The sequence below is a fragment of the Malaya genurostris genome, chromosome 1 (genome assembly GCF_030247185.1).
Source record: "Malaya genurostris strain Urasoe2022 chromosome 1, Malgen_1.1, whole genome shotgun sequence".
NCBI classification, from domain to species: Eukaryota; Metazoa; Arthropoda; class Insecta; order Diptera; family Culicidae; genus Malaya; species Malaya genurostris.
In genome coordinates, this window is record NC_080570.1 from 93,860,690 (window position 1) to 94,004,868 (window position 144,179).

Sequence of the window (144,179 nt, forward strand, 5' to 3'; positions counted from 1 at the left end):
TCAGCCCGGTGGGAAATCATGAGAACGAGATTCATGTCCAGTCAACGACATAAGCGGAACAATAGTTTCAAAATAGAGCTCTTTCTTTCATTTACCCTTTTAGTTATTTTCTGTTTTCAGTGAAAACCGTATACTGTGCAGTATTGATAATCACCCTCATTCTTGTTTACGGCCGTATGCGATACGTTCGAAAGTATAGCAAATTCGTATTCCCGTTTACGTTCGAATCAGTCACACTTTTAAACATCGTACATGCATAAAAACAACGCCCATCCAACTTTAAACTAACAGTTCTGGTACAGATTTGAGTTGTAAATAAAAATCTTTGATATCATTTGTTATTTGACTTGTTTTTTTCACTGATTTTGTATCATCATGTTTGCTTACGTCCGTATCGACCATACGACGAACACATGCTTTCGAACGAATGCGAACAAGCCATTCTTGTTTTCACTCGAACGTGTACGTACGCGATTCCTGTGCAAAAGATGGATCGGTAGAGCAGGTAGTTTTTTAAGGAAGATTCTAAGCATCAAGGAAGTGACGAATGCTATATAATAAATAAATATCGTACTCAGGACCAATTTTATTCAAGTCGGTAAATGAAATTTTCAAATTAAACTTCGTACAAAGTAAAAGAAAAAGCATTTAAAATGGTAGTCCGATCAGTATTATCTGCGAAAAATATGTTGCATTTTTCTTGCAATTTTGTCATGTTTTCGATAGCCTTCATATTTATTTCATTGGTAAAATCATGCATTTAATATAAAATAAAGCATGTTTACCCATGGCGTATTTTCCATAAAGTACTTAATAGATGTAAAATTGATGCGTAAAAACTTTGAACCTCGCATATATTCAAAGGCTCCCCAGAAAAAAACAGCATTTTACTATACTGCTATGCTTTCTAAATGTTTTATGCAAAACACAAATTTATGATTTGATTACAAATCACCTTTAGATTCAAAAATAATTTTGTTAGAGATCGGTTAAACTTTTTTCAATGTGTTCGAACGGTTGATTCGCAACATAAAACTGACGAATCGAAACCACGGCATTTCGTCTATTCGTCCGTAAACGGGAATGGGACATTTCGTTCGTACGAATGATGTTCGAATACACGTTTCGTTTGAAACTAAAATGGCATATATTCTAGCGTTTCGCATATGGTTAATCACATGAATTGGACTGATTACATCAAGGCTTAGCATTTATTTTAGAAAGTTTACTGATATTTGAATATTTTGTGGCAAACGAGTCGCGTTCGAATTCATTCGAGTGAAAACAAGAATGGCTTATTCGTATTCGTTCGAAAGTACCCGTTCGTCGTATTGCGGATACGGACGTAAACAAGAATGAGGGTGAATAAACCGAAGCTTCGAGAATCAATAATGACAGAAAACGATTCACAATGGTATTTGCCTGCGCGTATGTATAAAAATGGCTATATTTTTACAATAGGAACATTTTCTGGTGTCTGATGAAAATCATCATTTTCGTATGACTTACTATTGTTACTATAAATCTTATCAGAATGTTTTGTCATACTAACACTTTTTTGTTTGTTCACAGTCAGTGGAAAATTTCATGTTGGTAAACAATGGAATTAACTCGTGAACATTTTCGTACGATCATTTTTTTCGATTTTGAGTTCATCTCAATCAACAACAGTGTTGTCATTCGGTTTTTGGTATTGAAACAACGACTATTGTAGCACAAAAGCAACGTAAGATGATCACTTCTGGATAGTGTGCTTGTAGTATTTTACAAAACGAACAAGAGATTACGAAACATCCTTCCACATGACAATGCGAGCTCTCACATATCAGCTCAGGTTAGTTTCAGTTTGGCCGGTCAAAAAATCGAATTTATGTACATCTCTGATTTAGCACCCAATAACTTTTTTTGTCGAATTGATCAGCAATTTATGATAATATTTTCAGTAGTATGAAATAACCACAAGTAACTCAAAATTCTAGTTTTCTAAAATGTTTGGTATCGAAGAGAATCAAAGAGCAAAACTCTCGGTCTCGGACGAAGGTTTTGATGAAGTGAGGGGTATTGTATTCTCGCGGTACATATGAATGATATATAGAATGTAAAAATGAACACGTTACTTTCATTATAGCCAGCACAGTGGATTAAATCCAATTAAACACTATTTAGTATGAATTTGATTTATAGAAGTAACCGGAGTTCAGGGTTTTGCACAGTGTTTGAAACAGCCCTCCGGTGAGGGGTTGGTTTAAACGATTGTTTGTGTTCGCTCTAATCCTGTACTTCTGTTAATTCTCTGTACGAAATTCAAGTAAATAGCGGTAATATGGTTGAAACTGCTGCATGAAACATGCTTTGTGATTAGATTTTTATTATTGTCCTTATAATAACGATAACGAATAAAACTCGCTGCTGTGGGGATTCTCTCTGAAGTAACAAACGGTCGCTTATTCTAGTTTCGCGATCCGATTCTGTATGGGCAGTGGATAATTGCGATAGAATCATTTTACTATTGCCGCTTATTCTAACTATGTCCATATGACCTTTGTATAAGTTGTGTCTATGAAAATGTATGTGAATACTCCACACAAGGGTTTTGAAATATTGCAACCTAGTATGAGAATCATCAAGTCGAATCATCGATTCGATTTTCTGCGGTAATTGTCAACTTGCGATTCTCTCTTGGTAAATTCCACACAGCATCAATCATTATCAGACTGTAATTTTTTTAAGGGCCGTGAAATACTCAAAGTATGAAGTGGAGCGAAGAAATGTAGAAAAATTCTCTCGCGGTTCATGCATTGAGAGACTCGAGTTCTTGTAGCATTTTCTACCGGATATAAAATGTTGTATACAATATAGATAGCAATATATCAGCTTCTGTCAAATTTTCGGCAATCACCAACACTGGTCATAATTATTAATTAATTAGTCGAAATTAGTTAAAAAATTTGTTAAATGAAGCTACATACTTACAAGTTGCAAAATGCATGAATATTATTCTAAACATTAATTGATATTTGTGCCTTTAAGGGCTCAGATCAGTGTGTTTTCAACTTGTTCATTGCATATCTCGCCTTCAAAAGCATGGATTAAAAATCTGTCCTGATAATGTCTAGACAATTTAATTTAGATGCGATTAGTACATAAAAACATATATATTGTCGCGATCAAAATGAAGTGTAAGTTATTTTTGTGGAGGAAAGTCGATTTCTATGTCGGTGCCATTTTAGTTCCCTGGTAACGTAACGAAACATGAGAGAGAAATAAAATCGGCTCAAAAAGGCTACCAAACAAGCGACAACTTTCTTGTATTTTATGTGATGTAGTCAAACTTGTAATCGAAAATATCAATACTTCCTTGGTCACCCGGCCACATCGAGAGTCATTTTACACATTTGCGAGAGAGCATGGAGAAAAATGTAATATGCACAGCGAGCCACGTGGTTTTACGCGACCTACTGGCGACCTACCCTTAACGATATTAAACGCACATCCGGCTCTTTAGGGTACGTCGCATCACAACCATGTCCACAAACCAAAAAAAAACCTAGATGATCCCATTCTGCGACGACCACTCTGTTAACACTCGTTTACGCACCCTAGTGCAATATCCGAAAATTTAAAATTATTCAAGCTAAATGAATAGACAATCGACAATCCAATTCTGTTAATATAAAAAGGTACACTCTTTCATAAAAAAAATCAATTACTCCATTTCATCCATACAGTTTTCCTATTAAATTATGTATGAATAAGTCAAGCCATAGAATAAATCAATTGATAGGACTCAAATTTTCCAAAACCGATGGAAAAAAGGTTCACAGTCTCAGCTCAATCAGTAAATTCGAAAGTTTTAGTCGATTTTCTTCATGGTTTTGATTTGAGATAGCACCATTTCTCGTCGGCGTTTCATTTAGTTATAAGATAGTTGGAAAATGATTTCAGAAATTTCATGTGCATTATATATATATATATATATATATATATATATATATATATATATATATATATATATATATATATATATATATATATATATATATATATATATATATATATATATATATATATATATATATACAAGGTGAGATGAAAAAACTGCAACCAACTTCAGACTGCTGTCATTTCTAAACCGCTCGTCCCACAGCTGTCAGATTTATTCTAGTGACAGCTCATTATATTATTTACAAGCGCACAAAAGCATTTTGGTGGGAATTTTTCAGAAAAAAAGTTATTTGTGATGGAATTCAAGTGTGATAGTGTGATTGCTTTGCATTTGGCTGGAAAACCACAAGTGGCTATCGTTAGAGCCCTCCAGCATTTAAAAGTGAATAAATCTTTTGTGTCTCGTACCATCGCTCGTTACCGTGATACTGGTAGCGTAGCCCGACGTCAAGGAAGTGGACGAAAAAAAACAGCAACATCGGCAGAAATGGTTCGAAAAGTGAAGAAGCGAATTGAACGAAATCCGCGTCGCAGTGGCCGAAAAATGGCTCGTGAGCTGAACATATCGCAATATGCCATTCGGCAAATATTGAAAAATGAGCTTGGACTAAAGCCATTGAAGTTCCAAAAAGTGCAAGATCTTACTGATGCGCAAAAAAAAGTTAGACTCGAAAAAGCTAAAGAGTTGCTTCGCTTGGCCGAAAGTGGTGAACTGCCGAATTTGGTTTTCTCCGATGAGAAACCATTCGTTATCCAGCAGTTTGTAAACAAACAAAATGATCGTGTTTACTTGCCAGAGAGGTCAGCTGAAAATTTGCAACTTCGGTTGGCCACCAGAACTCAAAAGCCGGCCATGGTGATGGTGTGGGCCGCCATAACAGCCGATGGTCGCTCGCCGCTCGTATTCATCGACCGTGGGGTCAAAATAAATGCGCAAATCTATCGCGAAAATATTTTGGAGGGAGTTCTGAAGCCCTGGGCACGCAAACATTTCGGCCGCAGACCTTGGACATTCCAACAGGACTCAGCACCATCGCACTCAGCACGCGCCACCCAAGAATGGTTAAGAAATGAGGTTCCTCGCTTCATTTCCACCGCACAATGGCCACCAAAATCTCCGGATGCCAATCCGTTGGACTATTGTGCCTGGGGTATTTTGGAAAGCAAGGTTGGCACTAAAAAATACCAAAGTGTCGATCATCTCAAGCAAGCGCTTCGCCGAGAATGGGACAAAATACCGCAGAGCCACTTTCGGGCAGCGTGTGATGGTTTCATTGGCCGTTTGAAGGCCATAGTTCGTGCCAAAGGTGGCCAATTCGAACAAATCTAAACCGATTCTCAAATTTGATGTTATTTCCGACATTTTTTGCTTTCATTCAATAAAATTTAAAAAAAAATGAAAAAATTATGGCGTTTTACTTTGTTGCAGTTTTTTCATCTCACCTTGTATATATATATATATATATATATATATATATATATATATATTATATATATATATATATATATATATATATATATAGAGAGAGAGAGAGAGAGAGAGTGAGAGAGAGAGAGAGAGAGAGAGAGAGAGAGAGAGAGAGAGAGAGAGAGAGGAGAGAGAGAGAGAGAGAGAGAGAGAGAGAGAGAGAGAGAGAGAGAGAGAGAGAGAGAGAGAGAGAGAGAGAGAGAGAGAGAGAGAGAGTAACAGAGTGGGAGATCTTATTGACAGAAAAATTTAAAAATTTGAAATTTTGTTCTAATAAACAATTTTATTACTATCATTCTACAGTAAATTCAAAATTGATATATTAATTATAATCTACTTACAAACGATTAACATTCAATTTTAAATATACAACTGCTTCAAATTCGTTTTTAAATAATTATACTACGCCCTAAACCTATAGTACTTAAAATGCAGACGGAACTAATAACGAATAGTTGGTTTTATTTATACTGTTACTCAAATAAATCGTGACCGATTACATCAATAACTAAAATAGGTTCATACCTCTATATATATTATAATGGCACTTCAAAAAGGCAAGATGCTCTTCATTCACTTTTTAGTTATTATTTTTGATTAACTCTGAAACTCTGAATCATTTGCTGATTGTGTAAATACAACTATGTTTCTAATCACCTATCTTTTTATTTATATAAGGAACGTATGTACACATTACTGTTTTTGCATTTGTAAAATTGTGTAGAACTCCCATGTATTATTACAAGAAATTAATCATCGGACTGCAATAAATAAAGTGAAGTCTTTTTATGCGGATTACCGAAGTTATGCGGTTTATTTTCATAAAATTTCCGAAGTTATGCTATTTGATTTTACGCGAATTTCTGAAGTGCGGTACGTATTCCCCGCATAACAGCCTTAAGTATATGAAGAATATTTAGAATTAAAATTGTATCCGCCTATTGAACCCCGGTTAAAAATATTTAGAAATTTTTCTAGATACTTAGAACATTAACTTTTACGGAACACAATTAAATAACGTAAAGGGTTGATACCCATATATAGTGCAAAGGAGAAAATGATTAATGATTGCTTTCGAGATGTGTTTGACTCAGGCCACTTTTCTATTTGTCAAGTAATGGTGAACTAATCTCATCTCTCGGTATGCCAATTCTATTAGTGTGATATTCTCTAGTGTATCTAAATATGCGTGTCACATAACAAAATATGACAAATTTAGCGTCTGATGAGTAAAGTTACTTGTCGAGATTTGAGTAATGTCATTTCACGCTACTCAACGCATTGAATAGTGACCACAATAATATTTTAGATAACTCACCAATCAAATTGTTGGCTGCTTAGTAACTATCTAAACATTTTTACTTCTCATGTGACCTCATAATCAGCCATATTGGTTGATTGCAAAATCGCAACAGAGTTCACTAAACTGACATTCAGAATGCTATTTTAAGTGAAGTAAGTGAAAACAATTTCAGGAAACTATTCACTAAATTACCATGATATATGCAACTATTTTCAGTCTTAAGATTCTTAGTAGCTTAATATTCGATGTTTTCACTGCTTTAATTGGTTCGATTGCTCTTCTGGCAGTATGTATAAATAAATGAATATGCTTCTAAAATGTCTCAGTAACCCTTTCTGATCATTCTAAAAAGTGCTTGGTGATCAAATGTTTTTTGCGGACCCGGCAGTGCCAAAGTAAAACTACTATAAACTAATGGATGGTCAGGAGTTTACAATATTTATCAATAGTGCATATCACTTTTTAAGTATACTTTGCTCAATTTTTGCTGGTTTTTATCTAAATAGTATTATCCTCACTCTTGGAGTTCTCAATGATCGTCACCTGTTTTAATTTTCATTATGAAATGAATGGTTTACTTTCGCTATTCTTCTCCAGATTGCCACTCAAAGTCGGATCTGGTCTTCGTCGCTTGAAAAAGCCACATCTTTTCAAAATATAGATTAACAAAGCTAGCGCCAGTAAACCACTTAAAATCGCGAGAATTATGATCCATATTGGAACAGGCCCCTCTCCAGTCTGATCATGTAGCTCGGGATAGGCCAAGGTTTCAACCTGAAATGGTTTTTTTTGATCAATTTTCTGTTTTTCCGAGAAACACTACTGTAAAGCAAGTTATGAATTAAAACAATCTTACCATAACCGTATCTATTGGATGATCCTGCTGCACTTCGAATACTTTAATGCGAGCTATTGAGGCAATTTTCACAAGGTCTACTTTTGGATAATCTGAGACAAGAGTAGAATTCCAGAGTCTAGCAGTTACATTGATAAGTACTTGAGCTTTTGGTTGCACATTGTATATATTACACACAATCGATATGCATTTGGCAGTGTTCCGCTTGCAGTCCATGTGAACGATATCGGTTTGTTTCCCATCTTTGTCCGTTAACCGTTCTGCTCGGATGACCATGGACCGATCTCGTCGAATTCGATTTAAGGTGTTATCCGATGATGAAAACGTGGTTTGCTTACTATGTGATAATCTTTCCGATTTTTCTGTAGCGAATGTTAGAGATTTGTTGTGTGCGCGTTGAGTGTATCGATCAATTTGCATTAACTCGTTCAGAACTGATGTTTTCTTAAGTCTAAGAGGATTGATGGCAGAATGGGGCTCAATTACACAATCACCTCCGTTGGTAGCTAAAATTCATTATAAAAATGAGAATTTTACATTACATGTAACAGAATAATTACAACCATCAACTGAGGGAGTGTCTGAAAGGTAGAGTAGCCATTTTCCTTGAGGTTTGTCGTTGGCAACTTGGTGCGGCCATTGAACGGTAACCTGAACTTTTGGTGCGCGCCATGGTCCGTCATTGTAGATCTAAAGCAAATATTTTCACATAAGTGCCAAACATGTTAGGATCTGTTTGAATCTTTCCGATCCGGCACAGTTCAGTAGACAGACACCTACATTCTTCTACATGTTTCAATGCGTGTATTTAATCTTGTCTTGTGCCGAGCACGAATTAAAACGCGTAGAAAAATTACTGCTTCAGTGAACGGTGCCATGATAGAACCAGATCGGATAGGTTTGAATAGTACTCTATTGGAAATTGTCATAACATACCAAATAAATGTGCTGCACTGCCGTGCCAATGTCATCCACTGTTTCCATTGCACTTTCACCTTTAACGTCTCCTCCGTAGAATGTTTGCTCGGGATGAGCAGCCCTGGTAGAAAAGAATTTAATTCCGAGATCAAATAATTTCAGTAAACAACAGTTGTTTTTTATTGATTAAAACGATGAATATATTATAAGAATAGTTTCAAAGTCGTACTGTGTCCAGTATGTGTCCAATTCGTAATTCTGAATTCTCAAAGCCTCGCTCGATGGAATTTTTGGATCAAATAGTTACAAATGAAGATCGGAACTTTCACGAGAACTCTCCTGAGTTAATACACAGGAGAGTTCTTGTGGTTCTAAAAAGTTCACATAGTTAATTTGTTTATTTATTAAAATAATTCATCTGACAAATAATAGTCTTAATGAATAACGCGAGGTACAAACGGTCAATTTAAAAGAAAGAAATGCGATGGTTCGATAGTTTGATTCGAATAGATGCTCAACTTTGGAAAATGCTCGGATACATGCTGTTATAAGGTCATGGAGTCCGAATGTAGTACGATGGAACGGAAGCGGGTCATATCGCCGAAAGCCATTTCGCCGAAAGTCGTTTCGCCGAATGTCATTTCGCCGAAAGTCGTTTCGCCGATTAGGTCATTTCGCCGAAAGTTGTTTCGCCGAAAGGGTCATTTCGTCGGAAACGGCGGCTTCTTGCATACAAACATGTAACCGCCTCGTTTGTCCGGTCTACTGAAAGCTAGGTTTCTTTGCTTTAGTTAGGTCCGAACGAGCGGTAGCGAGGTCGGACAGCACATCAACTAAAACGATGTGGCGTAGCCGCATTAGTATTTTTTCATCTTCACCTAATAAACGGAAAATACCACCTACATTTGCCTGGTAGATACACCTGTGCAATTGCTTTGATGCTGACTAGCTAATATGAATCAATCTTTATTCAAGAGTACAACAATCAATCATTATTCAAGAAGTACAATGGTAAATTAACAAAACGGGCGCTAACGCTATCATCTTTCGTTTGTCTTTAACTTAAATCAATCCTAATTACGATTTCAAGACGATTTCAGGATTCGGCGAAATGAGCCTATCGGCGAAATGGCTTTCGGCGAAATGGCATTCGGCGAAATGGCATTCGGCGAAATGGCATTCGGCGAAGTGACCCATTCGGCGAAATGTCATTCGGCGAAATAACCCTTTCGGTGAATTGACTTTCGGCGAAACGGCTTTCGGCGAAATGGCTTTCGGCGAAATGACTCTGATCCCGATGGAACCTGGGTTGAAGTAGACTAGTCGAGCGCAGAGATCGTGAAAAGAGATAAGATCTTTGGAGATTCAAGAGTACTCTTGCTACAAGAAACGCTTTTTGTGTCTTTTAACGTCGCTCTAGTGTTTCCAGTCCAATCAGACGACAACGGTCAGGATACGGTGGTAGATCCAATGGGTTCCGCCAGGGAAGGTCCCGCAAAGTGAATCGAATATTTTTTCTGTACACGTTCTATTCGCAAATTCCAAACCAGTTGGTAAGAGATTCAAATCAAACACGCATTTTCAAGTAGTGCACCCACCAACAAGCAATACAACACTTCAAACAATACGGATCATTGAAGTCCCGAATAGTTTTTGCGTTGCTTTGGAAATTAATGTTGATCAGTGTTGATTAAAAGTGAGTTTAGCATCCAACAAAACGCCAATATCATTGACAAGTTCGACTCTATTAGGCCTTTGTCCATCAATTTGATAGGCTATGGGATTGGTTTTACGATGAAAAGTTATAACTTGACATTTCACGGTACTGATTATTTCAAATGATAGATGATATCTAGGACCTCCTGAAGTTGGACACAATCTTCAACAGCACGGATTGCTAGGTACAGCTTCAAGTAATCAGTAGTGGGCCAAGGTTACTGTCCTGAAGAACACCCGATTTATTCATGAACAGAGAAGAAGTAAAAGTTTTTAAATGCCCATATCCCAAATTTCGAAGTTATGTGACTTTTTATTGCCAATTGAGAGTTTTTGCGAAGTTACGAGCAGTTCTAGTGAGTGTAGAATAATGAAGTTACCAGTTTCGTATTATAGAGATTTCAAAAATTATAAATTATTTATTATTATAAAAATTTTTGTGATTTTTTAAACGGTACGTATTAACTGCTTAAAAAAGACACGATTGAACTCATAAAACATTTGGAAAAAGATTTCAATTCCTCTCCTTCGTTCGCCGGTCAGAATTATATCTATCAGCGAGAAGCTATCGACTCGTCTTTGAATAACTTCGACCAAAATGTCAATTAAGAGCAATTCCAAAAATTGGAAGCAGAAAAAGTGGCAAAGTCGAAGTCGACTTTTTTCAATTTGATCGAAACTTGTCACACGTTTTAAAATGGTAAACCATGGATGGAGAGACCGATTCAACTGAAACATTGTTTTTTAAAAAGGGCGTATGTATTTTAGCATGAACTTTCTTCAAATCGTGATAACTCGGAAAGAGTAAATTGTACAACGCAGTGTCCAAGAAGAAGTTGTAGGAAATCGATTGGGCATTCTTGAAAAAATACACACTGTATAAATAAGTTGAATACTTTTCCAAAACATAGGAAGTTAATCGAAATTCCGGCTATATCTTTCCCGAATTGATCCACATGTGACCGAGGAGGACGTCGCTGCTATGGTTCAGGAGTGTGTCACCGGCTCGGAGCCAGTTGTCAAGAAGCTGGTCAAAAAAGATGCCGATCTTTCTTCGTTTGCCTTCGTGTCCTTCAAGGTTGGAGTGGATCGTAAACTTAAGGACAATGCCTTGGACCCATCCATTTGGCCGAACGGTATCTTCTTCCGAGAATTCGATGATGGGAGAAATACGGAGGATTTTTGGAAGCCAAAAGCTCTGAAGGTCCCACGAATCGAAACCTTTTTACAACCGTTGGTAACCCCAGAGAGGCTCACCAATGGAGTAAACTCTCATCCACCGATGGACTTGACACCGTCTTCTACCAGAATTTCTTCATCATCAGCACTTGACGCCCTCGATTCCAGCCATCAGAGCCGTCTCGGTACTGCTATCGGGAGCGGTGAAAGAGACCTCCAGCCGCCACCCTCAGGCGAGTACCCTTGCATTTCTTCTGTACCGGTTTCCAGCCCAACTTGTCGAAATGGTACAACTCACTCTGCCTCCACATGCGGTCTCCGTGTTTATTATCAAAACACTCTGGGACTGAGGACAAAACTGGACGATGTCTACCTGGCTGCACTGATTATGATGTTTATGTGTTCTCAGAGACGTGGTTGGACGAGCAAATCAATTCTGTTAAACTATTTGGTGACCGTTTCAACGTCTACAGATGCGACAGCAGCATAGCTAATAGCATTCGAACACGTGGTGGAGGAGTGTTAATCGCGGTGTCTAACGCGTTGGACTCCGGTTTGATCAGGGACAATCGGTTCACTTCGATCGAAACGATATGGGTTAAGATTAAACTTCTCACTCGAAATGTATTTGTCGGAGCTGTGACATTCCACCTGAACGACGACATGACTGCAGTACCATGCAGCTTCACCCGATCCGATAGTATCGACAACTACTCCTGCCAGCCGCTTGCTTGTCGATGGAGTTGCCTTTCTCGGTCTGAGCCAGATAAGCCATGTTTCCAACTTTCAATCTCACTTTTTGGATTTGGTGTTTGCAAGCGCGAACTCGCTTCTAGATTGTGCCGTTAATGAAGCTGCTGATGTTGTCGTCGCTCTTGACAACTTTCATCCCGCTCTTGATATATCTATCGCAAATGATATTGCGCAACACTACAACGAAACTTCGAGCGCTGATGGGCTAAATTTTCGTAAGACCGACCTTGCTCTGCTGCGTCGTTCCTTAAATCGTATCGATTGGAACGCAGAGTTGAACTACACCGACATCGATTCAGCCGTCGCACGCTTCAATTGCCTTCTCTTAGATTGTGTCTCTGCCTCTGTTCCGATGTCCCAACCAACAAGGAAGCCACCATGGACAAACGCCACTCTGCGGAAACTAAAGCGTGCACGTGCTAAATCTCTTCGGGCATTCTGTAGCCGACGATCCCCCCTTACCAAACAGAACTTCTCAGTTGCCAGCAACAACTATCGCAGCTACAATAAGTTTCTTTACAAGCGGTATGCCAATCGCACTCAACAGAATCTGTGCCGCAACCCGAAGGGATTCTGGTCGTTCGTCAATACAAAGAGGAAAGCAAATGGTCTCCCGTCAAGGCTGCATCTCGACAATGACATTGCTGTGTCCCCTGCTGATAAGTGCTTTTTGCGAAACACTTCTCGAGTGTTTTCACGAACGACTCACCAACGCAAGCTGAGATAGGCAGAGAAGTCCGTGATGTACCTGCTAACGTCATCGATATGGACGTGTTTGCAGTGGATGTCCAAATGGTTATCACGGCTATAAGCAAAATCAAGTCGTCATACTCACCCGGCCCGAGTATAATTCCCTCAGCTGTTCTGAAAAAATGCTCCGACATTTTAGCTGCTCCGCTTTCTACATTATTCAACTTGTCGCTTCGTCTGCACAAATTTCCATCGGAATGGAAACGCCCTACGATGTTCTCCGTGTTTAAGAAAGGGGATAAATGCAATATAGTGAACTACCGTGGCATCACCTCGCTTGGAGTGGAATCCAAGGTGTTTGAGTCGCTGATTTACGAAAAACTCTTTGCATCTTGCAAGCAATACATTAGCCCTACCAGCATGGATTCTTTCCGGGTCGCTCTGTTGAGACTAATCTCATTAGCTTTACATCGTTCTGCATGGATCAAATATGCAAAAAACTGCAAGTGGATGTGATCTACACGGATCTAAAAGCTGCATTCGACAAAGTCAACCATGACATTCTGCTAGCTAAACTTGAAAAAATGAGATGCTCGTCTGGATTCTGCGACTGGCTAAGATCGTACCTGGTGCAACGAGAATTATCTGTCTACATTGGAAATAGTTCTTCTGACTGCTTTTACAACTGTTCAGGAGTTCCGCAGGGCAGCACACTGGGTCAATTGCTCTTCTCACTATTTGTCAATGATGCAGCTTTTGTCCTACAGCGTGGAGGAAAATTGTTTTTTGCTGATGATGTCAAAATTTATCACGTCGTTCGTAACCAAGCTGATTGCCGAGAACTGCAGAACCTCCTATGCATCTTCAACAAAGCGTCAAAGCGAATCGTCAACTTGGATTCATGTTCAAGATATCGAGTGAGTTCCGTGATCCGCTATGTTTCAAGACCTTGTATTGTTCTTTGGTTCGCTCGCTGCTTGAATTTGCTTCTGTTGTCTGGAGTCCCTATCAGGAAGTGTGGAGTGCACGTTTCGAAGCTGTACCACGCAGATTCGTCAGGTATGCACTGCGATACCTGCATGGAGTGACCCACGTAACCTGCCACCGTACGCCGACCGCTGTCGTTTACTGGGTCTCGACACCTTAACTGAAAGAAGGAATGCATCGAATTCTACCTTTGTTGCTAAAATCTTGCTTGCTGAATACGATGTGCCAGACTTGCTGGCTCGAATCAACCTATATGCTCCTGCCCGCTCACTTCGACCGAGGACTCTACTGTTTGAGACTCCGCAGTTCACGAACTACGCTGCAAATAGCTCTCTAGCTGCTTCAATTCGTCACTTCAACGAGGTCTCCGAGCACTTCGACTTCAATCGCACTTCTAACAGCTTCCGTCGGCGTTTACTATCTGTCCGTCCGTAATTTTAATTTTATTACTTGACCACTATGTATTTATTCTTGTTGTTTGTTCATTTTTAGAATTAGACAGTTCCATTAAGACCATGTTGGTCAGATGGACGAAATTTAACAAAATAACTAAATAAATAAATAAAAACAAAATCACTTTATTAAATTAAATATTTTTTTATTTTAAACTTTAACTTAAAGCTCACATTTTGGGTTAAATTTGATTAGTGTGAATTGAAAATTGTCGAAGTTACAGCTAAAACAGTTTATCCACATTTGCAAAACTTCCAGTTCTCGAAATAAAGTAACTATTTCTGCTAGCCTTTGTAAATTTAATCTATGTATAACATCGATACTGAGTGGCAATTTTTTGTGTGATGCTCTCGGTAGTAATTTGAAGCGAATGACATAGTGCGAAAGCTTGGTCAAACTACATGAACATTCAATCATAACTGCCTAACAATTATATGAGTGGGCTCGGCAGTGTCAATACTTATTCACGACTATGCCATTTTGTTAAATGTCACAATAAGTATACGAACGGGGTGAGTTCCAATTTTCAGAACCATCATTTGTTTTAATCTTTAAAAGTATGACCTGGTGTCTAAATAACTGTTTTCCATCAAAAACTTGAAGTTTTGCAAATGTAAAACTTGAAGTTTTGCAAATGTTGGTAAATTGTTTTAGCTGTAACTTCGTCAATTTTTAATTCATACTAACAAAGGTTGCTCCAAAATGTAGGCTTTGAAATAAGGGTTAAAAAAAATTATTTAAAAAATATTGAAGAGGCGGTTTTTCTAATTTTTTGTTTTTTGGTTGGTTTCATAATTTTTGGAAAAGTTTTTATTTTTTAAGTGCCCAATCGATTTCCTACAACTTCTTCTTGGACATTATTTTTGTATAAGTTATCATGATTTGAAGAAAGTGCATGCAATGCTACATACTACATAACTCTTTATAAAAATAAATTTTGAGTCGAATTGGTCTCTCCATGCAAAATAAATGTTTCGTCATACAGAAACCTTGTGCAAAGTTTCATTCGAATCGGAGGATGTGAATTGTGATGACTTGCTAATCCAATATCGGCAAATTTTGAATGTAGATCCTTTGAAAATCCATCTCATATTGAATAGATACTTAGGAGTAGGTTCGAGATAATGGCACGAAGGAACTCGTGATGTAATTAGTTCAAATTTAACAGTTATCAGTGATTTGTTTACATTGAGTAGAAATATAACATACAGTTATTATTTCTGAGTCTAAGTAAACATTTGAAGTAGTAAATATGTAAATTGTTGTTGTACAAGAATTTTGTTTGCTACGGTAAATTACAACTCTAGTGCTTTTACATGCCCAAGATGAAATTTAATTAAAACTTACCCTGATATACTGATTTTTGCTCGTTTGATAACTTTCACTGAAAGAGTTGAACTATGCTTGGCTCCCTGAATCATAGTTGATGTAGTGTTGACAAACACTTGGAAAGATAATGTCGATATTAGGTCATCCACTCGCTGAGGGTCAAAGCGCAATGAAAGCTTTGCTTCCGCGTTTCGTCGCATAGGATTACCAAGAGAGCAATCTACGATCGTCGCATTATACTGGGTACAAGTGTAGAGACTCTAAAAAGTAAGAGTAAAATAGTTTCAATTATCAATAATTTTTACGCAATAAGTATTACCTTCGTCCCACTATACGAAATGCTAGGATCATGCTTCACGTACAAGTGAGTTTCATATGCCGAATCAGCAAGATTTGAAACACTAACATTGAGCTGAACACCTCGGTCACGTCCGAGAACCAATAAATAAGAGCTATCTCCTGAATTAATTTGAACAGATGAAATAAAAAATCAAAATGATTTGAGTTAATGTATACCTTGCTTTTCCAACGATAACTTGGTGGTCAAATCAATCTTAGACTGACAAATACCATCGTTTCCACAGTCCTTCTGAAAAGTTGCCTCAAACGTTCTATCAGCTTGAGTTTGGTCTAAAATGGGATCTAGCATATCCAACGCTGAGGTAGGAAGTGTATTGTCCAATATTGTGTAATTTAACCGAAAGCGAATCGGATTTTGAATATCCCTAGTGTTATCTTTTATATAAACTATTTCTTCCCTACATTCTTGACGTCCATCCGTAACTACACTAATTTGTTTCTTGAGGATATTTGAGCGTTGCTTAGTATCCGGACCAAAATAAACCCGCGAAAACTTTTTCAAATGATTGTAAGTTTCAGCTTCTATTGTGTAGATAAGTTTCAACTGCTGTGATTGACTGCTAGTATGTCCAGATTCTTCATATGGTTCAATAGAACAGCACGCTCTGAATGAAAAGCTGAAAACAGATTCAATTGAATCACATACTATGTTTCCAGGGAAAATGCAGCTTACCATGTTGCATTAGCTGTTGGGTCCGCAAGGCATCCGTTCTTGGTAGGATCAATGTTTTGTAGCTCCTCACTGATTACAGATGTTTTTATATTTGTTATGGGCCGCGCCAACAAAGTCGTAACTGCGGCTGAGTCATACGCCCCAATTACCAGATCGGGATAAGTATTATTGTCAAGATCAATACCGCCAGATAAGGAACCTCCGAACGTTTTTAATGTGGGTACGTTCAATCCCAGAGAGCTTGATGTTATAATCTGTGATGGTTTCTTGGAGAGCCCATTTGAAGTCCCAAGATAGATGTAAACGACTCCGTTACCTTCAAAAGGTGCGCCAATGGCAACATCTTCACAGCCGTCTTTATTTATATCACCCAAATTTGCGATTGCTAAACCGAACCGGGACTCTAGCTTACCCGTTAGCTTAGTTGTATAATTTTCGGTGAAATTGTTATTTACATTCTGGTACACATAAACAGCCCCACCTTCAGATTTAGAGAAGTAAAATGGTGCTGCAACAAGTAGATCAGGGGCGCTACAATGAAAAAAATGACAAAACAATTTTTTCTTTAAAATATATTATTTTACTTACTGATCACCATTCACATCAGCTGTTGCTAGTTCATAACCAAAACTTGAGCCAAACTGTTCACCTCTCAGTTCTCTTTCTTTGAAAATAGGATTTCGTTTATTTCTATTCGAGAATATAATGACTTGTCCATTTCCTCTCGATCGTGGAGCTCCACCAGCAAAAGACATAAAATCTCCGAAGTATCGTCCACCCGTTACAGCCATACCTTGAACCAAAATTAATTTAAAATATGTGATAGCATTTCGACAATCATGCAACTACCCAAATAACTGTAATTCGGAACAGGGGAATCTGCATTGTCATGCGGTCCATAGTACTGTGTTTTATCTCTTGACAAGAATTCACCATCTACTTCAACAGCAAAAACTGTTCCTTTCCATATCATTACTCCAGGTGTTCCGATGATTGCTGTACCATCATCTAGAATCATGCCTGATGTTCCTGCTTGACAGAATGCATATTGTTCGTGCTCCCTCTCGGTGGATCGTCCAAGACAAACTTCCATTTCAAATCCAAATGAGAAATCATTGTTCAGGACGTAACATAAGCCTTGACCTAAATGTAAACCGTTTTCTGTTGTCTTTCCTCGTTCGTGAATCTTCATATAACGATGCGCACAAACAAAGATCTGTAAGTGAGAGGATAATGTCTGTTAAATCTCCGATTTTGGTTTTATGAATAGAGATATGAGTTTTTCAAAAATCTACGTTTTTCTACGAGAGTATGTTTCATCCCGAGTCTACGTAATCTCAGAATTAGACAGTTCGAAAAAATCTTGTGATTTTACATTATATAAGATGCACATAAATGAAGCGTCGTATTTCACGCAAATTTATATTCAAGAACATGTAAAATTGTGTTATTTGGAAAGTACATCGCTTGAAATCGAATGAAATAAACAACAAAAGATCGATCAAAACTGCGCGATTCGAACCGAGAAACATTAGATCACAAAGTAAGTCAGTTAATTGATTGAACCACAGGAGCACATATCTCCTTGGCTGGTAAATGGTGCATATAAATTCATTCAGTCGCAAACAACTAACACACATTTGATCAGCGATGATAGTCAAGAACGTTTTTTACTACAGAAAATTTACGATTCTCAAATATGAAAAATAAGTTTTCAATAGTTTTTACTGCTAATGGAAAGTCTACGTAGACTTTTATCGAAGGAAATCGTGATCAAAAGCGCAAAATTTGGATCTACGTGGTTGATGAACGTTCCTTCTATTCCAATCAGCTGGTGTTGATCTCCTTGAAGTACTATCTCTGTTCATGGAAATACAGAATAATGAGTTTTGCCTTTCTCATGTAAAAAGGTTATGCAATCTCTGTGTAGACCGATTTTGAACAGAGGCCTGTAGTGTCATATGCCATCCAATTGCATGTGTGTATGTATATATGAAACATTTTTTGCACTCATTTTGCTTACAGATGGCTTAGCCGATCTGATTCCGAAATTACAGACATATGTGCAAAAAGTGGGTGGACAATGTCAGAGGCTTAACTGGATCACGTGGATACGAATAAAACACGTTTCTCCACACTTCTGAATATTTAAAATTGTTCTCATAAGTTCATATATTACGTAAATTGTGCAAGGTTTCCTTTCTTTATTTCCAGAATTGTAACTGTGCATACTAAAGTACGACTAATTTACGACACACTTATTTTAACACACAAATTAATAAGACAGGACAAAAGTAAACTTTGAAATGGCGTCCCATAGTAAAGTAACAGGTGTACAACTTTGCCTACGCCGTTTTCCGATAGGTGGCTGTACCGGCTGAGGCTGGTCAAAATACATAGATGATAATGCCTTTAAAGTGAGTGTGTACAGTGCATAACGAATTGTCATCGCCGTTTCAGTGATAGTTGTGCTTGTTTTTGTATTATTCACGCTCGAAAATGTCTGTTTATGTGCCCGAATCTCGCCATTTGCGGGAAGATTTACTTTTCTGTTACAATTCGAAAAAAAAATCAGCTGAAGCGCATCGAATGCTCTCAGAAACTTTCGGTGATGCTGCTCTGAGTAAAATAACGTGTCGGGAGTGGTTTCAACGTTTTTAAAATGGTGATTTCGATATCGAAGACAAACATGGTGGTGCAAGAGAAAAAAACCTTCAAAGATGAACAACTAGAAGCATAGCTTGATGAAGATTCATGCCAAACCCAAGAAGAGCTTGCCGAATCGTTGGGAGTGAGTCAGCAAGCCATTTCAAAACGTCTCAAGGCCCTGGGTATAATTCAGAAAGAAGGAAACTGGGTGCTTTACGAGTTGAAACCGAGGGACATCAAGCGCCGTCTATTTGTATGTGAGCATTTGCTTCAAAGACAAAACCGTAAGGGGTTTTTACATCGAATCGTAACCGGTGATGAAAAGTGGGTTTGATACGATAATCCTAAACGCAGAAAATCATGAGGAAAGCCCGGGCATGCTACTTCGTCAAAGGCAAAACCGAATATTAACGGCGCTAAGGTGTTGATTCGTATTCTGATGGGATCAGCTCGGTGTGATTTACTACGAGCTCTTAAAACCGGATGAAACTATCACAGGAGATCGCTACCGAACGCAACTGATGCGCCTTAGTCGCGCGCTAAAAGAAAAGCGGCCACAATATCAAGAGCGACATGACAAAGTCATCCTTCAACACGACAATGCTCGGCCTCACGTCGCAAAAGTGGTCAAAAAGTACCTGGAAACGCTGAAATGGAAAGTCTTGCCCCACACGCCGTATTCCCCAGATGTCGCCCCTTCTGACTTCCACCTATTCCGTTCGATGGTACACGGCCTGGCAGATCAACATTTTCAATCCTTCGAAGAGTTGGAAAAATGGATTGCTTCATGGATAGCGTCAAAAGAGGACTCCTTTTTTTGAGTCGTGATCCGAAAATTGCCGGAAAGATGGGAGAAAGTTGTCGCCGGACAATACTTTGAATAATACGTCCGTAAGCACTTTTCGCAATGAAGCTTTTAACTTTGGAAAAAAACGACGGAAGTAAAGTTGTACACCTGATAGGTCGTATTCACGACAAAAAATGAAAATAAGTACACTAACTCTACTCTGAAATGGTTGAACAGATTTTCACAAACTTAGATACAGGACGAAAAGTGTTGAAAATTTCAAACAGTTATACAGAGCGGTGATGCAAAACACGAAAATATCACTCTTAGAAAGTTGTCGCATTTTCAAGTTTGTAGTTATAGAAGTGCTCTAGAGTTGTGAGTGTCATTGTGAATTCACCTCGTGAGACGACAACAAAAAAGTAATTAAAAGTAGCGAATTATATTTTATCTGTAAATATTTATAACCGATAGTATATTGTTGCAGTGATCGAAATATGTATTTCTCAATGCATATTAAATTCGCGCCGTTCATACGAAATCCATATCAAAATAATGACATAACTTATTTTCGTGACAAAAAGAACGTTGTCAAAAATATTTTTTTAAACCACGTTACTTCCTGTTCATTTTATCTTAACTTGAAGAAAAGTGTGACAACTCTCCTCACTTTACTCTATATCCAAATAGGACTCGAACTTGCATATGTGTCCACCTGTTTCATAGATGTACTAGACGGAAGAATATAGTGACTACGTTTAGAATGCTTTCGATATACACTGAAATTCGAGTTGCTCCGAAACCTAGTAATTCAGGGGGTGCAAGAATTGTGATGCCGACTTCCATTATTAAAACTAGTTTTGAAATTAAATCAAACAGCAAGAACTACTCCAGAGTAAAACGAAACCTGTAAACGTAACTCAAATTTTCAGTTCCAATGTTGTTTCTCTGTGTTAATCACTGAAAGAGCTGAAAATACAAAAAATACAAGTTCTGTCGATTACCTTGTTCTCCTTTCCACCTGACTTCACTGTCACGCCAAGCCACTGATTACTTTTAAGCTCATCGTATCCTGGAGGTGCCAATTCGTCATCTTCCTCATCGTCACCTTACAAAATTATAACGAAAATTATTTGATATGTGGATACATTAATTTCAATACAAACACACGACAAACAAATTTTGAAAATAAGAAATCTGAATTTCTTTAGGCTACATGTTACTAATTGATTATATTTATTTAATGGTATATATGATATTACATGTTAGTAATGAGTGAGGCAAACGAGGAAATTCATATTGTCTTAGTTGATACTACGTTTAGTAAGCCCTGCATGAGGGTAAAAGCTTTAGAACGAGATTATGAATCGGTCATATGATACATCATGCGTATTTAAAGAGCTTTGCACAAATAGAAATTTTGATGATATGTGACTTTACATTGATTTGTGTCCTGATTCGACTAAAATTTTATAGATTCGACCATGTTTCGTATTATAGTTTTTGATTCGAATTCGATCATCGAGCTTTGTTCGACTTCACTCGAAGAAGTATTAGATTTTCAAGAAGTTTTGGTATTATGAAACCAAAACAATCAAACTCGCAAACGTTCAAACTCGATAAAAAATGGCAGAAGCAAAGGTCTTGGCATTACATTCCTTTAGTGGAATTTGGTCTTTCTGTTTCAACAGACTTCGTAGTCGATTCATAGTTGCATGGTTAGCACTACGATCTTACTGTCACTAAGAATACTTTTAGGTCGGGGCTCGAGCATACGACTAATGGCTTGTAAGACCAGCGCCCTGTGAATTGAACCGACAACCCGGTTCGAATGCTATATAGCTATCGACTTCAAATTTTTGAACACGTTTCTTTTTATTTAAGAGTGGGTATCGATAGCGTCATTGATCATCATTAACATATATTCAGTATATTTATATCAATACATTGTTATATATATATATATATATATATATATATATATATATATATATATATATATATATATATATATATATATATATATATATATATATATATATATATAATAAAGGCTGAACTTTAGGGTTTATTGTTATAAAAAAGTTCTATTTTTCACTTGGAGCTGTTAGTGTAATATATTCAATAGTGTCACTATTTATGTACCATTTAATTCCACTATTTCACTGTCACGTTATTACACTTTCACAAAGTCACTATACTTTGATGAAGCATAACAAACGTTACAATACAGATACGCGTATTTCGGAATGTTATTTACATCCTTCTTCAGTGTATCGGTTTTATAAGTTTGTTTGAAAGAATGCTGTAATGCTCGGAACTCCCTGAAAACGTACAAGAAACAGAAGGTACTGAAAAAGTCCCTGGTACAGCAAGTTCAGGCCAAAACAAGAACGCGAAAACTGTATAACCGGATTCTACAGAATAAAGACGGATGCATCCTGATCGACGACGAAACCTACGCCAAGGAAGACTCTCGAGCGTCGCCCGGACCGCAATATTATACGAAATCGGTGTACCAGGACCTGGACGACGCTGACACGTGTTTCTTCACGAAGGGCACAATTAACGCCAAGGTGTACGAGGAAGAATGTTTGAAGAAGAGAATGCTGCCACTGTACAACTGTACAGAAAGCATAAAGCTCCTCCTCTCTTCTGGACGGATTTGGCTTCAGCCCACTACGCCAACTCCGTTCTACAGTGGTGGTCAAAAAATAATGAAGAATTCGTGGAAAAGGACATCAACCCACCGAACTGCCCGGATCTTCGGCCAATTGAAAGGTATTGGGAAATTGTCAAGCGGCACTTTCGGAAGGAAGGTACAGTGTCCCAAAACATGCAGGAGTTAAAAAAAACCTGGACAGCTGCCACCAGGAAAGTCACAAAAGTAACTGTGCAGAATTTAATGAAGAATGTCAAGTCCAAAGTGTGAGCGTTTCACAGAAACTAGGATTTTCTTCAATATAATCAATGAAATGCATAAAAATATAGTTTTTCTACAATATATCGAAAACTGATGTCAAACTATGTTTTTTTCTCGCTTTTTTATTCAATAATCAATGTTGCTAACTACTTTTCGATACACTCGTTAATAAATTTTAAAGCAGCTTCCAAAAATCAAATTTAGCTCATAAATCTTTTCGTTTACTGTTTGGGTTCATGGCAGAATGATGATTTTTGATTAACCATGAATCCATTTACTTTATACGATAACAGATGTTAAGTGGTGGCCCAGTAATCTTGAAATCCAATAGCGAGTTTGTGCAGTTATTATTAAGCTCATCTGTAAAAATACTATCTCGTATTTTCTTGTTGAAACTGCTATGGTACGGACAGAATTTATGAGAAGAGTTAAATTGAAATGAAAGGTTTTATGGTCCTATACGGAATTCCTGAGTTTCATACGGATCCGACTTCCAGTTCCAGAATCACAAGGTGATGAGTGTTGAAGAATTCTCAAACAGTCAAATAAGCGACAACTTAAACAATTAACGAATTTTTCTAATCTGATCTTGAATCTCTTTTGAAATTCTGGTTTTTTAAGTTATTATTAAAAATTTAAAAATCCCAACCACCATATGGTTGATAAAGTAGAAACAGGGATCAAGAATGGTATCAACATTATTTCAATTTGTTGGTCTGGTTTGTCGATGACAAAACTCATTACGGATATTTTAGAAATTCTGTTTAAAGGCACTGCGTGCCCTCGAGTGTTCCCACAAAAAAGCCCTGTATATATCATTGGTACCCGGGCTGATGGCTCAATGATTAGCCAGTTGTCGTATGTTCGAGCCCGACCTGGAAAGATTCTCAATGCAATGTTTCTGTACACTTATGAGTCGGCTGAAAAATCTGTTGAAACAGAAGGTCAAATTCTACAAAAGGAATGTAATACGAAGGCTTTGGTTTATATATCATTGTATATGTTACGCGTTTGGAATATTATGTTCGATTCGGAATATATGTCCAGCAACTGTAGGTCATAGTCAAATTTTTGGAAACGATAGACGAAAAACCGTTACTCGAACGAATAGTGGGAAAATTTTTCATATATTTTCCTAATTAATCAAATACTAACATACATGTAAAATTGGATAAAAATTCGAATAATTATGTGTCAGTTACTTTCCGCTGTATGTTTGATGAAAATACGTGAAAAATCAATTTTTAACTCAATTTTTTACTACTGTTTTGGAACACAAAATATTCAAAATGCTGAAAGGTGGGTAATAGTACGCGGTACATATTAGTGCGCATCTCATTGTGAGCTCCTGTTTATTTAATAAAATTTGGCCCTACGCAGATAAAAATATTTTATGAATTTACATTCATTTTGAAGCAGGCAATTGTATGGAAAGTTACATTACATGAATCTCAATGTAATTTTACATTAATCATGGTTTAAATCAGATTTTCGTTTCAACTGATGTCTCTTTCATAGTACTATCGATTTAAATATTAAAATCTTTTATTAGAAAATAAGCTAATAGAATCTCTTTTTATAGGTTTTGTAACAGTTTTTCGACCCAAACGAAGTTATCATCGAGTATTCCGAGTATTACGGCAAATACATTGTGTGCATAATTGTGTACCACTGCGCACTATTACCTTACCGTTGCGCACTATTAGGAACCAAACACGATCATTTTGTGGCTTTCATGCTCGTAAGCAACATAATAATTGTAATCGTTCCTTTGAGGATATTTTGAAGGAAGATGTTAAGTTTCCGTAGACGTGTTTACGATCTTGAAAACAGAAATATTTTATTTGTAATACTTTAAAAAGCTTAGGTGCGCACCAATCGCCGCCTTTGTCCTATATATAATTTTCTTTCAGAATTATACTTTTTGACATAACCTATAAAAAGGGCGATGTCGGCTCAGTGGTTCAAAAGTTGTGAATTTCAGTTATTTTTGGGAAAAATTCAATTACTCGACTTTGAATCAACGAGTTGTGATAAAATCGAATACAATGTAATCGCTTCGTATCCACACAATATCCATACAATACCCCAGAAAAAAATCTATTTTAATCCACATAGTGGTGTAATGATACCTTTCTCATAGCAATCATATTATATTATTCTATTCAGGGGCGGCAAGTTCCATGAAATATTGCGGGTGCACAAAAAATTATTACTACAGATTATTCGATTTTGCAATATATAAAATATTTTTATAAAGTGAACAGAGAGGTTAGAGCCAATAAAAAGCAACCAAACGATCACGAACATTTTCCTTACTATTCCAGTAATAACCAATATTCGAAAGTGGTAAAGAATAGCACATTTTACATTTTAGTAAATGAGTTTAAAATATTTAGTAGTTTAATTAAGAAATTACGATTACGGAGACGAGTTACGATTGCGGAGATTACAGAAAAAAGTTCTATATCAAAAGGTATTTCTAGCAAAAAATTTCAAATATTTATTCCAGTTGCCAAAATATTGGAAGGGCATGGCCACTCCAATAAATCTTTTGGAAGGGTAAAAAGTGCTACACAGGTAACTGGTAGAAAAGTGTTTCATTGCTCAGCTGAAACGCGAACTGAAACATATATAATAAAAATAATAAGTTCAATATCAAATATGATAATATTAGAAATAGTACTTTACAACTTTCAATTTTAATTAACATTTAAAATAAGGTTGTTTTACAAAGCAGTAGAAATATTCTATGAAGAATATTATTCCGTGTATCTAGAACCTAGAATCGAAGAGGTCACTATTAATATAATTTCGTTAATACTTCAATTACTACATTTTTATTGTCATCGCAATCGGTCGATTCTTGTACCCAACCCTGTAATCGTTTTAATAGTCTAATACGATTAAGATGATCACTTACAGGATGTTATCAGGATACAGGATGTTAGCATCCTTCAGCACCTCATATAATATTTAGTGACCTCATATATTTTAATTCGAAGAACGCAGGGTAAGGAGTGTATCGAAAATAAGCTATCCACAAAATTTTCTTTCAAATTATGATAAAAAACGATATTTTATTCAAACTAAAAATTGATCCTTTGTGGTATGAGGTTAAACTTGAGCATAAAGAAAACCGGATGCAATTTAAGTTATTCCTTCATGAATTTTCGAACTTTTGATCGAACGCTCTTCATCAAGTTCCGGACAAGTGTTGCATCACATTTTTTGGACGCTTGAGCCCAAATTTTTTTGAACTCCTGCATGTTCCCAGCTGCCTAACCAGTCTTCTTTAAGACCCTCTTGACGATTGCCCAGTAACGTTCAATGGGTCGAAGCTGAGGCCACTTTGGTGGATTGATATTTTTCTCAACGAAATGTATACCCTTTTCCGCAAGCCAGTTGAGAGTGGTTTTGGCATAGTGAGTCGACGTCAAATTCAGTCAAAACAGTGGAGGTGTACTATACTTCTTATATAAAGGCAGCAATCTCTTCTGGAAACACTCAGATCGATAGATTTCTGTTCCGGTAGTGTAAAAAATGGTTGACTTCAAACTACAGGAACATATTACTTGCCATGCCAGTACCTTTCGACCGAGTTTCTCCACTTGAATCGACCTGTCCGCATCGCTCACATCCTCCCCAACGACGACAGTAAAGTATTGTGGACCTGGAAGGGTTTTTTACATAAGTCTCATCGTCATGTATCTCATGTATGTGGATAGCTTATTTTCGATACACTCCTTAGTTTCCAATTTTCGTCTAATACGTTAATGAAGTTATTGCGTCTGCGTGCAATTATAGTGTCGCTTAAGTGAAATTAAATTTCACCTCTTTATAGGATACCAGGTTTCGTCACTCGAAACATACAAATTTTCATCTTTTATACCGATTCAGTTGTACAGCAACAGATATTTTGTTCTCTTACTCAGAACGCTTTCTGATTGGCTGGTGCTGACATGGGTATTGGTATTGATAATTAAATTATCTAAATCCTTCTAAAGATCACTGAGCTATGAAGAGCGTTCAAAATTATGACTGAAAAACACGCGTCATGAGTTTTCCTCTTTGAACTCGTTGATACCAAACATTTCACCAAACTGAAAATGTTACCATAAGTTGATGATCATATTTCAGGTGGCATGTAGCAAAAATTATGTTGATACGTCAGATACAACAAGACATATTCACACTTAAAAATTTATCACTCTGTCTGGGAAAATTTTGAAAGGCACCCCATAGTAAAGTAAGTCGTATTTACGACAAAAAAAAAACAACAATCAAATAGTTGTACAAATTTCAAACCGATCAAGTAACAAGGAGAGATAACTAATATTTGTTTTGTGATCGCGAGTTTTTCCGTGTGTTCAACCGAAATGCGAACCGTATTCAACATTTTTTGAGTTGATCTCACAAAATAAGCTTAATGTACCGCCTTTTGAGAATGTGGGTGGTTTGTTAATTGTCAAATATAAATATAAGCAATTTTTTCTACGAGTTCATTCGTTTATCAATTTTCTTGACAATGAATTTCGCTTCACGATGTATTTCAGTGCATGTATCCCTAGCAGCATGTTTACATTTCATATTCAAACAGAGATTGTCACGTTATCAACAACTAACTTATTTGTATATTCCAATTTGTATCTAAAGCAGCAGTTGTGTTGTTACGGAAACTGAGGTGAAATTTTGTCGTGGGCTACAATGGTCTGTTATGTGAAAGAAAAATTACACGATGTGTTATCTGCATACGTTCACAGTAAACAGAAGATATGATAAAATGTCAACCTTAACAAATCCGTGCAAAGATATATTCAAATTCATGCTCGGTACGCAGTGAGATCAGAAACGTGCTATTCCAGAAGGTTATTGGGAAATGAATGTGATTAGCAAGCAATTAGAGAGAACGCAAAAACTAACAAAAGCACCCTTAACCACTTACTTTCATAAATACCAGAAGGCTCTACAAATTATGTAATAGAAAGACATTTAGTCAATTGCGTTGTTGATTTTTTTTGGTAAGGAAGCCGTCAATAAACATTTTAAACATAAAAGAAAAGAACAAAACATTATTAGTTCTTCCATGTTTAATTATGAGATAATAGGTTGATTGGTTCAATTTATAAAACTTTTATTGTAATATGTATTCCACATTAATTCAAATTAGTCACTAGAGTTTCATTTTAGTATTTCCTGGATATTGAAAGGATATATTTCATTTTTAATCTTTTATGGATCTATAAGCTACTGTAATCTATTTAAACGGACTCTTTACGAACATAAGTTAAATTATATGAAAATTTAAAAAAAACAATTACAATACTTACTTCTTCTACCATCTGTCTTCACCTGCTCACAGTCATTACTAAGTTGGGTAATTGGGCATTTGAAGAGAGCACCTGACCGGTTGGTAGCTGGTTGTAAATTCTGACCGAGAGGAGCTCCAATTAAGATCCTGAAATAAAGGAAAATGCATTTTACTGACCAGAATCTATGATCTAGTTTAGACAAAAACTAAGGTGATTATATCATTATATTATATCATATCAACGCTTTTGTATTATACATACATATACATTTTCGTTGAATATATTATAACATAGATTATATATTCCAATAATCATGATGAAGTTTTCGAAGATATTCGATATTTTTTGTTGGGGCAATGAACACCTGATTTGAGGAAAAACAATAATCAATATACGCGGGGGAAGGAAAGATGTTCTCCGTAAGAGGCGATATTTAATCGAATTGCGACTGATTTCAGAGTGGAGATTGAAATATAGTTCTTGTTCAGAACTTCTTGTTGTAACTGTCGACAAATGATATTCGAAATAATTTTGAAAATCATGATGACGACAACCGGTTTTGATTAATTTTTTAAAATCCTTACAATGTAAATATTTTTTTAATGGTATCAAAGAGTACTTACTGAAAATAATTAATTACTAATTATTTTATTATGGAAGTATGCTTGTTTGGAAAAACTGAACAAAAGGGTGATTTTTTAAGAGGTATAGAATTTCATTAAAAAAATAAACAAAAAAAATTGAAAAAATTGATGAAATCTTCATTGGAATCGAAAGAACGATCAATATAATCCAATGTTTGAAAGTGATTTCATGCAAATGTTGGCCGTGGCTCCGCTCTCGGATAATGCAAAAATAAGCTCCGCTCTCGGATAATGCCCATAATCCAAACCAAACAGTGACTTTTTTGGGATGCATTGGTATCTCTTGCAATGCTGATTTCCACTTCAGATGCAGCAATTTTTCTTATTGACGTATCCATACAACCAGAAATGAGCTTCGTAGCTGAACACAATTATTCGATAAAAAAGTGGATCTTCCTCCAACTTTACAAGCGATGATACCCGCAAAAAAAAATCACCCTTTAGTTGCGTTTTAGTATTTTTCAAGCGAAAATGAATTTTAATATCCACTCGACTTATAATCAAAGTTTTTTCTAATCGATGGAGCCGTAATGTACAAAACTATTTCAAGCCACCTAGTGGTATGATCTTTCTCACATTGTTTACATACTCAATTCTTTAGAACACTCTTCTACGATTCTTGAATGAAAACAAGAAAGCTTTTTTGGGCATCAATTTACAAAACTTAGAAATTGGAACAGTTTTGGGATCAATTTTAAAGATATTCTGCAACGTTGCTTTAAATGAAAACTGAAATTATAGAAAATAAGAATTGATTTTTTTACTAGTTAGCCTGTAAGCCGGAGCCGGAAGTAGTATCCAGATAAAACTCAATAATGTCCTGTGTGGATCGCAAGAGTGTTTATTTAAATACAAAGTTGTGAAAATCGATTTATACTTAATTCGTGTTTTTGTGCATTGTTTGGCTTAGTTTAGGTAGTAGCTATAATCATGAGGTGGCCTTTCCATTGTTCCAACACGTTATGATTCAATAACCTTTTTTATTCAGGTTTCGTTCGGTATCTTAAGTACATACCCAGCCTGTACGTGATTTTCAACGCAGCTGTTGCAGTTCGTGGTTCATACGCCGTTTCCAGGTTCCGTCTTTCATCAGCCCTCCGCCATAGATGGATCGCAGATACCTTTATTTGGCAACACTAATGCCCCGTTTACACTTCTGCTGGCTGCCAGCATGCTGGTGCCAGTGTGCTGGCCTGTTTGGAAAAAACGTTCAACTGTGGTCCAATGATCCAAAGTATTAGATCAACAAAGGACCACCGTTGAACGTTGTTTTCCTCAGAGGGCAGACACTGACACCAGCATGCTGGCAGCCAGCAGAAGTGTAAACGGGGCATAAGGCCGCGTTGGTTTTCTTCGCACCTTATAATTCCGAACACAGGAGCCGGATTGGAAAAAAAATTCAATAGCGTTTCACTCATCTCAGAGAAAACCAGGATTCAAATGGTTTGTGACACTCGGCCTTCTGGGCTTCGGTTCAAAAATCGTTTTCGCACTGATTGTATAGCCGTTCAGAATGAGATAAGTAAAAAGTGCAATTATTTTTCGAAAGATACACCGGTTTTATCCTATAATTTGACACAATGTATGGATAGGAGGTAGTATAGTAGGTTACTATAAATACTAGTTTAAAATAGATGCGGTTCTCATACAAAGTGCGCTATCTGAATCTGCCCATTGTTAGTTGAAAAAACATTAATAATTCTCAATCGATTTAAAGTAAGAGCAATTCATATTATATCATAAATAAACCCATTGGCGTCGAATCAATATCAGTATATTAATTTTTTTACGTTTCCCCTTCGACTCTCAGTGCATTAGCAGATTATGTTGGACTGCTAAAGCTACCTCACAGATCAACATAAGGAGTGTATCGATGAGTAGTTAGCAACATTCAAACAGTTATTACTCTGAAATGGCTTAATTTTTTGCAGCGTGTTTTGCGGTGACATGTTTGTTTACATGTCAATAACAGCTGCGCAATCGATTGGTTTCGGTACGGTTTATCGTTTCAATGATGAGTCGAATTGATCCGGAAACGCGAAAGAGAATTCTTCACACTTAGTGCTCAGAAAGTGGTGTCATATACAACGAAATTGCAAAACGGGTGAAAGTGCACCACACCAGTGTCAAAAATATTATCGAGAATTTCAGTAAGACCCTTTCCATGAAGGGTTTGCCCCGATCCGGTAGGAAAACGGGTCCCAGCCAGCCCGGCCGGGACTTAAAAGTGGTTGAGTACATCAGGAAAAACCCATCTGCGTCGACGCGGGATTTGGCCAAGCAGTTCAACACCAGCACCGGAATGATGCAACGGATCAAAGTTCGGAACTCCCTGAAACGTACAAGAAACAGACGGTGCCGAAAAAGTCCCTGGTACAGCAAGTTCAAGCCAAAACAAGAGCGCGGAAACTGTATAACCGGATTCTACAGAATAAAGACGGATGCATTCTGATCGACGACGAAATCTACGCCAAGGAAAACTCTCGAGCGCTGCCCGGACCGCAATATTATACGAAATCGGTGTACCAGGACCTGGACGACGCTGACATCACGGTGGCGATGGAAAAGTTTGGGCAGATGATGTTGGTCTGGCAAGCAATTTGTACCTGTGGTTTGCGGTGTACGAGGAAGAATGTTTGAAGAAGAGAATGCAGCCACTGTACAGAAAGCATAAGGTTCCTCCTCTGTTCTGACCGGATTTGGCTTCAGCCCACTACGCCAACTCCGTTCTAAAGTGTCAAAAAATAATGTACAATTCGTGGAAAAGGACATCAACCCACCGAACAGCCCGGATCTTCGGCCAATTAAAAGGTATTGGGCAATTGTCAAGCGGCACTTTCGGAAGGAAGGTACAGTGTCCCAAAACATGCAGGAGTTCAAAAAAAACTGGACAGCTGCCACCAGGAAAGTCACAAAAGTAACTGTGCAGAATTTAATGAAGAATGTCAAGTCCAAAGTTCGAGCGTTTCACAGAAACGAGGATTTTCTTCAATATAATCAGTGAAATGCATGAAAATGTAATTTTCCCAAAATATATCGAAAACTGATGTCAAACTATGTTTTTTTTTCGCTTTTTTAGTCAATAATCAATGTTGCTAACTACTTTTCGATACACTCCTTAATCCGCTAAGCAGACGTAAAATTATGGATATTTACAATATTTTTTCTGGTCGCCGACAGATAGTAGTCATTTTTGGGTTTTGGTTTAGTTTCATTCGGCACGTCAGACATTGCACTTCGGTGCAAATAGAGGTTTGTTGTACATATAACACATGGATCAATAAGTCCCGAGACTAACAATGGAAACAACATTTTTTTTTATTTTTTTTTATTCATCAACATAATCACCTTTTAGGGTGATACAATGGTTCCAACGTTTTTCCAATTTTTCAATACCATGTTTATAAAAAAATTTATCTTTCGCTTCAAAATAAGCTTCAGTTTCAGCGATGACCTCCTTATTCGAGCCAAATCTTTTTCCCTGGAGCATTTTTTTAAGATCAGCAGCCAGTAGTCACTGGGGGCCAAATCTGACGAGTATGGGGGGTGGGGAAGCAGATCAAAGCCCAATTCGTTCAATTTCGCCATTGTTTTCATCGACTTGTGGCAGGGTGCATTGTCTTGATGAAAAAGGATTTTTTTTCTCTGCATGTGCGGTCGTTTTTTTGCGATTTCCTCCTTCAAGCGCACCTGTAAGTCAATATAATAATCACTGTTGATCGATTTACCTTTTTCGAGGTAGTCAATGAAAATCACGCCATGCGTATCCCAAAAAACTGACGCCATGACTTTGCCAGCTGCCTGCTGCTTTTTCGGACGGCTTTCGCCAGCTGTGCGCCACTCAGATGACTGCCGCTTCGACTCTGGAGTGTAGTGATGTATCCATGTTTCGTCCATGGTCACATAACGACGCAAGAAATCTTTTTTGTTGCGAGTAAATAGCGATAAACTGTTTTCTGAATCATCGACTCGTTGCTGTTTTTGTTCCATCGAAAGCAATCGCAGCATCCACTTGGAAAAAACCTTTTTCATGCTCAATTTTTCATGAAGGATAGTAAATACACTTCCATATGATATCTGTGTCATCTCAGCAATCTCACGGAGCTTCACTTCACGATCTTTCATTATAATTTTTGTCACTTCACTCACATTTTCCGATGTAACGGCTTCCCCAGGTCTACCCGAGCGTTCCGCGTCATTTGTGTCGGTACGACCACGTTTAAACTCGGCGAACTACCGACAAATCGTTGATTTTGATGGACAATAGTCCGGATAACATTTTTCAATCCATTGTTTCGCTTACACGGTGTTTTTACCCATTAAAAAACAATGTTTTATCAAAACACGCAACTCGGTTTTTTTCCATTTGTTAAACTTTACTCCAACCTCGATAACTCAGCTGTTTCTGGTCGGATCGACTTAAAATTTTGACCCGTTTCAAGCAAAAGTTAGTACTCTAGAAAGACGTGGTTACTGGTTTACTACGAGCGCCACCTCTGCTTTAGTCTCGGGACTTATTGATCCATGTGTTATATCTTTACGTCCGCTTAGCGGATTATGTTAGTCCGCGAGGTGGCATTAGCAGTCTAACATAATCTTCTCTGCAGAAGAACGGGCCAATGACGATTTTCGACATTGCAAACTCCAGCCCAAACAATCGTTTCAATTGTATTTCGAAAATAATTTGATATTTATCGGTGTATGCACGATGGGTTATCACAACTGACCGATTATTCGTATAACAAAGAGATTTACTAAACTTCGTTAATGAAGTTGATCGGTTGACAGTCTCCATCCGAAACGGTAGCTTGACATGTCTTCCTAACCTTTATTAGTTTTGTTGTCTTGTGTGTGCGGGGTTTCTTACTTTTTTAGATATTCTATTTAACCATCCAACATTTTTTAAAGTAGCTTTTCATGTTCTGACGACATTGAAAAATCCAGTATTATCACTTTCCTCTAAAAAGTTACAAAAAATGAGCATGCCCACTTTTTTTGTAATCCAGTCTTCAAACGATAGTATGTTTTGCATGCATTATTGCTATGAACATGGTAAACATATAGAACGTATGAGTTCAATGCATTTCATCCAGTCGATCTATAATGTGGAATGAGATAGGGCGGAGGCTCACCAAGAAAGTTGGCTAATTTTATGCAGCCAGTGATGCATATGCATTCGATATACATCCCACGCGATGTCAGTCTAAGGTGAGCTATTTTCCAGCTGCAGACGTGTTTTAATTTGAAACGAGTTTTTTTTGCGAGAGTTTGTTTCTCTTTCAGATCCATATCGTACGTGATGCGAATCGATTCAACTAACGTATGGTATTGGTGAGAGAAACAAACAGAAACGGAAGAGTATTCAGCACATATATTGTGTCGTTTTAAGATTTCGTCTTCAACGTGCAGTTTTTCACCTATGAATCGAACATAAGAAGAAATGGATTGCATTGTTATATGTATTTGTACATTCTGTCTTCATTTACGAAATCTGTCTGTAATGTTCATAATTCTAGACTTCGTAGGAATCGGCTTCTCATATCTAACACATCAGAACGATAAACAACATAAAGCCACATCCAATCGAATACAGTAATGCAGCAACATCGAAAAAAATTAGTTATAAATGAAAATCTGACTAGCAGAAAAAATCAATCTTCAGAGATCAATCACAATAGTAACAATTACAAGTGTCGACTTATTTCCGTAACCGTGAATATAATATATATATATATATATATATATATATATATATATATATATATATATATATATATATATATATATATATATATATATATATATATATATATATATATATATATATAACTTATTTTCATTTGGTTTAGTAATCCTAACTGTTACCGCTCTTGTGACTTGCTAACAACTGGGGTTGGCTTTCAAACGACAACATAAAAATGTGCGTTGGTGGTGTATTCATCGTTTGTTTTCTTATCACTATATTCCAGGTAAGATGTGCATGTTAAGCTTGCTGAAGTGGAGAGCCGCTCGAACTTGTAGGATGGTAGGTTTATGCTGTAGTTCAACCAGTCTGCCCACGCAGTAGCATCGGAGCCTTTCCCCTATACAGTCTATACGCAACAGCTCATTGTCGCCACTGTCACAGTCGCGCCAACGATGTAACGATGGAGCTAACATTTTCTCGACTCCAAACACTATTAAATTGTAGTCAAGTGAAGGAGTTTTTTCTTTATCGGCTCGATTCAATTCAATAACAAGTTTGAGGAAAGATTCTTTAGTGTTAAACAATTCCATTCACTTTTTTTCAGATAATATTATCTCTTTGAGTAATAAATCACATTTCCAAAATTACATTTAATAAATTTATTGACTACATGTAATATAGTAACATAGTAATGAGGGCCAAAAATACATACAAGTTATAGCAGATAAACCGCAATATCATATTACTAATATGTTTAAACTCGTATAACACACGTGCTTGATACATGAAAGTGTATCATTTCATAAAACATTCTATATGAATAAAGGATTATCCATATTTGGATTATTTACATTCTTTGGATGTTTATTTTATACAACATAGTAAATAAGCAACATTAAGGAATCATGATTAACACTGAAGTTTGTTCAAAACAGAAGATATGTGTCGCACAAAAAATAAGTATCTTCGACTAGTCAGAGTATAACAGCATGACACCACCTAGCAGTTCAACATTGCAAAACATTTACTAATAAGATCTACAAGTAACTGGTTTTGGGTCGTCGGAGCACCGATGCATCGGACGCCTAGTTCCACCCGGAATCACCGCATCCAGCCTGTGTACACTGGATGAAAAAGCGGTGACGTTGGATCAGGCTGGATCTACCGACGGGGACTAGACCGAGCAAATCATGCCAAGTTACAGGACCAGTCTCGGGTCGTCGGGGTGCTACTTAGCTGGGCGCTATGCTCCCCCGAAATCTTTGAACCTAGTTTAGTGCTCGATTGGTCACCCGTTGAAATGAAAAAGTGTCTCGGATCTTCATCGATCAGAGAACATGCTAAACAAAGGTAAGCGTGGCAACAAATGAACCCTTCACGGGCACAGGTCATTCAGGCCGGAGAAGATTCCACCGTCGGGAACTTCCCGTCGGTGTAGGATGCATACATCGTAGGGGACTTTCCGAGTACACATAAAGAGTGGCTAGAGTAAATGGCTCAACGAAGACAACACGAGAGCTCAAAGCGCTGGGATACCAAATGACTCTGGATAAAGACCTAGACCTAAGGTCTAAACGAGTTGCGAACACTAGAAATAAAGCCATCGGAATCAATAATTTAGGCAATTCGAGGTTGCTATCGAGTTTTCGTCTATTTATGAACTCACCATCAGTTCGTCTATTTATTTACTCACAACCAGTTCTTCGATTGCAATTCAAAATGTTATGTATAGACGAGTTCAGAACTGGTGGTGTTCGGAAGCGACTGCTTAGTCCTACTAACCAGCCGAAATTAAGTGTAAAATATCAAAAAAAATCAATTGATTCGGTTTGATTATGATAGTATTAAACAAACAATACAAATTTCTCTGAAAGTTATAGATTAATGATTTTTTCTGGGAAAAACTTTTGTGTAGGGGAAAGGCGGGTAATAGTGCGCAATTCATATTAGAGCGCATCTCATTGTAAGTTTCTGTTAATGTTTATCACTGTTTTATTACGATAATGATTGAGGTTTGCTCCTATTAACTTCATTCAGCTACATTTCACCTTTTCTGTTAATTTCATATCAATACGGTAGACGTAAATATAAAATCTGTCATAATCTTAGCGATTTCGAGTTGTAGAAAATTAGTTTGATATCAAACTCATATTTAAATGAAAGGTCTTATGATCCCATAGATTGCTATTAAATTTTATCCCGATTTGACTTCCGGTTCCGGAATTACAGGGTGATATGCACCAAAAACAGGAGAAGAATAGTCATACACGTTTCTCAGAGAGAGTTGAACCGATTTTCACAAACTTAGACCTCCGGTTCTAGAATTACTAGGAAATAAGTGCAAATTAATGAAAAAGTCCCAGGAAAGTTGATCCACATCCGATATTACAGTGCGATAAGAAAATTTTTTTAATTTCATGAGTATTCTTTCACAAGCGATAAATTTATCTAGTTGGCAGATCTTGTTAGTTAGTGAATATATAAAACTACTTTGGGACTACTAGTCTCCGGTTTCCGCTTCCGAAAGCACCAATAATAGTGAAGAAAAGCTTCGATTTCTCAGCAACGGTTAAACCGATTTTCACGAACCATGATTCGAATTAAAGCTCTCATTGTCTTAAAATATGTTACAGGGTCCGGCACTCGAAGTGTAACCAATTAAAAAGGCCATAAATTCAGTTTGGAAAATTACTTTTCCTCAATTCAAAGTACAAAATGTGTTAAAATAATACAAAATTCAGAATCAATTCACTTTTGCTCGATATGACCACCTTTTGCCTTGACTATGGCCTTGAGACGGTCAAGAAACGAATCGCAAGTTGCCGAATGTGACTTGCAGGTATTTAGGCCCACTCGTGGACAATAACTTTTTTCAGCGCCTCGAGACTGGTGTATCTTTTAGTTCGGACTTTGCTCTCCAAAATGGCCCAAAGAGAATAATCCATTGGATTCGCATCTGTTGAATTCGAGAGCCATTGTGTGGACGTGATGAAGTTCGGAACGTTGTTTTTCAGCCATTCTTGGTTCACTCGAGCTTTGTGAGACGGTGCCGAGTCCTGCTGAAACGTCCATGGTCTGCCACCGAAATGTTTGTCTGCCCACGGCTTCAAAGCAACCTTCAGAATACTTTCCCTATAATATGTCGCATTTACCTTGACGCCAAGCTCGATGAAAACGATTGGAGAGCGCCCATCTGCGGTTACAGCGGCCCAAACCATTATCTGTTGCGGGTGCTGCCTCCTGGTGGCCAATCGATGACTCAAATTCTCGTATGAACGGTCGGTCAAGTAAACCCTATCGTTTTGAGAGTTTACGAATTGCTCAATTGGAAAAATTTTCTCGTCAGAAAATACAATGTTCGGAAATTGACCGCTTTCGGCCAAACGAAGCAACTCCTTCGCTCTCTCAAGTCAAGATTTTTTTTCGCGTTCACTTTTGGCAAAATGCTTTCTTGCGCTTGTAAACAATACAACTCCGAACTGTCATTTAGCAAATTTCTAGAGAGCTGATGCCCGTGCGTCAGCTGCGCGAGCGGTCTGAAGTTGGTTACACTTCGAGTGCCGGACCCTGTATACTGTGGAATTTCACCCAGGTCCGACTTCCGGTTCCGAAATTATAGGGTGATGAGTGTCAAAACATTCAAATCGTCATTCAAAATGACGATGCAAAACTAGTACGCGTCGATACGTGCGGCTGTATATGTAACGTTTCCAAATGATGATCCGATGATTTGGGTCGAACAAAAAAATTTCACCCGTACAAAGATTCGAGATTTACGGAAAATTCATTGTGCCTATTTTTACGTACCAGTGCGCACTATTACCTTACCCTAGCGCTCTATTAGGAACCAAACATGACCCCTTTCTGACTTTCATCCTCGTAAGCAATAAGATAATTGTAATAGTTTATTTGAGGGTATTGTAAAGCAAGGTTTGAAGTACACGTACACGTGTATACGGCTTTGAAAAAAGTAAAAATTCTTTTGTAATACTTAAAAACCTTAAGTGCGCATTATTCGCCACCTATCCACTATAACTTTTTATTGGATGTATAAAAATTGAAGAAATTTTGGGAAAAACAAGTTTAGAGTGTCAAGTTTTTATAGAGATAGCTTCCGAGCAAGAAGTACTTCAACCAAATTTGTGCTCGGTTTTAGAAAATCCAGAGGGATCGTGAAACAGTTGGGAATCAACAATTCGACAATGTCCCGTGAGGTAAAATCGTTTAAGAATATCCAGAGGTACGGGCATTTATTATAGGAGAGAAACCAAATAAACCAACTTTGCAAAAAGATAACTTATTTGTGTTAATCATTTGGATATATTTAATCTGATGGTTTAAAAAGAAGAGGAGGTATAATTCCTGCTGTAGAAAGAGATTAGATAATTTCAAATGCAATAGGTTTTTCCCTGTTCCAAATAAATATTTTTTTGCCGCGGGAGTTTAAGAAATATCCGACTTGTAAAAATTTTTGGCCTAATTTTTTTCAAGTACAGTCTTTATTAGCATTGACTTTGAATATAAAATAATTCCAGAAGGTAGGAAAAACTAAAAAAGTACATCTATGGTTTTCAGTATAGTTGATGTAAATATTGTTCGATCCACTCAGAATAAATATTTTTCAATATTGTCATTTAAAATAAAACAAACGATCAGCCAAATCACATAGAAAACTAAACGAATTATCTTGTCGCTAGTTACAATGACTACAGCCAATCACCAAGTTATAATAAGTTAATGACAAAAAAGTAAATTTCTATATGAGTCCGAGCTGCCGTAACGATACTTGAAATGGAAACTGCCATTTTATTGAATGAATTAACTAAATATTTACAATTTTCGTAAGAAATTCTGACATGAGTTTTATTCCATCAAAAACAGGACGCAGATTATAACAAGTTTCCAATCATACAAAAACTTAATTTTATTCAAGAAAATTGTTGAATCATTCCAACAGTCGGTTTTTTCAAAGTCAACCAAAAATAAGTTTAATTTAATTCTTGTCATTACATGAAAAATGATCAATCGAAAACTTCATCATTCAAAAGAGATAGAATTATCATTCGGAAGAGTTTTTTGGAGCAAAGAGACAAAATCTGGGTAAACTTTTTCAGCAGTGTTGAAAAATATCACAAAAACATCTTCGTTTCTAACACTTATTCTTGCAAAGTAAGTAATGATAATCATATCGTTACCCTTATGATGAATCAGAAATTATCCAAACTAAAATTTCATAATATTAGTATGATATAATGTTCATTACTTTTTAATGTATACAATATTTTCAATATTAGGCCCGTACTCAAGATATCTTTTTGGGAGAGCCCAAAGATTAAAAAATAATGTTATTGAAAATTGCTCATTTACCTAATTCTCGGTGTGCCTTTTACGGGTATTTTTAACACTTTAAACTTTTCCACAGGAACTGATATTGTATTACATTTCATTACGTTTAATGTCTTGTAATTTGTGTAACACATGTCTGAAACCTTCTCGATAATTATATATCTGCTTTTGATTTCGGGAGGGGCCAGGGCCCCCTTCTGGGTACGCGACTCAATATATGTTTACATCTATTATGGATATTTTATGGATGTTTTGTTTTCCGATTACCTATTTTTCTTGTTTTAACAATGAATATAATATATAATTCGCCTCTTCTGTGTTGTCTGATTTTGAAACGACTCCCTTATTCTTAGTAAACTAGCTGCAAATAAATTGTATCTGCATAACTTGCTACTTTGAAAAAAATAACCCTGAACTGTGCTCTAGACTCTCGAATATATTTATTTTTTGTCAACATCAGGAATACGGCAAATGCACCTATTGCCATTTTAGCTTCTCTATTCGTCTCATTTATTTAAACCGGTTTTCGCTTTAGTTTTATTAAAATGTTATCAAACATTTTCCCACGAATTTTTCTAATGTTATTTCTTAGGATCGAGGATCACTTATATGCACCAATTACAATCGAAGCATAACTCGCTGATTGTGGACCGATTACTCGATCGTGTGGTACCTCGACTAATATTGGTGTGAAATAAGTTCATTTACCCTATAAAACTGCCAACTGAGCAATTAACGCTGAGACTAGAAATGTGATCTTGAAATACCAGAAACAGCTGAATTTCATTCGCCAACTCATCACTTCTCTACAGGTCATTTCTATAAATAACGAATACGCAAACCCGCTCAAAACCGATATTAAACGCTTAGTATTCCGTAGTGTCCTCAATTGTGTCATTTGTTTTGAAGTCGTTCATAGCAGTTGTAGGTTTAAACGGCTCATGCCATGTATGAAGCAGTGTGGTATGTTTATTCAGTTTAGTGGATGAGTTCCAAGCATAGCGGGCATGGTTTGTCTCATACAACATTTTGCTTTGAAAGGTGTTTAGTAATTGTTCTGTTCTCTTTTAGCGATTAATGGAGGAGACAAACATAAAAAATATTCCAAATAACAACATAACATTCGCAAAGCAACGATTTCTGAGAAATTAAATTTAAATTTTGTTTCATTGTAAGGTAAATTAAAGGTTGTTAGAATACCTATAGGTTTTACAAGAGTTTCATTTTTTCCTTTTTCGATCTAAAGTCGAATGGTAAGATTTGAAATGGATTGACCAAAGAGCATTTTTCCAGTATTTTATTTAATATCTCCAAAAACTAGCAAGTTTTTTTTATCAGTTTCTGAAAATTTTAGTTTTTTTGCTTTTTTCTATAGAAAGTACATAGAATTGTTGGCAAACGCGATTTTCATCGGAGTCCTGGAGACCCCAAATGTTATATACCATTCGACTTAGCTTTTGCATTACTAAAATAAAAATTATTATTAAAAATCAAATGTTGTATAGTTCAAAAATAGTTCGAAATCTTTGATTAACTTTTGTGCTGTCAATGCCGAATGTGCTTAGAAATGTTTAGAAACGAACACATCGTCGTCGGTAATATCGTGTTTGTGATTATAGAATATGCCGGAGATTTGGGCATTTTTGACTATTTTGTTGGTACTTACTCAAACATAGTATAGAGTTTCATAAAATCAACAAGCTGGTTTTCCTACCAATATTCCTTCAATGCCATTCGCTTCTTTAAACGAAGTCGATTTAAGCAACATAACGGAAAATAATTCATCACTTTTGGAAGTGATGTGATATTAAATAATTATTTGAATATTTTAAATTGGAATGCTCGATCTTTAAAATCGAGTGTAAATGAATATTATAATTTTCTCCAATTTCACAAAATTCATATTGCCATTGTGACAGAAATATTTGTTAAACCAAATGTCAAATTGAAAAGCAATCCACATTATGTCATCGATTTGACGGGTTTACTGGAATGGGTGGTGGAGTTGCCATTTTTGTCCAACGGCAAATTAAACAACGAATTTTACCTTCTTTCAATACTAAAGATATTGAAAGCATGGGATTCGAAGTTAAAACCATTCATGGAATTTGTTTAATCACTGGAGCATATTTGCATTCCAATGCACCGGTGAACAATTAAATTTCTTTAAAGGCGATTTGCTAAAACTCACAAGATATCAAATGATCTGGTACTAACAGATCAAAGTCACATTTGTAGTGGATCAATTACACATGCTGACTTTGACTCAGATCATCTGTAACATTCAGACTTTCCAACGAAGCTATAATTAATCCAATTAGTTCTATATTCAACTATCATAGAGCTAATTGGTTGGATTACAGATCTCACATTGAAAATCATGTGAATCATGAAACTATTTTAGAAAATTCTGCGGACATCGACACAGTAATTGATAATTTGAATCATAACATTATCGAAGCTAGAAATCTTTCAATTCCCAAAGCTCAAACTAAATTAAATTCTCCTATTATCGATGACAATCTTCAACTGCTCATTCGGTTGAAGAATGTTCGTCGATGACAATATCAACGTTCTCGTGATCCTGCTATGAAAAACATAGTTAGGGATTTACAAAAAGAAATTAAACATAGATTTACTCTTTTGCGAAATGAAAATTTCGCTAAAAAAGTTGAACAAATTAAACCATATTCTAAACCTTTCTGGAAACTTTCTAAGGTTCTTAAGAAAACTCAGAAACCAATTCCTGCTCTCAAGGAAGGAAATCAAATTCTTCTTACAAATGGCGAAAAACCTCAAAAACTTGATCAACAGTTCGAGAGTGTCCACAATTTTAATTTGAACGTTGTGAGTCCTATTGAAAATGAAGTCTCACTGAAATATGATCATATTTCAACTGAAGTGTTATTACAAGATGACATTATTGAGACGAATTTTTGATGAAATTAAGTCAATTATTAGGAAACTTAAAAACATGAAGGTTCCTGGAAATGATGGAATTTTTAATATTCTTATTAAAAATCTTCCCGATGTTGCCTTGAGACTCTTGGAAATTGGAAATTTTCAACAAGTGTTTTTCATTAGCTTACTTCCCAAAAAGATGGAAAAACGCTAAAGTAATTCCAATCCTGAAACCTGATAAAAATCCAGCAGAAACATCAAGTTATCGACCAATTAGCTTACTTTCTTCTATCAGTAAAATTTTTGAAAAAAATATCTTGTTGAGAATGATATCTCATATAAATGAGAATTCATTTTTTTACCAGAGCAGTTTGGATTTCGTCATGAACATTCAACTACTCATCAACTTGTCAGAGTAACGAACATGATAAAAGCAAATAAATCTTCTGGGATATCTACTGGATACTATCTTCTAGACATAGAAAAAGCATTCGACAGTGTTTGGCACAAAGGTTTAATAGCAAAAATGTCTGATTACCAGTTTCCTATTTATTTGATCAAAATGATTCAAAATTATTTTATAGATCGTACTCTTCAGGTCAGTTATCAGAATTGTAAATCTGAATTGCTACCCGTACGAGCCGGTGTTCCGCAGGGTTCGAGTGTAGCTCCAATCTTGTATAATATTTTTTAACTTCTGATCTTCCAAATCTTTCCGTTGGTTGTCAGAAATCGCTATTCTGTGACGACACAAGTCTGTTAGCCATAGGCAGAAATCTAAGAGTGATCTGCAGTCGCCTACAAAGAAGTTTAAATATTTTCAGTGATTATCTGTCAAAATGGAAAATTAAACCAAATACAGCAAAACGCAATTAATTATCTTTCCTTATAAGCCAAGAGCTTCTTTTCTTAAACCAAACAATAATCACATTCTCAAATTGAATGGCTTGGAATTGACATGGTCTGACCAAGCTAAATACTTAGGTTTAACGTATGTCAAAAAACTCACTTTCAAGGATAACATTGAAGGAATCCAGGCAAAGTGTAATACATATATTAAATGTTTATATCCTCTTATAAACAGAAATTCTAAGCTCTGTCTAAAAAACAAATTATTAATTTATAAACAAATTTTCAGACCAGCCATGCTTTATGAAGTACCAATTTGGTCAAGTTGTTGTTCCACCAGGAAGAAAACGCTTCAAAGGAATCAGAATAAAATTCTGAAAACGATTTTGAAGCGTCCTTTCTGGTTTAGTACAAATGAGTTACACAGACTCACCAATATAGAACCATTAGATGTAATGTCACATAATATTATAAGCGAATTCCGACAAAAATCGATGCAATCAATTGAATCGATTCGCTCTCTGTATTAGTTAGTAAGTTAGTGTATAAGTTCCTTTTCCCCATCTCACAATACAAGTAGGTTTAGAATTTTCCCTACACAAAAATTACAGAATTGCGGAAGCAAATGATGTCCTCATGGTAATAATTAAATCATATATAGAATAGGGCTGAAAAGTCACCACTTGTATTTTCTGAATCAATTATGATAAGGAAGAATGGTCTTAAAAAATTCTTAAAATAGACGTATTTTCTCGAATAATAAGAATATGATATTGAGGTTTCACGGTGGTTATAATTGAATGTAGTTACAATCGATTTAGTTTTGAAATGTATGGATTATCACTTTAAATTCAAAGATTATCCTGAATTTCCGAACAATTGCGTTGCCAAAACGGAACCGTGCTAAAAACAAGCAAAATACTATGTTGAAGAGTACTGTATTCAATTTTTCTATTACTCAGGAACAATTGGATTGGAAATTCGATCTAATTTTGATTCCAAGCGTCATTTCATCTTGCTGCGCCCAAAACCCCGATATGGCGGAAAATCGCCTACACAAAAAATGATATCTCCGTTTATAACGGATCCATACATTCTATGTCTTGTTTGATTGGTATTACGATAAGGTATCTAAATTTGAAAAAATATTTAGTATTCGAGGTCGATTGGAACATCTTAAACTTTACTTAATTTCAAATTGGGGCAGTTGAAAGATTTCTCACGATTTATAAGAAGGTGTGTGAAAATTGGTTCAACCATCTCTGAGAAGATGAAGTGAGTTCCCTTTAGCAGATTTTGACCATTATTTCCGATACTTCCGAAAATATTTTTGTCTCATATACACAAGTTGATTTGAATGGTATATAGAACGGTAGAGCTTCGGTAAAAAAAAGTCGGTTTTCATTGTAATTACATACCCTTTCTTTATGCGAAATGCAAATAGGAAAATTATGTTCCAAATCTATTTTCTAGAGTACCTCCGCTCTTGATAACGTTATTTACCATGTCGGTCAAACTCGTATGTAAGAAAATTAGAAACAGAACAATTTGCGTTTTATTTTCGCCATCCAATAGTCCTGCAATTCAGGCACTATCTCGACTCATCGATGCGTTAGCAATGAATATTGAAATGCAGGTGCAGTTCACTTTCTCTAGTTTATAAATAATCAACAAATGTTTCTCTGGCATAAGAAAATTAAATATCACAATGATATGTAATTTTGTAAACACATTTCGGAACCCCCCTTCTAGCTAATGAATATTAAAATCATTGGTCTGCATTGGCAATTTTAAATCAATTAGATCTCGAAAAAAAATGCTCACACATTTGACGCAGACACTGCGAAATAGATTTCGACTCTTCTCCGCTATAAATCATCCACTGTGTTGAGGCGGTTCTTTTATACTGCTCTTTCTGTATATCTTGTGCTTGCGCAGTGAACTGCTGTATGTTCTCTTTGTCTGGACTATGAATGAAGAACAAGCAGCATCAGCTTAACGTTCCTAATATATAGCAGAACTCCATACTTGTATATGACTACAACTGTAGTTATTATATGTAGAAACCGCACGTTTCAAAGTTATACCCAATATTGCGGAAAATATGAATCAGTCTATCGAGAACAGATGTTACGGCACTGACATCGGGCTCATTTAAAAATTATAGTGATTGAATCCAAACGCTTTCGACGCGAATTCTCCCTTCATGTCATGTGATTATCCTGCAATACCCAGAAATAACTATCGATTCATTTATGAACTATTTATCATTCGACAAATGATAATTGATCTATAAATGTGAACCGAATGCATGAATCAGCCTGATCAGCACTATTGAAAACGCCCTCTAATAATGAATTATCTGTTCACCATACATGTATTTAAACATCAACCGCAAAACATCGGTAGGTATTTACATTTGCGTATCTGCAATTTGAAAAGATTATTACTTCCACAATTGACTAGTGTTACCATTGTATGTGTGAATTATCGCACTCTTGATCGATCGTATTTTCAAAAAGCTTGCAAATAGTGTGTTTGATTCATTGTCTCGGATCTGTTTCCACTCACAAGCTACTTCTCTGAACACAAATGTTCATCGCAAATGAATAGTTTCTTCGCAAAGTTCGAAACTGGTGACGCAGTTAGAAAGTGGGGACGCAAACGAATAATTTAGAAAAATTTGATGAACCATAACAGTTCGGCTGAAAAGTTCGTATCGTTTAATAGAAACACACATTTTTCCAACTTTCGATACCATTTTTGTAGTACGATTTGTCCTTTGCCTCAAAATAGGCCTCAGTTTCAGCGATTACCTCTTCATTGCTTCTAAATTGTTTACCAGCGAGCATTCTCTTGAGGTCTGAGAACAGGAAAAAGTCACTGGGGGCCAATTTTGGAGAATACGGTGGATGAGGGAGCAATTCGAAGCCGAATTCGTTCAATTTCAGCATGGTTTTCAATCATCAATTCGTTGTTGTTTTTGATCGATTGTGAGCTCACGCGGCACCCATTTTGCACAAAGCTTTCTCATATTCAAATATTCGTGAATAATATGTCCAACACGTTCCTTTGATATCTTTAGGGTGTCAGCTATCTCGATCAACTTCACTTTACGGTCATTGAAAATCATTTTGTGGATTTTTTTCACGTTTTCATCGATAACAGCCTCTTTTGGACGTCCACTGCGTTCATCGTCTTCGGTGCTCATATGACCAGTACGAAATTTTGCAAACGACTTACGAATTGTTGCTTCGCCCGGTGCAGAGTCTGGATAACACTCATCAAGCCATTTTTTGGTATCGGCGGCACTTTTTTTCATCAAAAAGTAGTGTTTCATCAACACACGAAATTCCTTTTTTCCATTTTTTTCACAATAACAAAAGTAGCTTCACTCAAAATGCAATATCTCACAAACTAATAATCAGACAGCTGTCAAATTTATACACGTATCTTTTGAAGGTTGGTACTAACTGAAAATGGTATGGATTTAATTCTAGTGGCGCCCTCTCATAGAAACGATACGAACTTTTCAGCCGATCTGTTATAATCGATTTCAATTTGATTTAATTACTAATAGTAAAAAATTTTATTGAACAAACTTTTGGAAGCATTAGTTTGGATTTAGATAACTGGCTGATGAATGCTAAAAATTTCAAACCGTCGAATACAACACAAAAAATATTATTACTACAGATCATTAAATTTTGAAATAATATTATATACTAGCTGACCTATCGAACTTCGTCTCGCCCGATTGTTTTTTGAATGTATGTTTTCGGACAGTAGAATTGTCAAATGTCTTATGCTGTTAATGTATCTTTTCATTATTTTACTGATTACTTGGCTGCGATGACTTCATCAAAAACCTGTTTTAATCCACCTAGTGGTGTAATTATGGCTTTCTCATATCAATCATACTATCATATATAATACTGTGGCATTCTTCAAAATAATTTCCTTCAATTCTTAAAAAATAACCAAAATCAGTTTGTTTGACCGTCTACTAATAAAAACTATCAATTGGAGAAGATTTTAGGGCGATTCAGAATTTTTTTAACGGTTTTTCGCCCTTTTCAGTGAGGGTATAAAATTTTTAACACACTTTACCCTATATTTCCTGATTTTGAAGTCGGATCTGGATGAAATTCAGGAATTACGTGTAGGACTATAGGACCTTTCATTTGAATCTAAGTTTGTGAAAATCCTTCGCGCCATCTATGAGAAAAGTTAGAATACATATTTGAATTGTTTTGCACATTTTACCCCATATCTCCGGAATCGGAGATCAGATCGAAATAATATTCAGGAATTTAGTATGGAACCTAAAGAGCTTCCATTTTAATCTAAGTTTGTGAAAATTGGTTCAGGCAGCTCCGAGAAAAGCTGGTGCACTTATTTTCACAATTTTTTTTGCATATTTTACCCCATAGTTCCGGAACCGGAAATCGGATCCAAATAATATTCAGGAATTTTGTATGGGACCACAAGACCTTTCATTTAAATCTAAGTTTGTGAAAATCGGTTTTGCCATCTCCGAGAAAACTTAGTGCCAAAAAACGTTACATACATACATACGCACATACACACAGACATTTTGCGTACTCGACGAACTGAGTCAAATGGTATATGACACTCGGCTCTCCAGGCCTCGGTTCAAAAGTTGGTTTTCATAGTGATTGCATAACCTTTCTATATGAGAAAGGCAAAAAGCTTTTAATTTAAATCTAAATTTGCGAAAGTCGGATCAGCTATCTACGAGAAAAGGTAAACTTCGCCGTGAAGTAGCAGATGAAAAATGTCATATGTCTCATGACATTTTCTCTCGTGAATGTCGCCGTTTGCTCTCATCGACAGCTGTTCTACTCTTTTCAATCTGAGAATGGCTAGCCACAATAAACAGTCGCTCCTTCCAAATTCAACAACTTTCGAGAGATAGTCGCCAACGAGGCCGAACTCTGAAATTCGTTTTATGTCGATTCTCATGAGGCATAGGGGGCATGCACAAGAACGTCTTGCTTCCCATTGCGGACGTTTTTTTCTGTATCCTTACGTGTTTTGTTTCTCTGCACTCCCGTTGAAAGGGAGCGGTTCAGTGAGAAAAGCAAAGTAAATGCTTTGACTTCAAGAACTTGGATGGTGGGTTCGTTTTGGCAGTTCGGGTGATTTGGGTTATTTTATTTCTAGTTGGTTGATTTACTCCAATGCACATTTTCGATCAAACAATTAAACCCCTTCAGCATAAAGCAGAATTGTAGAAGTAACAGGAGTGCAAAATCTATTGTCTTTGTTGTATGATTTCTAGCCTTTGCGTCATACTAGAAAAGCAAAAGCTGCACTCCTGATACTTCGTGTATGAAATTTCAGTAAATAGTTGTAATATTTTTGAAATATCTGCATGAACAAGTTTTGTGATTGAATTTTTTCAAAACTGAAATTGAACCGGTAATGAAAACCACGCCGTTCGCACCTAATTTATAGCCACAAATCGGTCACAGGGGATATGACAGTCTAGTTATGAAAATGTCATGACATTTTGAGTTCGTGACATTCTCGAAACCTGTAACCGAAAATGAACGCTGTGGCTTTGACTACTGTGAGAGAGTGCGACAAAATTAACTGCTCTCAATATTGATGTCGTGTGTCGTGGCTCTCATGATTGCGCCAAGCTCTCGTGTCATTGCGTGTTGGCTACTGTTGAACGTAGCAGCTGCGCGTATTATTGGCAGTGACTGTCTAATGCTTGGCGACAGTTTAAAAAAATGTCAAATTTTAGCACCCTTGGTTTTGTTGTTTTAAACAAGCTCCATTTTTCTTCATGTGCGTAAAGGAAATGTGCGTGATCTCATGATATGTGAAATATTCGACAGCAAAAAGTTTTTCTAACATTCATGATTTCCGGGCAACTACTACACAGAAAGAAAAGATGAAACTTACACGACATGTAAACCGATTGTACTATGAAATAGACATCACACACTTAAAAAAAAACCTGTGATTTTACATCTTATGTTTCGACGCTCCATTTATGTGAGTTTCGACGCTCCATTTATGTGCATCTAATAAATGGAGCATCGACACTCACGCAAATTTACGTGGAAGAACATTTAATATTGTGTCTAAAACTCCATACATGAAATTCATTGAAATAAAAAAAAGAAAACTGAGAGCAACCGTCGCGACTTGAACCGAGAATCATTGGATCGCAAGTACGTCTGTTAATCGACTGAGCCACAGAAGCATGCATCTGCTTGGCTGGTAAAAGGTGCCTTTAAATTCATACAGTCGCACCTGCCAGCAGAACCCAAGTTACAGTCGAAACCAGTAAAATTCAAGCTCATCTAACATTAAGTCATTACAAATGAGTTTTTCCGTCATTTGACAAATTAGGTCTTTATGAATAACATCGTATGAGGGATTAAGAGCAAATTCAGCAGCTGCAAGATTCATATGGGTGGTCTATAATGTAAATGAAACTGAAACGAATCTATCCCCAGCAATCCGTTTTAGTTTTATTTATTCGACCAGTTCTACTGTCAAATTTAAAACTGATATACATTGCCGTTCTATTTTTTCTATATTTGAAACACAGATAAAACGCTGTTGGGGCTGCCAGTTTATTTTGTTATAATTTCTAGATTTAAATTTTAAAATTGACAATTATGCATCTAGAACTAGAACACTCCTGAATATGCCCTAAGTCACCAGTAAAATTCAATTTTTTTTGGTGTGCAGTTGAAACGAAAATCTGAATTAAAACCATGATTGATGTCAAATTACATTAAGATTAATTTTTTTTTCATTGAACAAGACTGTATATTTACAAACCGCTCAGTTTTGTAATGTAACTTTTCATTCAATTGCCTGCTTTAAATATGTGCATGAAAATAAATGTAAATTCACAAAATATTTTTGTCTGTGTAGCAATTGAAACAACATTAATACCATCTCGATTCCGTATTTCATATTAATCGAAATATTCCAAACTGAAACACGATCGGAATGTAGAAGGAAAATTTCAAATTCGAATAAAATACAGAATCGGGGTGTGCGTTTGGTTGGCTATTAATGTTTTGAATATTTTTTTAAAGTTGCCTTTATGATTGAAAAGCCGATTTAAGATTGAAAAGCCCGAGATTCCATAGAAGTTGTAACAGAAGCACGTGCTTTACGTACCAGAATGCATTCGTTTGGGCATATTTTGTAATCAAATATCTAAAAATAAATTAAACAAGCATCCATCTCTAGCAATACGAATCTGCCCATAATCTTTCTTTACCGACACATGTGGAGAAAAGAACGCATCCGTGGTCCACATTCGTTAGTCCAAGCAAAGATGGTCGTATACCCATGCGGAACGAGTTATTCTCAACATATTACTTGTATCACACAAGAAACGCGATAGAAACTCTCAAGAAAGCCACTTTAATCACAATTTGTTGGAAAGGGGACGGACGGTATTCGTTATTGTGTACATTGATCTGTATTTATGTTCTCATTCCATGCCTTCAAGTGGCGCTCGAGTGAAATCTCTTGATGGAATACATTCATCCCAAGGGAGGTAATATCCACAACAGAACAGTTTTACTTTCAAGCACAGGCAAATGATTAGTGATGGGAATTTGTTTTATTTATGGTTATTTATCATTCTTAAATGAAGAAAAACAATACCAAAGGAAGTCGCACGGTAAAAGTGTGGCGGCATCATGGTGTACGTATAAGATATGATTAATAGAGGAAATGGAAACATGTTTATCGTTCACGTAAATAAAATGTTGTCCTTTGGCCTTCCAATATATCGATTGAAACGTTAAAATTAAATAACTGAAAACTAGAACTACAACAGCTCAAGTCACTTACGCAAAGTGTAAGAAAATTCAAACGGTTGATAGCGTAAGTTAGTTAATTAGTTTTTACACTACATTTACCAAACGTAACATAATTGACAATTCATAGTATATTTACACGGGAAAGAATTTAAATTTGAATGAAAAACTCCGATGGTTGTTTCATGGTTTTTCCAATCATTTTTTTCCTCAAAGTTGTGACCGGTTGAAAATGCTAATATGTTCAAAGCTTTTTTCTATTTTCAACATTCGAGAAACAATCAGTCGAATCAATAATAATCCATGATGTTATCCGATGTGTTATACGTTTTAGCGTAAACAATTTGATATACAGTTTCCTTCAATGCTATAAACATTTCTCGTATGATTACAGCATTTTTGTTGTGTCTGCGGCCGAGGAGTCCACAGTTTCAGATATAAAATATGCTAAATGGGACTCTTTATACTCTAATGTATGTCTACAGTTCAGTGCCAACATTACATGGTTTTATTGAAGTTTTAAAATCACGATAGAGAAAAACTAGTTACATATATCAATTCAGACTAAGAAAAGAATTGGAAGGCGAATAAAAATTAGTCATAAGCAAACTCAAGCGAGAACCGCAAACGGTCAGATGTGCACATGTGAAACCTTCAGATCTGCATGAGTAATGCCCTTGTAGGACCACGTGCGCATGTTTACAGTTTCGGTCGTCACACTGGCGTTTAATGTGAAAATTCTAGTATTAGTCAGAACATCAGCTGAATTCATTAGAAATTCAAAACAGATGATGCTTACAATAGATTGTAACCAATGATAGAGATGTTTTAATAACAGCTTCATAGGCTCGTTCATGCTAAAAACCGGTACCAACAGACACATCCGCGTTTGTATTTTATCAGAAATTATTTTTCGAATAACAATAATACAATACACTTTTTTTCAACACCAGTGATAACGTTTCATTTTCAATTCCATAGTACAATAACGCGAACCCAAGAATCTATTGTTTTTTTCTTCAGAACATAATAAGCTGGAAGCTGATACGATAATAGTGTTTGATTCTGTTTATTCTAGTTATTTGTGTAATTTAGAATGCTTATTCTAGTTAGAAATTCAAAGAAGTAAACATATAGGAAAGTGTTCAGGTTTTGAACTGTGATAGCTAATTCAATTTTATTTGTATTAGTAATATTATTGCTCCTGCTGGTTGTAGAATGGATAAAGCCATCAATTTCTAATTTTGTATTATTGAAATTTCAACTAGAAACGAGCAGTAAAACTATGACGCTTCGTTGGCTTACGCGCTTTCCTTAGCAGAGACGACAGTTTTGAAGGTGTAAGCGACAGAGCATTTGGAAAGTATCGCTCTTATTAATAATTGCAATCAAAACCGAAATAGAAAAAGTATTCGAAGCTATAAATATTAGTAACATTTAATTCATTCCGTCAATCTCTTCTGAATCTCAGCAGAGTAAGAGTTAAATGCGATAAATCAAGTGGAGGTTCATCACAGTCGGTGTTGAACAGTCGTTCGCACCGCACGCGTATAGCTCTTGGCTCCTGGAAATTTTTTCTGGCTACCTAGAGTTTCATTGATTCAAGGCTACCTGAATCGCTAACAGTCTTTTTAAAGACTATCAGTTAGTCAGCCGTTCTCAAGGCTATACAAAGAGTGATATTAGAGTGACTAAGTGATACAAAGAGTGATATCAGAGTGACTAAGAAATTAATCAGCCTTTTTTAAGGCTAGTTAATTTAATTTTAAATTTCATTCATTCAAAAAATGCCTGCATCCAACCGGAAAGGAGACAAGCCTAAGGCTAAAAATAATTCAATACGGAATAAATCACAATCCGTTATCCAACATTTTTCTAATAACATTCACGAACTTATAGAATCTGAATGTAAAAAAGAAAGACAACGGACGGATTTCCTTCCCGTTGATCCTATACCGTCTAACAATATTTACGAGATTCTTCCTGAATCCGATTGTAGCGACATAGAAGAAAATTCTTCAAAAATTCCCAAAATGGACGCTTGTCGTTCTGGGAAGCAGAGATGGCATTTCACCAGAGTGATACACGCTAGAGTCAGATTTTTGCCACACCGAGGATGAAAAAAACGAAGCACCGCACAAAGAGGAAAGCGCACTTCTTCTCAGTGTCGAATAGACAGCATTTGAGTGTGTGCTTGTGGTTAAAGCAGCTGGCGCGAGTGAAACACATTCTCTTCGCATGAATCGCTCACACGCGCTCTCGTCTAAATACACCCAAGTGACCACTGGCGCGTGATGGTGAGCGAACACTTCTGTGACCTTCAATTAATAGAGAGTAGATCTGGCCTTGCTATGAAAAATTTGCAAGGAAAACCGAAAATTTTACGATAAATTCTTTTATTTTGCTGATTTTGCGTGTCCACGCTTCATCTACGAAAACCATACAGCAGAGTGCTCACCGGCGTGTACACCTCTGTGAAAGTATCTGCATCCACCTCAGAGAATTTATTAGCTAATGCTCTAGCACTTTGGTGCGATTCAGTGGAAGAGGTAAAAGGAAATAAACAAACGCACTCATGATGCGTGCACACTTTACACAACAGTGGTGTATAAATGTGAAAGAGAAGAGCTCTCGTTGAAGTTGTCAGTGCGAGGGGAGAAATTTTGCTTGCTCTTCGTCACACAGAGGAGATAGACATCTCTGCTGGGAAGAAACAACAATCTATGCCACCAGTGACGGTGATGATTTCCGACTTCAGAGCATTCCGGATTGAGCTTTCTACTTTTCTCCCGGAAGTCTCATTTCAAATCGGACGAAGAGGAGAATGCCGAGTCTTGGATGATGGATTGGAAGATTACGAACGTCTTATTCGATATTTGTCCAAGAAACTTCATAAATTTTATTCATATGATATAAAATCAGACAGACCCTTCAAGGCTGTCTTGAAAGGCTTATCAAATGATCAAAGTACTGATAAAATTAAAAATGAACTAAAAGAATTGCTTGGAATTTTCCAAGAACTTTACCTAATACACTTCAATCGAAGTGATTTGAAAACTTTAGAAAAAGTACGTTTCATTTCCCACATTAAAATTCATTGGGAACATTATAAACGGCATAATCGTATTGCAAACTTAACGCAATGTCGTCGTTGCCAAGACTTCGGCCATGGAACCAAAAATTGTCATATTGATATACGGTGTTTGAATTGTGGTAAATCGCATTCGAAAGACGTTTGTCCAATGAATGAAACCACTGATAAATTTTCATGTTCAAATTGCGATGGAAATCATAAATCCAATTATTTGAAATGTCCTGTCAGGGAAAATATTTTAAAGGCTCGTTTGCTTAGACAACAAGTCAAATCAACGACCTTAAATTTACAGAACATACCTGAAAATCAAAAAACCGTTACAAATGCCACTCATAATTCTTCTAAGGCACTTATTTCTTCGAATTTAAAACAAAAAACAGGTGCCCCTTCCAATTCGTCTTCTAACGAAAACAATTTATTGACAGGTAGATCGACCTCGTTATCATTTTCTTCTAATGTCAGTTATGCTAGTATAACAGGTAGAAATCTACCACTTAATTCTTCTTATGTAAATAATCAAAACACAGTACCGCCTTGCAGTTCATCTTCTAACGAAAACAATTTATTAATAGGTAGATCGGCCATATCATCTTCTTCTAATGGCAGTCTATCTACAAATATTCCTTCAATGCCATTCGCTTCTTTAAATGAAGTCGATTTAGGTGATAAAACTGAAAATAAAATGATCTACCAACAAGATCAACTTTTTCAAATGATCATCCGAATGAATTCGACTTCATCACTTTTTGAAGCATTTCAAATCGGATGGCAATTTGCAAATAATATTATAATGAATTTAAAATTTAACAGTGATGTTAAATAATTATTTGAATGTTTTAAATTGGAATGCTCGATCTTTGAAATCGATTGAAGATGAATTTTATAATTTTCTCAAAGTTCACAAAATTCATATGCCATTGTGACAGAAACTTTTCTTAAACCAAATGTCAAATTGAAAAGTAATCCACATTATGTGGTTCATCGATTTTACAGGTTTACTGGAATGGGTGGTGGAGTTGCCATTTTTGTCCAACGGCAAATTGAACATCGAATTTTATCTTCTTTGAATACTAAAGTTATTAAAAGCTTGGGAATCGAAGTTGAAACCATTCATGGAATTTATTTCATCGCTGGAGCATATTTGCCATTCCAATGCACCGGCGAACAATTAAATTTCTTTAAAGGCGATTTGCAAAAACTCACAAGATATCAATCGAAATTTTTCGTAATAGGGGACTTAAATGCTAAGCATGTCCAGTGGAATTGTAGGCAAAATAACATTAATGGTAAAATACTTCATAATCAATTCTCAACTGGTTACTTCACAGTTCTTCATCCCAGTAATCCGACTTGTTTCTCTTCCGTGAAAAACCCGTCTACAATTGATCTGGTTCTAACAGATCAAAGTCACATTTGTAGTGGACCGATTACACATGCTGACTTTGACTCAGATCATCTTCCAGTAAAATTCACTTTCCAACGAAGCTTTAATTAATCCAATTAGTTCTATATTCAACTATCATAGAGCTAATTGGTTGGATTACAGATCTCACATTGAAAATCATGTGGATCACGAAACTATTTTAGAAAATTTTGCGGACATCGACACAGAAATTGATAAATTGAATCATTACATTATCGAAGCTAGAAATCTTTAAGTTCCCAAAGCTCAAACTAAATTGAATTCTCCTATCATCGATGACAATATGAACGTTCTCGTGGTCCTACTATGAAAAACATAGTTAAGGATTTACAAAAAGAAATTAAACATAGATTTACTCTTTTGCGAAATGAAAAATTCACTAAAGAAGTTGAACAAATTAAACCACATTCTAAACCTTTGAGGTTCTTAAGAAACCTCAGAAACCAATTCCTGCTCTCAAGGAAGGAAATAAAATACTTCTTACAAATGGCGAAAAAGCACAAAACTTGCTCAGCAGTTCGAGAGTGTCCACAATTTTAATTTGAACGTTGTGAGTCCAATTGAAAATGAAGTCTCACTGAAATATGAGCATATTTCAACCCAAGTGTTATCACACGATGACATTATTGAGACGAATTTTGATGAAGTTAAATCAATTATTAGGAAACTCAAAAACATGAAGGCTCCTGGTAATGATAAAATTTTTAATATTCTTAATAAAAATCTTTCCGATGTTGCCTTGAGACTCCTGGTTAAAATTTTCAACAAGTGTTTTTCATTAGCTTACTTCCCAAAAAGATGGAAAAACGCTAAAGTAATTCCTATCCTCAAACCTGATAAAAACCCAGCAGAAACATCAAGTTATCGACCAATTAGCTTACTTTCTTCTATCAGTAAACTTTTTGAAAAAATTATCTTGTTGAGAATGATGTCTCATATAAATGAGAATTCAATTTTTTTTACTAGAGCAGTTTGGATTTCGTCATGAACATTCAATTATTCATCAACTTGTCAGAGTAACGAACATGATAAAAGCAAATAAATCTTCTGGTTTATCCACTGGAGTTGCTCTTCTAGACATAGAAAAAGCATTCGACAGTGTTTGGCACAAAGGTTTAATAGCATGTCTGATTTCCAGTTTCCTATTTATTTGATAAAAATGATTCAAAATTATTTAATTGATCGTACTCTTCAGGTTAGCTATCCGAATTGTAAATCTGAATTGCTACCCGTACGAGTCGGTGTTCCGCAGGGTTCAAGCGTAGCTCCAATCTTGTATAATATTTTCACTGATCTTCCAAATCTACTCAAATTGAACTGCTTACTGCGAACTTTTCAATTTGAACCGCTAAGCAGACGTAAAGTTATTGCTATTTGCAACACACTTGTAATAAGCACCGAAGTGCTAAGTCTTCCCTGATGTGCCGAACGAAAACAAGTTTCCACCAATACTAGCCGATTGGATTCTGCACTGGCGAGTCTAAGACGAAACGTAAAGATAGTGAAATTGGTTATGTGCCCTAGCACAAAATAGGGTTATCCCCTAAACTACCATCTAAATCGGAATGGAAAACTCCCGAATAATTATTTTCCTTTCGGAAATGAAGGATCTGCAATGTATGACAGATGTGTTTTCAAATAATATACATTATGCATTATGACAATATCATCGATAAGTGCAGTGAAGGCGGTGAATATATTTGTAATGGGGACGGGTACAGTGTGATGGGTTAGTCGATGCCTTCCACAAAGCCCACCTGGGTTCGATACCAAATCCCGCACATAGGCGCAGAAAGCTTTCTTGGACCGAAGAGGCGAAGAACCTTAAGGTTAAGACCTCTATAATTGAAATAAAAACAATGTATTATATTTACAGTTCAGGACAGTTTGATATTTATTGTCTATATTCCACATCAAGAGTCCGAACAAGCTATATGGCTGTCCTTTGGAGTGTTTTAGTACCTGCCTTTGCCTTATCCATTTTTCTATTCCTCTAAATATCCATTTTTTTATATCATTTACCATTTCAAGACTCGTTATTATTTTTGTATGTACATGCAGGATTGACGAACATTAAATGAAGTGGAACAGAAAAATGTAGGAAAAGTGAATTTGCAACACACGGCCGGTAAGAGAGGTGAGGGCAGGTGTGATTGCAGGTAAAACAGCCATAAAATGAATGATCACATTGGCACACGAGATTAACAAAAGCGTTACGCATTGGAACACTTGTCAACTTTTCTTCAAAACGGCATCATTGCATTGTTTCAAACTAGAAACTGTATACTTTGATGTACTGGAGAACTTTGCTCAGCAGGCTCAGATCTACCTGAAAACCCTGAATTCAGTTGGATAAACACAAAGGGTGATTTTTCTCTTCCACATCATCACACATTCGTAACCCAAAGTAGTCTTCAATGCTGTACTTACTGTAACGTTAACGACTGGAGGATATTGGAAAATCAACAAATGTGTGTTTAGTTTTACAAAGATTTTACATGTTCATATTATCTGTGAATGTAGATATGTATTAAAATGTGAAATTTATGAATAATTGATGAAGGAAATTTTGCTGCCTTTTTTATTCTCCCGTTTGTATCATCATTAAATCCACTTTTTTATATCGTTTATTTATACCCGGCTTTAACCTAATTTTGGTCATTCGCCGGGTATTAAATCCACTCAATCATAGCCTAATCAGATCTCATGTATGATTCCGGTTCATTCTTCTTTAGGATAAACTAACGGTTTTTAAAGATAAGGGTTTCCGGTTCAAACTAAAGTTACTCAGATTATTCAAACATCAACGAAACTGTCAGAAACTCCTATGCGAGGTTTTCCAAAGAGAGTATGGCATTTATAGCACTGTTGTATTATAGACGTTTCTGGCTGTTACGTTTGTAAGATTCTGTGTTCAAGGACTTTAGTACGGTTGAGTTGGCAAGTGGATCATATGGTGTTTCACTATCAATGGTAATCGGTTATCATTGATTTACAATCATTGGAAACATTTTTTATATGGGTGTTATAAATATAGACGATATGACATGGATTATTTCTCACTTCCCCAATAAACCGCGTGCTATGAAGACCTGACTGTAGCATTTTTCCATTTCTATGTCACAAAAGAACGTTTAATTTTCTTTTGTTGATCCTCAACTATTCAGTCACGATTACGAGAACGATGATATTGTCGTTGACGAATATTCTTCTAGCGAATGAGCAACTGAAGATTGTTGTCGATGAAAGGAGAAATGAATTTAGCTTGAGCTTCTTAACCTTCAGTTATAAAGTTAATCAACTGATACCATTCTGTATTGATGGAAGCAGAATTCATAACCATGACATAGCTAGTGCTATGATTCTTCTGACACTAATGCTGTGAACTATTTCGTAAATAATTTTAACTTTTGGTTAAAATCTGACAGTCAAAAGTAACCTTCATCGAGACCAGGACTGTTGGATAGCTAATTTCAGACATTGGAAAAAACATACAAAAGTGCAAGTTTCAGATCTTTAAAAATATCATTTCTGTGTGAATTGTTTTGATATTATCTGCTAAAGAAAACAGTCCCACATAAATTATGATTTTTTTGTCAATTGATATACACTGAAGTCTTTTTTATGCGAATTAACGTACCGCATTAAAAAAACGCATAACTCTGAAACTTTGCATAACAAATACCGCAAAAGGGAAACCGCATAGCTCTGAAAATTCGCATAAAAAAACCGCATAACTCTGAAAATGACTTCAGTGTAATTTTTATCGAGATTTTATTATTTCCAGTGCAATTCAATCCAGACAAGCCCCTGCGCAGGAATTTCAAGAGAGGGTTCAATGGAAAGTTCAAGGGAGGGGTCAAAAGGGGTGATAGGGGTCCAAGGGGGGGGGGGGGATGTGGATTCAAGGAATAGACGAGAGTGGTGGGGAAGGTGCAAAAATTTGAAAGGGCAAACCGCCCACCAACCCCCCCCCCCCCACCCCCCCTCTGCGCACGGACCTGAATCCAGATAACTTTCAATATGTCCAATTCTGATCGGGTCGTAGTTTTAGTCAAAATTAACTACTCAATAGAAAATAACTATCGAAATGTCAACTTTTAACAAAAAGCTAAAATCACTTGCGCCGAAAAATCCTAAATATTGGTCGAACATACGGCAACTGGCTTTTAATAAAGAAATGATTGAAATAATTATTGTTTTATTTGATAGTCTGAAGGCTAATGGAAGAGTGAGTTCACTACGAATTCGACCGATAGAAAGAGCTCAATTGTAGAAGTATTTTCCACGAAAGAAAAACAATTTGGGCTATTTGGAAACAATACAGAATGTATTCAACAGAGAGTTGATTAGTATTCGGGTTGCAGTATTTATTGCAGTTGATTATACAGCATTCGACAGAATATACTTAGCATTTAGAACAATATTTTGAAAGTTTTTGCACATTTCATTCGAAGAAAGCAATTAACTTACGAGCTCATTGAAATGATAAGTACGCTGGACCAATAAAAACCATGAATAGTTTTTATTATGAGTACTAAGCTTTAGTATTGAATGAAAGTAAAAGTCGATGTTTGATTAATCATTGGACAACAAATGGCAACTCCACCACCCGTTCCAATAAGTCTCTAAAACAGATAAGCCACATTTCAAGAAATGTGAGAATTTTATCTTCACTGGATTTTGAGGAACGAGCATTTCCATTCAAATGATTTTTATAAAATAATTCTATGCATTTCAAATCCATTGAAATATTGTTAACTGATTGCCACCCGACTTGAAATACTGCATAGAGGAATCAAATCAGGCTCAATTGAACGAACATTCGAAATGATTGTTCCGATAGAAATTTCATTTCAGTTGAGATTTGTTTTTCCAAATCTTCGAAAGAAGCATCACAATTCGAGCTACTTTTAATGTGAGGTAATTTACTGGCTTTCGTGATTTAACAGTTCATCAAATGAAATAGGTGCATTAGAAGAACCAGGTATGGAAGCAGTATATTTTTAGGGAGCGAATTCTACAGAAGGTAATGATCATGAATGAATGCTTTAATCCCTAGTATTCAGCATTATTGCTTTGTAATTTTCGCAAAAGCATACCGTACTATATGCCCTTTCCACTCGTTGGTACCGAATTATATTTGTGATTTCCATTACAATTAGTGTATAAAAATTTATCTGTGATTTCATTCATAGAAAATAGTTTGTCCTATGAATTAAAAAATAATAAAATTATCGAAGTTACTACCTACAAATAACTATACATAACTATTTATCAGGATTCACATAGTAGGAAAGTAATGTAGTTTTCTTTTATCAGACTTATCAAATAGACTGAACATGACTGTAGAAACAATCGAAATGCGTATCTGGAGTGATAAGTATGTTGTGACGTGATAGTCACAACGAAAGTGTTATAACGTGCTGCAATATAATAGACTTCCAAAATCACAAACAATGCGGAATGAATAAAATTGTATTAGAGTGAAGACGAATTCCAGTTAGTACATGATACCTTGTCAAATTATTAGAGTGTAAGCATGTCTTCGAATCGCGTGACTCCAAAGTAACTATTTGTTGCCGAGACAGCACGACAAGCGTGAATGAAGGTGTGTCACTTTCAATCTGATGTGCTGTGCTTGTTAGCATAATACGATTTCATGCATCGCAGCCGCCCTCAAATACTCCTAAATAGTTTCCCTATTTCATAACGTGGTTTATACAGTCAAGAAAGAAGGTGGAGAATGGTGATTGACCGCAACTAAATGGTCGTTTTGTGTGTTGTAAACTGTCAACTATATTGGCGATGGAATTTGATATGGCACTATTGTTGTTTGTGATACGGAGGTGCGTCGGAAGCCGAATAAATTAAAACATATTAGAAGATTGTTATTTAGAATATGTTTAGGGTTACTGTTTCAATAGGCATCTCATTAGTAGAGTCAAAGTGTTATTTGGCGAATTACTCGAATTATCCAATCAACTAAGTGTGATAAAGTCGCTTACAATCGGATTAGTTTCGACTCTATGAAACAATATCACGGGAATATTAGTGCAATACTGCAATTTTTACCACGCCCATTGAACCAACGTATCGGACAGAGAATGCAAATCATTCCAACTAATGGTTTTAGTATACGAGATGAATGGTGAAACTGAGATGAATTGGGGTACCGTTACCCTAGTTAATGTAGATTTCAGGTGCTATTATTTCTTCCAGCAAATACCATTAGCATTATACACAAAGTTTTCTGTTTCAAAATTGTTTCTTTAAAATTATATGGCTTACAGTTTATACGATTCTTTCAGTGCTGTGCACAGAAAACCGAATACACTGGCTCGCATATGAAATGGGTGTAAATTTTTTAATGCGCAGCTTGGCTGGCAGATGTCGCCACAACTTGTAGGTTATTATCGAAAATGAACTTTCACATTTTTATAGGGGTGTATATCAGAGATTTATCGAAGTAAACATATAAAAAAGTAGGTTTCGAACAATTACATGGCTCTATCACTGTAAACTAACCTCTATCACCCCCACTTCTTTCGTCGCTTTTTTCCAACCAACATATGAATAACAAAGGGTCTATTTTAGAACTATGAGCAAGCTTTTTTTGTGCTAAAAAATAGTTGCAAATGAACGGAAATGACTAAATTTAGTGAAACAAATTTCTTACCGCCTTACAGTATCTGAGGAAATTAAATAATGAATGATAGTTTTTCAGTTATTTCTTTCTTGTACCAAGAGGGCCAAACTTCATATAAAATTCAAATCAGTTCGCTCGTTTAATATAAGTAATGATTAAAATGTGCACATTTTCGTAAATTTAGATTAGAATAAAATGTCGTATTGCCTCACACTAATGTTAAATTTTTATTTTAAAGTGACTTCTGGTTTATATATTAAAGATGATGAGTGCGGTTGGAAAGAAATTTCTGATTTGAGAAACGACTGGGCAAAATCTGAAGAAGTCTTTATGATTGATGATCAACCAATTGCTCATTAGTCACATTAGTTTGCGATATCTGCTTCCAGAAGACCCGCGATTAGTGTTAAAAAATCATTCCAAATCCAAATTCACAGTTGTGCATTAGAAGTAATCAAAAACTATGAAATGAGACTATCATAAATTTATCAGATATGGATAGATTGAACTTTTCAAATCTAAGGTATTATGGTTGCATAAATCGGTTTTGTTTTAAATCCATCTGATTCATGCAGTGCTAGAAACAATCACTTCACGCGACAGTTTAAGATGAAATTCCTAAGTTGATTTCTATAACTGTAGATGTTTGCAAATGTCTTGTTGATGAAAACAGCAAACTGTAGATGTTTGCTATGAATGTCGTGTCACTAATGACGACGTTATGAATTTCTTCATGAAAGTCTATAACCAGCAATGGAATTCGCACCGAAAACAAGACGCAGGCGATTCTATTGATGACCATCATTCTTTCGTTACATTCATCGCCCAATACTAGTAAGGCTGTTCCCATTAGAGTCACGCTCGCTCAGGACTGTCACATGCGACTTTCATCTCTGCGAATCGCGCTACATTCGTATATGACTGTCCGGATAGGAGGCAACGTGAAAGTTTCCCTCACACGACATTCAAAAAAATGTCAGCAGTTTCCAGCTTTGGATAAACAAAATTTTTGGAAGTGATTCGATATTATATTAGTTTTCTATGTAATATTGGCAAAGTTTTTGCCTTTCTCTATAGAAAGGTATTAGAATTGCTGGAAAAACCGACTTTTGAACGGAGCCTCGGACACCCATAGTGTTATATACCATTTATTTATTTATTTATTTATTTATTTTTAATCAACAGACAAACTGAAGTCCTAATGATTATTTCTAAGAATATTCAAAAAATTCGCTTTTATTCTGCTACGAGGAAAATGGAAATCGAATCCCATCGATACGCCATTGAAGGTTCGCTGCAATCCAATAACGGCACCGTTGATTCCGTAGTTAGTACGACGTAGAGGCATTCTGAGGAGGTTGTTGTTGCGAAGAGCTCTAGAACGAACGTTGATGTTGATTTCACTAAGTAGTGCAGGGCAATCAATATTGTTCGTCAAAATATCGGCAATCAGCATTGCACGGAACAGATCTCGGCGTACTTGTAGAGTATCGAGTCCGATGAGCATCGCACGGCTTTCATAACTAGGCAGCTGGTGAGGGTTATTCCAGGGCAAACGACGAAGAGCGAAACGAACGAATCTGCGCTGTATTGATTCAAGTCTTAAAGCTCCATTATGAAAGTGAGGGTTCCATACTGACGAACAATATTCGAGTGTTGACCGTACAAGCGAGCAGTAGAGAGATTTCAAACAATATATATCTGTGAATTGCTTGGCGGTTCTCATGACAAATACTAGACAATGAGAAGCTTTTGCCACGATTTGATTGTATAAGTGACGTAACCGACAAAAAGCGTTGTATTTTTACGCGCTCAATTTTCTCAGAGATGGCTCAAACGATTTTAACAAACTTATGCTCGTTCAAAAGATACTGTTGGGCCATTGATCAAGTTCAAAGATCAAATGGCTGTGATTTTTGGTTCCGCAGATATGATTGTATAAGTGACGTAACCGACAAAACGCGTTGTATTTTAACGCGCTCAATTTTCTCAGAGATGGCTGAAACGATTTTAACAACTTTCTGCTCATTCAAAAGATACTGTTGGGCCATTGATCAAATTTAAAGATCAAATAGCTGTGATTTTTGGTTCCGGAGATATGATTGTATAAGTGACGTAACCGACTAAACGCGTTGTGTTTCTGCGCGCTCAATTTTCTCAGAGATGGCTGAACGGACTTTAACAAATTTATGCTCGTTTGAAAGCTACTATCGGACCATTTATTAATATGATGGTATAAGTGACGTAACCGACAAAACACGATGATTTTTACCGCTCATATATATATATATATATATATATATATATATATATATATATATATATATATATATATATATATATATATATATATATATATATATATATATATATATATATATATATATATATATATATATATATATATATATATATATATATATATATATATATATATATTAGGGAGCCAATATTTTGGGATAACCTCTAATTTCGTAAAACGCTAGTGCTCAAAAGTTTAAGCACATGCGTAAGGGGTGCTGCCCGGCGGTTAAGGATCTTGAAAAAGCACCATAGGGGGGAGTAAATGAAATTTCCGAAATCGAACATTTTTTTGATGCCAAAAATCTTGAAATTGCATGAAACGTCGAGCACGTGTTATCTAAAAAATAATTTTTTTTGAAATAATCGACTTTCTGGAACTTGCAAATTTGATATTTTTACTAAGTCCCAGAAAGTCGATATTTTCAAAAATATTTTTCGGGATGACACTAAATCTCGACGTTTCATGCAATTCTAAGCCTTTTGGCATCAAATTTTTTTTTCGATTTCGGAAATTCCATGTGGGAAGGTTCAAGGGGGATGGGAATTCAAGGGAGGAAGGGGTTTTCAAAAGGTGGGGAAGGTGCAAAAATTTAAAAGGAAAGTCAAATTATTTGCACTTTTATATAAAAAGTACTCTATTATTCATGGAACTTACTGTTGAAAAATCTTCCATGGCGTTAAATCCCCCAAAGTCACCCTCCCCCCTCCCCTGCGCACGGGACTGATACACACAAAGATTTAATTCCTTTGTTCAGTAATATTTTTGACGCGAAATTTCGGTAATCTATAGAAATGACCGATATTCAGTACATTCAGTTTTTTTTACAATAATTATTCAGTTTTACCAGACGATTAGTTTCACGTGAATTTTTATTTTAGAATTCTGTAAATAGATATGCAATTCATACGGTAAATCTTTATAGTCGCCGAGTACGGTAAAAACCATACTGTCCGTATGGTAAAATTATCTTCCAATAACTGAACTTTTCTGAAAACTGATGTCGTGAAACTAACTGTCAAATAGTTAGTAAAGTTTTCAGTAAGTGTCTTTTTATTAAACAAACGAAAAAAAATCTTGAAGAGTTCGTCGAATGGATTGAGGTACAGGAGCTAAAGTTTTTAAAACATTAGAGCCACTCAAAGCTTTTTGTGTACTTATAGGCAGAACATAATTTTGTATCACTTGCCCACTTGCTGCCAACACAAATCGTACGAGGGTAATTTCTGGTGGACTCGACGGATTGTGCAGTGTTTTGGAAGGCGCTCAGAATCCCGATCAGCCGGAACATTTGACCCTTTTTATTTTTTCGTGGAATAAACCATAGCCACAGCAGGTTGGATTTTTTTCAACTCATTTTTGGGAATTTGTGTTGCTTTTTTAAATCCCAAAATTTAGAATTTTAACCAAAGGAAAACAAACAAACAAAAAAATACCGAACAATCCGTTAGATTCATTTGGTTTACAGTTCAACAATTACCGAATGATCGGTAATCAATTTAATTACCAAACGTTCAGCTGTTGAAAATTCGGTAAAAAAATTACCGAATTTTGCGAAATTTGCTAAGTGTGCATTCGCTCCAATTTGGGTGTAATCGAGGCATCCTATTCTACCCTACACCAGTGTAGTGCCACCGTTGAAAACGAAAACGCTATAAGATTCTTGCCAATTTAAACTATTAACGAGGCCAAGAATATGACAAAATAAGTTAGAAAAAAACGATACAACTTTAAATACAATTTTGTTCTTTCTTGTTGATCGGGATATTAATGATAAAGGTTTCAAAGTATTTCAGTCGATGAAAGAGACACTTTGAACCGGTCTTAAATTCTCTATGATGCCATGCTCTCTGGTGCACTTGGTAGAACGCCGCCAGTAAGTAGGTGAGACGAACCGCAGTATACCGCATTATACACTGTGAGTATACTGCTTAACGTTGTCGTTGTTATTTTCATCTTCAAGTCTTCGCATATCATCTTTTTTTCTATCTTCGTTTCTGTTTCCGTATCTTTCAAGTTCAACCAAATTCTCGTTTGAAAAAGGCTATAATCGCGAGATTACCCCAGCTGAGGTATACAGTAAGTGGTGTCTCTGTGTTTGCGTAAAGTGGTTTCTAATTTCCTTGTTTTTTCTTCGGTCACTCATCTGTGAGCGGCCCTGAAACCGACAGGTAGTTGGGATGAAGGAAAGGTAAAAATAAAATATGCAAAGAGTACAGCAAAGTCTAAATAAATCCGAGACAGAGGGAAACGGCAGTCTTGGCAGTCTGCTCCAGCATCAGACTGTGAGATCAAAGATTAAATGATTGCTTATGCTTCACGCACGTCGCCATTTAATGGAAACGCAGATCCTGGACAGCTTTGCTTTTTGTATCTATAGCGAACGAGCAGATGTGCTGAATTTGTGTTAATTCCCTTATTGTTTAGGTCATGTCCGAGGTCCAATGCATTACATTGCATTCTGGTGAGGGTAATATATCCTCTGAACAGGGATTTCTGTTTAAATGCCGGCTGTTACTCTAACAAAGAAAACTGGCGTTTTGGTCAAGAGGATTGGTATAAATGAGTCAATAATAGGGTCTAGACAGTTGAGTTATAATTAATCTCGACAAAATGCTTAACACTACGTGGATAATAAACACATATTTGATATTTGTTCACTGATTGAAAATGTGATTTGCAAGAACATTTATTATCAACTTTGTTCAACTCTAACCTTTGTATGAGGCGAAACCATAATCACTTAGTACACTTGTTAAAACTCTACTATAATTCGCTATTTTGCATAACAAACACAAAACTCAGCAGACAACATTTTGCATTGATGGCATTTAAGACTTAAAACGGAATTTGCAAGTTTTTCGACTGAATTTGAATTTAAACATCGAACTTATCCTTGTATCCTTCTATTCCTATTAGAAAAATTTAGAAAAGAAATGGCAAGGCACAAATCTTCAGATAATTAGGGCACTTACCACTTGTGCCAACTTGTTCTGATTCCTGAAACTAAAAAAAAAACGGCTGTCTTAAAGTTTTTGTACCACGAATCGTCGAATCTCGGTACTGTGGCAGGAAACACTTGTAATTTATCACAGATATTTACATGTTATCTCAATGTAACTTCCACTGAATGAGACTGGTATGCAAGTACTTCTCATATGGGACCGACAAGAGTTGATATTTTTACATTGTTAAGAATAGACTTAATTCGTCGAATGAATTCGAAAAGAGCGGAAATTCAAATGGATCAAAATGCGAGTACGGGTAGCATATTCGAATACAAATTTTTCAATACTTTTAATAATAACAAAAATTGTTCACAATTAAGTAGAATAATATTGTTAGGATTCAACGATGAGTATGTTTCAATACGATGCGTGTATCAACCCCCCCCCCCCCCCCCCCCCCACCAATCGTTCATTGCTCTTTAATACAGTCGCACTAGATAATAATTTGGACTTTTATTTGAGTACCTTTCACAGGCTTGTATAATACAATGACCACCAGATCGACACGCTGTGCCATTACGGGAAGGGTGTGGGATTTATAAGTAAATATTTATCCACAGAGAAATTTACCCGCAACTTTCCCGACGACAACAAAACACGTTTCAATGTAACCGGAAGCAGCATTGTGGTGACCGATGAATGCATTCTTGCAACTTAAGCTCGATAACTTTGAATGAGTCGAACAAACCATTCAATTTATCGAGCATCGGTTAGCAAAAATGCTATTATAGCAATATTGTTTTTTTTTTCTACGGAATCATTGTTAGAGAAAAAATGCACTTTCAATACCTGAGGACAATACTAGTATTGGCATTCAATTGAAATCGCGTCACTTCGATGAAAAAATGAAAAAGAACCACATTTTAATGACAATTTTTATGTTCATATGTTCTTACTAGACTTAAGACATACTGTAATTATTATCTGTTGCTTAAAAGATAGTGGGTTTGGCGCTCGTCTGAGAGTGGCATGTAACTTTTCCAACTCATATGGAATTATCCCAACTTCGAGTTCCCACTTCCTATTTACGAATGAATAATTGGCGAATGAATATTTTTCGGGGCAAAATTTATTACATTTGAATCTTTATTGTCTTTTGCATAAGCTATAGTACACGCTAAAAAAATCGGTTTGTTTAATTTTAGGTTCCAATAGGGAATGTATTCGAAACAAATGCAACAGACTAAAACATTTTAAAAGTCTGCCTGCATCTTGGACTTGCACCATCTTTCTTACACACTCACATTCACATACACTCTCGTTTTAGATCCTTACCGATTTTTGAGGACATCTTCAGTTCCCCGAAAATTTCCCAAACTTTTTCTGTTCGACGAAGCTCTAGCGTGTTTGGCTAATTGGCATTCTTCGGTACAAAAACAACGACGTTGGCTTCGTACGAATTCTTCACCCGTTTCGTGTAATGGCACGGTGCCAGATCCAACCAAAACCGAGTGTCACCTTCGTGAGACCTGTGAAAGGGTTACTGGTGCTTCTGGAGGCCTCCTTCTTTATGTCTTTGGCCGTTGATGGTGCCGGTCGTTGTGTACGGCCTGCTGAAATTACCGCACTCATAGATCGCCACACGGAACGACCGAAATTAGTTCTGCGCCTAATTCGTATTACTGTTTTTGAATTAGTTGATTTTAACAACGAAATTTCCAAAATAACTATGAAATTAGTTAAAATTGAGAATTTACTTTGCTGAAAAAAACTCCTATTTTTAGAGAATGTGTTTAGTTGGCGAATATCCTGGACACAAAGCAACAATATTTCAATCCAACACGAAATTCTCATTGACAACTAATTTTGTTATTAAAATCAGAAAATTTGTTTCTATTTATCTATCACCATCATTGCTGAAGGACAGCACAAAAGAAAACGAAAATGGAATTGGATTTATTAACAAGTTTATTAGCCAAAACCTCATAAGAAGTGTCAAAGCAAAACAATCCATTGAAAAGCCAAAAAGGACAATCTTGTTGAAACGGCTTGCAAATTGTTTAGATGTTTTTCGCATGTGTTACATTTGAAGCGATTGTGCGTAATAATGTTTTTACGCGGAACAGTAAAATGAGTCTCGAATGCTGCACTCTAATTGTATATGTGTTCGGTTTATGTTTTCCGAGTGCTTAAAGTTATCAGTGAGAGAGTCGATTTCGCGAAGTCGAATGAAAAAAACAGTGACTTAGAAGAAACATTTTCAAAGAGAAGTTGATGTTTTGTTTATGTCTTTTTCTCCAATACAACATCGTATTTATACCTGCCAATAAAGAAAAGACAACCGCGACTGAAATTTTATCTCGATAGTAGTGTGCCATCTAGTGGCTTGTAGTCATTACGGTGTTAACGTTTTTTCGGTGACAGAGCGCCATATAGCTGCAAATTGCAGAAACCAATTCAACTATTTATGTTGGTTGAAAACAACGTTTTATTTCTCTAACTCAACTAAAAAATTAGTTGAATGGAAATGAAGTGTGCCATAGCTAAGAAATGACAGCACGTTTAATTGGTGAATTCAACTAAAAAAATAGCCATTCCAACAAATATTGTATTATTATTAAGGGAATTAGAATTAAAAAAATCTAAATTAGCAAAAGTAAGATAAAGTAAGAAGAAATAACTAACTAAAATCAGAAAATCAACTAATTTTTTCGCCAAAATTCTGATTTCGGTCTTCCCGTGCAGTAGCCTTTTGGTAAACTATTCGACCATCTTCTTCTGAAGCTTGAACACTTTTACCACACGTGACACGCTCGAACTTGACCGAATTGCACATGTTAACATTACACTCTAAACTAGTTTTTCACATAATTTCATTAATTTTTATTAATCCAATACAAAGTTATACACAAAAGGTTTTTTCGAGTACAGTCATTTTTCCTGATGAGATGTTTGATTCAGATTGTGTGAAATTTTCGAAATTCTAACAATCTAAGTCCAATCTAATTAATCATCATTTTGTTTATTAGGCTTCTTAGTGCTACCTTTTTTCAATTTTAAATCAACAAGTAATAAGACTTTTATATTCTGACAATGCAATGTCTGAAAACCATACTCATTCAAAATCGTAACAATTCCAGAAACCTTTCGATAACTATTTTTTGATTATCAATGCCCAATCAAACTTTCTGTAGTCATGTCTTCAGAAAACTTTTGTAATCTTCGAAAGTAATTTTCACTCTTCTGAAGTAAGAAAGTTTTTCGAAAAATCATTATCACATCTTGCTTTTCTTTAGTAAAACCCACATTCTGGTAGGAACTCATGATAAAAGGAGTTACTCCGTACGGTATTGAGAACTTACGTTGAAAACAATCGAAGTGATAATTATTATATTATTACAACATTGTTAGTCAGTAAAAATTTCTTTATAGCTCTTTACGTGTAATAAAAACTACATATCCAAAGAAACTAAAACGAAAATCACATTGACGTTGATTGACTTACCAGCTTTTCTTGTCTCCATTACTCAACTTTTCGGTATGAGAAGCAACTGAATATCCAAAATAAGTGTTGGTTGCTCCGTACTTGACGATAGGAAGACGGGTTTCGAAGTTGAAGCACTCAACAGCGGAAATTGACATCAACGTTGCAACGGCCAGTAGTGGCTTCCAGAAAGATGTATTCTTCACCATTGCTTCTTGTTTTCCAATCTTATAAAAAGTTTTAAACAACTCAGTCAAACAGCGTACACTACGTTAAAACTTTTTGCACATTTTATATATTTAGCCATTAGATATCATTGGGAAATTCACCATACAATCTCGAAATAAGATGCTAGTAACACGTGAAATACAAAACACTCTGAGAAACAACAATTTCAATTATACGTCAGCAATAATCAATAATAGTCGGGTATCGCGTTGAAGAGCGAATCAAAAGCTGCTGGTTCATTGCCATTGACGGGTCAATATCATTAGGATCTATTTTCTGATGAAAATAAATACGCGGGTAGGATTATAGGGGTGATACGGGCAATGTAGAACAAACGAGAGTTGGAAAATTATGGAGAAACATAAATACATAATTCAAATTAGGTCGAGTCATAACTTAGAAAGTTTCGTTTTATGATCGGTTTATCTTCGATGTAATCGTAATAAAAAAAACACATTATTATATAGTGCTCATGATCTGATTGAGGTCTTTTACTGGAAGAACAAACAACTTCTTCCACAACTTCTAACAATGAATGATTATAGATGCTATAAACTATGTGAATGACACTAGGGGCAGCACGTTACTTTTATAACAGAATCCTCTTAACATGTCTATGAACAAGTTGAACTGTTAAATAGACTAGCTGATATACTCAGGATGATAACATACTCGTTTATTTGACTATTTTTATGTGTCACTCATTTCAATTCATGGCAAAAGCTAGATCATAATTTTGAATGTTAATAGCAATTACTATGCAAAGCATTCCAATGAGAATCAACAACTATGCGCAAACCTCCTTGAAATGAATCGTTTGCTCGTAACTCGATCCTTAACACAGTTCGCTGATCGTTATTATGTATTATGTACACCTAATCACACATATTTCTATCGGAAATCACTACGTTATCTCGAGAATATAAAAATTACATAATATTTCAGACACCGACGGCAAGATACCAAAATATTTTTTATTTCTAGGTTTCAGCAATCGTTCACACACGAACTTTATTGTCATATTTCAGCACTTTTATCGTTACACGTGACATGCACTAAACATTGTGTGCAACGGATCATAATATTAAGTGATCTTTCATTCCTTCTTGACACCAGCACTAAACTGAATATAATTCTCGACCAATGTAGACGCAAGATATCTTATCGTGGAACCTTTCGCTGATGAGAGTAAACACGAATACTTGATAAAAAGCTAACGAGAACTGAATACTGTAAACGCAACATTCAACTAATAACAATAACATCACCAAGCTACAAAAATGTTAATGGGACGTCAGCAAAAGAAGAAGCGTTTTACCGCAAAAACTATGATAAGCGAACGGTCATGAACATGCACTCTTCTCGACATTCAAACTCTCACTGAATGGCTCGCAGAGTTGAATGAGCAAGCATTCATTCCATTCGGCTTCACTACGCGTAGAGAGAAAAACCAAATAAACTGGTTCTTTCGTAGTAGTACTCGTTCCGCTCCCATCAAGTTAAACACTCTAACCCAGCTTATGCTCAAACGGTGTTAGTATTTGTGTGAAACATCTTAAGTGATTGCAGTTTAGTTGATATTCTTATGTTCTATCTATGTTGCATTCAGTGATGCCATATTGTCTGATTGTTGCATCTCAAGTCGAGGTGAAGTTTCCGAAAGTCATTACTTGCATCTACTCCACATCTTGAAATAAACTGTTTTGTTTCCTACTGAGATGCAACAAGAATTCTGTATAAAATGTTCAAAACGACGAATGTGACAATGAGAGATTCTCTTTGTTTACTTTCTCTTTCGATTATTGCGGAATATTCCTGCTTTTTTCGGTAATTTCTTCAGTGCAGATTCAAAGATGATAACTTTAGTTATTATTATCGATAAATAGTTCTAGTAATGATTGCTATGAGTACCGTAATAATCGAAAGAGAAAGTAAACAAAGAGAATCTCTCATTGTTACATTCGTCGTTTCGAACATTTCGTACAGTATTCAAATTATTGGATGTACAACTTAGATTTGCTTAGCTTTTTCAGGTCAACTGCAAGGGTGTATTGATTTTAAATGCATGGCCCAAGCTTTAGTTGAAAATAAATTTCATTCCGTTTCCTCATATTCATTCAGATACCGAATGATTTTTCAAGACCGAAAGATTCCAAACTTTAACCCGCCCGGTGCGTTAAATCCCATATCCAATTTTGCTCAAATTTTACATAGGGACTTAGAGGTGCTTAAACTTTTCAGCACTACCGCTTTACGAAAGTAGATATGATCCCCAAATATTGGTACCCTAATAAAAATATGTATTTTCGTTGATTTTTACGCCACCACAGATTTAAATTAAATAATTTCCCATCTAGACATGTCTCAGAAATAAATGTATGTATCATTGCTAACGTTGCTAATTTGTGACTATTTAGACAACAGGGAGAGAGAGGGTTGAATTTATTTAAATTTTCCGTGACGTAATTTGTACATGACACCAAAGTAGCAATTCACATTATGTATCGATGACTAGCTTACATCCATGACAATTTGTTGTTCCAAACTAATTGCGAATAAGTTGGGAACATTGTAGAAGGAAGTACACTCAAAATAATAATCTTGTTATAGTTACGTGAAAAGTTATGTGAATATTTTCCACCCTACTTTTCACGTAGGTTTTATTGGGCTGGCATTTAAAAACTGTTTAATGCATAATCAAGTAAGAGTTACGTGTTTCATACGTAAAATGTAATGTACTGTTCATATCACATTTACCTATCAGTTCATATCAAATTTAGATACCAGAGAATAAATATTTTTTTTATATTCGTTGAAGTCAAAAGGGAGATATTCCAGATTTTTCTAAAAATCTATAAAAGGAAGAACACTATGAAAAATAGAACATTTATTTCTGAAAATTAACATGGAATTGCAATGACTAAAAATAAGCAAGTGATAATGTCGTGGGAGCTGGAATCGACAAACAGCCAAAGATCGTTTTTGTTGTCACTGCCATCCAACCGAAGCCAAAGTCGAGATCCGAGAACTTCCACAACACAACCGATGCAGGTTGAGGTAGCATTACATGGGTCCAGTGTCTCTAGCTTCATACCGATTTTGAATTCATTTTTCGGTGCACCAACGGCCTGTTTGAAGCATTCGGCAGGAGCGGGCACACTTCCGGACTCATGCAGGCAATCGGTCCAGTCGAACACATGGAAACTTTCATACTGGAATGGTCCGGTCGATGTAGTAAAAAATTGTAATTAAATAACATTTCTCGCAAATATTTACACTGCTTACACTGTGAGGGCCACTGTTCGCCATGTTCAAAATCGAGTTTTTCACACCAGAAATTCACGTAGATTGTTTGACGTGGGGTCAATTCACGTTAACCATGTGATGGCTTTGTCCCGGGTTGGCGGTTTAACGCATAGGACGCTGGTCTTACAAGCCAGTTGTCGTATGTTCGAACCCCGACCTGGAAGGATTCTTAGTGTCAGTAGGATCCATAGTACTAGCCATGCAATGATTCTGTACACTAAGAATCGGCTGCGAAGTCTGTTGAAACAGAAAGGCCAAATTCCACCAAAGGAATGTAATGCCAAGACTTTACTATGTGATGGCTTTATTCATTTCAGGGGATGTTCGTATAACATTCATTATCGTCACGTAAAATATTCAATTTGACATTTGAAACCATTTTACGTGATTTTTCAAGTAAATCTAACGTGAATTTTTATTTGAGTGTATAATAAAAAGCCATTTCAACCAACTGAACCAACTAGGTTTTGCACGAACATGACATAACCTCACAAAAATGAACAAAATGAATTAATTTTGACAGCTATCAGTGGTTTGTTTACAGTGGATAAGTTCATCGGAAGTTCATCGTTTTATTTCGAATTTTGCACGCTGCCTTACATGAAACGAAGGATCATCAAATTTAGCGATATGGATGCAGTTGAAAGCAAGTAAAATCACAAACTATCCGCATACGCACACGGATTGTCCCCCGCTGACAGAGCGAACGGAAACCTGCACTCAGTCTGAGGGCTTCAATCCACTCCTCTCTCCTTTTTTCATTTAACCTATTCATAAAGAAATTTCAGCTTGGTAGTGGAAACGCAAACAGAGCAATTTTTTTAGTCCCTTTTGCCGAGGAACAAGATTTCAACAAACACTTTTTGATCATTTCCGAACTTTGAATCTTCATCTGAAAATCAAAACAAACCACTGATAGCTGTCAAAAGGTGAACTTGATTCATCGGCAGTTCATTGGTAGTTCATTCGAGTGGTCATCGTGCAAAACCTAACATTCATGTCGTCCAAAACGCATTTAAATAGATGTTCATCGTTCAACCATATCGAATTTTAAAAAAATTCATCGTGGCAGATCGGGGCAACAATTTTGACTGGCAAATTCAAAGGTGAAAAAGTGACAAAAATGATACCCACTGATATGCGATTTGAATTTAAACGTCAATTTCCCAATCGTTAGGTGTTGATGGCGTGAATTTGGTGTTTTTTTTCACATGAACAATTATATGTTCCCTGTTCACGTGTCGGCAAAGTATCGGATTCATTTATACCGAAAATAAAAAAGAACGAAAAATGTTGTTGACCATAGAGTAACCAAAAACGAAGGAAATCTTTTCGGAATGTTTCAGTGTCGTTAGTTTTACATTGTAATTGACAGGTCATTTGCTCGTTTGGAACTGGAAACTGTCATTCCAAACAAACAGCTGTCGTCATTCTGATTATAGGCACTCTAATGTCGTTTTCGCTTGAGCAAACTGAAATTGATCCAAGGTAGTTTTAACGAAGCTGTGTTGGTTTCGCACTCAGCAACGGGGATGTTGCAAACCTAAAGTAAAAACCAGGTTCAAAACTGACTCGATTTTCAGTTAAAAAATAATCAAAACTAACTTCAAGCAAACGATTTGACAGCAATTAGGGTTGGTGTCAAGCGAAAACGACATAAGACAACCGAAATTTGGTGGTTCATCAAAGTAGCCATTTTTAGCTAAAATTTGAGTGATGATAATAAGTGCAAGTGCTACTACGTGGAACCATCAATTGCATCATCGTATTATTTCTCTCTCATATAGAAAGGTTATACAAACACTGTGAAAATCGACTTTTGAATTATATTCTATTTTGTCATTTTGAAATATCGTAGGGAATTTAAAATTGAAATAATTTGAACGAATATTCATGTAAAATATTCTTTAATGACTTCGTAATGAATAAAACATAAAATATCGATGCAGTTCTTGGGGAGCTGCAGTTTCTGACAATTTGACACAAATTACCAAACAAAACATGTATACAAGGATGGCTTTTATCGTATTAAAAGAACACTCACTCGCAACTCTTCACGCGATTCAATAAGTGCCATCAAAGAGAGACGGATATCATCGCAGCAACAAAAAACCGACATGGTTCATTTAACATAGAATAGACACCAGTGCGAGAGCGAATTTCTCTCGATGACCTGTCTGAGAATCAAAGGTTAGCTCGCCGCTGTGGGGATTCTCTCTGAAGCAACAAACGGTCGCTTATTTTCGTTTCGCGATCCGATTCTGTATGGGCAGTGGATATTGCGATAGAATAATTTTACTATTGCCGCTTATTCTAACTATGTGCATATAACCTTTGTATAAGTTGTGTCTATGAAAATGTATGTGAATACTCCACACAAGGGTTTTGAAATATTGCAACCTATTATGAGAATCATCAAGTCGAATCATCGATTCGATTTTCTGCGATAATTGTCAACTTGTGATTCTCTCTTAGTAAATTCCACACAGCACCAATCATTATCAGACTGTAATTTGTTTTAAGGGCCGTGAAATACTCAGAGTATGAAGTGGAGCGAAGGAATGTAGAAAAACTCTCTCGCGGTTCATGACTCGAGTTCTTGTTGCATCTTCTACCGGATTGAAAATGTTGTATACAATATAGATAAAAATCGAGCAGCTTCTGTCAAATTTTCGCAATCACCAACACTGCATTCATATATAACATCTTGAAACGAATCACCTAACTATTTGAAGACAAACACGAGAAAAGGTCCTAAGTGCAAATGAGAGTTTCTCTTTGTTTACTTTCTCTTTCGAGTATTACGGCTCAATCAGCAATCCTTCAATCTAACACTTCAAGTAGGACAATGGCAAAAACCATCAATTTTCGATAGAAGCTGTTCAATTTGTTGGAAATTACTGGAATTTACCGTAATAAATGAAAGAGAAAGTAAACCAAGAGAAACTGTCACTTGCACTTGGGACCTTTTCTAATGTTCATCGAGATTTGTTTTCGACAATTTATTGTAATTTCGCATACAACATTGGTTACACGGATAAAAATTCATTGCCGGTACCATGATTAAAATCATGAAATCATAAAACATGAAGTTTCATGAGCAAGTTGATCGATATCATGTTTTTATTTTGTTCATGATATCAATCATTTTGCTTATGAAATCATTAATAACAGGGCATGATTGACATGATTCATGATGTTTAGTCATGGTGCCGCCAATGGATTTTTGTCCGTGTAGTAACATAAAAAAATGAATCAGAGAACCAAGTGTCATACAAACAATTTTTTCAGAGTATGAATAGTGTTCACACACAATGATTTTAAGGATGTTGGATTTTACGACGTGTTTTGTTTAACGCAAAAGCATTCTAAATCCAATATAGTGTTTAGAACAGAAAAACATAAAAATTATCGTAGAAAACACAAAGAAGTATCGTATAGATCGATGTCGGATAAAGACAGAAAAGACTGGTGACTCGAAAAGACTGGTGACTCGAAAATTTGCTTCAAAACAATAACCTTTTTTTAACATGTCTTGGAAAATCACAAATAGACAAAGACATTTTAAAAAAACATCATTTGCAAGGTTTTCTAGAATGAACCATCCTAAAATCTTTTCTAAATGCCAACATTTTCTTTTATAGTTCCCTCTTTCAGTTTTACAATTCAAGCAGTCGAAATTATTGATTTTAACTTGGTGGTGGAAATTGAAAACTCAAATGAGAATCGCCATCCTCTATTTACCAATATGATCGGCGAGAGTTTGGTGTTATCGAGATGATGTTAATGCCTATTCATTCGCACTTTCTCACTACCCACAGTGAAGACATGGAAGACAATGCAATAGGTAGACTTGACACTACAAATTGAGCAAGCAAACCTTCAAATGACTAGGTACGAATATTCAATTGACGATTAGATCTTGGAATTTCGGCAACAAAAGTAAAATGAATGAGAAGGGATATGCTGACAGTCAACGGCCACAAATTTCATTTTCATCCAAAAATATTCGTTTGAAATTAAGTTACCCACTCAAACACTGTAAGAAGAGCTTCAGTGTAACAACAGACAATTTTGACCACGGGACATGAAACACAGCGAATTTACTGAGCTTATAGATTTTCGAGTAGCAAGAACCTAGAACGAAATAAACATGTACATGTAAGAAAGAAGTATTTTGTTCTTAGGAGCATCAGAAATGTAAATGTTATGATGTCCTGCGTAATCGAATTGTCTTCTGAGATGTGTTTCGAATCCCAGGATAGTTAAAAAAAGTAGAAAAATTTCAGTGATTAGTTATTATTTGTATGTATCTGAGGAGAAAATTTTCCTTACTCACAATTTTATCTGATTACCTACACTGAAATGAAAATCTTATTTATATTCATTAGATTTGTCATATGAATCATATGCAGAATATAATTCATAGACATTATATGGAAACTTATAATCTTTATATAATGTGTACGTCAAATCTAAATGGACGTTATCATAATGAAAGTTAAAAAAATATCCCATATAATTTATATGGAAATCCGATGAAAGTCGTGAATAGTGGTGTCCTCGATAGTCATCAACTGCTCCAGACCATTTTTTTCAGGAAGTTTCGCATCTCAATGTAATTTTAAATTGCTGACAAGACAGCTCATCCAACTTCGTTCAAGGATATGCGTTAACGGACCATGAAATATATATCCGGTACATTTCATTACTCTATCTGTCTAGTAAGATTCATTGTTTTATTTTCAGTCTCGGGATCTCAATTCTCTTTCGCAAATATCATGAGGTGCTCCCTTACCGAATGGAATACTAGTATAGCTTGAATCCTCAAAGAAAAGTAGTAGTTGGCAATTATCTGCTATTCGTATGACCTATATTGAAAGTTATATATATATATATATATATATATATATATATATATATATATATATATATATATATATATATATATATATATATATATATATATATATATATATATATATATATATAAATAAATTTTATAAAACTAGTCATATGGTATATATGAACCTATATAAATCAATTCGAAGTGAATATAATATGCTCTTCACAAATTGTTCCTATGTATGTTGTGCGGATATCTAGTAATGGTTATAAGACGCGCCAATAAATTTGACTCAGACTGGAAATTTCATTCGTTATATAGAAATCCTGTAAAAATAACGTTAAGAAGAGTTTTATGTTTCATAAGATTATCTCATATATTTGACATGATGTTGAACACATCTTGTAACTATGATTGGAAATGCTAATAGTGCAAAATCATTAGAATATCATATAATGTGAAAAAGAAAATTTAGCTCAGTGTAGTGATTTTCAATATTTCTTTCGTTGGATATTGTTTAAAAGTTAAGCTTAGCAAATGATTACTCCACGTCATAATGAATTTAGTCATAGGAATCTTCTGTTGTCGGACTCAGCGGCTCGGAAGAATTTTTGTAAGTCCGGCCACCCGGCAGCTTCTTCTAAACCCGACGCTGCCGGGCGATGCTCAGGCAGGTGGCAACCCTACATTCGACACAGTTCGTAGAGTACGCGAAATGTGTGTATAGATTCAAATAAAAGGTCTTGTAGTCCCATACAGAGTTCCTGAATTTCTTTTGGATCTAACTTCCGGTTCCGGAATAATGAGGCAGAATGTGAAAAAAAATAAAACTTTTCTCAAAAATGGCTGAAGGTCTTACAGTCTCATAAAAAAACCTCCAGAATTTCATCTTGACCCGACTTCCGGTTCCGGAATTACAGGATGATTAGTGTAAAAATTCAGAGAGAGCGTGACCGATTTTCACAAACTTAGATTCTAATGAATGGTCCAATGGTCCTCTACAAAACTCCTTTGTTTCATGTGGATCCGGCTTGCGGTTTCGGAATTACCGGATAAAGAGTGTTGAACATTTAAAGCAGTCATACAGAGCAGTGTAAAATATGGACAAATAGGGTTGCTGGGTGCTCAAATCAGTTCCAATCGATAGGCCTTGTCAGTTGACGACTAAACGTTCCCATTTTGTCAATACCAGTTTCCGGCTTTCAGTCCCGGAAGCATCGGAATAAGTGGTCCCAAGCTCTAAAATGGAACTAATTTACCTTTCTCAGCGATGGCCTGGCCGTATTTTACAAACCTAGGTTCAAATGAAAGGTCTTATAATTCCACACGGTACTTCTGAATTTCATCTGGATCTGTCTACCTTTTCCGGAATTACAAGGTGATGAGTGTTCATATTTTCAAACCGTTTTATAAAGGGCACCAGTACTTACATGCGGTGGTACGGAAGAAAAAACATGTTTTAATACACCTAGTGATGTAATGATGCCTTTCTCATATCAATCATACTATCATATATAATACTGTGGTATTCTTCAAAATAATTTTCTTCGATTCCTAAAAATATAACCGAAATCGGTTTGTTTGACCGCCTACTGATGAAAACTATCAATTGGAGAAAATTTGAGGTCGATTTAGAAAACTTTTTACAGTTTTTCGCCCTTTTCAGTGATGTTATAAAATTTTTAACACACTTTACCCTATATTTCCGGATCCGGAAGTCGGATCAAGATGAATTCAGGAATTACGTATGAAACCACAGGACCTTTCCTTTGAACCTAAGTTTGTCAAAATCGGTCGCGCCATCTATGAGAAAAGTTAGAACATATATTTTAATTTTTTTGCGCATTTTACCCCATAACTCCAGAACCGGAAGTCGGATCCAAATAATATTCAGGAATTTTGTATGGGACTACAAGACCTTTCATTTGAATCTAAGTTTGTGAAAATCGGTTCAGCCATCTCCGAGAAAAATTAGTGCAAAAAAGTCGGTTTTCACAGAGATTGCATAACCTTTGTATATGAGAAAGAAAAACACTACACCGCCCCTACAAAGAAAGCACGCTGTGTGAGATGCTGTGTGTGACCAATTAAAATCGATATAGTAAAAGTTATGCGGCTAATAAACCAAACAACATGTACGAGGTGTAATAATTAATGTTACTGTTTTTATTGTCGCGAGATCTCAACATTTTTCTCCCATTCCCCGGCATCCTCGACTCCATTGACTCTATTGAATTATTTACCGTCGCTCTAGCATGCTTAGTTCGTCTGCTGTGTCGTCAAAACTTATGTGTTGCGTTGCTTCTCAAGAGCAAGCATTCGCTCGGTATGTCACCCTGTGACTTTTTTGTTCACTAGGACAAAATCGGTGGTCAAAGGAACTAATTTTGATTCGCTTACAGATGTCAAGGCGGTCGTGACGAAAGTACTCGTTAATATCCCAGTCAAAGTGTTCCAGAAATGTTACGAAACAAGGAAACGTTGTATAGTTGCTAAAAAGGACTACTTTAAAGAGTGAGGTAAAGTTGTAAAATAATTTTATAATATACGGTTTTTATGGAATCAGTCTCATTACTTGTCACACCTCATAGTTCTGGATAAAACAGACCCGAGTTGTCTTGATTGAATTCTACTAGTAATAACACATGGATCAATAAGTCCCGAGACTAACAATGGAAACAACATTTTTTTGCAAATTTTTTTTTATCCATCAACATAATCACCTTTTAGGGTGATACAATGGTTCCAACGTTTTTCCAATTTTTCAATATCATGTTTATAAAAAAATTTATCTTTCTCTTCAAAATAAGCTTCAGTTTCAGCGATGACCTCCTCATTTGAGCCAAATCTTTTTCCCTGGAGCATTTTTTTAAGATCAGCAAAGAGCCAGTAGTCACTGGGGGCAAAAATCTGGCGAGTATGGGAGGTGGAGAAGCAGATCAAAGCCCAATTCGTTCAATTTCGCCATTGTTTTCATCGACTTGTGGCAGGGTGCATTTTGTTCCATCGAAAGCAATCGCGGCACTCACTTGGAAAAAACCTTTTTCATGCTCATTTTTTCATGAAGGATAGTAAATACACTTCCATATGATATCTGTGTCATCTCAGCAATCTCACGGAGCTTCACTTTACGATCTTTCATTATAATTTTTGTCACTTCACTCACATTTTCCGGTGTAACGGCTTCCATAGGTCTACCCGAGCGTTCCGCGTCATTTGTGTCGGTAAGACCACGTTTAAACTCGGCGAATAACCGACAAATCGTTGTTTTTGAAGGACAAGAGTCCGGATTACATTTTTCAATCCATTGTTTCGCTTGCACGGTGTTTTTATCCATTAAAAAACAATGTTTTATCAAAACTCGGTTTTTTCCATTTTTCAAACAAACTACAAAACGACTTACTCCAACCTCGATAACTCAGCTGTTTCTGGTCGGATCGACTTAAAATTTTGACCCGTTTCAAGCAAAGATTAGTACTCTAGAAAGACGTGGTTACTGGTTTACTACGAGCGCCATCTCTGCTTTAGTCTCGGGACTTATTGATCCATGTGTTACACTCATAAATTAGCATCCATAAAAACAACAGTGGAAATGCTCCCAATCGAGAGCCATAAACCTTGCGCTAATTTGTTTAAACTGGAAGATAAAACCATTCCACTCTGACGATACAATACGCATCTCCCCCGAACCGTTGGTCTTTTGGTTAAAAAATCCCTAATCAGTAAAATCACAGATAACAGATATAAAAGCTAGAACAAATTTTTCAAAAATCTGTTTAAATTTCAAATTTACTATACATTGGAAAAACTACCTACTCACCTACTCGACTATTAGCCGCGATCTTTAAAAACGTTTCACTACCTTCCAGAACGATAACAAAATCGATGGAAATAGAACGGGAACAAATCCTTGCTAATAGCACTTGAAAACCGCAAAAACAGAGTCAAAAAAGAACGCTCGCATTGTTCCAGTTGAGATACACAAAAAAAATTTCAGTGAATTAGTGAATTAGTCCGTGGAAACACATCCGACAGATCTACAATACACACCGCGTCATGTATTCCATCATCATCATTCTCGTTTACGTCCGTATCAACCGTACGACGAACGGATACTTTCGAACGAATACGAATAAATTATTGTTTTCACTCGAGTGTATTGGAATGCGACTCGTTTGCCACAAAATATTTAAATATCAGTAAACTTCTTCAAATAAATGCTAAGTTATGGTGAAATCACTCAAATTCTTGTAATTAACCATATGTGAAACGTTAGAATATTTGCCAGTTCAGTTTCGAACGATACGTGTATTCGAACATCATTCGTACGAGTCCCATTCTCGTTTACATACGAATAGACGAAATGCCGTGGTTTGGATTTGTCAGTTTAATATTGCGAATCAACCGTTCAATGTATGTCTACAGTTTCACCGATTTCGAACAAATTTCTTTTCGAATGTAAAGGTGATTTGCAATAAAATGATAAATTTGTTTTTTCAATAAAACATTTAGAAAGGTTATAGTGAAACGCTTGTTTTTTTTTCTGGCGAGCCTTCGAATATTTGCGCGGTTCCAAGTTTTTACGTATCAAATTTTATCTTATCTATAAGGTACTTTATGTAAAATACGCCATGGGTGAACGCGCTTTATTCTATATTAAATGCATAATTTAACAATATAATAAATATGTAGACTATGTTCGAAAAATCGCCAGAAAAAAAGAGCATTTTACTATTACTGCTATGCTTTCTAAACGTTTTATGCAAAACACAAATTTATAATTTAATTGCGAATCACCTTTAGATTCAAAAAGAAATTTGTTGAAAACGGTTGAACTTTTTTCAATGTGTTCGAACGGTTGATTCGCAACATTAAACTGACGAATAAAAACCCCGGCATTTCGTCCATTCGTCTCTAAACGAGAATGGGACTTTTCGTTCGTACCAATGACGTTCGAATACACGTATCTTCCGAAGCTAAACTGGCATACATTCTAGCGTTTCGCATATGGTTAATCACAAGAATTGGACTGATTTCATACAGGCTTAGCAAGTTTTCTGATATTTGAATATTTTGAAGAAGTTTTCTGATATTTGAATATTTTGTGGCAAACGAGTCGTGTTCGAATTCATTCGAGTGAAAACAAGAATGGCTCATTCTGTATGTGTGCACTTTTAGAAGATATTTACACGCGCTCAATTTTCTCAGAGATGGCTGAACCGACATTAACAAACTTATGCTCGTTTGAAAGCTACTATCGGACCATTGATCAAGTTCGAAGGCCAAATGGCTGTGACTTTTGGTTCCGGAGATGTAATGGTATAAGTGACGTAACCGACAAAACACGTTTTTTACCGCTCTAATGTATACAAGAGTGCCAATATTTTGGGATCACCTCTAATTTCGTAAAGCGCTACTGTTCAAAAGTTTAAGCACCTCGAAAAAAGTCCTCAAGCAAAATTTAAGCTAAATCGGACATGGGTAAGGGGTGCTGCCCAGCGGTTAAAGTTTGAAAATATAATTTCGGATACTAATTTTAACACCAATTGATTCAGATTGATTCAAGTAGTTCACAAAAGCATGCTTCAGTGTTCATGTCACACAGTTAGCATCATTTTTCCAACTTAGTGCTTGGCATTTGCGTTGCCTATTTGTATGAGAGTGATGCTAATCTAAAAATAAAACCCTTCTTAGTCCACTTAGTGGAATTTTCATATATCTTGAAAAATCATCGAAATCGAAAAAAAATTTTTGATGCCTAAAATCTTAAAATTGCATGAAACGTCGAGATTTAGTGTTATTTCAAAAAAAAATTTTTTTTTTAAATTGACTTTCTAAGACTTTTGAGTCCCAAAAAGTCGATTTTTTCAAAAAAAAATTTTTTTTTGAGATGACACTAAATCTCGACGTTTCATGCAATTCTAAGACTTTTGGCATCAACATTTTTTTTCGATTTCGATGATATTTCAAGATATATGAAAATTCCACTAAGTGGACTAAGAAGGGTTTTTTTAGATTAGCATCACTCTCATACGAATAGGCAACGCAAATGCCAAGCACTAGTTTGGAAAAATGATGCTAACTGTGTGACATGGACACTGAAGCATGCTTTTGTGAACTACTTGAATCAATCTGAATCAATTGGTGTAAAAATTAGTATCCGAAATTATATAATAAAAGTATGAAATATATTTTCATGAGACTGTTATGAAAGAGATAGGCATTATCACACCACTAGGTGGATAAGGGTTTTTTTTTATTATCTTCACTGATTCTGCATTTCAATCGAATTGAAAAGAGTGTGAAAATTTGCATTCTGCATTGTGATCAAGCTAATCTTACGTTCAATCGAAATAGTTCAATTCGATCGGAGTACAGAAACGGGGTGTTTTTTTTATATAGGAATAATTTTCGATATAGAAAAAGGCGTGAACAAAATGCCTTTTTGCAAAAATATATATGTAAAATTATTTTGGACAAGGAATATAACGAGTTATAACATACCTTTATAAAAATTTATATTTTATTGGAATTACGATAAGTTTACCATCAATCGCATGGACAGTGCTATAGTATTAAAGAGAAAATCGAAAACACATTCCATTTGCTTTCGCTGCCAAAATAAATGGAAAATAATTGTCTTTAGTTGTGCTGTTTGCACAATTGTTTTCACACTTCATAAACGCATAAGGAAACTAATGTAAAACAAACATTTCAAATGGTCTTATCAGCAGACGAGAACCGCCATTCTATGTTTGTTGTAATAATAAAAACATGTAATTATTTTTTCAGTACGAATCAGAAAACCATTCATTTAGGCTAGCGTACATATCACGCAGAACAAACAAATTGAAGTAAGGAAATTCAAATGAGCTAATTATAAAAAAAATGTTTACTTTTGCTGGTATGACCATGTCCATTGTAATTGATTTTTTCTGTATTCCTTGCGTCTACACTACTTTCATTCCAATAACATAGTTAGTAGAACTGCTTAACATAATGTTGTGGATCCGCAACTTGTCCGGCGGTTCAACGTTACGCTTGTTTAATACAAACTTTCGGCATTCGAGGACCTGGGTTTTTTCAACTTTTCCATGTTCTTAATTACGATGTCGTGAAGTGAACAATAGCGATTCCTCACTTCACTCAGAACTAGCCATAAACTAAGAAATTCCTTTTCGTCTAGTTCCTAGTAAATACAAGATTAATGAAACATTTGTATCAATGGATGCTTGAACAAAAACATACTTGAACAGCGCGACGGTAATCGTCAATATGGGGATACTTGGCGACTTTTGATACTACTTTAGCCCGCGAAACAAAGTATCTGGAAATTTGATCAAAGAATGCAGCAGCCTCTGTTTCGACTGACTGGATCTCCGCGAGAGTGTCCTCCTGAATTGATACTCCGAAGTTGTTGCCATCTTCAATTTTGGGAATCATAAACGAGATCCACATCTTTAATAGATTAGAATCCTCAACCAATGAGCGAATGACCGGCTTGACGACTTTGATCAGTTCGCAAATGGGAGTGTTACATTTAACACGTCCGCTCGGCAATGCCATGACTTTCGTTCCACTTACCGTAGATAAATCAATACGTGAACGTTTAGCGCCTGGTTCTTCAAATTCAGGTTTTTCAATGTCCACATTATTTAGTTCAATTGGATCCGGCACTGGAATGTTGAGATCCTGCCGATTCGGAGAATATGATATGGATTATAATAATATAAACTTATTTATATCTCACCTGGTAGACATCAGCAAAATTCCGCTCCGCAAATTGGGAAGTAGACAACAAATCATTGAGTTTAACTATTTTTTCGGGAAACCCTTTGATAATTAATTCTTCTGCTTTTTTAATTAGATTGTCTTTGTAGTCTTGAACCTGTAATGAAGGATGTAACTTGTAGCGCATATAGTGTACATTAACCTAACTTTTCTCGCGCATCCTAACTAGGTAGTTGTAATTTCGATTGCACCTTTTTCTGCTATTGATAAAAATGTTAAAACATATCCATGGCCAAAACCAATTTAAACTAGTTATTAGGACGAATAATTCTTAAAACGGTGTAATAATTTACATAGTACAAAACATAGCGTCGTACACGATAAAATTATCACAGAGCAGCCATTCCAATATCAAGAAATACAAATATTGCGTTGCAAGAAGCATATACGTACCTTCTTCGCTGTATCGTCACCTTCTCCCATTACGAATGATTTTGCTAATATTTAAACCGAAAGAATGCTTGGCAAAGGTTTCCCGACTTCAATGAAAACCAAAACCAACTATAATTACCAACCAGTGCTTTCTTCTCGTTTGCTGACAGAACAGAACAAAAGCTGCAAATACAACGTGATAGCAAAGTTTTTGTTCCCCACCTAGGTTGGATGTACGCAAGAGATGGATTCAAACTAAAATCAAACGCAAATTTATTTCTCGTGAAGCGCCATCTAGACTTCAATTCGCGACTTAGAAGGAACGGTGCTGCTACCTATGAAAGTTTAATCTGTGTGTGAAGTGGATGTAAACAAAAGAAGACTTTTTTTCGCTAAAATAAAATTTATTAATTCTCTGGTTTTTTATGTGATGTTGTGCGTGTTGAGGTGGTAAAAATTGAAACGCCTTGTGCTTTACCTTTTTTACTTGATTTGTGGTGTGTCGTAACAGGAATTCTGATAATAAGAAGCAAAATAAAACTTCTCTCCCGGCGCTAGCAATCCGCATAGGTAAGGGAATATTTAATTTTTTATGATAAAACAATTTTTCTTAGAAATTTCATTATGAAATACCAATTCATTATAAAACAAAACAATGTAATCGAGATTTTTTTGCAATTGTTCTTCTCTAAATTCTGCAGATCATGGATGTGAAAAGTTGTTCGGATGGGGTCGCAAACAGATTTCCTGATTTTGTTGATGAGAACAACAATACAAAAAAGTCGATGAGCCGAACGATGTGTTATGTTTCAGATTGCAAAAATAGATATCGACCAGATATATCGTTCCATTCCTTCCCTAAAAAGTCAGACAAAAAACGATACATGACATGGTTGCAACGACTCAGAATCAAAATCGAGCCAACGAAAACTGCTCGTGTGTGTAGTTCACATTTCTCTGCAGTAAATTTCTTTCCCCCAAGTAAGTATTAAATACGTTTAAGCTCAAATTCAGACAAATGCAACTTGGTTTCTGTTCTCAGGCATGAACCGTACCACACAGAGATTAATTCTCAGGCCTTCTGCCATCCCCGACACAAATTTGCCTTGTGTTCCTACTACGGAACTAAAACAAAAACTGATTGATTGTCGCTCAATCCGTGCCTCAAATCGGCAGAATCCTGAAAAACGAAAAAAGGCAAGAACTGTGTCACCTGAAGTAAATTCTGGCAAAGAATTCAATGAAGTAGCACGCGTCATGGTTGAAAAGCACATTCAAGTTGATAGCATTGATTTGAAAAACCTTCATCTGAAACGAACTCTTGCGATTTCCTTTGAGAACGATGACGAATTGTTAGCTTGGACGGGGCTGAAATCGCGTATCATGTTGGATTCCATTGTCAAAGCTATTATGCTTTTGAAACAATACCGCGACAAACCTCATTCATCAGTTAGCTTAGAAGAAGAAGTACTGATTGTTTTTATCAAACTAAAAACTAATCTAACATTTCGGTGTATATCGGGTATATTTCGTTTGCACTCTCAAACGATTTCGTCTTGTTTCCACAGAACTTTACCATACCTGAGTGCTGCTCTCAAACCGCTTATATACTGGCCTTCTGAGAAGCAAATTGCTAACAATACACCCTATTACTTTAGGCCTGATTTTGAAGACGTTGTTGCTGTGCTGGACTGCACTGAAATTTCAATAATGAAACCCAAGTGTTTGCATTGCAGAATAAATACATATTCGCACTATAAATCGCGTGAGACGGCAAAATATTTGGTGGGTGTGTCACCTGGTGGAAGCATAATTTATATTAGTGCAGGATATGGAGGTAAAACATCTGACAAACAAATTGTTTTAGAGGAGAAGGTTTTAGATCGGTTCAAGCCAGGTCAAGCAGTGATGACGGACAAGGGTTTCATGATTGGAAAAGAGTGCGAACAAAAAGGCATTAAACTTGTCAGACCCCCATTTCTACATGCCCCAGCGAAGCAGTTAAGCAGAATGGATGCAACTCTTAACATCTCCATTGCAGCAGCACGGGTACACGTTGAACGCGCTATTCAGCGAATAAGAATATTTTCGTTTTTTTAATTCTAAGGTAGACTCAAGATTTGTTCCTGTATTAGATGAACTCATGATTATTGCTTGTGCAATTGTTAATTTATCGAATCCGATATTGTCAAATAAAAGATTTTAGTTCGTTTTGTTTTAATAATTCGTTTTAATTCTTCAGTGTGCAAAGGTTTTTCAAATAAACATTAAAGTACACCTCTTTCAAGCTATTTATCATATTTACAACAAATTCATCATCATAATTAATATTAATGATGTAACACTGTTCGTCAAATTCAGAATAAATAACAAAATCTGCTGAAGTGCATTCAAGAATGAACATATTTAGTTGTACCTGGGCATGGTACTGGTGATTTTTACGAAGTATCGAGGTGTTTTTAATTATATACGGCAAATTTTCAATTGTATCACGAATTCCTAAGGTTTTTCCTACAAATGGACATTTTATCTCAATTATTTTCCGTTCCTCAACAACCAAACCATCTGGAGAACATCCAATCCAAGGCATACGCGGTGGTATGACTAATCCACACCGTGAAACTTTGTGGATTTCCCGTGGATTTCTCGTATGCAAGCATTGCTTTTGCTTCACATTTTTTACCGTGATCAATCGCAGGTGAGTTGAATTCTTTAGGAATAATAAGTTTTGTCAGTTTTCGTTTCCAGTCTTTCCCTTTACAAGTTTGTGATACATAGTACGTGAATAGTTGATAAGCGTTCGAGGCAGTGATCCGGAGACTTCGTTCTTCAATCCATTCTTTTGAATTTTGATGAAGAGTTCGTAGGCAAATTCCGATGCTCTCACGGGAAGATACACAAACTTTCAGTTCGTAAAATGTACACAAGTCAGCTTCTAGAGGTCCGATCAAATATTTATATTCTATGTATCGACTGGTTTCAAAAAGTTGGCTCAGATATGCTTTCAGTGTTGCTGAACTAATATCCTCATCATATGATACCAAAGAACATAATGAGTCCGTAGATTGTCTATGGTTATTTACCCCCATCAACAGTAGCTCTTCAGATATATCGGGTTTTTTACTTAATATTTTGGGCACGTTTGTATTTGTTGGTCTACCGTGTATCTCGTAGGAGAGAGAACATTCGGGAAAAGCTGAAAAATACAAAATCAAGTAAAACTCAACAAACATTATTAGAAACATTAAAATACCTTCCACAAAGTGATTCAAAATCTGGGAATTTTCTGACTCATCAGTTTCAATACTGCGAAAATTGCTGTTCAAGCGGATTTTTTTTTTCAGGGGTTTCTTCAAAGTTAGATTCGTTTAGAGCAATATTAGTTAGTGCTGTATGACCTAACCATTGTTTACTGAAACACAGATCCTTTAATTTTGTTGCCTTGTATATATCTGAGGCAGTTTTTGCAGCGATTTTGCCCCACTTCTGTTTCAAATCTGTTACAGTGAGCAAAGGTATAACTGGATTTCTATAACAAGAAAAAAGTTTGTGATTGATCATTTCACACGGATATTCAGTAAACAAATCTTAATAAATGATTCAGAACTGCCATCACATGTTTGCATTTTCCATTACCGGCTTTGCAAGTGCATAAAAATGACCAAGTAGAGAACTCTCTGCCGGTGCGAATTTTTATTGTATGCGGCTCGGCACTTGGAGAGGATGACTGCAGACAAGTGGAAAATATGCCAAATCCATCATTGTGGACCTCATCTATTCCAACTATCAGAAGGTGCCCAGCCTTGAATACTCTTTCACCTTCGACTATCAAGCGGCTTCCTCCAGCAGCGTAGCGGAAAACATCCGACAAGTTCACACATACACTAAACGTATCACTTTTTGACGGCTCCTAATGATGAATCGAAAAATGAATTATTTTCACATTTAAAGGAAACACTTATATGAAAAAATTACACCACGAGTAGAAAACATGTTATTCTAAAACAATCTCAATAATTTTGAAACATAGTGATAGATTTTCATTCATAAATGCTGTTCTGAAATTGTGTTTACTTTTCTTCAGATACCGATCACTGTTTTTAAGACGGGAAAATAGGCATCGCCCATAGCGATTATTTTATATTATTTAACATAATTAGTATTTTCGAAGATTTTAAAAAACACCAGGACTAACCATTTCAAACAGCAAAGCGGAAATCGATAAAAACGGCACGTTTAAAATTTAGCACTTTTTTACTTCTGCTTGTTTACTTCCACTTCACACACATAAGCTGTCAAACTCAACTTCGTAGTCGCGAATACTTAAATCAGGAAATAGACGCCCACATTGTCAGTTCGGAATGTGGAATTCCCCTCTTAGGAAAAAAAACAATTTTATCGTTTATTCAAGAGTACAAATAGATATTAGCAATAAAAGTACACTCGAAGTAGAAGAAAATCGATTTCAAAGTGATTACTAATACTTTTTTTTAGTGTAAACTACGATTAAACATGGAAAATCTTCAGAAATGTGTGAAATTGGGTAAGAGCAAATTCAGCAGCTGCAAGATTCATATGGGTGGTCTATAATGTAAATGAAACTGAAACAAACGTATCCCCAGCAATCCGTTTTAGTTTTATTTATTCGACCAGTTCTACTGTCAAATTTAAAACTGGTATACATTGCCGTTCTATTTTTTCTATATTTGAAACACAGATAAAACACTGCTGGGGCTGCCAGTTTATTTTGTTATAATTTCTAGATTTAAATTTTAAAACTGACATAAATTATGCATCTAGAACTAGAACACTCCTGAATATGCCCTAAGGTTAGGTTTTTTCGGATCAACATTTTTTTTTAAAGAGAAACCAGTGTAACGTTGATTTCTCGAGTACTAGAATGTATAGCGATCGAGTACTATTTCTATCGGATACTTTATTTGTTATTTCCAGACATTTGAAAAATGGTATCAAACCAAGTTTAATGCTCTATTCTGAATAAACGGTAGATTTCGCACAACGAACTAAGATCAACATTAAACACACCTCAAAGTAAAAACTTTTTCTTCAACGTCTACTATGATTTTTCAAATGAATTTGCCCGTTTTCATAAGAAATCGTTGATAAGGTGGAGTAATTAGAAATTTTCCTACCGATTTGACAGCTCTTGTTGAAAGTATATAAGCAGCGCCTCTACATTTCAGTTTTGCCACAATATGCCAATAATCCTCTGTCTGCCGGGTTTGTTGAATGCAGAAATGTGACTCGGTTCAATGGTCTGTTTCAAAATCGTCAAACAAAGGTCCCGAATCGACCTCCCGTTGGACGATTTATTGGACATTCATCGAACCAACGGTTCAACGTATTGGACCAACCGAGGACTTCAATTACACGTTTTTTTCTTTGAGGGCAGGCTATTGCAGGCTGCCAGAATTTTTCACAAGCGGGTTTCTCCTACTATTACCCGCTTGTGAGGAATTCTGGCAACCGTCAGAAGGCTGGCTGCATTATGGCTGCTGTCAAAATTGTCCAGGCGAAATTGAGTCATTATCTCGCCGTACGTGTCTTGTTTATTTCCCTCCTCTTTCTTTTTTCTTTTTTTAATTCGACTTCATTTGATATTCGTTAATCCCGCATGTACGTATAAAAAACGAATCTTGAGACGAGGTAAATGAGATTGAAATATGGGTATGTTTGGTAGTGAGAAAGTAATGTTATTGGCAATAACATTTTCCATGATTAGTATATATGAAGGGCAATAACTAATTGCCTTTCATATGTATCTTTTATTGAAAAAATAAAACCAAGGCGCTTAAAATGTAGAACCGATTCAAAACGATTCTGCCAATCGTGTATGGCAAAAATCCGACAGAAAAGAACCGTTAATAACCGAATGAGAATGTTAATAACCGGTTGTTGCATTATTGCCAGACTTTTGCCGGAATTCTGGCAGAATTCCAGCAAAAATGGCTGGCAGACATAGCCAGCCGTCTGGGGGGAAATCTGCCCGCCGCGTACAAGTGGGTAGAGGTGTGCGAAATAGCTCATATTGGTGAGCAGCTCCGAACCGATCCGCTCACCAAAATGAATCGATTCGATGTATCAGCTCATCAGCTCATTTAGATTGAACTGATGGTTAATTTTGTGACCCCTTGTTCTTGTTTCGTGAGAGGTAAGATTTCTTACTGATAATGTCTCATTCAATCCGGTAAAGAAGGATTGATACAGGCATATAGAAATAACGAAACTTGGTGCAAACATTTTTTCTCGTTTAGAGCTCGCCTTTCAAGAGCCGAAGATATGTTCAGCTGGTAGCTTATTCCCCTCTTCACAATGTGGTGAAATGGGTAGCAAATGAGTGAGCTGATGAGCTGCGGTTCTTTTAAACAGAGCTGTGAGCTGTCAGCTCATTTTTATGATTCGATTCATTGGAACAGCTCAGGAGCGAATTGCCCATCTCTATCTCATACTAAAAAGAATCGAATTGGTAGTACTTTTCGATCAGATCTTCTCATTCAAAGCAATATTGTGTAGCCATACTATACTTATGATTTCGATTCGACGAAAAATGCTTTTCATACAACTTCTACTTTCGATTCTTGTATCGCTCCTGATAGTATGACACCAAAATCTTCCAAAACACGCTAATCGAATCTGTGAGCTTTTTTCAAGTATTACAACTTACATATTACTTTCTTTTAAGATCGTAGACACGTCTACGGAAATTTAAAACCTAGTTTCAAAAAAACATCAAATGAACGATTACAATTATTATGTTGATTACGAGCATGAAAACCATAAAATGCTCTTATTTTGCTCCTAATAGCGCGCAAGGATAAGGTGATCGGTGCTATGGTACATAATGATGAGCATAATAAAGAACAATTGTCGAATCTTTGTACAAGGAATGACATTAAAAATGCAATTTTCAAGCTCTTTCATCAACAGATTTAAATTTGAAAAATAGGCTAACAATTGTGATGCACTATCTAGGATTCTGGAGCTAATTTTAGGAAATCGTTCTTAAATAGACATTTCTGTTCACAACAAACGCCACCTGCGATTTTTTTGCTGTGTTTGATATATGTTATTGACCCTTATTATCGGTATCACTACACGGTGAAAACCAAGTGAAGTGATTGTGACCCTTATTATCGGTATCACTTCACGGTGAAAATCGAGTGAAGTGAGTTTAGGTCCTCAGTACGTAAGTCGCTTCAAAGCAAAGTAATTAATTGGATGAACTTGATGTCATTATGAACATCACGCCACCAACATTTCGTTGAAAAAATGAGTTTTTCCACTATAGTGGTCACTTTACTATGCGTGATAATGGTAATAGGGAAAATCAAGTGAAGTGACATGCAAGTGAATGTGAAAGTGGAAGTGAGAACGGTAATAAAGGTCAATGTGTTCAAATCTATGAGAAAATTCGTGTAACGTTAATCCAGGTTGGTGTTTACGATAAGCCTATATGGAAATTTCCAACGCTGACCCATATCTGCGGATTTCTGCTTCATTTATGAATCTACTTCTCAGGACTTATGTAAATGGTTCATTTCTTTAGAAAATTACAGAAAATTTAAATTGAGAATTATTCAATTATAATCATATAATTTTAGAATGCCAAATTAAAATAATATATTTCTTCTCGGTTGTTCTTGTAAACTTACAATCTAATTGACTCCAATATCTACTTTTTACTGCATTTACCTCTTAGAAATAAGTAGTAAATATCGATCTATTTTTTTATATTGTATTTTCCGGGTATATTTTGATTCAATACAGATAGATATCATTAAAAAACTGGAATCACTGATGCTGTTGGATATTCGAAGTATAGACCCAGTAAATTTGAACATCGGACGCATCGTGCAAGAAAGCTTTTGATTGCGTTTCGAGCTTACATAGTGTATCGGTAGAACAAAAGAGTGAAGAAATACAAAAGCAGGGAGAGGATGTCTGATACTCAGGGGATGTGATACATCGGGGTTGGATTTTCAACCAACCCAAATGCAAATGGTGCAAAATTGTCCGATGACGGACCGATCGAAGCGCTACGATCGGCCCCATATCGTGCTCAATCGGTAAGATAATCGGACCGATGATCAGACTTATGCGGGTCGACAAATTTCACTGGGAAGCGATGTATAAGCTACTCTGATTGGTTTGAACAAACGGTCGTTTCATTCTGACTTTTAATAGCAAAACTAACGGTAGGTAATGTCAAAAACAATAGTGCAGAATCGACGTGGATATACAATGGTTTGTATGTAGTATTACCTACTACAATTTGCCAATGGAACTTGAAGATGCAGATTATTTGCAGCAGCAAGGGTGTTTAATACACTAACAATATTGGGACTAAACCTAATGTGAAATTTTTGAATATCGATAAGCCGGAAATTGTTATCTACATTTTTAAAATAACTAAAAACATCATTGTACAATCTTACTAGACAACACATTAAGTCGCCATCTTAGATTTGAAAATAGATCAAAACATTACTTGGTGACATCAATTCGCTTTACTCGTATCAAAAATAACAATAATATTGTAAGAATTTGCAATAACCTCGATAAAGCGGAAGTTGTCAATTTGGGTTCAATAGTGACTTGAAACATAAAATTTGAAACCTTTTCGCCGAACCCATTCCAAAATATCCATATGTAGAGATTTGAAAGTGTATCAAAAACAATACTCATTGACATCCACTCATTAAACTGGTTGACATACTCTGATTAGGACATTCAAACATCAGTCAATTAAATTCAATTTATTATAAGTATTTATTACTGCTTATTCTTACTCTTTCAGTCGTAGACGACGCGGGTCTCTGCTGTATATAGGAGGCGTCTCCATTCAACTCGATTCATGACTATTCGTAACCAGCCTTCTGTAGCTGCTAAAGTTCCAGGTCATCCTCAGCTTGATCAAACCATCTTACCCGTTGCGCGGTTCTTCTTTAAACGGTTATGCAACTGATGCAGTTCATGGTTCGTTCGTCTTCTCCACGTACAGGTTTCCATCCACGCTTCGCCACAGATGGTTTGCAACACCTTCCGTTCAAAGACACCCAAGGCAAGTTCCGCAAACATTGCCCAGAACTGGTGCCCCTAGAGAATGACCGGTCTAATTAGTTTTGTAGGTAGTTAACTTCGTAGGTATTCGAATTTTGCTCGATCGAAGCGTCCTGCAAAGTCCAAAGTAAGCACGATTTCCTGACAAGATGCATTTCTGAATTTCTCTGCTGGTGTCATTATCGGCCGTCACCTGTGAGCCTAAATACACGAACTCGTCGACCATTCTGATTTCAACACCATTATTTCGAGCTTCTGTCTTTCATGTACTTTGTCTCTGACACCAGAGACGTCCATCTTCTGTGTGTGACGAAGAGCATGCGAAATTTCTCCTCTCGCACTGATAACTTCAACGAGAGCTCTACTCTATGGCACATATACTCCACTGTTATATGTATATAGAATATGCACACATCATGAGAGTGCGCGTTTATTTTCTATTACCTCTATCACTGAAGTTCACAGTTCACAGAAGTGTTCGCTCACCATCACGCGCCAGTGATTAATAAGCCCTGGTATTACATTCCTGTAGTGGAATTTGACCTTCTGTTTCAACAGACTTCGCAACCGATTCAAAGTGTACAGAACCATTGCGTGGCTGGTGCTACGATTCTACTGACACTACGAATCCTCTCAGGCCGGGGCTCGAACATACGACAACTGGTTTGTAAGACCAGCGCCCTATGCTTTGAACTAGAGATGGTCGGGTATAGAAATTCTTATACCCGAACCCGACCCGTACCCGAGTGATCAGCAAAAAAAATTACCCGTACCCGACCCGTACCCGATTAAAAATTTAAAAAATTACCCGTACCCGACCCGTACCCGATCAATAATAAAAAAAAATTACCCGTACCCGATAAAAAATAAAAAACATTACCCGTACCCGACCCGTACCCGTTTAAAAATTACCTGTACCCGTACCCGACCCGAATGAGTAGTAAAAAGTTTACCAAAATTCAGGATGGAAAAAATAGTGTTTTAGATAGCGAGCTAGATAGAGCGTATCAGGCTCTAGTTTGAAAGTAAAATACATTAAAATGCTTGTTTACATTTAAATATATAAATACACTGTGAAGCATGAATAGATTTCCAATGTCTTTGGTACTTTATACTCATTTACAAATGTCAACAAAAAGGAGTAATATCTACTCAAATTTTCCGAGAAGCATATTTATCCAAAATGCCGTAATACCCGCTTTATTCTATTTTGGGTAGGTATCGTTTTTACGAAACAGTGCGACTTTTGATTGAATTCTTTAGAATCACAAGTAAGCGTGCTCATTATCTTGACACACAAATAAAAATTCACATTAGAATCACTTGAAAAATCACGAAAATCCCCTAAAATTAATAGAGTATCATCGGTTCGTTTACGTGAATTGACCAAACATCAAATAATTCACGTGTATTCCCGATGTGAAAAATTCAATTTTGAAAATGGTGAACTGTGAGTCCTTCAAGTGTAAGTAGTTTGAACATTTGTGAGAAATTTTTTTTGGTTACATTTTTTTTACTACAAAGCAAAATGAATTATCATTTTGATTTAAATTAATCTGTCAAATATGCCCGTTTTGTAAGCCTCACAAACCCACACCAACGATGTTAACGGGAGCTGGTGGTTTTTACAGCCATTGAACTTCTGTTCCACCTCCCTTGGAACCCTCAACGAGTGAACACGGTGAAAATTTTGCGTACTTTTGCGACTGTTACGCATCGAGATTTTCAGTGAAAAGAAACGTAAATTAACTCGACGTCAACATTTCAAAAGGGCCTAAAAACAATTGACAGATTTTCTTTGTTTACTTTCTCTTTCGACTATATCTGCGTTATTATACAAACGTTCGTTACATATTTAGTAATGTTGGAAATATGGAGATATTATCTTTCATTCTACACGAATACTTTGTAGGTACACGTGAAAACTAAGGAGATATTCACAAAAGAGAAAGTAAACAAAGATAAACTCTCATTGGTTTATGTGGCCTTATGAAATGTTGACATCGAACTGGCAATATAGCTCAACTTGCTTTTCACGTAACTATGATTGATCGTTTTTTTTTAAATGAAGAAAAGAAATGTTTTTTTTTCTGAAAAAAGATGCCAGTTTTCAGGTCTGGTTCTAGGCGCGAATGTCAAACCCCTTGAATCAAATTGTTTATTTTTTGGAACAATTGTTTTGCAATAAAAAATTCTCGTCAACGTGTAAACATATTTATGTGAAGTACAAATGGTCGGGTAATCGATCAGAAAAAAAAATTTACCCGTACCCGACCCGTACCCGAGTGAGTAGTAATTTTTTTTACCCGACCCGACCCGTACCCGAGTAAGCAGTAAATTTTTTTTACCCGTACCCGATTGAAAATAAAAATTTTGACCCGTACCCGACCAAAAACCCGTCGGGTACGGGTACGGGTCGGGTTTCGGGTAAAATACCCGATACCCGACCATCTCTACTTTGAACCGCCAACCCGAGACAGTGATCACTTGGGTGTATTTAGGCGAGAGCACGTAAAAGCGATTCATGCGAAGAGAATTTGGTTCTCTCGCACAAGCTTCTTTCAACACAAGCACACACCCAAAGTCTATATAATAGACAGTGAGAAGAAGTGCGTTTTCCTCGTTGTGTGCTGCCACCGAATGCATCCGCAGTGTAGAAATGAAACTTACGCACTGGTGTATTACTCTGGTGAAATGTCATTACTGTTTGACACATTGATGTCAAGTCCGATCTGCCTGGCTTCAACTTTTAGCCCGATGTACGTTTCTTTCATCTTCTCAAAGTTAAGTTCTATAATGCCAATATTATCAACGAAACGAAGCAGCTGAATGGACTTATATAATATTTAAAAGAGTATTTGTAGGCGGTGTACAGCAGAGTTTTCGCGCGGTAATTGTAACTAGGTTTTTAATGTGCGTATGCGAAATTAGCGGTGTTATCGCGAAGGATAACTGTGACCATTTAAATTTAGTGTATCTAGCACGTTTCTGTATTCAATGCATTTGGTTCATTTACTAATATCAGTCTATTATAGTATGGGCATTAATATAATTTATCTACATCTTACATGAGTAGCAAAGAGAAGTAAATATTGTAAGAGTTTGTAAAATATATTACTCTGTTTTGTTTTAGATAATAGAATACTGTTGCTTTTGCTCTAGATAATAGAATTACTGGACAAACAAACTTTTGTTCGAAGCTCCGGAGACCGCTATTGGCTGAACCGATTTCAGCAAGATTAAGCTCGTTTGAAAGCTACTACTAGATTGTGGATCAAGTTCGAAGATCAAACGGCTGACACTTCTGGTTGCGCTTCACTTCTGGACACCTCGCTTTTCTCGGAGATGGCTGACCACAGCAAACGGATATTCAGACTCACATATGAGCTGTGTTAAATTTTGAATGAGCAGCGTGTAAATACTTGCAGATATCACCGTGATCGACACTATTTTTTGTGCTGCATTCACATTCACTTTATACAAGGCAAGTGCTGTTTGTTAAAATCACAAGTTTGCCAAAATCGCTACAGCCTATTTCGCATATGCCTTTTTCAGTCCTGAATGTTTGGATGCAGTCTAAGAACGTTATTGTTCTTTAAAGTTCGGACTCGGAGAAATTCTTCCCTTTCTTATCTAACCCGGCTCTGGTTGCACCAGCTCAAACCAACTCATCAGCCCATTACTTGCAGTAATACTAGAATGAGCGGTGATTTTTACTTCTCGGTGCATCACGCTTTGCAGCAGTGTCGTCCAAGATAGTTTTTTTTTTTTTTTTTTTTTTTTTAAATAGGAAATAAGATTTAAATTGGGTGTTCAGCCACAAGTGGTGACTTTTCAGCCCTGTTATATATATATATATATAAATATATGATTTGGTTATTACCATGAAGACATCATTTGCTTCCGCAATTCTGAGATTTTTGTGTAGGGAAAATTCTAAACCTACTTGTATTGTGTAATGGGGAAAAGGAACTTATATACTAACTTACTAACTAATACAGAGAGCGAATCGATTCAATTGAAGATTGCATCGATTTTTGTCGGAATTTGCTTATAATATTATGTGACATTACATCTAATGGTTCTATATTTGTGAGTCTGTGTAACTCATTTGTACTAAACCAGGGAGGACGCTTCAGAATCATTTTCAGTCCGAGATAGTTGATGACTGACAATTTTCAGTATTCGAATTTTCAACGGCGGGTGAAATCCCATCTGCATCATCAAGCTTATGAGAGCCTGTCTCGATACTTGAGTGAATTGCGTAGCCATCTCAACAAGCCCTACCGAAACCGATATGATTTTCAGTACCAACAGACGATCTGTAATCGTCAGTGTTCAGTAAAGAAAAGAAAGATTATGTCGGATATAACACTAAAGTTTGCAACGTGATGAACTAAGGAGTGTATCGAAAAGTAGTTAGCAACATTGATTATTGAATAATAAAGCGAAAAAAACATATTTTGACATCAGTTTTCGATATATTGTAGAAAAATTACATTTTTATGCATTTCACTGATTATATTGAAGAAAATCCTAGTTTCTGTGAAACGCTCGCACTTTGGACTTGAAATTCTTCATTAAATTCTGCACAGTTACTTTTGTGATTTTCCTGGTGGTAGCTGTCCAGTTTTTTTGAACTCCTGCGTGTTTTGGGACACTATACCTTACTTCCGAAAGTGCCGCTTGACAATTGCCCAATACCTTTTAATTGGCCGAAGATCCGGGCAGTTCGGTGGGTTGATGTCCTTTTCCAGAAATTGTACATTATTTTTTGACAACCACTGTAGAACAGAGTTGGCGTAGTGGGCTGAAGCCAAAGCCGACCAGAAGAGCGGAGGAGCCTTATGCTTTCTGTACAGTGGCAGCATTCTCTTCTTCAAACATTCTTCCTCGTACACCTTGGCGTTAATTGTGCCCTTCGTGAAGAAATCGACGACCGCAAACCACAGGTACAAATTGTTTGCCAGACCAACACCTTCTGCCCAAACTTTTCCATCGCCACCGTGGTGTCAGCGTCGTCCAGGTCCTGGTACACCGATTTCGTATAACATTGCGGTCCGGGTAGCGCTCGAGAGTCTTCCTTGGCGTAGGTTTCGTCGTCGATCAGGATGCATCCGTCTTTATTCTGTAGAATCCGGTTATACAGTTTTCCCGCTCTTGTTTTGGCCTGAATAGCTGTACCAGGGACTTTTTCGGTACCTTCTGTTTCTTGTACGTTTTCAGGGAGTTCCGAACTTTGATCCGTTGAATCATCCCGATGCTGGTGTTGAACTGCTTCGCCAAATCCCGCGTCGACGCCGATGGGTTTTTCCTGATGTACTCAACCACTTTTAAGTCCCGGCCAGACTGGCTGGGACCCGTTTTCCTACCGGATCGGGGCAAATCCTTCATGGAAAGGATCTTACCGAACTTCTCGATAATATTTTTAACACAGGTGTGGTGCACTTTCACCCGTTTTGCAATTTCGTTGTACGTGACACCAATTTCTGAGCACCAAGTGTGCAGAATTTTCTTCGCGTTTCCGGATCAATCCGACTCATCATTGAAACGATAAACCGTACCGAAACCAATCGATTGCGCAGCTGTTATTGACATGTAAACAAACATGTAACCGCAAAACACGCTGCAAAAAATTAAGCCATTTCAGAGTAATAACTGTTTGAATGTTGAAGACTGGTTATGCGGCAAATATGCCAAACAGTAGACATACGATCTGTCTATGCCTTCAGTTTGTCATTCTAACAGTGTCCGGCAGCTGCGAGTTCCGCAAGGGCAAAGCCCACAAATATTTCGTTTACAACTTCGTTATTTAAGCTCCTGCTGCCTCTCAGTTATCGGCATGGAAATACACCATGACTTGTAAGCTCCCGTTTTAGTGGCCTTTTACGACGAATGCCATACGGCTAACCTGTTTGGTGGACTTATACCACCGGGACAGGTGGATTGTAGTGTAATTCTCAGCTAGTTGGGAACCGCAACCGACACTACACGTAGCTAGTTGGGAACCGCAACCGACACTAAATACAAACTTTTTATAGAAAAAAAAACTGTGTGATGCATATAGGTTAAAAATCGTTGAAAATCACCGTGCGATTTCGCACGCACCATTGTGTGCATGCTCGAACACAACCTCCCATAAGTGATTTCTGGGTTATTCAAAGCGCCTCTACAGGTGAATTGCTACTTGGTGACCAGTTAGCCAAACAACTGTTACATTTCTTGCAAACATTGAAATCTATAATTGGATTTTTTTTCTCTGTGTCCATAGGTAGTTGAGTGTTTTAGTGAACTTTAGCGTGAAACAGTTTTCAGCTTCGTGAAAAGTCAACCCTTTCTGATTGAAGGTATAGTTCGACATACTACTGTAGGCAAAAAGTAGTAAGACCTAAAGCCTTAATTATATTTCGCGTGGAATCCTTACTCGTCGAAATATTTTGTTTTCTAGGTTGGTATGACTGTCAGTGACATCTGTGCCAAGTCCCACGTCACAATATTCATGTATGCGTCTGTCGTTCTGAAGTATTAAAAGTACAATATGCGATTTTTACAATCAGTGAAATTATTCAACAAAGAAGTTCCATTAAATTTTGTGTGCGGAATCAAATAACTGGTGCCGAAACACTCAGATTGCTGCAAAAGACCTTCGGTAATAATTGTATGCCGCGAGCAAATGTTTTTGATTGGTACAAGTTGTTCAAAGAGGGTAGAGAACGCGCTGACGGCTAACCACATCCAGGACGGCCGTCAACATCAACTGAAGATGAACACGTCTATAAAATCAAGGAGTTTGTGCTCGAGAACCGAGATTAACAGTCAGTGGGATTGTGGGAATATTGAAAGGATTTTGAAACCATTTTGAAAGATCATTTGGACCTAAGATAAGTGAAAGCACGATTGTTTCCAAACTCACTGGAATACAGGATATATTCCAAGAGCCTGGCAGGAAATAATTGTCAAATTTATTCCCAAAGGCGGTCGCGACACTTATGAGGAAGCGAAGAGTTTCAGGCCTATCAGTCTAAGCTCATTTCTTCTTAAAGCAGTGGAACGCATAGTCGATCACTATATCAGGAATGTTAGTTTGGGCGTGCATCCGCTACATGGAATGCATCATGCTTACCAGCGTGGAAAGTCCACTACAACCCTGTTACATGATGTTGTGTACAACATTGAAAAAGCTTTCTCACAAAAGCAATCTTGCTTGGGAGTTTTCCTAGATATTGAAGGTGCCTTTGATAACGTGTCTTTCAATTCAATTCTGGAAGCAGCCCGTGGTCATGGCATACCTTCAAGTATCACAAATTGGATACACGCAATGCTTTGCAATCGACTTCTTTGTTCTTCGCTTCGGCAAGCAGAGATTAGAAAGCTGAGTGTCTGTGGGTGTCCTCAAGGTGGTGTACTATCCCCACTTTTATGGAACCTAGTCGCTGATGGTTTGTTAAGGAAACTTAATAACGATTATCATATATTGATGACCGGTATAAGCATTAACACTCTCTTTGATTTAATGCAGCAAGCCCTGCGATCTGTTGAATAATGGTGTTGTCAGGTTGGATTATCTGTAAATCCGGGCAAAACATCAATGGTGCTTTTCACTCATCGTAGGATAATCACAGGAGCTCGTCCGTTGCAGTTCTTTGGTTCAGAGGTCACTGTGGTCGAACAAGTTAAATACGTCGGGGTTATTCTTGACTCAAAACTGAATTGGTCTGCTCACATTGACTTCAGAATTAAAAGAGCTTGCATGGCTTTCGGCCAATGCAGACGAGCTTTTGGAAAATCATGGGGACTCAAACCCAGATATATTCATTGGATCTACACAACTATTGTTAGACCAATTTTAGCATATGGATGTCTTGTATGGTGGCAGAAAGGAGAAGTCGCGACAGTTCAGTCAAAGCTAAATCATCTCCAAAGGATGGTCCTAATGGCGATGACAGGAGCATTCACAACAACTCCTACTGCTGCTCTAGAGGCGCTACTGTGCATTAAACCACTACATGTGTTCCTAAAACAAGAAGCATTATCTTGTGCATATCGTCTTAAGGTTACAGGGCTTTGGAACAGTAACCCATTAGATTATGCTACCAGCCACACTCGCTTGTGGTCTCAAATGGTTACGTGGGATGAGTATTTACTCGCTCCTAGTGACCTAACTCTCACATGCAGTTTTCCTTTCAAAACATTCAATGTGAGCTATCCTCTTCGTGAGGAATGGTTGTCTGGTTGTCTGGAACGACAACTTGATGAACACATAGTTTGTTATACGGACGGTTCTCTGTTGAATGGTCGTGCTGGTGCTGGTGTCTACTGTCGTGAAATGAGGCTGGAGCAGTCTCATTCACTTGGTAGATACTGTACTGTGTTTCAAGCAGAAATCTACGCGATTCTATGTGGAGTACAATCGGCACTTCAGCAGAGGATCTGTGGTAAGCGAATTTATTTTTGTTCCGACAGTCAGGCAGCCTTAAAAGCACTCAGTTCGAATGACTCACGGTCGAATCTAGTGATCGCATGTCGAACTCAAATTGAAGACCTCAGCATTTCAAATGCTGTTTACTTCTTATGGGTACCCGGCCATTCTGGTATTACTGGAAATGAATGGGCTGATGAGTTGGCTAGAGCTGGTGCAACGAATGATTTCGTTGGTCCTGAACCAGCTTTACCACTTTCAACTAGTTGGATAAAGCACAAGATTCGTTCTTGGGCTGTATCCAAACATGCCAGCTACTGGCGCAGCTTGCAAACTTGCGCTCAGACAAAAGCATTTCTACCAGATTTAAATCTGAAAATGTCAAAGTGTCTACTGCATTTCTCCAAGCATCATTGCAGTATTCTGGTCAGAGCTCTGACTGGACATTGCAAACTCAATTATCACATGGCTACTATTCAACGTGCTGAGTATTATTCGTGTGATTTGTGTAAATGCGATTATGGTACTTCATATCATCTGATATGTAACTGTCCCGCATTGACGCAGCTACGTATCCGGGTTTTTGGTTCTCCATACATGGTTGAGTCTGTGTATGCGGAGCTAAAATTGAAGGATATTCTCTCGTTTCTTACCCAATGTGGTAAGGAGCTATAGTCAGAAGGGTTCATCGTTCTTCCTGGAGTGAATGAATCCCTTCTGTATTCACCTTAAATAGGGTTTAGCAGATTGTTTGGCATCCTTTAGGAGGTGCCGAATTTACTTCTGCTCGTACATACTGCGAATCGTTCTGCATTCTTCCGGGAGTGCAGAATGGTGTCGCTTTTGTAAGATCTTCAAATTCTCTCGGGGGTTGGAGGTTTTATTAACAGCAGACTGTTCGGGACCTCGTAGAGGTTCAGAATTTACTACTGCTTCCACTAAATGTGATCCTCAGCAGATTGTTCAGCATCCCTTAGGGGTGCAGAATTTACTTCTGCTTTTATGTGTTTTTGTGTCGTCAATTTTTCCCATCCTCCTAGTCCAACCCTTACCATTTCCTTTCAATCCTTCCCTCTTATATATCGGGAAAATGATGCTAAAAACAAATTGATGGCAAGGCACAAATCTCCAAATATCAAGGGGAACGTGCCATTTGAGCCAATTTGTTCTGATTCCTGATTGACAACGTGGGTAGAGGGGAAATTTTGTTCAAAGTTAATGTGGTATCTAATATTTGTTATAGAAAAAAAATTAAACTGCGAAACGTTCTTTCCCATCAATTGAGAAACATTATATCTCATTGCCCCTTGTGTATCTGTAATAACTAACCTTGATTTATTGCACCACCCAGTGACCGATAAGAAACGCGCAAAATAAACGATATAACTTACTTTTAACACAAAAAGTCTATTGTTGCCTTCGTTGTATGGTATGCAGTCTCATCTTTTTGAACAACTAAATTTGTCTAGACTACTTTTTAAGTATTTCATCTTTGATTGTCTCACCTGATGAATGGCCCAACACCAATCAACACATCTAATTTAATCAACGTGCTCAGGATACAGGCTATTGCTTTCGATTTGCTACTGACTAGTGCTAAAAAAGGCTAAACAAGGCTTTTGTCTCATTGTTGGGTATATCGTTTTTGACGATATTCACGAAACGTTACTCACACTGACTGATTATGTTTATTAGTAACATAATTTCGAAACGTTTGCAAAAAAAACTCGGTTAAAATGTTACTGGATAATGTTTTTGTCAGCCGTGTTCATGAATTTTCTCAGGGAAACTATAAAACTAAGTGAATGATGTCATGGTAACCCTATTTGTCGCCGAAAACAAAATTTAACAAAATTTCCATCATGTTTTGGGAAAACGAAAATTCAACGTAGACTTTTAGGTGAGGAGGGGTATTTGGAAAAGTCTATGAAGGAGGACGGGATGGGGACGGGGGGGTTAATACGTTCAAAATTTTGGTCTACGTGGTTTATGAACGGCCCCTAATTCATTGTACAATAAATTTTAATCCATTCATATTGGAAAAAGTGATATACATGTAAAAGTTTTCGGAAGGCTCTAAATGTCATTTTCAATCATATCCTTATCAAACAAAGACTGAGGCGTCAACCCTTCGATATCCTATTACTTCGCTTGAGCGCAGACGCGTGCGATTTCGTGGGAGAGAGTTTCTATCTACAAATACCGGGCATTTGCAGTGTGAACTGATATCAGAAAACAAAATAATGCCATGTGCTTGAGTGATTGGAAAACTCATTACACGACATGTGTTGTTATGATTGTGGTTACAGACAATGTCGAAAATGTTGGGAAGCTGAAATGGTAACAAAATAAATATTTTTTATTCCAGCGTTGAAGCGATACATTTTATTAATGAGAGGATAACACCTTTTCAGTTGCGTTCATTTTAGAATATGTTTAGAAATATCAATACAGAGGAATAAACAATTATGGAAAACAAAATATCAACTTATAATTTGAACTCTGATGTCGCACGATACAATATCGATTGCAGCACTTAACTGTCGTAAATAGCTAATATTGAATAATTAATAGTGATTTAATTGAATTCTTCCTAACGGAAGGATGTGACTGGTACCACTGCCAGACCAGCACGAAAATCATCTCACTGTCTCTGGTGGTACGCCCGCCAAGAATGGGAAAGCTCACTCAGTCGATCCTAAGATTTCCTTCCGAACAGTCGTGCTCAGTTTGAGAAATCATAGTAGGGCTCCTGAGTCATGTGTTTTTTAGTAACTGCATAGAGCACTGTCCAGCAGTTGATGATGGAGAACGAAGTAAAATTAAACGCCACACGGAAGCTATAGGAGGGGTTTCGTGTTCAACTAAGTAGTGTTACTGATTAGTGCGTTGGAGTGAAAATAACATAAATATTGGCAGATTCTCTAGCAATCAATATCGATCAACCAATATTAGTAATCAACCAATATTAATAATAAATAAATGAAGTGAAGTTAATGGATCCGTTGCTGTTGGAGTATATAACTTGAAAAATGTGAATAATCGAGTTTGGTTTCACGAAAATCGAGCCAAAAAATATTAATAAATTCTATTAAATCTGTAGTCAAGAAATAATTCCTTTTTAAAATCATATTGAGTTTGCGGTATTGTGAGATAAATAAGACAGCTGAAATTGATCTCCCATCTTCGTTGGATTAATAAGTAGTAAGTCAACTAATTAAATTTGCATATGTTGGATTTAACATCACTCTTTCAGTTGTTTGGACGATCTTGTGAAAAATGTTTAAATTTAAATCGCACAACCAATTTGGAAATTTTAAACGATTTCAACTCATCGCCGTTTTTTTATTATGATGCATACCGTATGGTGTTTGTTGTTTTTATTCGTGATTCGAGGGAGACTGCGGGGGCCCTCGTGAAAGTAAATGTGAACTCTCGATTTGTGAGAGCTACGCATCTTCGAAGATTGAAGCGTATCAGCATATTGATATGGGAGCTACCCAAAAGTTTTTTTTTTTTTTTGGTATTTTTGAGAGGCAACTTTTGCAACATTTATACTTCATATACGGGTTGAATATCTGTTCATAAATTTAACAATGAAACAGTTGAAACGGTCCTGATTGTCTGAGGCAATACTGATAGTTTAATGTGTGTTAAACTTCAGGTTCCCATTTATTATTTAAAAATTAATTTTCGAAAAAAAATATATTTTGAATAACCGTAATAGTAATATTTTCTTTATGCATATGATGAAAATGACTTGAAAAAATGTTAATGTTACAATTCTATGATACTATTTAAATCATTATTAGCAGTCACCTACCAAGAGAATCAACAACAGAAAAACAGATGTTTAACTATTAAGAAGGTCTCAGACATGTGTTACAGAAATAACGAGACAGTAAACGTGAGAATATGTAATACAAATACAGGTCCAGTGGAAAAGTGTAAAGTGGATGTTAAATATACCCGTAAAAGGCACACCGAGAATTAGGTACATCAGCAATCTTCCGTAACATTTCTTTTTTCTTTGGGCCCTTACCGAAACGAAATCCTGGGTACGGGCCTGATTATTAGCTCTGTCGTAATATGTTCTACAAGCAAAAGGAACATATTTTAATTGACGATATGAAATCACAATTTATTTTTTTGAACTGCAGGTCGTGACGTAATATTAACCATAAAAGACTCGTTAAAATATTTACGCCAAAAAGGCAGAATTCAATAATCTATTTCGTGTTATATTACCACGAAAAATATGCGCATGAACCGTGTGTTGGAGAATATTCGGTTGTATTCTTTAGATTTAGTTCGGTTGTATTCTTATAATTAGATGTAATATCTCAGAAAATCAAGAAAGTAGGAAAGAACCAATAGAAAAATATCAATAACAATAGAAAAAAACGTGATAAACAGTGACTAGTTTCTAACATAATTATAGTGATTTTCACTGTCGGCTAGAAAAGATTGCGATGCGATAAGATAGCGACAAAATGCCGCAAAGATAGCGAAACTGTCATTCGCATCGATTCAACCCCTTCGAAACTAAAAGCCAGAAAAAATATTTATTAAATTGACCGTTACAATGACTAATTTTCTATTTATTATTAAGAAAACTTCAGTCATAATGAATTCATATTGATAATGCGTATGTAGCAGATTACGGCTACAACTTTCAAAGATTTTTTAAGCGTGTGCTATTTATTTGACATAATGTACGATTCAGACGATCCGCCTCCTTCCGTCACCGTCACCGGAACGTCAACTTCCGTCAAAATTAGTTTAATACTTTCTCTACCGGAACGTTCACACGCTCCGTCCGTCAAGACGTTCCGTGACGGTGACGTTCCGTGTGAATGGCTCCATAAGAATGCATGTAATTAATGTTGACGGAGCCGGTGACGGAGATTGACTGTGACAAAAGATGACGGATCGTCTGAATCGTACATAACGGTTATTTTGTGCTTAGTATGTTTCCTTTTCATTTATATTTTGTATTAATCGACGCCTTGGTTTTCAAAACCTCGTGCTTTATTCGATTGTGCTATTTGTTTACTCTAAAAAGTTGGTCGTCTTTGACCGATATACATTTGTTGATGATTTCGATGAACAATGAAATAACAATTGTCGCTAACGAATTTTACAAGTTGAAAATGCAATTGGCCTCAATCCAACAGCCGAATAATTTTTCTTTTGACTCTAATGCTAGTTAATTTCAATACAACAGACAGCGAAAGGGTTAAAACAACTGTCCAATTTTCTGGCAGCGATGCCAGGTGAAATTTTAGGTGTCTGGGTATTAGAAATGGTCCTATGCGACCTCAATATTTAGAAGTATGACGAAAAAACCAAACGAAAACCCTACAGTAATAGCATAAGTCATTAAAATTGATGATTGTTTATAAAAATTTCGAAAATCTGCAAAAAAGTCGGCTTAAATGCAAAGTCTGCTAACAAACGAAATTGCAAATTTACATACCAATCTGCAAACCTGGCATCAGTGGTTCTGACGCTCATTATTTCGCTATCCTGCGACGATTCCGTCGCATTCTATGTCCAGCTGAAAACCACTATACAAAAAAATGTTTGGCAGTTACAGGTTCGTACCCAGGGTTTCGTTTCGTTAAAACTCCTTTAATCCTGGTGGTGGTAATTTCTCATTAACATTTCACGAAAAATCGATGTAAATTTCATTTTGGACATTTTGAATAACTGTTTCTGCAACCGGAATAGGGAGACTTAGCTCAAAACTTGTTCAATTTCAAGGTCTTGTTACTTGGTTTTTATACAAATTTGGCTCTACCGGTTTCCGGTTTGCGAATCCGGAAGTAGGGGCGAAAAATTCCAAAATAGACCCTGAGATGACTAGGCCAATTTTCACAAATGATAAAATGAATTCAAATGAAAGGTTTCATCCGAACCCGGTTTCTGGTTCCAGAAATACATAATTTTGAGTACTCCAAATTTCAAACAGTTATATATGTTTATGTATTGCCTTTCTCATATAGAAAGGTTATGCAATCACTGTGACAACCGACTTTTGAACCGAGGCCCGGAAGGCCGAGTGTCATATACCATTCGACTCAGTTAGTCTGTTCCCTTACTCTGATTTGTGGAGAACAGAGAATATCTTCTAAATTTGTAGATCATATTAGTTGATGCCCATATAAACTTACTTTGCTTATACTGGCTTAGGTTTCAGGTTTCGAAAGAAGCGGTCTAAAATTTCAAAACAAAACTCACATTGATTTATTGGAGATGACTTAGGGTTTGAGAACAGATAATAATTCGAGGAAGCCAAATTAAGTGATCAAGATAAATGGGCAAGTAATTGCAACCCTAAGCCATTGATTGTAACCATGGTAATGATGCTCATGTGCTCATGTATGGCCAAACCACAGCGATTTCGGTTTAAAATCGTTACATTAATGCACGATAATACTTGCAATTTTCCTTATTGAGGTAGTCCTCAAAATGTATACCATGACCATCCCAGAAGACCGATATCATGAGCCTCTCTTTTAGGCACTCATGTCGCTTCGAAACACTTTTGCGGACTTCAGTCCATTGTCGGCAATAATTATGTTCTCTGGCGTATAATAAAGGATCCAGCCAAACATATATTTGAAGTGCGCTTGCGTTTGCCATTTTAGTCCTAAAAAGCATGTGCGGGATCCAGCGGGAGAATATTTTTCTCATCTTAGTCAACTACGGCATGCTCGTGTACTTTCTCTTTCCGGTCAACCAGTACAATTTTATGTATTATTATTGTCGTTTATTTTACCTCGGTTTGCGGTTGCTTAGTTTTAATGTCGGACTGCGAATACTTTCAAAGGTGTGATTTTTGCCTTTCTCATATAGAAAGGCTACACAGTTCGAAAAATTTCTGTGATTTTACATCTTATCAGATGCACATAAATGGAGCGTCATATTTCACACAAATTTATATTCAAGAATGTGTAAAATTGTGTGATTTGAAAATTACACGGCTTTAAAATGAAAGGAAAAAAATCAAAAGATCGACATCAACAACGCGACTTGAACCGAAAAACATTAGATCACAAAGCACACCAGTTAGTCGACTGAGTCACAGAAGCACATATCTGCTTGGCTGGTAAATCGTGCATATAAATTCATACAGTCTCACTTGCTAGCCGAGTGCAAATTACACTCGGAGCCAGTAAATTTCTTTACGAATGGAATATTGTGTCATTTGAGAAGTTCAGTATTTATGAATTGTATCGTTTGAAGAAATATGTCACCTGTAAAATTCATAATTTCTTTCTGTGTATGTAAACGCTGTAAAAACCGACTTTACAAAAGTAACCCGAAGAGCCGAGTTTCACATGCCATTTGACTCAGTGCGTCGAGATCACAAAATGTCTGTATCGGTGTATGTGTATGTATGCATGTATGTATGTGTGTATGTGACATATAATGTCACTCAATGCAATGCAAAATGCAAAACATTTGAATTTATGGCGATCACTCTAAATAAAAAAAATGTGTTATATTTTTTATCCGTTAGACCCTTCTCCAAACCTAATAAAATAAAATCCTCGGGCATTGGATAGGTATTTCAATTAGTTTCAACTTCAGTTTCGAACCTAATGCTTATGTCGGTTTCTTCACACCCCCGTCGATAAAGTACAAACCCAACTCACTTTTGCGAATATTGTTCCCTTCGTCAGTTCCAGTTTATCAAATGAAGACGACAATAGTTATTGCTACGATACAGTTGGTTTCCATAGCATGCTATTATCGTTGCTCTTTTATAGTTGATAATGGTAACGGATTTTAACACTCTCCCTCAGCACCGGTCGAATGCATTCCAACTGTCCCGTAATTTAATAACTCCAAGTCACAAAATCTGCTCTGTTGAAAAATATCTCATTTGTCCTTCACAAGATAATAGGTATTTGATGACGATATGCTTTGATTGTTGAGATATATTATCTGTAACTGTAGAATAAAAAGAAATGAATAAATACATGAACTAGGAGTACGATAAAACTTTGGTTTTCGGTTTTCTTTACTCACCTTAATAGGTAACCTCAATTGCATTACATTAATTAACGAAGCCATTGTAGTTCCTGCGTACATTCCACCAAAGCGATGTATTTTGTTTCTGTGCTTGAAAGTACTACACTAGAATATACTATGTGGCGTAATTTAATTGTTCTAAAAATTAAATTACGCCACATAGTAGTAAGAATATTTGCTTCCAAACACTCTGGGGAACAATAATGCATTTAAACAATTCCACTCTATACCCAGTCCTTCAAAAAACAATGTTTGTTTTTCGAAACGTAGCATCTGCATCTGAATTATTGTAATTGTATCAGCGATACAACTCAAGTTGTCCTCATTCACCTTTGGAACCGTTCATAATCTTTTTAATCCCTCCGCCCCGTCCCCCTCGTAGACTTTTCCAAATACCCCCTCCCCCTTCCCTAAAAGTCTACGTAAACTTTTCCTTTTCACAAAACATTATGGAAATTTTGCTAAATTTATTTTCGGTAACATCATTCACTGAGTTTTATAGTTTCCCTGAAAAAATTCATAAACACGGCTGACAAAAAACATATCCAGTAACATTTTAATAAAATTTAATCAAATAAATCTCGTGAACGCTTCGAAATAGTGTTACTAATAAACATACTCGGTCAGTATTGTTAAACTTTCGTGTATATCGTGACAGTACTGAGCCCAACAACGAGGCAATATATTATTTAGCCTTTTTTGAGCACTAGTCAGTAGTAGATCAAAAACAATAGCCAGCATTTTGTGCAACGTTATTCAAATGAAATGTGTTGATTGCTGTTGAGCCGTTCACCTTTATACCTGGTGATCGATAAAATTAAATGTTGGTGCTTTGTGTTATTAGAAATATTTAAAAGTGCTCTAGACAAATTTTGTTGTACATACCATACAACAAGTGCAATTATAGACAATTTGTGTTAGAAGTAAGTTATATCGCGTCCTCAGCTTTAAAAGTCGGTCACCCAGTGCTGCCATGAATTCTTTGTTGTTACAGGTACACAAGTGGCAATGAGATACATTGATTCTCAAACGAAAACGATAGGAAAGAAAATGGGGTTTCTTCGAAAAGTAGATTAAGGGGAAAGACTCCTTGCAAGCGTATAGGTAATGTCAATAATGTGTGCGTAAAAACAAGTTCCATCATCTTTTTTCCGGATTTGATCAGATTAAACTATCATATAGTCATAAACTTTCTAATATGTAACAATAAATCAAAAACTAAGACTGTATGCAATTTTCGATCAAACATCGACGGAATATTGATCGAAATTAATATTTCAATATAAAACAACAATGCTTTACATTTGTTGGAGCATATATTATTGAAAAAAAAGAATGTTTGAAATTAAATTGTGAACGCGTCTTTTATAAACTGGTTGCACTGAACATATAAATTCGGTGGAATCGGCAGGAGTAGTACCGGCTGCATCAAATGAGTGTATTTTTTTTGCTTCCATTATAGAGGTTTTAACATTGTAGTCATTCACCTCTTCGGACCAGAAAAGTTTAAAGTTTAAAAATTAACTAGATTGTATCCATTGATACCCATTGTAAGTGCAAGAAATTATACCATCTTCATTTTTGTGGTGTGGGGTGTAGATCTATAATATACGTATCAAACATGAAAGCCTCAATATTACATTCCTGTAGTGGAATTTGACCTTCTGTTTCAACAGACTTCGCAGCCAATTCAGAGTGTACAGAACCATTGCATGGCTGGTGTTACGATTCTGCTGACACCATGAATCCTTCCAGGTCCGTATCAAACATGAAGTAGAGTAACGGTTCCCTATTTCATCTGAGCTCCTATTTTCATCTCATCCCTTCACCTCATTACTTTGAACATGAATAATATCTTACAACGTACCTGAGCCAAACTGTAGAATGGTATAAAATGATTATTCAAGCTATTGTCATACTTTCTCATTGAAAGAAATGGTTTTAAATTATTCGGTGATCGTTTTTCAAACTCATTTTCATTTAAAACAAACTCACTTTTCAATTCAGGACACTTTTTCGTCTCAAGATTTACAGTTCGTCATGTTTCTTAATATCTACTAATCGATTCGTCTCAAAACATGATCACAATTTCGCACAATTACACTATTATTGAATGCTGGATGACTTCATAATTAGTAATGTTCACTTGCCACTTGTTTAAATAACGAATAAAAACTCCAAAAATTACCCGACAAGCTATGAAATTATTCAAGAATATGAGATGAAAATTTTTCACTTAGTTCACTTGATTGCGCTTTGTTTTCATCTCATTTGGTTTCGCAAAGTTGCCAAATTTTCTCATAATGTTACAAAAAAAATTGTTTTCCTTCTTCAAATTATCATCAACAATCAATTTTTTGGTATCCGTGACATTAGTTTAACTATATTGTTGATATTTATGTTTCAATAAAACTTTTTTGGCTTCGAATATTACCAGAAAGAGCGCGTTAAATACTAATGTATTAACCATTGTAGCAAATCTAGTAGCACTGCTTTCTTTCCGCTATACGTCACCATAGCACTGTTAAGTGTGTGTGTTTCATCGGCTGTGTACAGAGATACCAGTTATTTTTTATAGAAAATATGTATCTGCTGTATTTGTTTTCACTAATAAAATGAATCAGTTCAAATTGGTTTAAATTTTAATATAAATGTTTAACAGTGTTCATCATCAAATATTTGCACAAAAATTTCCATTTTAACATGTGATTTGTCCGTTGATTAATGAATTTTTAAAGAAGTACTGCAATCAAATACTAACAGACACTCAGAGAGAAAAGTCTAACTTTTACTTCTCAGTATTTTATGAACCTTTACAAATCTGTATTAAATTTAGAAATCTGTAATCTGATTATAATTAGTATGCGAACGCAAAAATCTATACAATACAGATAAATCTGTATAGATGGCATCTCTGGTTCTGAATTTTGTTTTTAAAAGGGCTAATGCCTAAATAGTAACAATTCTGTTTTTTTTTGTTTGAGCTCTCCAAATTAACTGCTTAGTAAAATTTTAAATTTAAAACGAAAGGTAAAGCAAACGATCCAAAAAATTTTAAACGTCGAAATGATTCCAAACTGTTTTTAAAAATATCGTGTGTTGTTTCATAGTTAGCATTAGGCCCTTTTTAAGGAAAATTCTGACATTTTGAATCTCAGAGTGTAATAGCGCAATATTTTAATTTTGATTGCTGTCGCCATTGCTAATTTATGGGATGAATAAAGGACCAACGATAGGATGAATATAAAACCTTTGAGATGAAATTAGCACAGTAGTGAACATATCAGAAGAAGAAGCTGATTTTAAAATATTATTTTAATTTCCAAGGAATGTGAATCAATTCCCAATGTGGAGCAAGCCGAATTAAGCAGAAATATGAAAAAGCCGTAGGGATTTTAGTGGCTAAATCAGATTTTTATGGTAACGTCCTTACAAATGAGATGAAATAGGGAGCCCTTACCCTATGTAAAAAACAAATTTCTAACACCAGGAAACTTGGTTTACTCTTGAGCCTTAAATTAACAATTTTACGGGAAAGAGATAGTTTGTATGCTCACGTTCAGTCTCGTGTATTTTTCGCAAAGTTGTACTTACGCATTTCTTCGAATCTATTTTTCCTTAGATAAAGCTAAGATGATGAAATCTTTTTTGACAGTGTTGACTGAATTTCGCATTTAAATTTTGTTCACTAAATCAATAGAAACCACGTCGACTTTGAACAAACCCTCCCCGTCTCCCTTCTAGACAAGCGTAGACTTTAATGAAACCTGTTTCTCATATATCTCAAAAATGATTGCATTTTCGAAGTAGCTCTTTATAAACTTTTTCATTGACATAATTTTTCGAAAATCGTTTAAAAGATTTTTATCGATCATCACATTTTTAAACAAGCCCAAGGTTATTGAAATCGGTTCAGTCACATCCGAGAAACTTGCGCGGAGAGAAAAGTTGATTACGTCACTTATATGAATATATCTCCGGTGCCGGAAGTGTCTGCCAATAGATCTTCGCACGTGATTAATGAGCCTAAACAGATAAAGACATTTTGTGAATTTACATCATTTTGCACATATTTGGAGCTGGAAATTGAACATGAAATCGCTTCCAAGTTCTTTATTTTTCAGTATACTTCAGCAGCGATACTAATCTTTAATTCAAAAATACAGTCTTAATTGTTGAAATATCAATTCATTCCATTTCGTATAAATTTCATTACTTTTTTCTGTGTATAATATCTTTCCAACAAACTAATATTCGGGTTGAATCATCTCCGAAAACTTGCGAGGAGAGAAAAAGAATAGAAAATGATAACATACATACATACATACACACAAATAAACACTCAGACATTTTCCGATCTCGTCGAATGGTATTTTACACTAGGAGTCTCTGAGGTTCCGATCAAAAGTTGATTTTTCCAGCAATTCTATCACCTTTCTATTGAGAAAGCCATAAAGTTGTAGAGGTTGGAATAGAAATTCGATTTCATGGAAATGTAGAAGCATAAATAAAAGTTTTAAGAAGAACGTTGTTTAATTGCTGATAATGCTATCCAATATTATTCTCATAAAATCAAACGAACTTCGTCATGACGATCAGCGATGATCACCGATAATCACCGACGATTATCATTATGATGATAGCTGACTTTTTATTGTTTTGAGAATGGTAAGAAAAAAACACAGCGCTGTTCGTGAAGAGGTTTTTGACCAGAAACAGCATGACACCGATTGTATTGTCATTCCTCGGTGAAAAAACTCAATAAACGATAAATTTTGGCAGGTTTTTACGCAGTTTACCGACGGGTGGTTTGAAACTATATTTTTGAAAACTTGAAGCTGGGATAACTACATTGTATGCTATCAAAACGTGAGTTATTATTGTTAATGTTATTTACTGATATAATATGATATATCCAAAGTTACAATTTTTAGTTATAACTGACTCTTCTATTCTATTAGAAACCATGTACGAATTGAATATGGAAACATTTAACTTTGTATGAGTTTTATGTCATTTTTTGCACATTAACCTATACAAAATCTTGGTTCAGCATAACGGTTTCATATCGATAATCAAAAAATATAGAGAGCCGTGGCGCGAACGAAATATTAAAGGGAATCGTTTTATCGTTAATTTATATTCGGTGGCTGCATGCACATTTTAGTTTCCCGACGTCTTTTTTTGCCAAATTGTTTACAATCCAACTGAAGATGAAAACTTCCCGCATTGATATTCGTACCCAAAGCGGATTGGAAATAAATAAATGGGATCTGGTGAAAATAATTTACGCCTAATTTTGTATAAACAATCATTGCGTGTTGTCTGAATACATTTTTGAAGTTCGTTCAATACTGAATGCTCAAAACCAAAATAAAAATTTCAACTATTATGAGCTCGAGTTAAGTTAACCTTTACTTGTTACAAAAATCGAAGATATGTAAAAAGCAGGTTTTAATCTGTTGGTGCTTTGGAAAACAACGCAGTTGCGCAACATACCAGTTTAATAGATCGGGTTTTCTATCAACAGATGGCGCATAAAATCTATTAGGTATAATTTGAACCTAAAGTGTTGTTTTGTTGCTTGGACTTACGTCTTTAAGACATAATTCTCGTTTTTGCTTGCGTGGTTTCGAGCTAGGAGCATACTTTACAATCTTTTCTCACTAGAAACATACTTCTATTTCGTGTTCCCGGAATTACCGGGAGATGAACAAAGATTTTAACGTTTTAGCACAATGAATGTATAATGTTAAAAATCGTTCAAAATAGGCTTAAATTGCTATAGTTTTAATGTTAGATTAGTTGATGGCCAAACGAACCTATTTCGGCTATATGTGACATCGGATTTCGCTTCCGGAAATAACTCCAAAATGGCACTGACTGAAACGGTTTTCTCAAATATCATATGCGCTCATAGGTTCTAGTTGAATTTTATCAGGACACGATTCCCGAAATTAACGGCAGATAAGATTCGAAAATTTCAAACCGTTTTGGATGATCGTTGCCAAAAATGCTGAATTCTCAAAACAGGTGTTTAGACTTAAACTTTATATGGATTCCATTTAGCTTATTACTCGTCCTACAACCAACGAATTGTATTGTAATCGGTCCATGTATACTGCTTCGGTCTCAAGAAGCAATATTACCGGGAAAGTTAAGAGAAAAATTAGCAATTATTCTGTTATAGTGAAGCGAAAATTCGATGCGATTGAACTTTTTTTTTCATTTTAAGTTGTAGATTGTACGACCCCTGCCACAAAACTGTTTTTTGCCTTTCTCATATAGAAAGGCTATGCAATCACTGTGAAAATCGACTTTTTAACCGAGGCCCGGAGGACCGAATGTCATATACCATTCGACTCAGCTTGACGAACTGAGCAAATGTCTGTGTGTGTATGTGTGTGTATGTAACAAAAATATGCACTCACTTTTCTCAGAGATGGCTAAACCGATTTTCACAAACAAAGATTCAAATGAAAGGTCTCATAGTCCCATAGCCTGCTATTCAATTTCATTCCGATCCGACTTTCGGTTCCGATATAGGATGATATGTACCAAAAAAGTGAAAAAAATATGCACTCACTTTTTTCAGAGATGGCTGAACCGATTTTCACAAACGAAGATTCAAATAAAAGGTTTTATGGTCCCATAGCTTGCTATTGAATTTTATTTGAATGTGAATTCCGGTTCCGGAGTTATATGGTAATATGTGAAAATTTGAGAAAATGTTTACACTCAATTATCTCTGGAACAACTCAACCGATTTTTGCAAACTAAGATTCAAATGAAAGGTCTTTTTTAACAATTTTTATTCAGGCCAATTTACGTATAGCTTTACGTGGCCGATTTACCCATGTTTTTGTTACATAGAATTATTTTTTTTATTGTTGATCCTCGTTGTTGTTGTATCAGCGTTCTGAATATTAAATTCTTTCAGTGTAACTACGCTTCACTATAAAATATTTATCTAGATTTTACGTAACATTCAATTAGTGTGTTCATGACAATGACTACCTGAAAATAAAAGTATGGTCTGAGAAAGAGCTGACATGTTTCATTTAACAACTACCGAAACACCCGAAAAGTTCTTTCCAGATAGTTATTGTTTCGGACATTATAGTTGTCACCCTTCTTCTAGGGGGAGAGGAGCTTCCATTTCCTTCTAGCGAAGATTGGAGGTCATTTTGTCCGTTGCTCGTATCATCCATTGCTACATCGTTGGAGTTGTGAGCGGTTTCCGTTTCCTTGTTTTCATTGTTGATCGCCGTCTTGGGTTCATTTGCAGTTGCTGTAGATGCGCTTTGTACATTGATTGCAGTTGATAGTTGGTTAGATGGTGAAGGTGTTTTTGAAACAGGAGCACTGCATTCACTAGTTTCCGTTGTTGAGCGGTTGTCCTTGTTTTTGTTTGTTTTGTTTGTTTTCGCAGTTTCAGTGCAAGGTTTGCCGTAGTGTGCAGGTTGTTCACAAAACTGACATGTAACCAATTGATTTTCATACGTAATCAGCGTTTTACACGGATGTATTCCATCTTGACCACAAACGATGTAAGATGGAATTGCTTTACGTAGTTGCATACGTACCACTCGCACGCCATTCCGGATACCCGGGAAAAAAATCCGCCATACTTCCCTTTCGATGGATAGACCTTCACCGTACTGCGACATATTTTCCCGAACATACCCATCGCTGGTCTGCGGGGGAAGGTCATGCACGCGTACTTCTATGGCATTGTCCACCATGTACACGGGGATTTAACATTGTCATGATCAACTCTGTGCACCCCGTTATTATCCGAAGCAAATGCAATTGCATCTTTTTCATGTTTGAACATAATGTACACACAATTAGACGCCTTGGTGAATTGAATCTCACTTACACCATTAACGTTTAGATGCATTCGTTCCTTAACACTCCAAATACCAAGCCTCAAAAAAAGTTGGAACGGTAACTTTGAGCTGTCATAGCTCAGCTGTTTTTCAACGAATCTCAATAAATTTTACACCCTCGAATTTTGTGAAGTTCGTAGATTGATTCCAAAACTTTGTAGCTGACGATTGGCAAAGGAAAACCAATGAAAATTTGATTTTTTCCGTTCCAAGTTTTTTTCACGCGCCCAATATGCCCTATCTGCTTTCCAATTTTCTTTCCTTTGGCATAAACGTCGCATAGAAAATATTGAATACTTCAACTTTACCGAGTCATAACTTTGTTGTTAGTCAACCGATCTTCAAAATTTGTTCACCATTGGAAAGGTACTACTTCCACAAATAAAATGCACTGAAAAAAACTAAAAATGGGGTTGTCTACCCAAAGTTATAATGAAAACTGTAGATTGATGACCTAAGAAAAGATGAGACTTTTTACAATGATCGTAAATAACTCGAAATTCAAAGCGATGACCTGTATATTTTTATACATCATTCGATTGCTAGTGATACCAGCTACAATTTTCGCTCAACTACCTTTCCTGCACAATCAAAAGAAAACATTAAACAATCGATGAATTTATAAATATATATGAATTTTTCAATTTTTTTCACATATTTGTATATAACTCAAAAATTAAAGCGATGACATGTACATTTTTTTGATTCAGAATATTGGAAAATCAAAACTTTGAAATTTTATGACATATATTTTTTTATTATTTTAGTTGGAAATTTATTATGAACAAAATTTACAAAAAAACTGAAACTTGGATTTCACTGAAAATCTTAAAAATTTTGGTAAATATACCTAAACTCTAAAAATAATAATGTTTTTGTATTGGACAAAAGATCCAAACAATTTTTATGCACAACCCAAACGGAATTGTTAACTACTAAAATAAGGTTTTTTTGTTTTAGGTTTTCCGTAAAATCTCAGAAAATCGGTAGAAGATCGGAAATTTCAAAATTCGTTCCAACGTTTCTGCAAATCAAAGTGAAAATATTGGAATCCGTTTTGATTTCATCTGTTTCAAAGAGACAGAATTTGTTTCTATTAATAAAATAAATTTTGTGACAACACGAAAATTTTAAATTATTTCAATGGCTTTGTACAAAAAGAAATAGAACGTAAATTTATACGAATTCCATATACCAAAAAACCAACTAAAATTTAAAAAAAAATATTGCTTGATTTTTGTGTTACTAGCAATTAAGAACTAAAAAATATATCTTAAATTTTCCGCTATCCTAAACGACATCAATTATAATCGATAGAATATTAGAATTTAAATATCACAAACTTAGAATTATTTCGGAATGTATAGAATTCGAAAATTATTTGAATTTTCTATTAGTAAACAATTTAGAAAAAGTAGAATTCTGAATTTAGCACAAAAATCATACGAAATTAAGTAAAACTTGTTTTTTTTTCCACGTAGTTGTGTAATGATGCCTTTCTCATATCTCTCTTATTCTCATATAAAAATGTATTCTTCAAACAGTTTTGTTTGATTTTTGAAAAACATGAAAGCTAGTGCATGAACTAGTGTAACCTACAAATTGAAACAGTTCTCAAATCGGTTAGGCCATCTTTCTCAGTGAAGTGAGTTCCACTATTTCAGGTACTTGTGAAACTGGAATCGCCCCGAATAATGGCTTTGCGGCAGCCTTTGCGATTAGCACCTACCAACGAATCTATTCGCAGCTTAAAGTTGTCTTCGTCTCGAAAAACAACCTCTTCGTTTGAATGCTTTTTACTGAATGAAACCCTGCACCTATGTTATCAGAACTAATTGGCTCAAGTGGCATGTTCCCCTAGTTATTTGGAGATTCGTGCCTTGCGTAGCTTCTCATCAACTTCCTGATGGGAAGGGAAGGATAAAAAGAAACATGGAAGGGAATTGAGAATTGAGTGAGGTGGGAAAACAGCACAAAACATAAAGAAATAAGTCGTCCTGCATCTCCGAAAGGATGCTGAACGTTCTGCAGGTGCCAAAATGCACGGTTGATAGAACCTCCAACCACCGAGAAGCGTTAGAGATTTTACAAAAGCGACACCATTCTGCATTCCCCGAAGAATGCAGAACGATTTCTTCCCGAATATGCACTTGAATTAATTTGACACTTTAGAAGACAAAAACACCTTATATAGCTAATAAATGACTGATACGAATATTTTTCAATGAAAAAATCCAATGTATGAACATAATTTAAAAATTTTTTAAAAAATATCTCCTCCGCCTTTTTTTATAAACATGCTCGAAAATATTTTTTGTCAAATACAAGAAACGGATTTTTTTCGTTTTCCTCAATGTTAGATATAGCAGTTTAAAAATAACCTGTTTTTGAACTAGTTTTGCTCATAACTTCGGTTCAGAAAACGCTACCTGAACACGCCAGTCATTAAAAAATTGGTTTTAACAAACTCTAAAAGATGTTCAAAGATACCTATACGAAAAGCGAAAAATATAAATGCTAGTGCAAAAAATCTGATTTTTTGAGGAACACCCTAAGTTGCTCTTTAAAAATAGCTGTAACACTAAAACCGTTGCAGATACTACTATGATGTCCTCAGCAAAGCTGCTCGATATAAGTTTATCTACAGTTTTGCCGAAAAATGCAGTCCTCTATCATAATACTTCCGGAAAATAAGTTTTGGATCACCTTAATAATAAGAGCCACCCTAATACCATGTACATCGACATATGGTTTATCTTCACTTATCATTTGTTTTGAAGACATCATAGCTCTAAAGTATAAGGTTAAGCCACAAATGTATTTGTCCCCCTGAATTGTGGATCCGGACCACTGTGCAATGCAATTTAACTCGAAAATTTTAAAATTTCCGATCTTTCATCTATTTTTTGAGATTCTACGGCAAACCTACAACAAAACCAGAATTTTAGTAGTTATCAAATGCGTTTGTGTTGTGCATAAAAATTGTTTAGATCGTTTGTCCAATACAAAAATATTTTAAGAGTTTTAGGTTATTTTCTAAAAATTTTAAAATTTTCAGTGAAATCCAAGTTTCAGTTTTTTTTTGTAAATTTTGTTTATATTAAATTTCCAACTAAAATAATAAAAAAATATATGTCATAAAATTTAAAAGTTTTGATTTCATGTTGTTTTGGCAAAATTTTCCCAATAACACAAATTCTCTGTATTTGTACCAAATTTCTTGAGATTCTTTGAACGGATATATAATTTTGATCATCAATACATTGTTTCTGGTAATGATTTCAATATTTTGAATCAAAAAAATGTACATGTCATCGCTTTAATTTTCGAGTTATATACAAACATGTGAAAAAAATGAAAAATTCATATATATTTATAAATTCATCGATTGTTTAATGTTTTCTTTTGATTGTGTAGGAATGGTAATTGATTTTTCGGTTTTTTCAGTGCATTTTATTTCTGGAAGTATTACCTTTCCAATGGTGAACAAATTTTGAAGATCGGTTGACTAACAACAAAGTTATGACTCGGTAAAGTTGAAGTTCTCAATATCCGATTCGCGATGCAGGTGCCGCATAAATGCAGATAGGGCACGTTTTGAGCTCGAAAAAAAACTTGGAACGGGAAAAATCTGATTTTCATTAGTTTTTCCTAAAAACTTGCCAATAACGATATACTTAAAATAATCTACAAACTTCACAAAATTCGAGGGTGAAAAATTTATCGAAATTGGTCAAGTAACAACTGAGCTATGATAGCTCAAAGTTACCGTTCCAACTTTTTTTGAGGCTTGGTGCTTCGCGTAACTTTTTTAGGCTTGGTATTAGGAGTGTTAAGCAAGATTTCAATTTCGGTTGCTGCTGGTCTAACTTTGCAGCGCTTGAAATCAATACAAATTGAATTTGGCCTTGTAGGCCAAGTTTCAGGCTTTGTTAAATCGTATTTGCCCATTTCGTACACTCTATTGTTCACTACACTGTATTGTCTTTGTTTCTGTCGTCGCGACCGTAAGAAATTTTCGACTGCGTCGGATGCGATGCGAGCACGAACTGAAATGAAAGGTCTTATAATATCCTAAAAACTTGTGGAACATTTTATCAGGATCCGGCTTCCGGTTTCGGAATTAAAGCGTGATAAGTGGAAAATTACCAATTTTATTAGTATTTTTCCACGAACGATGGTTGAAAACAGGTACAAATCCCATAAAACTGTTCGATAAATTCTTCTAGTTTGCAGAGCTTGTTAGTTTGTGGACATGAAAACTTAATTCGAAACTACTGGTCCCCTGGAGCACCGAAAGTGGAGAATAAAAACTCCTCCTCCTCTCTGCGATTCTTGAACCGATTTTCACAAATCTTGATTTGAATTAAAGTTCATACTGTCTTTGCGAATTTCACGATTATATTTATGATGTAATGAGTAATATGAGAAAGGCATCATTACACCACTAGGTGGATTAGAAAAAAATTTTTTTGTAATAATTCGCGGTGACGGTGACATCACGAAAGAAAAAAAAAATAACTACGGCGTTATTTTTTCTCTCATAAATACGTTTATTTCAGAATAGTTTATATATATTCGTTTATAGTTATTCGTTATATATATATATATATATATATATATATATATATATATATATATATATATATATATATATATATATATATATATATATATATATATATATATATATATATATATATATATATATATATATATATATATATATATATATATATATATATATATATATATAGTATATATATAACAGATCGGCTGAAAAGTTCGTATCGTTTCTATGAGAGGGCGCCACTAGAATTTAATTCATACCATTTTCAGTTAGGCTGTGAACCATTTCGCGGTGAATTTTAACTTTTGGTTAAAATATGACACTCGAGTGGTTAATTTCTTGTTGTCAAAAATAACCCTGCTTGAGAGCATGGTTATTTTTGACAGATCGATAGTTATTTTCCAACACTGAAAAAAATCTCGCAATGAAAATTCTAATACTAATTCTTTAGTTGAAATTATTTCCAGTGGAAAATGAACCCAAATAACTTTCTGTCCGTCAAATTTTGAAATGGGCCACAGTTTTAGTCAAAAAACAAATAACCACTCAAGTGTCATATTTTAACCAAAAGTTAAAATTAACCGTGAAATGGTTCACAGCCTTAGTACCAACCTTCAAAAGATACGTGTATAAATTTGACAGCTGTCTAATTATTAGTTTGTAAGATATTGCATTTTGAGTGAAGCTACTTTTGTTATTGTGTAAAAAATGGAAAAAAAAAGGAATCTCGTGTGTTGATGAAACACTACTTTTTGACGAAAAAAAGTGCCGCCGATACCAAAAAATAGCCTGATGAGTGTTATCCAGACTCTGCACCGGGCGAAGCAACAATTCGTAAGTGGTTTGCAAAATTTCGTACTGGTCATATGAGCACCGAAGACGATGAACGCAGTGGACGTCCAAAAGAGGCTGTTACGGATGAAAACGTGAAAAAAATCCACAAAATGATTTTCAATGACCGTAAAGTGAAGTTGATCGAGATAGCTGACACCCTAAAGATATCAAAGGAACGTGTTGGACATATTATTCACGAATATTTGGATATGAAAAAGCTTTGTGCAAAATGGGTGCCGCGTGAGCTCACAATCGATCAAAAACAACAACGAATTGATGATTCTGAGCAGTGTTTGGAGCTGTTATATCGAAATAAAATCGATTTTTTCGTCGATATATAACAATGGACGAAACATGGCTCCATCACTTCACTCCGGAGTCCAATCGACAGTCAGCTGAGTGGACTGCACGCGATGAACCGAACCCAAAGCGTGGAAAGACTCAACAATCGACCGGTAAGGTTATGGCGTCTGTATTTTGGGATTCGCATGGTATAATTTTCATCGACTACCTTGGAAAGGGAAGAACCATCAACAGTGACTATTATATAGCGTTATTAGAGCGTTTGAAGGACGAAATTTAAAAAAAAAACGGCCTCATTTGAAGAAGAAAAAAGTTTTGTTTCATCAATACAATGCACCGTGTCACAAGTCGATGAAAACCATGCTGAAATTGAACGAATTGGGCTTCGAATTGCTCCCTCATCCACCGTATTCTCCAGATTTGCCCCCCAGTGACTTTTTTCTGTTCTCAGACCTCAAGAGAATGCTCGCTGGTAAAAAATTTAGTAGCAATGAAGAGGTAATCGCTGAAACTGAGGTCTATTTTGAGGCAAAGGACAAATCGTACTACAAAAATGGTATCGAAAAGTTGGAAGATCGCTATAATCGCTGTATCGTCATATAGAAAAATTGTGGAATCACTGTGAAAACTGATTTTCCGGTTCCGGAATTACAGGGTGATATGTGAAAAAAATGAAAATAATAGGACTAATTTTTCTCACAGACGGCTGAATCGATTCTCATGAAATTAGATTCAAATGGAAGATATAATTGGCCCATACAAATGAATTCCTGAATTTTATTTCAATTCGACTTCCGGTTCCGGAATTACAGGGTGATTAGTAAAAAATCCTAATTAAAATTACTGCCTCACTTTTCCCAGGCGTGACCGATTTGAACAACCTTAGGGTCAAATAAACGGTCTTATTATCCTACACTCAGGCAAAAAGTATGTGGAATTTCATAATGATATCGTATGGATTTTTTGCCACAAAAATATCGGATTTGAATCATAAGACCGTCTTATAAAGTCACGAAAATTGGAATTGCAATAGAAAGCGTTATAAAATTCATACGAAATTTTTAAAAACATTATGCGAAATTTCTATGACAAACAAAACTTCTCTCATGCACTGTGGAGTTCATAAGTTGTTCGTGTAAAAACTGTAATAGTTATAAATGAGATGTATATTGCGAAGTCATAAACATTATAATAGAGGTATATTTTTCATATTAATCTTTTGAAATGGTGATTTAGATGATTTTTGATGCGCCATTATATTTGCCTTATGATTTCCACTACTTATTTTGCCTGAGTGTATACAAAAGTTTCAAATTACACCCGGATCTGACTTCCGGTTTTGGAATTATAGCATAAATTGTGTTAAAAATACGATACCGTCACTTAAAGCGGCGAAACAAATCACGTAAAACAATTTCTAATCTGGACTCGAAACTACTCCAATCAGTAGCTAGTGGCAGTAAATAACCATCGATCCATTTCAGCTATCCTGGTTCCCGGTTTCCGATTCCTCAGCACTGGAAATTGTGATTATATATTCCAAAATGTATCTCACGCACTTTTCTCGGTGATGGCTTGACCGATTCGCACAAACTTAAATTAGAAAGGTTTATGGTCCGGAATTACAGGGTGAAGATTGTTCAACTCTTCATACCAGTCACTAAAAGCGGCGAAATAAAAAAATTAATTTAATTTCTAAACTTGTCTCAAAATTATTTCAACCGGTAGTAATTTCTAGTAGACGGCCAACAAAATTAATTTCGGCTTTCCTGGTTCCCGGTTTTCGATTAACGACCAAAGATTGTAGCCATAGACTCAAAAATGGATCCCAGTCTCTTTTCTCGAAACGTATAATTGGCCGGATTTCGGTTTCGAAAGTACCTGCAATAATGGGACTCACTTCGTTTTGTTAGAGAAGGCATAACCGATCTGAGTATTGATTCACTCTGTAGGTTATACTAGTTTATTGACAAACCTTTCTGTATTTCAAGACTCAATGAAAATTATTTTTAAGAATACCACTTATTTATGTATGAGAATATGTGAGATATGAGAAAGACATCATTACACCACTAGGTGGATTAAAACAGGTTTATATTTTTTTGTTTCAATAATAGAGGTTTTAACCTCAAGGTCCACTTCTTCGGGCCAGGAAAACTTTCTGATCCTATGTGCGGGGTTAGGAATTGAGCCCAGGTGGACTGCCTGAAAGACATCGACTGACCCATCACGCTATACCCGTCCCCCGAAGCATACTTTTGCGAATTAATCGAATCAAGCTGAATAAATTTCTGTTAAAAATGAGTCCAAATTAGTGTCACAAATTATCTTAATAAAAAGGTAAAAAATATTTTAATAAGACTGTGTCGATGAAAGAGAAAGCATTATAACACCACTAGGTGGATTGAGAATATTTTTTTATGTATCTTAGTTAATTCATGTAATCAAGGTATAAAATTGTGAATCGTAACACTTTTTGTGCAAATTTATGTGGAGGTCGGTAAAAATCAAAGAGATGTTCAACAGAACTAAATGTTCTCATAATATGCTACGTATATTATCGTTTCATAAAATTCAAAAGTTGCTCGGTGAAATCTCGGTTGAAGCAAACCAGTGATCGTTGTGATGCACGGATGTCAGGACTAGGTAATAGCTTCGAAGAAACACTATCACCGTGGTTTTGAATTTCTGGCGGGAGTTCTTCCATTCAAAGATCGCTTTGGGAGCCTTCATCACGCCTGCTTATAAGAAGTGAGGTACTGAATCCCCTGGTTATTAATAACTTCGAAAGGCTAGTCGATCTTCAATATCAATTCATGACAGTGTATTTTAACCATATATCACAGGATATCAGCCCTTCAAGATATATTCCAGCCTCTTAAATGTCCCTGACTCAACTTTATTTTTCGACATATCCATGCAGTGCGATGTTCGTGGAATCCCGGATCACCTACGCTCGATGGAAATCCCAAAAATATTTTCAAGTAAGCTCAGACATTTTGATTCTGAGAAAATGTTTTACATGCACGGATCACGAATTGATGATACTACTGGGTTCTGTTCAACTGTTCAACAATAATTTTTCGGTCTCATTTAGGCTTCAAGAACCGCTCAAACATGACTGGCAAGAATGAAACGTTTTTCTTGGATAAAATAAAACAGTGCCTGAACGACATATTGAATACTAATTATCAAATCACTATAGTCTGGGTCCCGGCTCATTCCTCCATTCCGGTTCTATTAGGAGTGAATTTTTTTGCGTACCCGAGGTTGACTATCCAATGTCCCAGTTCGCGACATTCTTGCTTGTCGTGACCTTATTTTTATTATTCAACATAATTGCCAAGGGTAATGGGTAAGGATTTTAATTTTATTTTTCGGGTGCGGCTCGGATTCGGGTTTGAAAGAAAAATTAATCTCGGATTCGGGTCGGGTACGAATAAAAGTTTTTTTTTTTATTTCGATCGGGTAAGGGTCGAGTTTGGGTTTGAAAAAATGCGTAACCGACCGACCGACCGTAACCGACCGACCATCTCTAGTCTTCAATAGAAGAAACGAATGGTATATGACACACGTTCTCCTATTTGAAAGTCTAATTTGCCTGGGATGTAGTCTTCTACAAATTATAGCTATTATAAAACATGAACTGTAAATTAATTCAGCACTGTGTAATTTTGTTATTAGGAAATGTATGGGAGCATTACAGCTGAATAAAATCGTGGTTCGTGAATGCACGCTCTTTCGTTCATGTTTTAAAAGCTTGTAGCGGAAGATTTTTGTCAATATACTTCATTGATTGTTATAACTCGTTGTACACATTACAGTCACGCAGAGGTTCAGGTAGAAAATTCAGGGAAAGTAAATGCTATGTTTTCATAATAGGCTCCATTGAACATAAGCCATTAATTTCTCCTGGAATACTGTACAATTTGTATCAACACACATCACGCTTACCGAGTATATTGGTGATTGATGACAAAGTTTGTTCGTGACATAAGTCGTCTGCAAACCTATATTTCGGTAACGTATACATTCTGTTGTGGCCACTGTAGCCAGATCTACATTCACCGTACTCATAATGTCATCCACAAAAGTAGGTCATTCATAAAAGAATTATAGTAATCATCGTTTATACGCATCAGCAACTTGGTTCATCCCCGTCAAGATAGCTCATCTATCATTTTGAGATAAGGAAAGCCTCTATGTTTTTCTTTATCCATGTATAATCTGATGACATTTATTTTCTATGCAAATATAGCAGAACAAAATAAATTGCCATCACAGAAATGTGTAGGCAGTTTTGGCTTTCTAGTACACACGTATCGTACAGGCTACTGCATCATATCTAAATGCGGTTCTCTTCTGCAGCTAGTTTTCCAGTCTCTACTCAATGTTTTATTTAGGAAGTACAATAATCGTTATCATTGTGAAAGGTAGTATTGTGTTTAATCCGCTATAAATTCTTCCACTGCACTAATTTGTTAATAGTTTAGTAAACATAAACTGGCCCAGGTTGACGGTTTAGTTCAGAAGACGCTGTACTTACCAACCAGTTGCGTATGTTCGAGCTCTGACTTGGAAGAATTCCTAGTGTGGAATGATTTTATATGCTAAGAATCGGCTGCGAAATCTGTTGTCACAGAATGTTGAAATTCCTCAAAAGTAATACAAAACTGTGACTTTGCTTTTCTCATTTTCAGATATATGGTGTAACAACAATTTCGATTGCAGTAAACATATCTGATAAACGCGACCGTCAAAGTTCTCAAGCAGTACTGAACAATCAATGTCAAATCACAATGCTGCAATGACCTCTTGGTTACAAGGACCAAGAGGCTTTGAGGCTTTTGGATCAAAATTCAGACAATAAAACTCATCAATTTGTTGAAGATCATGAACGTTTCTTCCATATTACCTAATAACATTAATAATTTCCGAGGAAAATGGAACCCTTATAGATTGATAATTGGTAATGTACTACGAGTCTTTAACTGTAAAGCAAAAAACAACCACCCTATCAATATATAATTACCATGAATAATAAACGAATAGAAGATAACAAATGTGATTTTAATAATTAATAGAAAACTGCTATAAATCAATATTAACTCATTTTGCTAATGTTGGGAAACAATGTATTGACAGTGTAGTCTGGGTGTAGGTTTATATTAATGAGTTAAACAATTAGAAGCTTATCTCGTGGAGAGCAAGAACGATCAATTGAAATTGTTACATTATTGAAATGGTAATTCAGCCATTTTTCCGTTAGTATCAAAACATGTTAAAACTCTATAAATAGTGCCAGAGCCGCCGAGAAAAAATTCGAACCCGGAAGGCTGCAATATTATGACCCCGATACATGAAAAGTTTTTTACAAATTTACGAGTGTGGGAACACAATCGAGTTAAGAGATTTTTAAATACATTAACTTAACAAAATGATTTACATGCCAAATGTACTTTTATTTTATTTTTTCTACAAATCTAGAGCAGATACAACACCATCTCATCATTTGTAGCCATTAGAAAAAGTTCTAATTTTATGAAACATTAATTTTGAAAACACAAAACCAATCTTTCGCCAACCCATATTTGGAATTTCATCTTTGAATGCTAGTTCCACCAAGTAACATCAAGTCTTTCGGGAAATAAACTAATTTGTTAATTTATATATTCAATAGAAACAAAAGCAGGAAAACATTTATAAAAGCTCTGAGGATGAAACATTTCCGGAGGCAGTCCGGGTGAACTTCGTTTTTTAACATTCTCTTCCGTTGCGGTAAATAAATGAAGTCCAACTTTTCCGTTTGTACTGCTTCCTAACCACAGCTTGAGCACACGACAAATGTTTCTGACAACTTTAATTTTTGTTTGCGTTTAAGTGTGGAATTGTGGAACTACACATTTTAGACACATAGACAACAAAACACCAAAAATGCTTAAGCAAACTATAAATTGTTAAAGTAGTTTATAAAGCATACGAAACATGTAAGTTTCATCATAGTTCCAGTAAAGGTGGTGAAAACGTTTTTTGAGCTCAAGAAAAACTGTCGCTGGAAAATTTTCTAAACTTCCATAGTTATTTTTTTAAATATCTGCGCATGTAAAGAAACTTTTTTTTTAAATTTTGTAACCATGACTTTGGGTCAAAATGTTTTCAATTTTGCGCTATATTAGTTTCAAATAGAATAGATATTTCATAAAAGTAGACCCTGTCAGCTTGGAGCGAAATCTATCTTCAGTTCAGCAACGCCATCGCACAGCATCACATTCAACATATCGTGTCAATTGTCTGGGTGCGCAGTGCTGCTATTTTGGCGCGCACGAATTTGACATTTCTCTCCACGTACATATGATATTAGCATATAATAGGGTAAGGGCTCCCTATTTCATCTCATTTGTAAGGACGTCGCCTTCAAACCCCGATTTAGCCACTAAAATCACTGTAACTATTTCATATTACTGCTTCATTCGCCTTGCTCCACCTTGAGAATTGATTCACATTTCTTGAAAATTTAACTAATATTTATAAAACAGCTAAAAACACTAATGATGTTTTCACTACTCTGCTCCTAATTTCATCTCAATGGATTTTTATCCATCCTATCGTTGATCTTTTATTCATCCTATAAATTAGCAATGGCGACAGCAATCAAAACAAAATATTCCACTATTACACTCTCACCCGCATACGCATGGCTGCCAGATGGCTGACTAAACTCTGCCAGCTATGAAAAATATGGCTGGGCAGACATTCTGGTGACCGACTGCCTCACCGCTATATATACAACTCAAACGATACAACCGTAGCCACCAGAATTTTTCCACATTATTATTATTGGTAAAAAATTTACTCGTTGAATTGTCTAATTAATGGGGCAATGGCTTACGGAGATCTAAAGAACTATCTTTCAACATCATTTTATTAGTGAAAACAGATAGAACAGATATAGACTTTCTATGCAAAGTAATACATATTTTCTATGAAAATATCTGGCATCTCTGTGCACAGCCGATGAAACACACACACACACACTTCACAGTGTTATGTTGGCGTATAGCGGAATGAGACCAGTGCTACTAGATTTGCCACAATGGTTATTTCATTAGTATTTAACACGTTCTTTCTGGTAATATTCGAAGCTGAAACAGTTTTATTGAATTATTATATCAATAATATAATTAAACAAATGTCACGGATACCAAAAACATACTTTTTGATGATAATTTGAAGAAGATAAACAATTTTTGTTTTGTAACATTATGAGATAACTTGGCAACTTTGCGAAACCAAATGAGATGAAAACAAAGCGCAATCAAGTGAACGAAGTGAAAAACTTTCATCTCAGACTTCAGACTTTTATTGCCTGTCGGGTAATTTTTGAAGTTTTTAATCGTTAACTAACAAGTGGCAAGTGAACATAACTAATTATGAAGTCATCCAGCATTCAATGGTAGTGTAATTATGCGAAATAGTGATCATGTTTTGAGACGAATCGATTAGTAGATATTCAGAAACATGACGAACTGTAAATCTTGAGACGAAAATGTGTCCTAAATTGAAAAGTGAGTTTATTTTATATGAAAAAAAACGATCACCGAAGAATTTAAAACCATTTCTTTCAATAGGAAAGTGTGACAATAGCTTTTCAAATCATTTTAAAACATTTTACAGTTTGCTTCCGGTAGGTTGTAAAATATTATTCATGTTCAAAGTTATGAGGTGAAGAGATGAGATGGAAATAGGAGCTCAGATGAAATAGGGAGCCGTTGCCCTATCATATGTACGAGATTCGATGCGCACTCGTCAGAGGGCGCCATGATCGCAAAAAAGAATGTTGCCAATAATTTCTTCGGGAAATGTGAGAGCTGTTCTTAATAAAAATCTTGTTAAGGTGAAATGTAGCGGAATGCGAAAATCGCGTTTTTGATCAATTATTCGAAAACTAGATCGATTTTCGAAAAACCAAAAACACTCAAGTTTTTGAAATCAAATTTATCACAACTAAGTGTTCTTAGAATTTTGAAATTTTGCTTTGCCGAGCCGTAATTGGTTTTTGAAATGTATAAACGGTTACTGTTCCGTTCCACGGGGATGATTTTAAAAGTGAAAAGTAGTGTTTGTAGCAGAATTTCACAAAGAATCTGAAAATGCAACTCAAAATTATAAAATATTAGCTAAAACAACCGAAATTTGAAAAAATTTACATAAACTTTTCCACATTTTTTTATTGCTTGCGCGCTGCTGTTTCGTATTGAGGTGGTGTGAGAAATGCACGGTGTGCACGGTGGCATTATATCGCGAACAAAAAAAAATGCATGCATATAAAATAATGACGCGAATTTATGCAGCATTGGGTTTTGTGTTGAAATAAAAAAGAGTTGAATACAATACAATGGGTATCGTAAGAAATCGTTTATTTTCTAAGTAACTGTCATTTATAATGCTAATAATGTCCAATTCTGTTGAGTTCAATGCATTGATGTTGCTGAAGCTATAAAGCTCGGCTGTGTAATATCGTATAACAGGTATTATTTTAGATTGTAGCAATTTTTATAGCAAAACTATAACTTCATCATTGACAAGCTACTGAATGAAATGAATACAAGCCAAGCATTATCGTTCATTAACCTTTGATACAAACAATAATAATAAACAACTCGAATAAACGTCGTCAAGCAAAGCAAAGTCTTGGTATTACATTTATTGTTGAATATGACCATTTGTTTCAACAGACTTCGCAGCCAAGGAGTGGCGGAGCCGTATTGGAAGAATACTGAATCCACACCAGGAAAATGTCTGGGTTTGGAAGTCTTGGAATTACATTCCTTTTGAGAATTTTTTTTACAAGTCAATATAACGAGAGGTAAACCCACTGCGCTCAATCATTGAAAAAAGTTTTTGTTTCTATGTGTCCGTTTTTCTAGGTATGCTTTGTGCGACGGTTCGTTCAACTGAAGCGGATAAAATTTTGCGCGCATTTTATGACGCTACATTTCACCTTAATATGATGTATTTGATAAAAGTTAGTCGTGAATCATGGAAACCAAGAATCAAACTGTTGAATATCCTCACATAGTAACTATTTGGTGATCAGTTTTAACTGTTTTGCACCTAATTACGATGGAACCATGTTTTATATGTTACGCACTTATCAATTCGTAACTATCAATTCGTAACTGGAACTCGGATCCGGGTAATAATTCACAAAATGATCCACGGCCTAATTTAGGATCTGGATCACTTAGTCGAATTAGATACGTAATGTGGCAACATAGTCGAATCGAATAAGAAACTAATCGTTTCAAGAAACTCAATTCGAAATGCATAGTGTCATTCCTGAACTTTTAAAATTACTGATCCGTACAAATCGCTATTATAAGTATTGAAACAGATTTAATTTCCTAGTAAAAACTATACATGATTGTTACTCTAACTCTCATATAGCGCAGTAAAATTTAAAAAAAAAATATTATAATGTGAGTCTACCTTCTCATTTTGCTTATCTATCTTTTCCAAAGTTAACTAAACTTGGCTTTTCCAGTTTAACTAAATCACGGAAAAATTTCCGAAATGAATTTTTCAATTCACGAAAATATATCTCTCTACTGAGTTAATACAGCCTACGGAACTTTTCTCCGCAGTAGAAAATGATGACATGCTTATCTATACATAAGAGCAAACTTTAATTGGCATATATTTAATTACTGAGGGAGGTAGATCAACCTTTTCCTTTATACCTTTCTCAAGTGTTTCGGGAATGGTTTCTGTTTAGTTTATTGGAAGCTTCTCCGTTTTGCGTTCCCATGAAGCCAGACAGGCTTTATTGCATCACTCCCCGATCAGATAGAGTAATCAGAAAGTCTATAGCGAAATTATATCTCGTTATGATATTTTTAACTCGTATGATTTTCTGCATACGAACAATGGAGCTTGTTAGTGTTCCCTCAATACATAATAAATGATAAAAATGCAAGCATTCAATTCATCCAGTGTACGGTAAACATTTCTACAATTCTCATTTCAATTAATATTCATTTCACTGCCATTTTGCGATGGTCCACATAATTCATAAAAATAACTATTATTGTACCGGAGTGATTTTCAATACATGAAATTTAAACTAGCTTGTAATGCTATGTTATAGTCCTTCCATTCTACAAAACATTCGAAACTGTACCAAACATCGCTGTTCTTAATATTGGGACGCGAAATTTGTTTTTAACAATGGACTAATCGTTATGTGAAGATTTATGAGTGAAACTATTTTTATTTTACAATTTAGTTTAATCGATTAGTTTACTTGATTCGATGGACCTAAGATACTTGATTCGATGCGTCTACGTTTTAGAGATGGTACCTGTACTCGAACCCAACGGGTACCGGCCTGGTTCGGTCTCTGAAACACAGTTTGTCTAGTGTTGGGAAAAAAATCAAAATTGAAAGAATCGCGACTGAAATTTTTCATACAGATTTAACAGAAATGATTTCACATGGAAAACAATCAGTTATGAAAAGACGATATTTAGGGAAAAAGTTCTCAGATTAAATATATCTTATATTATTCTCGAACAGAAGATAGCTGTTATATCTCAACCCTTCACAGAATACATACATGATGAATAAATTCGCTGATGACAAAAATTGAACCTTTTTGAAAATGTGGTTGAAATGAAAATGAAATGTTAAATTTTTAGCTCTTGCAATTTGATGCTCAGATATTCAGCAATATAATAATAGTTATAATTATAATGAAAACACTAATAAATGTTATGCAACACAAAGAATGTTATGCAACTGATTAAAAACTATTAGACAATTTAGCTTCAAAATCAGACGCAGAAGTAATGTAACATCCATGAAGTTTCTAACTATGTAAAATAGTTTATAATCGTCAGCATACGATAGCTTGAAGCATATCGTTCAAATACAATGGAAATAAATATGGTCCCATATGACTGCCTTGAGGTACACCAGATATAACATAACATAGGAGAAGGAAGATACGTGCGTTGAGATTTTGACGGCCATTTTTCGACCTGTTAAGTAAGATTTAAACCATTCTAGAAAGTTTCCGTGAAAATCGAGTCTTTGGAATTTTCCGATAGTAGTTTGGTGATTATTTTATTGAAGGCGGCTGGTAGATATGTATAAATAGAATCTACTTGCAAATGATTCTGCATTGAGCGAGCGATGACAGATGTGTAAGCCACTAAATTAGTGCTAGTAGATCGCATGAAGCCATGCTGAGTATCGTCGATGTAACTAACGGTGTAACGAAGATGATAAGATAAGAACTCAAGAATGATTGAGACTTCATCCAAATTGCATAAAAATAAATGAGAATATATCAAAAGAAAATAAATTAGCCGCATTTTTGCGGCAACAATGTTAATTTTTGGTTTCATGATTTTTTCTCAATAAATTGACAGAATGTCAGTAAGGTTTTTTTCAGTTTTGCAGAGAATAATGGAATTGAGTATCAGCGAATATGATTTTGTAGATTTCGCCACAATTCGATTGTTGCAAAAATAGGTTCGTAAATCTTAGAATACACAACCTTAAGCCATAGCGCAGTAGGCAGCCTTAAGGGGCTGTCCATAAAAGACGTCACCCTTTTTTTGACGATTTTTGACTCCCTATCCCCCCTTTGTCACAAATTGTCACAGAAGCAAAGACCCCCCACCCCTCTATGTCACATGTCACAAATTCAAAATAAATAACATTCATCTCCATGCATTCTCAATATGTATGACAAACCATGCAAATATGAGGGAAAATCGATTTATTACATGCTGTCATTAGATTAAAAAATATCTCTAAAACTACAAAATTATCGGAATTATTTTATTAATATCAATTATATGAATTAACAAAAGTATTTGGTTGGAATTGATGAAACATTTAAATCATATATTTTATTCCTCCGAGGGGTACACAGATATATTATTGTTTTAGGTAAAGAATTATATCTCCTTAGTGTAGCATACAGGGCTGAGAAAATAAAGACCAAAACCTCATCAAAACGAGATCACTGCCGGAAAATCAGTGAATTTTAAATCACATCGATCAATATCGGTACTGATCTTCCGTCACACAATGGGTAGTGATTTTGAGTTAAAATGATTCTTGATTTATGTAAGATCAATCATTGGATGATTCGATAAGCTTTGATGTTGGTGGAGGAAAATCACATATGATCAAGATAGGACATGACATGGTCTACGTCTGAAATCGTTGATTTCCCGCCCTTTTTCAATTGGAGTAAAATTGAAAAAACTGCATCAAAATCAGATAGGAGAAATTCTTATGATATACTATTATCAATGCTAGAAAATCAAATTACTGAAAAAATTGTCAGTGCATAACTTAAGTTAAACCGTTGGAAGGCATCTTTTTCTTTTTTACTCATATTAGGCAAAATTTATTAATTTCGTTAATTTACTCGCTCCTCCGTGCACTTTTGCTGATCACAACAGAAATGATTTCCTGCATCATTCATTTCCGAATTTACAGGAAGAAGCTTTTACATCAACAAATACACGTTTTCCTATAGAATGTAATCGTTTATTGTGGAGATTTTTTCAAGAAATAGGGCAAAGCAGTAATATAATTAGGTACACTGAAGTCTTTTTTTATGCGAATTTACGCACCGCATAAAAAAAAACCGCATAAAAAAAAACCGCATAACTCTAAAAATTCGCATAAAAAAAAACCGCATAACTCTGAAAATTCGCATAAAAAAAACCGCATAACTCTGAAACTTCGCATAAAAAAAGACCGCAGAAGGGCAAACCGCATAACTCTGAAAATTCGCATAAAAAAAAACCGCATAACTCTGAAACTTCGCATAAAAAAAAACCGCATAACTCTGAAAATTCGCATAAAAAAAGTCGCGTAAAAAAAACCGCATAAAAAAAGACCGCATAAAAAAAGACCTCAGTGTATTTCAAAAATGCGCTCATTGAAAATATTGGACGTCACATTCCAAAAACCTTCCCCCCTTCCCGTTGTCTCAAAAGGTCACTTTTATGAAACACCCCCTTCCCCTTGCGGCGTGACGTCTTTTATGGACAGCCCCTAAGCCACTGCTCTTGGAAAAAGAAAAAGGAGAAAGATCAGTAATGACCCTGCCATATTCCGTTTTGGACAAAAAACGTAAGAAGTTCGCAATACCTAGAAAATCAGCAAAATAAAAAACACTACAGAATGTATTACGTCAACTGTAGAAAACAAATTCGTTTCAAATAAATTATTTTTCCATTTGAACTTTCATGATATTACGCATGATACTTTACGATATTATTTCTAGTAAAAATAAGAATTTGTGAGCAGATACTACCATAATCATTATAATGAAGCAAGTTCTGGCGCGTAGGCAAAATAACAGTCTCAGCTGGTTACTTCACAGTTCTTCATCCCAGTAATCCGACTTGTTTCTCTTCCGTGAAAAACCCCTCTACAATTGATCTGGTTCTAACAGATTAAAGTCAATAAAGTCAACAATATAATTAATTCAATTAGTTCTATATTCACCTATCATAGAGCTAATTGGTTGGATTACAGATCTCACATTGAAAATCATGTGGATCATGAAACTATTTTAGAAAATTCTGTGGACTTCGACACAGCAATTGATAATTTGAATCATTACATCATCGAAGCTAGAAATCTTCCAGTTCCCAAAGCTCAAACTAAATTAAATTCTCCTATTATCGATGACCATCTTCAACTGCTCATTCGGTTGAAGAATGTTCGTCGACGACAATATTAACGTTCTCGTTGTCCTACTATGAAAAACATAGTTAAGGATTTACAAAAAGAAATTTAACATAGATTTACTCTTTTGCGAAATGAAAATTTTGCTAAAGAAGTTGAACAAATTAAACCATATTCTAAACCTTTCTGGAAACTTTCTAAGGTTCTTAAGAAACCTCAGAAACCAATTCTTGCTCTCAAGGAAGGAAATCAAATACTTTTAACAAATGGCGAAAAAGCTCAAAAACTTGCTCAGCAGTTCGAGAGTGTCCATAATTTCAGTTTGAACGTTGCGAGCCCTATTGAAAATGAAGTCTCACTGAAATATGATCATATTTCAAATCAAGTGTTATCACAAGATGACATTATTGAGACGAATTTTGATGAAATGAAGTCAATTATTAGGAAACATGAAGGCTCCTAGTAATGATGGAATTTTTAATATTCTTATTAAAAATCTTCCCGATGTTGCCTTGAGACTCCTGGTTAAAATTTTCAACAAGTGTTTTTCATTAGCTTACTTCCCAAAAAGATGAAAAAACGCAAAAGTAATTCCTATCCTCAAACCTGATAAAAACCCAGCAGAAACATCAAGTTATCGACCAATTAGCTTACTTTCCTCAATCAGTAATCTTTTTGAAAAAATTATCTTGTTGAGAATGATGTCTCATATAAATGAGAATTCAATTTTTTTTACTAGAGCAGTTTGGATTTCGTCATGAACATTCAACTATTCATCAACTTGTCAGAGTAACGAACATGATAAAAGCAAATAAATCTTCTGGGCTATCCACTGGACACTATCTTCTAGACATAGAAAAAGCATTCGACAGTGTTTGGCACAAAGGATTAATAGCAAAAATGTCTGATTTCCAGTTTCCTATTTATTTGATCAAAATGATTCAAAATTATTTAATTGATCGTACTCTTCAGGTTAGCTATCCGAATTGTAAATCTGAATTGCTACCTGTACGAGCCGGTGTTCCGCAGGGTTCGAGCGTAGCTCCAATCTTGTATAATATTTTCACTTCTGATCTTCCAAATCTAAGGAGTGTATCGAAAATAAGCTATCCACAAATGTTTCTTTCAAATTATGATAAAAAACGATATTTTATTCAAACTAAAAATTGATCCTTTATTGTACGAGTTTAAACTTGAAAATAAAGAAAACCGGATGAAATTTAAGTTATTCCTTCACGAATTTTCGAACTTTTGATCGAACGCTCTTCATCAAGTTCCGGACAAGTGCTGCATCGCATTTTTTGGACGCTTGAGCTCAATTTTTTTTGAACTCCTGCATGTTCCCAGCTGCCTTACCAGCCTTCTTGAAGACTCTCTTCACGATTGCCCAGTAACGTTCGATCGGTCGAAGCCGAGGGCAATTTTGTGGATTGATATTTTTCTCAACGAAATTTATACCCTTTTTCGCAAGCCAGTTGAGAGTGGTTTTGGCATAATGAGCCGACGCTAAATCCGGCCAAAACAGTGGAGGTGTACTATGCTTCTTATATAAAGGCAGCAATCTCTTCTGGAGACACTCAGATCGATAGATTTCCGCCTTTATAGTTCCGGTAGTGTAAAAAAAGGGTGACTTCAAACCACAGGAACATATTGCTTGCCATACCAGTATCTTTCGATCGAATTTCTCCACTTGAATCGACATGCCCGCATAGCTTACATCCTCCCCAATGGCGACAGTAAAGTATGGTGGACCTGGAAGGGTTTTTGAGTCCTCCTTTACATAAGTCTCATCGTCCATCAAAACGCATGCATCCGAACACTGCAAAAGACGGGAATACAATTTCCGGGCTCTTATTGCTGCTTGCTTCTTCTGTTCTACACTTTGTTTCGAGATTTTCTGCTTCTTGTAGGTCTTCAGGTGATTTCTTCTCTTGATACGTTGGATCATTCCGACACTAGTTCCTGCTTTTTTGGCCAAATCACGTATTGACATTGATTTGTTCTTTATGATTAGAGATAGATACACATTCTAGTCCAGTTTCAGTTGGAAGAACCGAGTTTTCTGCCTCTTCCTGGTAGCTCATCCAAAGAATAGTGTTCCCTAAACTTAATAATGATGGTTTTACCACTGGCATGATAAATTCCAAACCGCTTCGCCAATTTTCGCATAGTAATACCCTTCTCACTTAGGCATGTGTCCAGAACCTTAATTTTTACTTCCTTTTCAATACGCGACATTTTGAAAATGCGAAATTTCAACCGCACAAACAAGTAAACATACGAAAGCTGACAGCCAAACGCACAGCATGCTGTGATCTGATCATAAAAAAAACCATCACAAATACATGTGTACAACACAAATGTATGTGGATAGCTTATTTTCGATACACTCCTTACCCGTTGGTTGTCAGAAATCGCTATTCATCTTCTCCTCATAAGCCAAGAGTTTATACAGTTGAGAAGTTCGTCTTTATGATACCCACGGGTAGTTCGTTTCGTCCTTCTGAAGAAAATTTACTTCGATATCTTCTAACAGACATATGTGCTCAGCATATTTCAAGTATCGACTTATGATGTGGCAATTCCTCGCGCCATGGTCGCAGTTTAGACATTTTGAGAACTGTGAGACAACTCGATGGACCTGGTTGTGCTTTTAATACACAGTAATATGAAATAGGGATTTGATGTTTTTTATGTGGTTTATAATAGTGGAGCCTTTTTTCAAAAGAATCAAATGTAGTTGAACTCGATATTTTAGCTACTTTTTGCACCACTTAATCTTGAACACTATCACGGGCTGACTACCCCACAACAATGCCTGTTTCGGTGCTTCATTCATCATGTCAGTGTCGGGTAGTCTACGAAGTACAACCTGCATCGGTTTGTTAATGATATCGATAGGAAAATAATTTCGTTTCTTTGTCTGTTTCTTCTTTCCTTTTTCTTCAGTTTAGCAGACTAGCATTTTTGTTGCTATCTAGAAAGTGATCGTTCACCTTGGTGTCGTTTCGTTTTATTTTTTACTGTTTCGTTTAAGGTGTGATTTTGGCAATTACGCGGGAAGATTGGGCAGCGTGATGGCGAATTGACACCTTTCAATACCTTCTGAGAAAATACAAGAACGGCAGATAGTAGACAATTTTTTACTCACGATACCACAACTTCAAAAACACCGAACAGCACAACACGGTTGAAGTATTATGTACTGAACTGCGACATTTAAACTAATAAATAGTGACACAATCCTGTCGATTAGAGCTTGAGTAAATTAATTATGTAAATTGGTACGAGAAGAAGGAATAAAATGTATATCCTGACGAGG

The 144,179-nt window shown here is 35.9% G+C and overlaps 2 protein-coding genes across 3 annotated transcripts; both read right to left on the reverse strand.

The window, feature by feature from the left end:
- Nucleotides 1-6,039: 6,039 nt before the first annotated feature.
- Nucleotides 6,040-71,831, reverse strand: LOC131425102 (integrin alpha-PS1). Of its 2 annotated transcripts, XM_058586696.1 has the most exons (14): nt 71,475-71,831; nt 28,320-28,447; nt 27,935-27,955; nt 21,071-21,174; nt 17,480-17,846; nt 17,219-17,423; nt 16,631-17,161; nt 16,114-16,574; nt 15,917-16,056; nt 15,616-15,857; nt 8,509-8,611; nt 8,136-8,262; nt 7,573-8,078; nt 6,040-7,490 (listed from the first exon to the last, which is right to left on the reverse strand). In XM_058586696.1, exons 1-14 carry the CDS (start codon nt 71,660-71,662, stop codon nt 7,275-7,277), a joined length of 3,339 nt encoding a protein of 1,112 aa, XP_058442679.1. In that variant the 5' UTR covers nt 71,663-71,831; the 3' UTR covers nt 6,040-7,274. The 2 variants fall into 2 exon arrangements, with proteins under 2 accessions (XP_058442679.1, XP_058442680.1); XM_058586697.1 differs by lacking the exon at nt 27,935-27,955.
- A 14,503-nt stretch (nt 71,832-86,334) lies between these two features.
- On the reverse strand, nt 86,335-88,192 carry LOC131425103 (proteasome activator complex subunit 3). The gene is made up of 4 exons (XM_058586698.1): nt 88,018-88,192; nt 87,584-87,721; nt 87,082-87,525; nt 86,335-87,022 (listed from the first exon to the last, which is right to left on the reverse strand). Exons 1-4 carry the CDS (start codon nt 88,045-88,047, stop codon nt 86,879-86,881), a joined length of 756 nt encoding a protein of 251 aa, XP_058442681.1. The 5' UTR covers nt 88,048-88,192; the 3' UTR covers nt 86,335-86,878.
- Between the last annotated feature and the right edge of the window lie 55,987 nt (nt 88,193-144,179).

Coding starts and splice junctions, on each gene's coding strand:
- LOC131425102 (XM_058586696.1), bottom strand. CDS start 71,662: ATGGTGAAGAATACATCTTTCTGGAAGCCACTACTGGCCGTTGCAACG. Junction 17,847..21,070: donor CAGGTGGAAAGGAGAACAAG/GTAATCGACAGA, acceptor TCTCACTTACAG/ATCTTTGTTTGTGCGCATCG. Junction 17,162..17,218: donor GCTGATGTGAATGGTGATCA/GTAAGTAAAATA, acceptor TTTTCATTGTAG/CGCCCCTGATCTACTTGTTG.
- LOC131425103 (XM_058586698.1), bottom strand. CDS start 88,047: ATGGGAGAAGGTGACGATACAGCGAAGAAG. Junction 87,722..88,017: donor GTGACGATACAGCGAAGAAG/GTACGTATATGC, acceptor CCTTCATTACAG/GTTCAAGACTACAAAGACAA. Junction 87,526..87,583: donor ATTTTGCTGATGTCTACCAG/GTGAGATATAAA, acceptor CCGAATCGGCAG/GATCTCAACATTCCAGTGCC.